We start from the raw sequence: 144,179 nt of genomic DNA, 5'->3' as shown, positions 1-144,179 counted from the left end.
AAATTGGATAAAATCAATTACAAAATATTAGACTGGACAGTTGCTACTACATTGTAGTAATATTATAAAATATATGTATATTAAAATGTCATAGGGATACTGGGAGTTGTAGATGACCTAGCTTACCTTTAATATGAAATATCACTGTATCAAGTCTGCAAAACAAATAATAGTCGTTCTGAAATGGTTGCATTAATGCTGACCTCAGCAGCAACATGCTCTATCACACATGATACAAGTTAGAAAATGAGCCCAAAGGCAATGGCACATATGATGCAATGCTCCCCACTAGACTGTGGATTTACAAGGCTGTATAAAAAGTTTATTAGATTTTCTTTAGATTTATGGAAAAGCCTTAATCTACAGCTTGTTTTGTTGCTTTCATATTAAAATAAACTAGACATGCTTCATGGAAAAGTTGTTTTACTTTGTTAGGTAAGAATCCCAAGTGCAATATTACAAAACATGCTTTTTCCACTAGAAACTGCACACCTGCATTTTAGTCTGATGCTGGCAATTTCATTTTGTTTTTGTTTTTTTATCTGACGTGTATTTTCTTAGTTTAAGTTTGTATGGGCAGCTTCAATGATACTACCCATCTAAACCAATAGAAAATCGATTAATGCATTTTATTACACTGTTTTCATTTAATCACTGCCTTAAAGATAATTTCGTAATTCTTAGTTCCATTACTAGATCAGGATGAATAACATTGCACAATTCTCTTTTCAAATCCAGGGCTGGGAAAAAAATCTAAATAAAAACATTTTATTTTCACAATACATTTAAAGCTCCCTTTTTTAATTTATACACAACTTCTGTACTGGTACATTTTTAAGGCTTCACAAGGCAAGACATTAGGCTTAATATTATTTACTTAAGAGTTAATGGACCAAGTGGTAGCACCTGTGAAGTTCTGCATCGATTGCTCGATTTCGTTTTTTTGACGCCGACACCCGTTTTTTTGACGCCGGCGCCCGTTTTTGACGCTGGCGTCCGCTTTTTCGAAAAAAAAATATTGACGCCGGCGAATTTTTGCGGGCGTTTTGCGAATTTATTTGCTGGCGGCAAATCGCGCAAATTCGCCGCAAATTCGCGCCTGGCGAATAAATTCGCCCATCACTATCCCTGACTATAAAGGTAAGAGATGTTCTGAAAAAGATAAAGTTCCAGATTGTTAATTACATAATTTTTAATGGAACAACATTGAATGCTTATGCAGCCGTATATATATATTTATCTTGGTCCAATAAAGGTTATTTAGATATGTGTATATATTTTTGCAAATACAGACTGTTCCCTTAATAGAAAAAAAAATCTAATTTGTCAAATACAGAACTGAATTTCTGATGTGTCAGATAAAATGTATGTAATTTATTCGAATAGATTATTACCTCATGCTTTAATTGTTTTTGCTTATGAGGAGAAAATGCCAATATACAGACCTGAAAGGTGCCTGGGTATACCCACTATGGGAAGGGTTTGGCAAACCTGGCACATGTCCAAGTAAAACTAGGCATAAATAAGAAGGCACAGAAATGAACAAAATGGATCTGCAAAATCGAGAGGAGAAGGGACTTTTTTTCTGGGAAAAATATCTTTGGGCTATCCATGTATTGTTGATGGAATAAAGATCTTAATATTAAAATATACTCTCTTTAAAGGAGAACTAAAGCTTAACTAAAGAAGGTAGTACATTTAGGGTTTATTTACTAAAATACGAAAATTTATCACTATCTCCCGAGCACGTTTATCAATAAATTAATTTGAAAAAATCTGGTGCGGGAAAAGACATGATAAAATCATGGTTTTTAAACTTAATAAATCTCAAATTAATATAGCTTTTAAGAAATATTGGAAAATCTAATTTTTTTATGGCAAAAATAGAAACTCAATTGTTAGTAAATGGTAAATAGTGTAGCCCCAACCCTATAATAATATGCATTATTGTTTGACTTATAGATAATAAATACTTTTGGGGAGTCCAGGATAATGTGCAATGCAAAATTTGCTGTGTATTAAAGCAGTTCAATATAACGGAGTTACGGATGCACCGAATCCACTATTTTAGGATTCAGCCCATTCTCACTAGGCTACTAGGTACTAGGCTGATACATTGCTATCATTTCTAGTTTCCCATATTTGTTAAAGAAAACATTGGAAATCTTGCAGTATAAGAACTTTACTCATTTGCTCTTAGATTGTGGAATGTAAAACACAATCAGCCTTTTTAAAAATGACTACCCTAAAGCAATACTTGTTTGTACTCTGAGAACTACTAAGTAGAAGATGAGGCAAAAGAAGGCCCTATAAACTTTTATACCAATGCCATCTCAACTCAGAACCTATATCAGATAACTGGAATACTGTGCCATCATGTGTATGAGAGTAGAAGCTGCTTTGCCATTCACCTGCTGAATTTACTGAGACCGGTTTGTTTGGGTCTGACAGAGTACTGGAGACTTTTCTACTAAAGTAAGCAAAGTTACTGAAAGTTTCAATATAAAAAAATATGCATTTTTCATTTATTTTTATTTCCAAGTAAAAACTGAAGGCCATGAAAAAGCTAAGACTATAAAACTGTCTAATAAACTAGTACTAATAAAACACTTTGACCAACTTAAACATCTGTGTGAGTCCGCTGGAAGGGAGGAGCTAGAATTACACAATTATAAAGGGGGGGGGGTTCTCCACCAGCTAATGAAATATTTTTTACAGGCATGAAAAAGCAAGGAAAATGTGAACCTTCTTTAACTCTTAGGCAAGTTGGCTGGCGAGATACAGTATTCATTCTGTGCCACTCCGTTTCAGTGTGCTATATACAGCAGCCAGGGTGCTATAAATGAGTCACCTAATGTAAGTAAAGTATGTGATTTAGGCAATACACACAGCACACTGACACTAGTCAGTGAGATCTCATTCCTTATGTGGCTATTAAAAGCACGGACAAAGACTGCTAGTGCAGGCATTGGAGGGAAGCACAGGGGAAGCAACTGGTGCCCTTTAAAACAAAACTTACCTCTAGCTGATGCACAAATCAGTGCCAGAACAGGCCCTACCACACTAAGGGCCAAATTTACTAAAGGGCTTGGTGACTAAAGCAGGCGGAAATTCGCCAGCGTGATGTCATTTGCCGATTTACTAACGGTCGCTGGTGTAACTGGCGAAGGAGATAGACTCTAGTGGTACTTCGCTCCCTAACGCCTGGCGAATTTGCGCTCTGGCGAATGGACGTAACTATGCAAATTCACTAAGATGTGGATTTTAATGAACGTTACCTCTTGCTCCAGACTTGCCTTCGCCGTCTCCGACCAGGCGAATTGCAATAGAGTAGATAGGACTTCCTCAAAATTTAGTTGAAAAAAAAAACCGCTGGCGTCTTTTCCTTTTTTCAGGGTGATAGGCTGCAAAAGAGTGTAACATTTTTTTTGGGGTAACCTGCTTCCACCCTACATTTCCTAACATATGGCACATAAACTATACACTGGGCTTATGTGTAGGGCAATATAACACCTCTATTTTCTTTTATTAAGGTTTCCCGGGCTTGTGTATTGTAATGTATTTACTGCAACATATAAGTTCATTGAACTTTAACTTCCCGCCGAATTTGCCCCTAACTGGTAAGGGGTAACCTTAACTACAGAGACCCAAATTAAGTCAATAATTCTGCTTTGTGCCCCAAAACACAGGTATAGAAGCAATCATGCACCTTAATATTTTCTACCATAGGAAGTAGTATTATTAAAGGGGATCATGCAGACCCATTCTAAACAGCATGGGTCCTGAGCCATAGGTAAAGAATTCTTGCCCTGTTACAAGACGACGATCTGGATGCCATTTTTACTGCAATCCTATAAAAGAGAACCCCATTGTCACTTATCTAGCTGCACTGTAAATATTTCTGGTGTGGTGAAAATCGCAGTTTGAGATTCAGTTTACAAGTAGGAAAAACTAAATCTCACAGGCTCCTAAAAGAAGCAATGAATTGCAATCAACAATAAGAAACAAGCATTTTATAACAGATGCATAGGTTGCCTGTGGGGCCATAAAAGTCCTGCACATATTTAGGATCTAATAAATATATTCACATGCGCTCACATACATTTTGTAATGCAGAGCATGTGGTGGTTTCAGTGAGAATGCAACCATCGCCATCTACTGGTATACATTTTAATAAACCCCTTTTATTATAACACACATGTTGTTGCACAAGCTTTATTAGAACATTGTAATTTTTTTAAATATGATTAAAGGTTCATATTTCATATTTTTACATATATTATAAATAGTCTAAATGCAAATCATTTGTTTGCTTTGCCTCTACAGATTTCTTATTGGCATGTTCAAGCAAGTGTTAATGTAACTAAGCCTATAAGATAAAGGGTAACAGAACCTGATTCATTAGGCAAATATAATACATTTTAACTGTGGATTCCTTTGGGATTCCCTGCTGTTTTTTTTTTATTATAAAAACTTGGATGTTGAGAAAACTGTTCCTAATGATCAGCAATGTATTTTATAAAACTGGCATTTTTATCAAAATCATTTTGGATTTTTTAAGTGTGCTAATTTATTAGTACTGACTCAACTGCTGTAAGCAAAGCCAGTATCTTGTCCTTGATATTAATTAAGCTGCATGAATTCATATTGGTGGCAAAACAATTACATTGGCTTTATTTAATGTTTAATTGAATTGTGCATACTTAAGGTCTGGTGACCCAAATTACAGAACAATACAATATTCAGAAAACCCCAGGAATAGGATATATTATCCATTCTCGATAAAATATCCTATTCCTGTATTATTTTTAATGTAACACAAGAGACATGTATCACTAAAAATATTTTCCACTACACAGAATAAAAATATTTTGTAAATCTTTACTGATCAGTATTTATTGCCAGTGGTACTACACAATACAAAATACTGATAATGAATCTGACTTTAAGGGGCAAATTTACTTATGGTCGAATATCGAGGGTTAATTAACCCTCGATATTCGACTGTCGACGTCAAATCCTTCCACTTCGAATATCGAAGTCGAAGGATTTACCTCAAAATAACAATTAAATCCTTCGAATCGTTTGATTCGAAGGATTTTAATCCATTGATCGAACCATTTTTCTTCGACCCAAAAAAAGATTGCAAAGCCTAAGAAGACCTTCCATATAGGCTTACATTGACTTTGGTAGGTTTTAGGTGGCGTAGTAGGGGGTCGAAGTTTTTTTTTAAAGAGACAGTACTTTGACTATCGAATGGTCGAATAGTCGAACGATTTTTAGTTAGAATTGTTCGATTCAAAGTCGTAGTCGAAGGTCGAAGTAGCCCATTCGAAATTCTAAGTTTTTTTTTATTCCATTCCTTCACTCGAGCTAAGTAAATGGGACCTTAAATCTAGGCATCTTTCCATAAAGCAGAATGTGGTTGGCAAAATGTTACATTTTCTTATAGTGATCATTGTCGGACTGGCCTGGCGGGATACCGGGAAAAAACCCAATGGGCCCTGACCTTCAATGGGCCCCCGCCGGGCCAGTCCCCTCTCTCGATCGGCAAAAAAAAAGGGGGGTTTTTAGCAGTCGCGCAACACCACCTGCGCAGCACCAGTTCATTCAGGCATTCACACAGGTGCGCTTGGCGTGTCATAGTAGGGGGTGGGGGTTGGAGGGGGCCCTCGACATTAGTCCCGGTGGGCCCGAACCCGAGCAATTTAACCAATGCCACCACACAAGCAGAGAGGGAGGAGGTCTAACAAGGACAGGGCATTTGATATACGCAGCTATTTGTCCCAGATGTCCAGGGTGATGAGGAATTCCCGAGCTCATTCGCTTGGATGATTGAGCAGTCATCTTGAACCATTTTTAGAGCACCAACATATTAAGCAGCGTTGTAAAAACAATGTGTTTATACAAAGATAATGCTCTGATGGCAGCGGGTCCTGTTTGTAATCAGGAAAAACTGTCAATTTCTTTCCTACTCCAGTCCCTGGCAGGAATAAGTTCGAGCTCTGAGAAGGGACAACATAAACATGAGGGCAGGAAAAAGCATTTATATTTATTTTTATTTTACAAAAATGCAGGAACTTTCTGCAGCGGCTGCCACAGCGCCAACCAGAGCAGCTTATATTGTTACAGTCTTCTGATTGCGTGCGTAACACTCGCGTATTCCGTGTCACTTCACCAAAGCGTTCTGCGTCACTGCGCTTATGCACGTGTAAGCGTGACGTCACCGTCTCGCGAGATGAGAATGTGCGATCGCGATTAGCTGTCGGGCAGGAGTTGTACATTGATTGTTGTGATGGATGGACAAGGAGCAGAGTTCAATTATAGCTCATTTCTGTGAAAGGTCAGTGACAAATAGTTATGTTGGTTGCTGTTTTCTGTAGAAGTGCAGCTATTGAGAGCTGTCCCACTGGCCTGTTTCAGCTTAACCACTCACACTTCTTTCCTCAACACTTGTTTGCCCTGATTGCTTCAAGCAAGCTGAGGTTTTAATGTTTTTTTTTATGGTTAAGTGAGGAGAGGCCTACTAAACTGAAACTAACAGCGGATCCGCTTGTGCTTGTTGTTTAGCCACACACCAATGACCTGTTACATCACCCTCATTTACTGCTGTGCTGGAAACTAAATATAGAAAACAGGTTTAGGTACGTCATAGAACCTGGTGCTGCAGAGCTGAATGTTTATTGTGCTGCAGAGTGCACTGATTTCTATGCAGCCATGTCACCTGGATAAAGTGCTAATGAGCTTTGTATCATTGGTTTTATATTGTATACATACTGTATGTGGCAAGTGGGGTAACTGACTGCAGCCCACAGTGATTGCTGTGAAGGAGCATAAAAGAAAGCGGGGAGCATTTTTGGAGGCACAGTTTGTCACTGTTAAGGGCAGTACAAAAACCTGGGACATTTTGTATAAGGTCTATCCTTTTTTTGTAGCCTAATTCTGTAAGTTTTAGTTCTCGAAGTATCGTTTTGTCAATGTTCTCTTTATTACTTGTTTGCCTTCATTATTTTAAGACTGCTTGCATTTAGTCCCTGATGTAAATAATTGTTAGGAACTTACTGAACCTTTCTGTTCTGTTAACAGGAATGATTTTGTCTGCAGTTTGAAAAAAAAAAAATGGGGGATGCTGCCAAACAAGCCAAACACCGTGCAACAATGGATGAAGAAGAGTACAGAAGAACTCCTGTGAAACAGTCAAATGTAAACCGTGAAATACATGGTAATAAGAAGACACCGATGGACTCTCAAAAAAGGCCAGTTCCAGTCACCTGCAGCAGCAGTCCCAGGAATGGAATACATCAGAGCACTTTTAACAATTTCAGCCGCAGTCCCAATAGCCGACCAATCAATACTCCTAAAGAGGGACATAAGAGGTGGCTTGCGGATGTTCCGCGAAGCAACTCTGATAACTGGAGAGATCGTAAGCTCCAGACGTTTCATCGGACAAGGAATGATTCCACTAATGAGCAGGAAGAGGCTCAAGGAAGGAGGCGTGATGGAGGGGAAAGAAGCAAAGAAGGTGGGAGGAGATATTATTACAAGGGGATTACGAATAAAAATTACATGGATGGACACACTGGAGTAGCTGGTAATTTATACATTGTGTATTTTAACTACTACATGCTAAATTTCATCTTTAACCCCAGCTCTCTTCCTTCTTTGGCCTTATGCGTTAGTTTTGTCATGTGTTTGTTTACTGCTTCCTGATAACATTGATCCCCATCCAGTAGCTCATGAGCAACATGTTACTCTCCAACCCCTTGTATGTTGCTCCCAGTGGCCTCAAAGCTGCAGCTTATTTTTGAATTCCAGGCTTGGAGGTGTGTTTTGTTTAGGGATGCACCGAATCCAGGATTCGGTTCGGGATTCGGCCAGGATTCGGCCTTTTTCAGCAGTATTCGGATTCGGCCGAATCCTTCTGCCTGGCCGAACCGAATCCTAATTTGCATATGCAAATTAGGGGCAGGGAGGGAAATCGCGTGACTTTTTGCAACAAAACAAGGAAGTAAATGTTTTCCCCTTCCCACTCCTAATTTGCATATGCAAATTAGGATTCGGTTCGGTATTCGGCCGAATCTTTCGCGAAGGATTCGGGGGTTCGGCCAAATCCAAAATAGTGGATTCGGTGCATCCCTAGTTTTGTTGTATAAAAATAAGGTGCACTGCCAAACAGAACCTCAATATAGGTTGACAATCCACATAGGGGTTACCAAATGGCCAATCACAGCACTTATTTGGCACCCCAAGAACATTTTTCATGCTAGTGTTGCTCTCCAACTCCTTTTACTTCTGAATGTTGCTCACCGGTTCATAAGTTTGCAGATCCCTGCTGATAAAAAGCAGTTGCACCTCTGTTCCTCCAGATTTTTATGAATATAGAAGCACCGTGCAACTTATCTTACTCCAATTCTGTTTTCTAGTCTAGTCAATTTATTTTGTCTTCAGCTTGTATTTATCAAATATTTTCTATTCTATGTAACCGTTTAATGGATTGCAAAGGACAGACGTAGGCTCGAAGTTTTGATATGGTTTAAATGTGGCTGAGCTTTTGATTAGTCTGGGTATTGTGGTATTGCTATTAGTACCAGATTAATTACCTGGGAGCACTCCGATCTACTCCATACTCCATGTGCCACACGTGAAAAGCTACCCCGGTACAGCTCAAAAGTCCAGAACCTTTAAAAGTGGAAACAGTGCACGATGGAGGGAGAAAAATGTGTAGACTTGAAAGTCGCTTTAAAAATCCATGTTTATTATTCCATTTTCATTCCATTAAAAAAGACAAAACATCGCAAATGAAGGAACCATAGCTTAACGCGTTTCGTGGCTATCCAGCCACTTTCTCAAAAGCACACTAGTTCACACAGGAGTCAAACATATCCGTCATATGCAATGTTTTGTCTTTTTTAATGGATTGAAAATGGAATAATAAACATGGATTTTTAAAGCGACTTTCAAGTCTACGCATTTTTCTCCCTCCATGGTGCACCGTTTCTACTTTTATTGTGGTATTGCTGACATGTTCTTTTGAAAGTCAATAGAAATGTTTAATTTTTACTAGGAGGGTTGATAGAACTCTTTTCTTTCCACCCAAACTGGCACCAGTCCAGTGGTACTTGTATTTAGATGTAATGTCTGCTGCAGGAGACCATCATTGCTTCCTTTTGTCAAATAGGCTGGGAGTGGTGCAACCTTTCCACAGGCTCGATTACAGTAGAAACAGTGCTCCAGTCTATTGAAGGATTGTACCTCCTCTAGCATGACTTAAGGTGGCCATACACGGAGAGATCCGCTCGTTTGGCGATTTCGCCAAACGAGCGGATCTCTCCCCGAAATGCCCACCTTGAGGTGGGCAATATCGGGCTGATCCGATCGTGGGCCCTAGGGCCCAACGATTGGATCCTAATGAATAGTAATGGGCGGTCAGATTGCGGGACCGCATCAATGAATAGATGCGGCCGCGATCCGACGGGAATTTTTCGTCCCATCCGATGGAGATCTGGCCGACATTCGGCCAGATCTCAATCGGGGAAGCCCGTCGGGGGGCCCCATACACGGGCCACTAAGCTGCCGACATGGTCTGTCGGTAGCTTTTTTCGGCCCGTGTATGGGCCAACTTTAGGCAACCAGCTCTTCATACACAGGTCCTTTTAGCCATGGCAGACTGTCAACCTATGTAAATACCTCTGGTCTGGAGGGTGTTTTGCAGAGAAATACGTTTTTGCCACAATATTTCTATTAACATTCACATGATCCTATCAATTATATTAAGAATATTTTAGTAGTCCTTTAATTTCACTTGTTTGGTTTAAGTCTTTGCATGTCACATATGGCAATGCTGATTAGTTGTTTAAAGGCTGTTCAAAATGCTTAAATGAATTGTTCAGTATAAAAATAAAAACTGCCTATATAGATAGGCTGTGCAAAATAAAAATGTTTAATATAGTTATTTAGCCCAAAATGTAATGTATAAAGTTTGGAGTGACTGGATGTGTAACTTAATAGCCAGAACACTACTTCCTGCTTTGAAGCTCTCTTGGTTTCCTGGTTACCAGGCAGTAACCAATCAGTGACTTGAGTGGTTGCTTTTGAATCTGAGCTGAATGCTAAGGATCAATTGCAAACTCACTGAACAGTTGCTGACTAACTCATAGCTAGAGAGCTGAAAAGCAGGAAGTTGTATTCTGTTCTGTGAGACATCCAATCACTCCAGTCTTTATATATTGCATATTTGGCTAACTAACTATATTCAAAACCTGTTTTATTTTGCACAGCCTGTCTATTTACCCAATTTTTATTTTTACACTGAACTGTTTGTTTAATCTGCCACGTGTGACAACCACTTCAGTAGTGCATGCATCCACATTTGCAGTCAGTTGTCATATTCATTTAAAAGTTGAAAATTTTAGCTTTGACCCCCACAGCCCAAAATGCATGTTTAAAATACCCTTGTGTGTCATTGCTTTAAATAAAGTCAAGTGAAAATGTAGACATGCAATTACGTTAACTAACTTTTATCCAGAGATAGGCTCAGACAATGTGAAACAAGGGATGACTTTCCTCCCTCACTAAGCTGGATGAATAGCTTATATAAAGAAGCAAAAGACCAGCAGATGAAAACTTGTATATGTAGGCTTATTTAGGTTGATTGCTAGCAAATAATGACAAGTTGATCTGTGATCTGTTTTTACAAATTGACCAGAATTCTTATATCCCTCAACTCTTTAAGCTGAATGTACTGGTAAAATCCTGCAGATCGTTTGCTTTGCCTCTTGAGGCCCATTCATAGTTTGTTATTGCCCGGTTTTTAATTAAGACAAAGTTGTTACATTTTCCTAAATAGAAGAATCTGTTATTTTAGGTAAGGAACGCACATGCTTATAATTTTAAAACCTTGTTTTTCTTTATTATATTATGTGTCCAAAAGCTTTGTTTTTAGCATTTTCATTTCCTGTAGACAATTTTAAGCAGGAGAAGAAAAGAGCTGACAGAAGAAGAAAGTCTGAACGAGATGAAGATGATTATCTAGAAAGCCCTGTTCTAGTTGAATCCGCATTATCTGAGAAGGAGTTGTTGGGCTTGCAGCAAGCTGAGGAGCGTCTAAAGAGAGACTACATTTACAGGCTTAAAAGGGTATGTGGGCACCCAGTGGTTTTCTAGTTTCTACTCTATTTTCAGAGTACCGTATATACTCGAGTATAAGCCGTCCCGAGTATAAGCCGAGGTACCTAATTTTACCTCCAAAAACTGGGAAAGCTTATTGACTCGAGTATAAGCCTAGGGTGAGAAATGCAGCAGCTTCTGGTAAGTTTCAATAAAAAAATTTAGGGTTTCTGCTCCCATTGGAGGTGCCGGCGTCTTGTTTTTGGATGCCGGCGACCATTCTTGGACGCCGGCGAATATTCTTGGAGACTATTCTTGGACGCGGCGACTATTCTTAGACGCCGGCGACCGTTTTTGCGCTTGACCCGAGTATAAGCCGAGGTAGAGTTTTTCAGCATATTTTGGGGGCTGAAAAACTCGGCTTATACTCGAGTATATACGGTATATATATATATATATATATATATATATATATATTTGGATTATGTTGTAAATCAATAAACGCAAAACTTTTCTTCACATCAATACAGTGAGTGCTGATCCTTCTTGTTCTATATATATATATATATATATATATATATATATATAATATATATATATATATATATATATATATATATATATATATATATATATATATATATATAAATATAAATAAATAAATTAAATTAAATATATAAATAAATAAATTAAATATACAAAAAATTAACTGCACTCACAGGACTTTTTTAGTGCAAGAAAAATATTGGTGGTTTATTACGACGTTTCAGCTACACTCACACAATCTTCAGGAAGTGAGCTCAATGCATTTTGCAACCAATTGCATTGTAAAATGCATTGAGCTCACTTCCTGAAGACAGCTCGAGTGTAGCAGACGAAACGTCGTAATTAACCACCATTTTTGTGCACTAAAAAAGTCCTGTGAGTGCTGTTCATTTTTTGTAAGTTTGTATTGATATATAACCTGCACCGAGGCAGTTGATAATTTTGGAAAGTGGGTGCTCCAGCTTTACTATTGGATATATATATATATATATGTCCAAAAATAAAAGGAAGCACTCACGGCATAAAGGTTGTTAGAAGTCCTTTAATGAATCATATAAACGTCTACGTGTTTCGGCACCTCAAGGGACCGTCATCAGGATGTGAATGTTTCAAATACCAAGTGAACCTAAATACCCCCCACCCACATCAGACCCTCCCTTCACAACGTGCATCATTAATGAGTTATACATCAGGTGTAAAAAGTGCACGATTAGTCGACCTCATGCTGATAAACTTCTTCAGTTTTCTATGTTTTACATAGAACAACAAGTGCATTTAAAATGAATGTGTCCATTTGATGAAATCCATGGTTGCTATGGATAAAGTTACATAGATAGCAGGACCTCATGCTGATAAACTTCTTCAGTTGTTCTATGTTTTACATAGAACAACAAGTGCATTTAAAATGAATGTGTCCATTTGATGGAATCCATGGTTGCTATGGATAAATTTACATAGCGATGATACTGATTATGTTGTGTGTCAAGTGTGGATCAAAATCAACTGTGACAAAATATTGTCACTTCAGTATGCTAAAGTGACAGAGTGCAATAAATATAGTGCATCAGACAATAAAAGTGAACATTAATCCTCTGAAACCATAGATAGAACCAATCTCAACTACATCTATATGGAAAACTCCACATGTCTCCGCAAATCAAATGGATGGTTCAAATCTAGACAATTTATAAATAGATTAAACAGACTCCATTCCTTTGTCAACCAAATTCTAATTTTAAACACTGTATTTATTTATTTAATTTCAATTTAAAGGGAAAGTTGCTCTTAATTATAGCTATAATTTACCTGACCATCATGGTAGAGCCAATATGCAAAAAAACATTGCAACCCATGGTTACGACAAGGGATTCAATCCATTATCAATTATTTTTAGTTCTTAATTATTTATATTTACTATTGTCTAAGAATTATTGGCACATAAAGTATCCATCCCTTGCCAGTGTATTCTGGGCCACCTACTTAATCATCCCTTAATTCTTAAGGAACTCATTGTCTTGTCAGTTCAGATATAATCAAGTTACCCCAGACAGACTATTTAAGTACGATTCAGATAGAGTAGAGAATCTGCTTATTCTCAACATAATCAATACACTAAATTAAAAGATAAACCATCCAGTTTAGGAGATTCCAAAATGTGTTGAGAAGAAACCTGAATAAGTTCTAACTATTTCCCATCATTTATATCCTTCATTCTAATGTTGACAAATCTAAAGATCATATACTCAGTTGCTATACAAAGTTCAAATGAAACATGCCAATAAATACATCTCATTGAGTCCACGTGGTGCCATCATATTAGGTTTATGGATCCATTTAGCCTCACACTGCAACAACAATTTATCCCTATCACCACCCCTTCTGGGTGTCGGGATGGAATCAATCAGCATGCATCTCAGTCGGCAAACCATGCTGTTTATTTAAGCAATGTCTGGCTAGTGGTGTATCTGCTTTTCCAGTAGCTAAAGCATTCCTGATACTGGACCGATGATTATTCATCCTCAGTCTGAATGATGTCACACATTTGCCAACATAATAAAGTCCACATGGGCACATAATAAAATACACCACATATATATATATATATATATATATATATATATATATATATATATATATATCTGTATTGCAAAATTACAGTATCTTTTAAGAAAATATATCTTTTACATGACAATAATTGTCTTTTAATCTTAATTTTCTAGCTTCCACGGAAATACCCCACTGCTGTTTATTGTTGTAAGCTCTGTGATACTCTGGTTGAGTCTGTGTCATCTGCTCATAAGCATATTAAAGAAAAAAGGCATAAAAGAAATCTGAAGGTGAGGATTCAGTCATTTGTATAAATTTATGTTGCACTGATATCATTCAGCACATTTTGTATGAACAATGTTTTATTTATTCAGCATCTCATGTTCTGCATTAGGCCTATGACTGTAGCTTATGTATGTTAAGCAAACACAAAATTTTTACTAGAGAATGGCAACAATATTAAAATGCATATACATTTTTTCTGTCTTAAGCTGGCCATAGACGCAAAGATCCGATCGTACGAATCAACGTACGATCGGACTTTCCCATCTCCCGACCCTCCACTAACCATTCAGATCAAAGTCTTTACCTTTCTGATCAAATAAGAACAGATCACCCAATGTTCTGCCCCTGACAGCAATCGTACAATACTTATGTATGACAACACTAGTGACAGTTTCCCTCTGAAAATCGTACGATCCCCAATACACGCAGAGATATTATCGGCAGCCGACAGAAATTTTCTAACCTGTCCGATCGACCAAACGACCGATCTCCGCCGGACGAAAAATGTCGGGACTCTCCACACATGGTCCGAAAATCGTACGAATCCACGATTCGTACGATCGGATCTTTGCGTCTATGGCCAGCTTTAGTCTTTGCATCAGGTATGGCAAATATTATTCTGGGCACATAGGCAGATTTTAATCATCTTATTTAGGATGATGACTTCCCCCCCCCCCCCCCCCAACTCACCGATATAGCCAGACAAACACTTGGCCAAAATTGTTTGTCTTCTTACTTGTAGTCATTTTGACTTATCACTTGCATGCCTTTGATTCTTGAGCAAACAATGGTAACAATCTGTACACCACAACTGCTGTGTGTCAGTGACAGATTTCAACTGATTTCCAGCATGAGCCAGCAATTTTCAAGGCACTCAGCATTGTTCAATTGTTTGCAGTATGGGGAATATGTTAGGTTTAGAAAGAACACCAACAAACTATTTATAAATCAAACACAGTTTCTTATTACTCACAGTCCTTGTAAAAATGCTGTCATTTCTGTATCTTTTTACATTTTGCCTTTTTAACTGTTACTGTTTTAACTATGTTATGTATGTAGAATTGTTGATTGCAGATATATTCTTAATCACAGGTTTTCCACTGTTTAGTTATTTTTTTTTTAAAAGCACTTACATTTTTAAATATACAATAGTCAAGTACAGAGCGTTTAGCTTATGTTACATGGAACTAATTCAAACTTATTTTTCTTCAAGGAAAAAAAAGAAGAGGAACTACTGACCAATCTGCCACCACCAGATCATCTTCAGGCTGAAGCGATTACTTCCGCTATATGTAAAATTGTACAGGAGCATGGTCTAGATGAAAATGACCTGGCAGAAAGATGTGGTATTGTACAAGCTATGGAAAATGTAATTCAACAGAAGCTTCCAGGTACAGTGAATGGCAAATTAATTATGGTTTGCAGAATACTATTTTAAGACCATGTGCAACAGAATCTCTGGTTCACCTGGTGACTTAATTTGCCTTCTGGTTCTTGTGTTCTGCCGGTATACACCCACCTCAAAGTGGTGGGCACCAGCTTAACACAGGGCAGACTCTGGCATTATGTTTTGGGCACTCATAGCACCAATAAACTGGTTATGTGTAGATTAAATTGTTCCACCAATATTACTGTCTACATTGACAAGGGTGACCGTCTTTAATTTTTCCATGTGCTCGCTGAGGTTATCATGGGCAGTCAGGCATCAGTGGAGCAGTGAGTCTTTCATTTACAACTTAAAGTAATGCACACTGAGGCATAAGTTACAGCTGTCTTCGTAGGGAGCATTCCTGAAGGTTGTTTTCAACCATTTATGAGAGGTTTTATCGCACCCTCATGGGTAGCATTGGAATGTGGTCATGTGTCCCCAAATATGGGTAAGATAAAATGGTCTGTGTTTATGTACCATGAAATCTTTTGTTCCTTTTTGACTGGAGTAACAGAATATTCATAACAATTCTATATTTTAGATTCAAGTTTCAGTAACCTTGACCAGGTCCGTACTGAGAATTAAAATAGGCCCTGGCATTTCAGGTACACAGAGGCCCAATCAGCCCACTAAATGCTGAGGTTCTATGGGACCTTATAGCAGACCCTCAGAACCCACAGATTGCCAGTCCAGGCCTGACCTTGACAAATAGACAGGATTTTCAGTTGCAGGCTAGAAAGCGCAAAAACAACAAGCCTAATGAGTAAAAAAAACATTACAAGATAGAATCACTTCAAATGCAAAAACACTTTGGTTAAAAACCCCTATACACAGAATCTAAAATCAGTTGCATATTTATACCATGTCACTTTTAAGAGATTTAACATCGTGAGGTGTTCGTGTTGAAGTGTTGGACATAATCTGGATCCCAGAAGTGGTGATATACAGAAATTGTTTACAAAGTTACCCCCACCCCCTTTAAAAACAAACAAAAAAAACCCACACATTATAAAATGAAGACCATGGTGGTGTTATATGTTATTCAGTTCTGCCACACACGGGGGAAAGCAGAACAGACTTTAGCTGTTATTTCTCAAAGGGGGGCTCACTCTTTTAAAATAACCTGCTCTGATGGAAATCCTGTTTTTCTGCATGGAGGGTGTTTGCCAGAATCGGTTATTTTGTTAACTTTTGTTTGTGCTGAAGTTAGTTATTTGAGGTGGCTCTAAAACGTCTACTATGAAAGGGAGCCCCCTTCTAAACGACCTATTAGACCTAACTGTCAATCAAAACCTGATCCTAATACATGAAGAGTTCATTGAGAGTGGCAGGTTGCTGAGAGTGAGGTACTAAAGTGTAACTTGATTATTTCATAAATAGTACTATTACTTGATTGTATGTAGAAAGTTTCTTATTTCAGTGAGATAAAGCTTATATTGTTTTCATTTTTGCGATAGATCCCCTTTAAGTGGTGCAAAAAAACTATATATGATTTCAAGTAATTTATAAAAGCAGTATTTTCCCATATGCATTGTTTGAAGAACCTAAGCATTTGTTGCAGATGGCCTTTCTCTAGTGCTTTAATGTTTCTTTTTGTTATTCGCAGGTTGCTCACTGAGGCTGTACGGATCATCCTGGACTCGATTTGGTTTTAAGAATTCAGACCTGAATATAGACATTCAGTTTCCTATAAATGTAAGTAGATGACAAAATGTATAAACTTTCCATTTCCTGCTTGTTAGTGGTGTGAAATTTGTACAAAATGTTTGTCTAATACACATCAACACATCCACCTTATTTTACTTAATACATAACCCAAGTAGAGGCACTTGCACATTTATACATTTGGGGTGTAGTTGGAGTGAGGCTACTTTATTAAGGTTTACCAATGGCACTGGCTGTCAGGATGCTGTTAGTGGCCCATGGAAGGCGTATATACCTGTATTCGATTCTGGTAAAGGGCGGGTGCATTGTTTAAATGAGCAGCACCTGTTTAAATTTGAATAGTGACATTTAGAAGAGTGGAATAATGGAGAAAGGCTTCCAACAAATCTTTACAGTTGTTTCCTAATGGAGGCTGTGCCTGTAGACACTGTTCAAATATTTATGCAATACCGTTAGCCTTGAAATGGATTTTCTCCTTAATATTAACTTTCAGTATATTGTAGACGGACAAATTCTATGCATATTTTTAACTGGTCTCCATCATTTGTTTTGTATTTTCTGTATTATTCCTTTTAAGCTTTTGTCTAGCTTGCAATTGAAAATGGTATCTGGATGATTGAGCTGACGAAGGTTTTAGTTTTAATATTATTTTAATTTTAAATAAATGTGGGGTTCACTTAGTTTTGAAAGCATTGTTTGTTTTCGGTTACAGATGAATCAACCAGATGTTCTTTTACAAGTTCAAGATAGTCTGAAGCAAAGCGGTAAGATGATAACTTTGAAAGACAAATAAAAAGGCTAGATTGAAAATATAAGCCACAATAGTTATAATGGCTCTTTTACAATGCAGGGCATTTTATCCTAAGCTTTAAGGAAGAAAACCAGAGTTCAAAGAAAATAGATTCAGTTTTATTAATGAAGTCTTTACCATTGGCTTAACTAGATATTACTTGGCCCCACAGCAAGTTAATTTTCAGGCCCCCAAAATATCTTGAGGTTGTCCTGTTTTACCAATATGTATTGAAACTGTGCATGAATTAGGGCCTTGTGGGGCCCCTATATCTCCTGGGCCCCCGCAGGGTCTGCTTCTTCTGTAGTTACGCCCCTGGTCTTTACGTTTTGTTTTCTAAAGAGGCTTTTTTTTTCAGATTTGTTCACAGACTTCGAGGCCGATTTTCATGCAAGAGTTCCTGTAATAGTTTGTAGAGAAAAGCAAAGGTCTGTCCCGTTTTAATCAAGGATAATTTAAAAAACTAGGCTGTTGTTCTGTTGCAGATTTGTTTATTTTAACTTGTTTGGTTTTTTGTTAAACTACAACTCCCCTAAGCTTAAAGGACAAGGAAAAAACAAATAAGAAGCCAATTTTCAACATTTTCAGTGGTTTGAAACCATGAAAAAATGAATGCCATGTAATTTATTAAATTATCTCAGGGGTGCCAAAAAGGTTGAGATCTAACAGTAGACCTTTAACTGATGATCTGTAGATCTCAAGACACTGTCAACAAACAGCTTGTCTAAATTACCCTCCTGTTTCTTGCTTTTCATTCAGATATTTATTATGTTAAGGTTACATAAGAAATAGTTGTATGTTAAATATAACAATATAGATAAAGCAATATTTAAGTAATATTCCATGGACCTGAATGCTAACAATGCTTTTTATGGATGTAAATCATAATGGGACAACATCACTAAAAGTAGACTTTGCATTAGTAAATTATGGGCACTTCTGAATTATCTATAAAAAGCATCAAAAAAAAATGTAAACGATCCGAATTAGACAACGAAAACCTCTAGCTCTTCAAATTTTTTTGTACAGTTATTAACAGAAAACACTATAAAACCTGTAAGATAAAATAAAAATGTGATACCTGCAGCTCCTATTGACTTCTGTATGATCTTGTATTCGAGGTTTTGTGGTTTTAATGCTAAATAATTGTGGATTGTTCGTGGTTCAGTGTAATCAAAGAAAAAGTAAAATCTTTAGTTCTAAAAAACAAAAGATAAAATGAAAACCATGAACGTTAGTAAACGGGCACTATAGTAATTAAATTCTCTAGGTGGTACATTGGCTTACCTTGTCCATTAAGATTGCCATTGGCAGTCCGAAACTAGGCCTGCAAGAGGAACAAACCAACTATATCTGTGTATTATTATAAGTTTAACTTTTTGTGAAATGGGTACACTTTTTAGTGTGATTCATGTTTTCTAGTCACCAAATCATAACCATGCAGTATTGTACTTTTATATTTGTTTTAGTTCCCTTCTATGTAAAGTAAGTGCTGGCAATGAAAATGCTTGCTTGACGTCTAACCTAATGGCTTCTCTGGGAAGACTGGAACCAAGACTTCTGTCTTTGGTAGTTGCTTTTCGATACTGGGCGAAGGTAAATCCACAGCAGTTTGATTTTGTTGATGAAAGCTAAAGACTTATTTAAGCTGCCATCATGCTGTCTCTAGTATGTTATACTATTCTTTTTATTGCAACTAAATCCACATATTAGTTTAAAAAAAAATATGCTGGAAAATGTGGTAAATATCTGTGTGAGACACAGGGTATGCGGTGGTTGAGGCTATTGAACTATGTTGTAGATGGAGACCATGATCCTTCTGTGTAACAAGTACTCTGTTGTGAAATGTTAATGCTGTATTAACTCATAGGTTGTCAGACCAAAAGCAGAAATAGAATGGCAACACATACAGTCATATGAAAAATTTTGGGAACCCCTCTCAGCCTGCATAGTAATGTACTCCACTCTCAACAAAAAAGATAACCGTGGTATGTCCGTGGTTCCCAGGAACATCTGAATACTGGGGTGTTTTCTGAACAAAGCTTTTAGTAAAGCAGTATTCAGTTGTATGAAATGAAATCAAATGTGAAAAACTGTGTAAAAATTTGGGTTCCCTTGTAATTTTGCTAATTTGTATGCATGTAACTGCTCAATACTGATTACTGGCAGCACCAAATTGGCTTGATTAGCTCGTTTAGCCTTGAACTTCATAGGCAGGTGTGTCCAATCATGAGAAAAGGTTTTTAATGTGGCCAATTGCAAGTTGTGCTTCTGTTCTTTTCTGTTCTGACTCTCTTCTGAAGAGTAAGATCTGAAAACAAAGATTGTTCAGTATCATGGTTTAGGGGAAGGCTACAAAAAGCTATCTCAGAGGTTTAAACTGTCAGTTTCAACTGTAAGGAATGTAATTAGGAAATGGAAGGCCACAGGAACAGTTGCTGGTACAGTTGCCAGGTCTGGCAGGCCAAGAAAAATACAGGAGCAGCATATGCGGAGGATTGTGAGAATAGTTACAGACAACCCAAAGATCACCTCCAAAGACCTCCAAGAACATCTTGCTGCAGATGTTGTATCTGTAAATCGTTCTACAATTCAGCACAATTCGCTGTATGGCAGGGTGATGAGAAAGAAGCCCTTTCTGCACTCACTCCACAAACAGAGTTGCTTGTTTTATCCATAAGCTCATTTAGACAAGCCACATTCATTTTGGAACAAAGTGCTTTGGACTGATGAGACAAAAATTTAGTTATTTGGTCATAACAAAAAGCGCTTTGCATGGTGGGAGAAGAACGCCATATTCCAAGAAAAACACCTGCTACCTACTGTCAAATTTGGTGGAGGTTCCATCATGCTGTGGAGCTATGTGGCTAGTTCAGGGACTGGGACCTTTGTTAAAGTCGAGGGTCAAATGAATTCAACCCAATATCAACAAATTCGTCAGGATAATGTTCAAGCACCAGTCACAAAGTTGAAGTTACGCATGGGTTGATTATTCCAACAAGGCAATGACCCCCAGACTTCAAAATCTACAAAGGCATTTTATGCAGAGGGGAGAAGTACAATATTCTGGAATGGCCGTCACAGTCCCCCAACTTGAATATCATGGAAAATCTATGGGATGATTTGAAGAAGGCTGTCCATGCTCGGCAGCCATCAAATTTAACTGAACTGGAGAGATTTTGTATGGACGAATGGTCAAAAATATCCAGAATCCAGACACTCTTTTAAGGCTATAGGAGGCTTCTAGAGGTTGTAAAATTTGCAAAAGGAGGCTCAACTAAGTATTGATGTAATATCTCTGTTAAGGTGCCAAATGTATGTACCTGTCTAATTTTGTTAATCTAATTTTTCTGTTAATCCAATAAACGTTGTCACTGCAGAAATACTACTGTTTCCATAAGGATTGTTATATTTTAAAAGGAAGTTGCTACTTTGAAAGCTCAGCCAATGATAAACAAAACTCCAAAGAATTAAGAGGGGTTCCCAAACTTTTTCATATTACTGTAATTTAAGAGGTCATATATTTTACATTAGATCTGTGAACTTATTGAAACCACACTTACGTTTGCTTTAGTTTAACTGACACTTCATGATAGCCCTCTCTTATTCCCATTTCTTATTACTTTATGCTTTAAAAAATAAAGTTAGAATGAGCAAATGATCTTGCATACTCTTTTGACCCCAACACTTCAGAATTCTGTTTTGCATATAAAAAAAAATTATCTTTCAGCTTTGTTGCATCGACAGACCAGAAGAAGGGGGGTTGCCTCCTTATGTTCTTGCTCTCATGGTGGTTTTCTTCTTGCAACAACGAAAGCAACCAGTTCTTCCGGTGTATTTGGGAGCATGGGTGTGTATTAAATTTTTTTTTTACTTTTCTTTTAAGTTATTTCTGCTTAATTGTCCCCTCGAATAAACTTTTTGAATGTTCTTGACTACATATTTTCATATCTCACATACAAGGGCACTTATCACAGGAGTATAAGCTTTTAAAATTCGATTTTGATTTAGCTGTGTGGTGTGTGCTGCTTTTGAGCAGAGATGGCCAAAATGCTGATGATAATTGTGTGTCTCCTACTTACCTGCAGTTCTCAAGCATTAATAGGATATTTGTTTTCTAAATAAAGAAATATTTATCAATAATATAATATGTATTATTTTATTTTTGCAAATGTGTCTGCAAAAGTAACATTTCTACACATAATATCCTTAGATTGAAGAATTTTCTCTTTCCCAACTGGCAAAATACAGTCTCCTTGACACTGAAAAGGATTTCATGGTGTGGGAATGCAATATTGCAACTGACACAGCGAGTCATTCCAATGAAGAATCTTTTGTCAGAGGCAAGGTGAGAATGGCTCAGATTATGTAGTTGGCAATAGATAGTTTTTTTTTTATTTAAAGTCTTAAAACAGACAGTGGACATCATTTATACCCCTAAATTATTGCATAAATCACAGTGACTGTAGCAAAATTGATGTCCTCTATGAACCAAAGCACCCTATCTGCCACATGCCCTTACTAAGCCCATCACCTGCTGTATGTAGCCTACACTAGACACAGCTATCCTTAGGTGCAAATATTTGCATTTATAAAACTCCATAAATAAATAGCATTCGTATCTCTGCACATATGCCATTGCACAAATTAACCCTGTACCCTGCAATTTTTTTATACAATCATTACAACAAAGCCACCTTGACCATTTTAGAATAAGCAAATATTGTTACATTGGTTGCTCTTTTTAATATATCGATTTGAGTGTTCTAATTTAAGTACCCTTTTACAGGCTCCCTTAGTTTTTGCTGAACCTCAACAATGTACAGCATCCACTGGCCATCTTTGGGTTGACATGCTTAGATTCTATTCACTGGAATTCAACATGGCAGAACTAGTCATCAGTATTCGTGTCAAAGAGATGATTTCTAGGGAATCTAAAGATTGGCCAAAAAAGCGTATTGCTGTAGAAGGTAACTTATTTTTAATGTTGATATTAAACTATCATCTATGGCACCAAGAGAATCAACATTTCACCTCTTAAATCCTAGATCCTTACTCCGTAAAGAGGAATGTGGCAAGGTCCTTGAATAGTCAGTTAATGTATGACTACACCCTCCATTGTTTGAGGGCAACTTACAAATATTTTGCCATGGCCCAAAAGAGGTCTTCAAAAGCAAGTAAAAAGCATACCACACAGCCTGGTGCAATTTCAGATAACCCCAATGAGTCTTCTCTAAATGCCTTAAATGAAGATAAAGGTGTAGATAGGATGACAGGCCTAAATAAGCAACTAGAAGAATTAGTAATTGGTACAGAGTGCTCTGGAGCCTCAGCGCAGAATAACCAGAAGTTCCTTCAGAGTCCAAGCTGCAAGGAGGTTGATACAGCTAGCAGCCAAACCAAGAGAAAACTTGTCTATGACACAGTGCACAGTAACATTGTCTCAGAGGACCCCGATTGCATTATAGAAGAATTTATTACATGTGAGCCTGAGGGTTCTGTTGGGAGTTGTGAGGAGGTAGAAAGTTTCAATGATGAATCTGAAGAGGAGGATATTCCTATGAATGCTCTCCGAAAAGATAATAAACTGGATAATATCATTGATCAAGGCTTGGATGAAGATAGTGAGAATGGGGAAGTACTTAGGGCAGCTAATGAAGAAACTGATAGTTTGTCAGATGTAGAAGAATTTACTAATGCTGCTGTACCAGAGGCTGAGCACTTTGAGTTTGAAAGTGGAGACATCCAAAATTTAGTGGATGAAGAGAGCACAGAAGGTACAGATGAACTTGAAGAAAATCCAATTACTCAAACACTGAAGCAGACAGCATCAAATAATTTTGATGAGGAGGAAGATGATGAGCATGAGGATGATGATTATCCCAGGGACCATCTGGATAGCCTCACTGCTGATGAGGATTTGGAGCATACCTACACTGGCTCAATGGATGAATTTTTGTCTGATAGCGATGCGGAGGAAGATGATAAAGATGGGCCAGATCATGTTGTTGTTCCTTCTGCAGTTGTCTTTGAGAAACCCAATGAATTGGCTCTTCCTGTAACAGAGAACTTTGAAGAAGAGCAAAAACCTGTGCAAATGGAGAATGAAGACTGCAGAATGGCAGAAGATAATGATTTGCTTTATGAATTCAACAAACTGGTTTTCACTAAAGGCAAGGTAAGCAAGTTTGTAATATTTCTCTCACTCATGAATGTGATTTGCACCCCATTAACCTTTCTCCACAGCTCCCAGTGTCCTCAGAAACTCTTTTTGTATGCTTTGCAGGGATGAATTTTTGCTGGTAGCTTTGTGAACTTTTCCTCTTAAAGTAATATTGTCATGCTTTTACAGGTGTCGTTTTTAATGCTATATTACATGTAAAATCAGTGCTAGTCTAAGCACTTCTACAATTTACATAAAGTGTTTTTTAACATTCTATGATACTAACAAAAATATATACAGTGCTAATATAAGTAGTAGAGTGTTGTACAGGTATAGGACCTGTTATCCAGAATGTTCAGGACCTGGTGTTTTCTGGATAACGGATCTTTGTCTAATTTGGATCCTCATACCTTAAGTCCACTAAAAAATCATGTAAACGTTAAACCCAACAGGCTTGTTTTGCTTCCAATTTGGATTAATTATATCTTAGTTTGGATCATGTACAAGGTACTGTTTTAATAAAACAGAAAAAAGGGAATAATTTTTAAAATTGGATAAAATGGAGTCTACGGGAGACGGCCATTCCATAATTCGGGGCTTTATTAATAATGGGTTTCCGGATAACAGATCCCATACCTGTATCATGTTAGCCATAGTTCATAGTACTGCTAATATAAAGAACAATTTTAACACCAGTGTCACCTGCTGGCCATTTTTCTATTATCCAGGTGACAAACCATGTGTTAAAAGATATTGATATTGCTCTATTCGGGAAAGAATAACAGGATTTTTGATGCTCCTCTTTTTCTCTGTAGTCGATAGGGGGACACAGGGAACAGCTGGGGTTAAGCTCCACCCTCCGGAGTCAAGACACTTGAATAATTAATGGGGCGTGACCCAGGGTCTGGCTTAACCCAGAACTATGCCAACCTATTTAGTTTGTACCAAAGAGACTGCTGAACAAAAACGATAAAAACGTAACTAGCAGAATTGGTAATTCAGGGAGCGTTCCCTCATGGACCAACATGGTCAACATCTCGCCGTGGGGCGGGAACCCCTGTGTCCCCCTATCCACTACAGAGAAATAGATTTAATGGTGAGTATCAAAAATTCTCAGTCGTCTCTGGGGGACACAGGGAACAGCTGGGGACTTAACAAAGCAGCCCCAAGAACAGCAGGGTGGGAGTGAGAGAGACACATTATTGTACCACTGATTGCTGTAGAATTTGGAGAATGTGTAAACAGACAACCAGATGGCCGCTCTGCAGATCTGATCCAGAGATGCCGAATTGCGCCATGCCCAGGAAGCTCCCAATCAATCTGGTGGTGTTCTTTCCTTGGAAACATAGGCCTGATGGATGGTCTCCTTCAACCAATGTGCAATAGAAATCTTGGATGCTGCCATACCTCTTTGAGGTCCTGTTGGAACAACAAACAGTCTGTGGGAACATCGAAAGGTTTTGGATTTTTCCAAGTACCAACGAAGGGCTCTGACTACATCAAGGCTACGAAGAAGTTTTTCCTTAGGGTTCTTGGGTTCCGGACACAAAGGTGGTACCACAATTTCCTGGTTTATGTGAAAAGAAGACACTACCTTGGGTAGGAACGATGGGACTGTGCGTAGAACTTCTTTATCCTTATGGAAAACTAGGTAAGCTGGATCGCAGGATAAGCGCTAAGCTCCGAAACTCTCCTGGCCGAAGTAATCGGCACTAAGAACACTACCTTCCAGGTGAGCCACTTGTCGGTAATGGTCCCTAGCGGCTCACAAGGTGGATCTAGTAAAGCCTCCAGGACTAAGTTGAAATCCCATGCCGGAATCAGAGGACAGAAAGGTGGTGAGCTACTCCCTGTATGTGAGCTATGTGTACTCCATGTGAGCTACTCCCTGTAGAAAGGTATGAACGGAATCTTCTAGGGCAAGTCGTGAGTGAAAGAGAGCCGATACCTGTACCTTCAAGGAACTCCGCTTGAGGCCCAACTGTAGTCCTAGTTTGTCAAAGGATAGGATTCTTGGAAGGTTGTATTTGAGGAAAGGGAACTGTGCATCTTGACACCAGTTCCCGTAGCTGCGCAAACTTTGTCCTGGTTGGTAGACGAATTGGTTGTGCTGCCGACATTTCTTGAAGATCGGAGAACCACGCCCTCCAGGGCCTATAGGGAGCTATTACAATCACATTGGTGTGTGATTGTTTTATCTTCTTGAGGACCCGAGGTAACCTGGGAAGAGGAGGGAAAATGTAGGCTAGATCGAAGTACCAACACTGCGTCATGGCATCCACCCCTACTGCTAAGGGATCCCGCGAGTGTGCAATGAATTTCTTCACCTTGAGGTTGTTTCTGGAGGCCATCAGGTCGATCTGGGGTAGTACCCAATAACTGACAAGTTGTGAGAATACCTCTGGATGAAGTTCCCATTCCCCTGGATCCAGTTGATTCCTGCTGAGGAAGTCTGCTTCCGTGTTGTCCACTCCCGGAATATGGATGGCCGATAGCCTCACCAGATTTAGTTCCGCCCACCTCAATATCAATTGGGCTTCCACTAGAGCTGCCTTGCTGCGGGTTCCTCCCTGCCTGTTTATGTAGGCAACTGTGGTGGAATTGTCGCTCTGTACTCTCACTGCTTTTGTCTGTAATTGGTGTGTCCAGTGATGGAAAGCCAACCTAACCGCCCGAAGTTCCATGTTGCCCCCAGCCCTGTAGGCTGGCATCCGTCATTATCACCGTCCAATCCAAGGTTGCCCAGGATTGGCCCCTTGATAGATTGTCTTGACGTATCCACCACTGGAGGGACTTTGTTGATTGCAGTAGTGTGATCCTTTGAGAGAGAGACTCCCTTCCAAGCAGCCAGTATGTTGACTTGTAGAGGGCGTAGGTGAATCTGTGCGAAGGGTACCGCTTCTATGGAGGAGACCATCAACCCCAAGACTTTCATGGCTAGTTGGGTGGTAGGATGGTGGGTGTGAACTAGTTTGCTGACCTGATCCTTTATCCTCATCTGTTTGTCTAGTGGGAAGGTCACCTGTTGTGTGAGGGTGTTGAATTCTAGACCCAGGAACGTCATCTGATGGTTGGGAAGTAGACTAGACTTGTCCCAATTGATGGTCCAGCCAAGGTCTTGAAGCATTAGGATCGCCCTCTGAAGGTCTGCTCTGCCCCATCTCTTGTCCTGGACTTCAGAAGAAGATCGTCCAGGTAGCGATTTCAATCTACACAATCTGACGGCTACGCCAGCTTCCCCACGGAATCCCAGGGTGCTCAGGAGGGAAGTGGGGGCGCCGGGGACTGAGGCAGGCTGCGAGAGTTAGGCTACTCCTGCTTAGAAGGTGAGGAGGGAAGGAGCAGAGGCAGCGGTGAGTAGTACAGGCAACAGCAGCGTGAGGGAGAGAGCAGGCAATCAATGAGAACTCTGGGTTACTCACATTTATCCCATACTGGCGAAAAACCTTCTGCATCCTTATAAGGGGCTGGAACATGTGTGGGTGGTCGTTATAGCCCGCAGGCTAGGATGAGACCCCGGTATGGTTTTCCCGAAGGAGGAGCCCCTTAGGATACAGGTAACCCTGTTCCTGGGGGACCCCTCATCGCCAGATTGAGCTGGCCTGTCATCTTGCAGAAGGATGTCCAACCTCCTAGCAGGACACTTGAAAACTGAATAGGTTGGCATAGCACTGGGTTAAGCCAGACCCTGGGTCACGCCCCTTTAATTATTCAAGTGTCCTGCCACCCGTACCACTTTCACTATTTGTTGAGTCATTTACATTCTATTCTGGAGCACCTCGTCTCTTCGTAACTATTGAAAAGTAGCACTGGGTTAAGCCAGACCCTGGGTCACACCCCTTTAATTAATATTCCAGCTGTTCCCTGTGCTCTAAAATTTCTCATGCCTTTCCTAAAGAGAGCAACATCACAACAGTTTAATTGTTTGTATAATTTCTCATAATACTGACCAGCAGGTGGCACTGTTACAAAATTAATTACATTAGCAGAATACATTTTGTTTAAAGCTAAATGTATGAACATCGATTTGCTGTTTTCAATACTTGATAAACAGCATTGACAACCCATGACCGTATTTCTCAGATCTACAATATACTTTGTACTTACATGAGTCCTTACAGTGATGGTTAATCTGAGTGGGGGGGGGGAAAAGTCCTAAATTTAACCTTTCTAAATGATCAAGACAAGGTTGGCTATTTGGGAGGGAGGAGGGGATTTACCGTTAAAGGAGGGCTGCTGCACGAGCAACCTACAGAAGCTTTATAAAATACCTGTAAACCCTTCAGTATTAACACAAGCTGTTTCTGAGTGAGAATTATTTTTATATCAACTTTCATTTTTGTTCCTTTCAGCTACCTACAGTTGTGTGCAATTTGTGTAAGAGAGAAGGCCACCTAAAGAAAGACTGTCCAGAAGATTTCAAGAAAATTGAGCTTGATCCTTTGCCTCCTCTTACATCTAAGTTCCGAAAGATACTGGATAACGTTTGTATTCAGTGTTATGGTAAATATTTTTGGTTAAAGGCGTAGTTCACCCTAAAAAAATTGTGTGAACATAGTTTTTTAACAGCAGTATTTTAAGACCATGTTTATTTTATATTAATTTTTAAAGGGGTAGGTTTAGATTTTTTTTTTTTCTGTAGCTTTCAGGCTTGGAATATTTACTTCTGTCTGGTTGTTCAGTTGTAATGCAGTATACATAGGACAACCACATAGCATATTAATTTGCAGGTTGGAAAATGGCAGATTAAAAATAGCAATAATGGATAAGTTGTTTAGTGCATCATCATCAACTAGTTCCACAATGCCTTACATTCATTTATAATGAACTAAGGCCACACGGCTAGGGCTACACAGGGGCGGAAATCAGCTAATTCTGTCTGATATCTGCCCTACCGAGGGAAGTAGCCTCCTCTCGTTTTCATATTGAATCGGCATGAACCGATTTGGCGGGTTTTGGTGAAAAACCGAGAGTCTCTGTATTTTAAGATGAAATCCACCAAAGTCAATCCAATGCGGAAAAGAGGAGTCTACTACCTGCGGTGTGGCTGAAATCAACCATCTTATTTCATCTATCTGATTTTGGGCCCCATTGTGGCCCTAGCCTTGTGTTTTCTTTTTTTTATTTATTTTTTTTGACTGCTTCAGTAAATTTTATGAGTGTATTACCAAAGTTAAATTACAGACACTTGCCATTTAGTTTTCAAGTGTTACTGCTTTGTGCTTGAGCATGCTTTGAATATTGCTTTAAGTTGCTACATATTTCCCATGCTGTTATATTAAAAGTATGCTTGTTTCCTAAATTGAACTGTACAGGGAAAACTACTAATGGTCTTGTAATTAATAACTCTTTATTTTTGTAACTGTCTTTAGTGCCTTTTTTCATGCCAACATGAACTCTGTCTTTTTGATAACAGATGATTTTTCTCCTACTGCCCTTGAGGACAAAGCACGTGAACACATTCGCCAGGATTTAGAGGATTTTATTAGGAGGGATTTTTCAGGTAATTGATGAGCCGTTCATTCAAAGACATGGAAATTTACATTTATCTATTTCCCAAAAGAGATTAATATCTGTATTCAGCCTGTGATATAATGTGTGTTTTGGTAGGGTTTGTACCTGTTTAGGGTAGGGCAGGGTAGTCTTTATTAGATGGTTCAATATATGTTTATGGCACACTGCACTGATTTTAGGAATTTCTTACCAAGTTAAAGAAGGTCATGCAGCATTTCCAGACTCCAAGACTGCAAATGATAACATTTTTAAACAGCATGTTCTGTTATAAATTTTATAAATTAAAGGCACAGGTACTCATTTACCAAACACTGACCTCTACCAATGGCAATTTATGAAATATTTGCTTTTATTGTTTCCACTTTGTGAATATAGTTCATCAGTGATGGGTTGCAGTGGGTGACTGTCTTGGAGCATATTTATCCAGTATTGGTAAAACTTAAGGAATAGAGCATTACAATGAAAAAACTTCACCAAGGCAGTAATGAAATATTAATCAGAATTACTATTTTCATTCCACTCAAATAATGCATAACAATAACAGATATTAGCTCCCACCCACCCTACAAACTTAAACTAACACCATCATATTGATTAAAAAAATGATCCATTGATCTGCAGTAGAGGAAATTATGTGGGTTCTATCATTTTATGTCCGTGTTTAATTGTGTCACTGTTTTGGTGTAATTTCTTACTCAGGAGCCAGGCTTACTTTATTTGGTTCTTCAAAGAATGGCTTTGGCTTCAAACAGAGTGATCTAGATATCTGCATGACTTTTGATGGCTTTGAAACTGCTGAGGTAATTTACTTTTCCTGCTAATTTAGCCCCTGTATTTTGAGCATAAATCCCTTCCTCTGTTAGCAGTCACCTAGTTTTTGGATGCATATTTCATGCTTTAGAGCAATGATTTTTTACATTTTTATTTGGTTCAAGACCCCATTTGTAGTCCATCATATGGTCACGTTCCTTTATGTTATAACAAAGTTATTCATATTTGAAGAATAACACCGTAAAATATTTATAGTTCACTCTAAAGACTGGGCAAGCCAGAATATTTAGGACTGGAAATAGGCATCCATTTCCAAATCTGGGCGTAAATGGACTCAACTGAAAAGCCAGCTAGGGCAAGATTTGGGAATTAATACATATTCATTGTTCTAAATATTTCTTCCTAGAGTCTGTATTCACTTCTTTATAATCACTAGTTGGATAAGCGCCTTTGTTCTAAAGCATTCCAGATATCTGGAGTGGCTTCCCTATTCTAGTAATGTTTATGAAGGTTTAAGTTGAACACACATCTTGCCTCCTCACAAGAGGCAATGGTGGTATTACCTTGCATGCATTTATCATAATAGGGAGGTGTCCTTTAGAACTGGCAGTTTGTAGTAAGTTGTTTGCTTTCATGTTTCTGTTGTAGGAGCTGGATAGCATCAGGACTATTGAAGAACTGGCTAGGCTTCTCAGAAAGCATCAAGGTATAATCATTACCTTAATTACCCTATTCTGCAGGAAGGGCTTTACTTTTAGCATGTGTGGGTCCAAAATATTGAATGTTTCTGCAAGGCCAGGGGTGAATTGTGGAGCAACAACTTCCCATAATAAGAGTATGTAGTACATATCCTTGAAGATCAAACGTTTAGCCAATATCTAGTCATCACATTGCTTCTGGACTTGTGGGCTGATTTCCTTGTATGTCTGCCTCAAGCCTTGTAACTGGCCGATGTACGTTTTTCCACCCCTGACCAAATATAGGATTAATACCTTGCAGCAGCCACTTTAGTTGTGTTCAGAATAATAGCAATGTGTTTAAAAAGTGAAAAAGTTTATAATCTAGCTTTTATTTCCATGCACACATGCATTGGGAACACTACACATTTCTATTCTAAATCAAAACATGAAGCAAAATGTTTCAAATTTGTGCTATTCCTTTACAGAAAATGAAGAAAAGGGAATATTAGGCTGTTCCAAAAAAACAGCATTGTCTGCATTCTTCTTTACAGACGCATTCACTGTATAAACTGAAAAAAAGATTTTTCTTTCCTTTGAATCACTGAACTAATATTTAGTTGTATAACCACTGTTTCTGAGAATTGCTGCACATCTATTTTACATGGCGTCAACCAACTTCTGGAACCTGTTACATTCCACAATGTTTCTGCATTTCTTGGTTTTGCCTCAGAAACAGCATTTTGGATGTCACCCACAGGTTTTCTATTGAATTAATTCCAGGGATTGTGGTGGCCACTCCATAATGTCATTCTTGTTGGTCTGGAACCAAGATGTTGCTCCTTTACTGTTGTTTGGGGTCGTTGTCTTGTTGAAACTGATCCATTTCAAGGGCATTTTTTTCGGCATAAGGCAACATGACCTCTTTAAACTTTTGTATTTTGATGTATTGAAACTGATCCATGATCCCTCGTATGAGATAAATAGGCCCATCACCATAGTATGAGAAACATCCCCATATCCTGATGCTTGTGCCACCATGCTTTACTGAATTCAGTGAACTTTTTTTCTGTCTAGGATTAAGAAATATCCTACCAATAACTACAGCCAAAGTACCAATAGTAAAATTTTATCATGTAAGGAGTGGCCTTGAAGGAGATATCAGTTTGTACAACACACTGGTGAGTTCAGTCTTTAAACTTTTTTTTATAATATATGTTGGTTTCTCTGAAAATGGCAGGTTGTTTAAATGTTCTTTTTTTCTTCAATTAAAACTATAAATTAAATGTATACAAGGAGTCTTTCACTTGACATTTTTGTTTTCTCCAGTTACTCAAATTTTGGTGTTTAAAGCAGTCATAATGTATGGTGGTCTATCCAGATCATGGAGCAGTACAGCTGGTGCAGAGACTGTACATAGCTCATTTTACTCGGGGGGTGGGTGGAGACAAAAGTCCAAGTTCAAAACCCCTCCAAATAAACCCCCAGTGTATTCATAGACAAATCCATTTACAGACCCATCAGTACACAATATCAGCCTCACTGCCCTCACCAGGAATAACCATTTGTGCTTCAAATGAGAGTTCAGTTCCTGTGGGCCTTTAGTATAACATGTATGCACTGCTTATCAGTAATTCAGTTTTTCTGCTTATTAAGCCCTAGATTAACATTTACAAGAAAAAAAGTGCCTATTGAATTTTCACCCCATGCTCCTCAGTTAGTTATGCCAGGGTTTATGTTATCTGTGTATGTTACATGGAGAGATGTAATTTGGCTAACATCTGCAATTGGAAGATGGTAATGAAAATTAATCTTACACAAGGAAAAAAAGCCCCATTATGGGAGGCATAGGTCAGCCATGAACACAGGAACTTATCTGTATATGCTTCCTATATTTATCATGTTTTTTTAATCATTGTTTAATGCAGGCCCTTCATAACACCCATCTTTTAGCATCGTATGCGACCATTGACCGAAGGGTGATGTACCTTTGCTACATCTTGAAAGTTTTTACCAAAGTAAGTACTGAGACAGCTACATAAGCAAAAGAAACTGCAACCCATGGTGTTAGAACTCTACCAGAAATATTTGCTCCTTTATCTCTAAATTTTGTATTCGTAAGAAGCCATGTTGAATATAGCACTCTAAACATCATTCCCCCCCCCCACACACACACACAGTAATTTAGCATGTTTCTTTCACAGACGTGTGACATTGGAGATGCTTCCAGAGGCAGCCTGTCCTCTTATGCATATACTCTTATGGTGCTATACTTCCTTCAGCAGAGGAACCCTCCTGTTATACCTGTCCTACAAGAGGTGAGTCCAGGAAAATATTTTACATTTTTTTAGGTGCTAGAGATTTAAAGAGCCTCTACACCTGAATTTTGTTGTGTGACACTGCTAATGATTTCATAGACACAGCGTTAAAGGGGTTGTTCTCCTCCAGATTCACGTGGGGGGGGGCCGCAAGTTGGACAGCCCTGATATGAACTACAGTAGTCTTCTTGAAACAAACGCACAGTTTTTCACAGTGCAGGGTAACCATATATTAAATTGTTTGTAATGTTTTAGTGTTACTGTTCCTTTAAATAGATCCAGTATGTTGTATATTCTAGCCTATGTTGTGCATCACCACTACTAAAAAAAAGTCCAACAATTACTACTAGATACATTTGGACAGAGATATGCAGCCTTTTCTTCCTTGTCATAAAGCTGCTGATTCCACATCATGTTCCATATAAACACCTTCCTGCCACATTGGTAATAATTTGTATCTGTAATGTTGTCCTGGTGAAAATGAATTGCAAATTTGCAATATACTTTGTTTCAACTCCATTAACATGTTTGTTTATTGTAGATCTACAAAGGGCGGAAGAAGCCTGAAATAATTGTTGATGGCTGGAATGTTTACTTTTTTGATAAACTGCATGACCTTGTAAGTAATTTTGTTTATGGATAGGTGACACTGGGCCTCATTTATAAACTCTGGGCAAATCTACACCTGGGCAGTAACCATAGCAACCAATCAGTGATCAGCTTTTTTCAGCCAGCTGTAGGTTGAACTTGAAAGCAATCATCTGATTGGTTGCCATGGGTTACTGTCCAGGTGCAAATTTGCCCAGTGTTTATAAATAACCCCCAGTCTTTATAATAGACTTGTTTGCATGTACTAATCCATGGAAGATCTAACTTTCTGTTTCATATCTTTTGTACTATGCACATTACAGTTAGGTCCATAAATATTTGGACAGACAACTTTTTTTTTCTAATTTTGGTTCTGTACATTACCACAATGAATTTTAAATGAAATAACTCAGATGCAGTTGAACTGCAGACTTTCAGCTTTAATTCAGTGGGATGAACAAAAAGATTGCATAAAAATGTGAGGAACTAAAGCCTTTTTTAACACAATCACTTCATTTTCAAAAGTAATTGGATAAATGAAAAAACTGAAAATAAAAAGGAGATTTAGTGTACTCACCGTTTAATCTCTTTCTCTTCAGTTGCTTGGGGGACACAGGGACAGTGGGTATAGCTGGCACCACTAGGAGGCAAGACACAATAATAAAAATAACAACTAGTCCCTCCCCGCCTGCTATACCCCTCCTCTGTAGGCCAACAGAGCCCAGTTCGTACCAAAGGAGGAGCAGGAAGTTACCAAAAACGAGAACTAGTAAAAACTAATTACAATAAAAAAAAACAGATGGTTGAAGCCAACCATGTCTGAAGCCCAGAGACGGCCTCTAACCAGGTAGGGAAGCCTTGTGTCCCCCAAGAGAAAGAGATTTAACGGTGAGAACACTAAATCTCCTTTTCTCCAGGTCTGCTTGGGGGACACAGAGACAGTGGGGACGTACCAAAGCTGTCACCGAAAATATTAAAGGGTGGGAAGTAGAGACCTACGTGGAACTAGCCACTGCAGCCTGGAGTACCTTCCTGCCAAAGCGGTTGTCAGATGCCACAAAGGTGTCAAACTGGTAAAATTGGGCAAAAGTATGGATGGATGTCCAAGTTGCAGCCCTGCACAACTGCTCTGCTGAGGCTTTCGAAAAGCCCAGGACGTACTCATGCCTCTGGTGGAATGAGCCCTGAGTCTAATTGGCGGAGAATGTCCTTGGGCTGAGTAGGCCTTTTGTATAGCCAACGGGAGATGGTGGCCTTGGTGGCTGAATTGCCACGTAAGGGTCCTGAGGGTAGAATGAACAAGGAGTCCAATTTACGGATGTCCTCTTCTCGATGCAGGTTAAACTTAAGGGCCCTAACCGGGTCCAAGGAATGAAGTGCCGCCTCCTTCGGATTAGAAGAAGAAGGGCAAAACGTGGGAATAGTAATCTCCTGATTGAGGTGGAAACTGGATACCACCTTGGGAAGGAAGGAGGGAGAAGTGCTTAGGACTTCCCTGTCATTGTGGAAAATCAGGAAGGGAGATCTGCAGGACAGAGCGGACATCTCAGAAACTCTACAAGAAGACGCTATGGCAATCAAGAATACCGTATTCCATGTGAGCCACTGATGCGAAATAGAAGCCATAGTCTGGAAGGGCAGTCGTTGAAGAACACGCAGGACTAAGGATAAGTCCGATGTAGGCACCGGAGCTGGAATTTGTGGCTTTATGTGGGCCACTCCCTTTAAGAAGATCTTAACATGTAGACTGGTAGGCTGTCTGGGAGGAGGGGATCTCACGCCCGATGGAAGGTTGAACGTGCCTTTGGTTGGGGTAGCAGAGTACTCTTACCCCCAGTGGCCTGACTGATGATCTTGTCGAGGTCAGGTCCAAAGAGAAGTTTCCCTTTGAAGGCAATAGAGGTAAGAGACTTCTTGGAAGATAGGTCCGTGGTCCATAACTTCATCCAGAGAGATCTGCGGACCACTATTGACAACGCAGAAGTTCCTCTCGGGGAAAACCTGTAGCAATTCCTCAGCAAATGGAGTCTGACCATGATTGGACGGCTCTACTCACCCAGGCTGAACCCAGGATAGGATGAAGAGAAGTGCCTGAAGCGGAGAATAAGGAACGTAGGATACCCTCTAGCTTTTTGTCCATTGAGTCTTTGAAGGAAGCTGCGTCAGGGTCTGGTAACGCCGTGTTCTTAGAAAGGCGAGAAACCGGTGCGTCCATTGAGGGTGGAGAGGTCCACGTCTCCATTAGATCCTGTGAAAAGGGATATCGTTTTTGGAAAGGTCGATTAGGCTGAAAACGTCTCTCTTGTTGAATGATCTGTTCAAGCTGAGCATGCGAGGGAAAAGAGGGAGAAGACCTACTCATTTAAATAGAGAAGAGGAGGTACTAGAACTGGATACAGGTTCCTGTATGTGTAAGGTCTCTAATACAGATGAAATGAGGGAATCTATGGCCTCAGAGGATAGTTTATGAGAATCCTCCTACTCTTGGTCGGAGAAATGTTCATTTCTAATACTTGGTTGAAAACCCTTTGCTGGCAATGACCGCCTGAAGTCTTGAACTCATGGACATCACCAGGTTCTGGCTTTCCTCCTTTTAAATGCCCATGAAATAGCCTTTGAGTCAGTGTCGAATTACTTTTGAGCCCCTGAAATGAAGTGATTGTGTTAAAAAAAAAAAAAAGGGCTTTAGTTCCTCACATTTTTATGCAATCTTTTTGTTCAACCCGCTGAATTAAAGTTGAAAGTCTGCAGTTCAACTGCATCTGAGTTGTTTCATTTAAAATTCATTGTGGTAATGTACAGAACCAAAATTAGAAAAAAGTTCTCTGTCCAAATATTTATGGACCTAACTGTACACGAGGTGAATTAAGAGTGTATCATCTTTAGATACAGTATGTTCTGATTGGAGTATCGACGCTGAGACTTTTCTGAAGACCTTTCAGTGCAACAACATTTCTGCAATTTTCTCCTGGTTACAATGAAACACTTTCTGCCACAAAATATAGAATCTTGAGTGCTGGCCATCAATTGTAACATAAAGAATTGATCTCTTTCCCCATGAATTGCACAGAAGAGGCATAAAATAGCAATATTGGTACAGTCAGCTCACTAGTCTTTACTTGCTGTTTTAATTTACTTAAGCTGGGAGGGAGAAGTATAGGAGGAAGAAAAGAACAGATGCCAAGTCACAAAGTACCCAGACATCTGCAAGGACAAACTCACTGGAAGCTTAAGCATTCCTTCTCAACTGGTAGTTGTTGTTTCCGGATTTAGTTGCATTACAGGTTGCCCATATTTATTGAAAACTCACAACAAGGGTAGTATAAACACAAACTTAATTGAAAAAAGTGCAGTTTCATAGGGAAAAAAAAGAAACCGAAGCAAAAGAGAAGAATGTAGAGATGTTTAAAAAATATAAATTAGAAATACATGGAGTATGGATACTGCAGAAGGAAAACACATGTTCAAGGGCAAAGAACAATGTGCATACTATATGTTGGGGGGGGGGGAAGAGACAGACTAGAGAGGTGGCTATTTGTATAGGAGAGGAGCAACACTCTGGAGATGGGTCAGACTTAAAAGAGAGGTGTTGGAAAGAGAGTGGGGTTGGATATACAATGAGACTAGAGAGGCACAAGTCTTAGTGCAAAAAAGTCCTATACTTTTTATTACAACCATGCTCCAGTCCAATCCAAGAAGTCCCATGGAGCAGTGGGACAATAGAAGGGCAGAAATAGATTATTTGCAAGTTTGGAGAAAAGCTTCCCATGTGTGATCATATATATCAGCCTGTAGATATGAGTTTTGCAGTGCTTTTGGCCTGGTATCCGTTATAAAAAAACTTTTATATTTATACAGAATAATTGTAGAAGTGTTAATTGTAGCATTTAGTGTAGTATTTCTGGAGCATTTCTTATCCATTCAAGTTAGCTTAGAATTTGGGTAAATTTACTTTTTAACTTCTTTCATTGAAGGCTAATCATTGGCCAGAAATTGGGACAAACAAAGAATCTGTTGGGGAATTGTGGTTGGGCCTACTCCGCTTCTACACAGAAGAGTTTGATTTCAAAGAACACGTCATCTCTATCAGAAGAAAAAGCCTGCTGACAACCTTTAAGAAACAGTGGACCTCAAAGTATATAGTTATTGAAGGTACGTACAAATATTTATATGACTGGAGTGTCTAATAAACATTGCAAGTTGTTGTACAAAAAATACATATCTAATATAGGAATAACATTTGTTGTTCAGCACTTACAAGTAAGGTTCTCTCTGTGCTTGCATTTTCTCCCACAATTCAAAATTGTACTAATAGATTTAAGCATCATCTTATAAAATTGACTGACTGTGCCTGTGATAGGGAAAGTAGATTGTAGACACTGCTGCACTGTAGAAATAAGATACTTTATATCTGCCTTAGGGGGTATAGAAAGCAATGGCTGCAGCTAATAACTGGTTCAGCAAGAGAAATGCAGAAACCCTACTTGACAGTGCCATCTAGGCCCACAACTCTTTATTGGCACACTATTAGGATAGTGTTCAAAATACACCAGTTAATAGTGCTGCTTCTGTAGAATTCTGTACTGAAACCCGTTTCTCAAAAGAGTAAACAGATGTTTTTATATTTTTTTATTTTGAAATCTGACATGGGGCTAGACATATTGTCAGTTTGCCAGCTGCTCAAGTCATGTGACTTGTGCTGTGATAAACATCAATCACTCTTTACTGCTGTACTGCAAGTTGGAGTGATATTACCCCCCCCCCCAGCAGCCCATCAGAGGAACAATGGGAAGGTAACAGATGGCAGCTCCCTGACACAAGATAAAAGCTGCCTGACACCACTCAATAGTAAAATCCAGGTTCCAATGCGACACATTCAGTTACATTGAGTAGGAGAAACAGCCTGTCAGAAAGCAGTTCCATCCTAAAGTGCTGGCTCTTTCTGCAGCACTCCATAGTAAAATCCAGGTCCCACTGCGACACATTCCATTACATTGAGTAGGAGAAACAACAGCCTGTCAGAAAGCAGTGCCATCCTAAAGTACTGGCTCTTTCTGAAAGCACATGACCAGGCAAAATGATGAGATGGCTGCCTACACACCAATATTACAACTTAAATTGAGATTTTCTATTATGTTGCATCACACTGCAATTTGTGACAAAATTGCATCTTTCACTAAATCAATCCCAAAGTGATCCTGACATTCTAGTGACTAATGAAATGTCCTAAAGCTTACCAAGATTCTGCCCCAGCAATCTGTTCCTTATCTACTGTAAATTTGCTTGTGACACCGTTTCTCTTGTGTGGCTACTGAGGCACCAATAGTGTGGGGCTTCATGGTGTGGCAAAGACACAATAAGATGTTAATCCTTTCATTATTCTTACAATAAAGCCTACAAAGGAAGCTTTTCTATTGTGTTGTCTTTAAAAATTGTGTGTGACTTTGTTGTTCTGTGACTGCACTGCATTATTCACATACAGACTAGTATTAGACCCAGCACTTAAATGCTTTAGCCCCTCCCTTCTCTCTGCCATGTCGGGCCATACCCAGTAGGAGCTGCTCATTTGTGAGGAATGATTTACTTTAAATGTATTTGTACTGGGAAACTGTACTATAGCAGAAATGCCTGAATAAGTGTTTGTCGGTAACCACCCCTTTTATTAATTTCAGATCCTTTTGACCTAAATCACAACCTTGGAGCTGGCTTGTCAAGAAAGAGTAAGATGATAACCCAATTGCTCAGTTAGTAACTTGTTGTGCATCCAATATGACATATAATTGGTTTTGCTTTCCTTTTGTTTTTAGTGACAAACTTTATAATGAAGGCATTTATTAATGGAAGGCACGTGTTTGGTACGCCCATAACAAGTTTCCCAAAGGAATATCCAACCACAATGGTAATGGACTTTTTTGAGTGAAATCCACATTACCAAGTGTAATGTTCGACACACGTTCGGTACTGTAGACACACTATATGGTTAGAAGTATCCTGTCGCCTTTCTAAAATTGCATGTTCTGAGGGGGAACACTCACTGCCGAGCCCCAAACTCTCTCTGGAAGCAAGAAAAATAGAAATAGCAAAACCTTTTTTTCGGTTTCATCCTATATATAATGGTTCACAAAACCACAATTGCTCCCATGGGAAAAGAATAACTTAATTGACCTTTACAAATCCCTGACCTTAACCCAAATGATCACGAGTGGAATGAATGCCTGATGCTACTAATGCTTTTGTTGCTGAATGGAATCTGATCCTAACAACATTTAATGGAAAGCATTTTGAGGAGAATACAGGCTGCTATAGCAGCAGAAAGAGGACCAAATGTATAATTATTTTATAACTTTAGAATTTTCAAACTACTGTTAGTCAAAGATGATCATATTGGAAATATCACTGTCTAATACATACAATAGTTGTCTCCATTAATCAAGTGTGTGTGGTTCAGCCTCAACTCCAAATACACATATATGCAAAAGAATAGTTGGCCACCTCTGAGCATTCCCATTACGATTTAGGCATCACGATGTAAGATAAACCTACTATTTTAACATTATTCATATTTTTATGTAGGAATATTTTTTCGATCCCGAAGTGTTGACTGAAGGTGAACTTGCTCCTAATGACCGATGCTGTCGAATTTGTGGTAAAATTGGGCACTTTATGAAAGACTGTCCCATGAGAAGAAAGTAAGCACAGTTTTTGTTGTTTGTGATCATCAAGTTGCTGTGGGGTTTATTTATCACCTGGTTAGAGATGGTGGACACTAGACACCACTGGCACAAGGATAAATACTTTTGTGTTGATCAATCACGTTTTTGGTAGAAATTCTATTTCCAAATAGCAAATAATTTACTAGTAGGTGTAGTAGAGTAATAGAAAACCAACAGTCATGACATGCATGCTGCTGATTTTTTGTAATTGAATCATTAATTGAGGCTTGTTCCAAATAATAATATCTTGTTCAGCATAGCGGCGTTCCAAATAATAGCATGGCTCATCCCAGACATTGTTCAGAAGAACAGCCTACCCTTTTGCAGATTGGTTTGTGCTAAAATGTTGTTTTCTCTCCTCTTAAGCAGAGCGAGGATGCGGAACAATGAGAATGCTGTAAACCAAAGATACCCTGAGGCAAGAAGTCTAAGAAAAACAGAGAATACAGCTAGTAAAAGTGCTGAAAATGAGTCCTCGCGATTTGAGGGAAAGCTTACTTCCAATACCCCAAAAAAACCTAATCAGGGAGCAAGAGGAGCTAATGATGCAAGCAGAGAGAAACCTCAGAGGCTGCCCACAGACAAATGGAGGAGATCAGAAGACCGAGAAATGAGGGAGAAACGCTGCTTCCTATGTGGGAAGGAAGATCACATCAAGAAAGAATGTCCTCAGTATAAAGGCCCAGTAGGTAAGTACCATTGCTTGAGCAACCCAGCAAAAACTTTCCTTGCCAGTGGTCTGTTATTTTCTGCATATGCTTACAGACTTGTTTATTTGCTGTTTGTTTATAGGTAGCCCTAAGTCTAATGTTTTGTATGGCTCTCCATCTACACCAAGCCCACTGAAACATCCAGTCAGAGTAATACAGGTAAAACTAAATGACTGCTTAACTTTCAGTGTGTGGGTTTCTCCTATGCATTTCAGGGATGAAATCAAGCTAACCTTTAAAGGAAAACTATACCCCTCAAACAATGTAGGTCTCTATAAAAAGATATTGCATGAAACAGCTAATAAATAAAACCCTGCTTCCTGTAAATAACCCATTTTCATAATAATATACTTTTTAGTATTATGTGCCATTGGGTAATCATAAATAGAAAATTTAAATTAAAAATAAAGGCAGCCCCCTGAAATCATATGATTCACGGTGCACACAAACATACCAGACAAACTATAGTTGTTAGGTCAGATGAGCCAATTAACAGACAGAGTTTTGTCTTTTGCTTCCACACTTCTTCCTGCTAGCGTTTAAAGGGGTTGTTCACCTTCAATGTACAAATCTTATGAAACCACTAACAATGCTCTCAATGTGTTAGAAAAACCATTTTCCATAACAAAAAGTAAAAATGCCATTGTAAAAGCTAATTTCTATACCTATTAACTCAGTCCTTCTCCTGTCTCTCTGACCAGTTTTCTGAAGTGATGGGAGTGGCCTATTTTGAACCTGACACACCAAGAACTTCCTATATGATGACATCATTATGCCCAGGCTTTGCCCTTACTTTTTTCCTATTGGCTGTTGATACTGCCCTCCTCCTAGTAATTTATTGGGTGCTTGTGAACTGTAACCAGTCACATAATTTGAATGGTCATTGGTTGATTACTCAATTGTAATGGCAGAGGTTAACAGACGCGGCATATAAACAAACCTGCCTTGTAACAAACAATCACACAGCCATGCAGACAAATACTGCAGAAAAGGAAGGAGCAACATTGTTCTCCCAATTCTGGCACTCTCCTTCTGCCTAGACTAAAACTGAATGGAGTGCCAAAGGGGTGCAACCTTTTCTGGGAATAAATACTGGCTTTTCTATATTTTTATCTTTTAATACCTTTGACATTAAGCATAATGTCAGTTATTTACAAAATTGCAACAAAACCAGCACTGACTTGCTGAGAAACGTATGGAACTTACACATCTAGCAGGGACAGTAGGGTTGCCACCTCGCCCTTTTAAAACCAAACACATATGAAATCCACAGGCTGCATGGCTAATTATCAACTCATTTAGATGCTGCAGACTGAACTGATTTCTGTGCAGCCATGTATCATGCGTCTAAATTAATTGCTAATTAGCCATGCAGGCTGTGGATTTCATATGTGTTTGGTTTTAAAAGGGTGAGGTGGAAACCCTAAGTGATTTTGTGCGCTCTCCCGGGGAAGTGTTTAAGTGTTTAAGAGAAGTCATCTCCCATAGTATCCATTTTAAAAATGATTTCTTTTTTGTCTGTAATAAGAAAATAGTCGCTTGTACTTGAGCCCAACTGAGATATAATTAATCCTTATTGGAAGCAAAACCAGCCTATTGGGTTTATTTAATGTTTACATGATTTTCTAGTAGACTTAAGGTATGAAGATCCAAATTATGGAAAGATCCATTATCCGTAAAACTCCAGGTCCCAAGCACCTCGATCCCCCCATCTGCACAGTTGAAGTCTCTGCAGCACACAGCCCACACTCCCCCTCTCACAAACTTGTAACAGTTTCTCTTCAGTACCTGAATGCTGCTCAAATTCCCCAGCACAGGAAGCAGTGGCAGATTGACAGCAGACACAACCAATAGGAGTTAAGTTAGCTGCCAGTACAATGTGTGATGTCATATAAGGAAGAGGAAGTGAACACTGTAGTGTTTTTGGGGGTCAGTGACCCCCTCCCAGCACAGGGTCTGTGTGGAACTGAATGATTAGTACAGGGACACTTCTGAGGTGAATATCTCTTGAACTGTACTTTTTCTGTTAACTATTTCTATGGAAAAGTTTGTTCTATTCGTGTGAACTGTTAGATTTGTCATTTTGTTACAAAGGTGAACAACCCCTTTAAGGCAAGAGATGTAAATATATATATTCCAGTTTGGTAAGATTCTTTAATATGCCACTTCATTTGATATAAACTATCTGTTGCTCAAGTGTTCATTTTGGGGGTATAGTTTTTCCTTTAATTAAACTGTGATGTGGGGGTGGTGCATAAAGTAGTCCTAGTTTAATATTCACTTCTGTACAAGAAATTTGTCCATTTTTAATGTCTGATATACTAAAGGGGTTGTTCACCTTTGAGATAAATTTTAGTATGATGTATATTCATACATATAGAGTGATATTCTGAGCTAATTTGGAAGTGGTTTTAATTTGTCATCATTTACGGTTTTGGAGTTATTTAGCTATTTATTCAGCAGCTCTTCAATTAGCATTTTAAGCAATCTAGTAACTAGGGTCCAAATTACCCTAGCAACCATGCATTGATTTGAATAAGAGACTGGAATATGAATATGAGTAGGCCTGAATAGAAAGACGATTAATAAAAAGTAGCAATAACTACATTTTAATAGCCTTACAGAACATTTGCCTTTTAGAAGGGGTCAGCGACACCCATTTAAAAGCTGTAAACAGTCAGAAGAAAAAGGCAAATAACTATAAAACTATAAAAAATAAATAATGCAGACCAATTGGAAAGCTGCTTAGAATTGACCATAGAATTGATTCTATAACATACTAAAAGTTACCTTAAAGGTGAACCACCCCTTTAGACACATCTGTAGTTAAAACCACATGTATTTCTGTACATGAGTCCATGTTCACTTTTATAGAAACAAAAGTCATGCAACAGGAATACAATGGCATATTCATATCTTTCATTTAAAATATACTTGCTTTTAACATCTATGAATACAAAGTCTAAAGCAACTGGACTTTCCTCATTAGGACATTTGACCAGTCTGGGGATACTAGTATCTTGGCATACACTACACACTTTTTGTTTAAGGGAATGCTGTAATGTATAATATAGTGGCAGTGGTAGGTCAAACCTTTAAAACCAGGTTATTATAATCAACATGCTACATTAGTAACTAATTCTACTGAGTTAGAGGCTTCACTGGTTGCTATGCAACTTTATAGTATGTATCCACTTACTACATTGGCAACTCTTCCCTTGTAATTAAGAATAATCTTTCATATCTGAGCTAATGTATATCTTGCAGTTAGTCTTAGGTAGCCCCTGCATCCATTTACGTAGCATTACCTTGAATAACTAATCTTCTGGCACTGTGACAGTGAGAGGTTCCGATGCTGCCGTGATGTGGCCTGCTGAGTAGAAAGTGCAAGCTTTTGGAAGCAGTCAATTCTGGAGAGACAAAAAACACAAGTTCATTAAAATTTTGATTGATTTTGCAGGCAGCACAAATGCAAGATGAACAAAAGAAGCAGAAAATGTTTTTGAGTCCTCAACAAGGTAAATTCCATTCATATACATATATATTTGTATTTCTGCATACATTAAGGATGGCTGGTTATCGAACAGGTGATCAGTAATTTCTACCTTCTGATTGGTTGCTATGGATTACTGCTCCTGGGCAAGCCTTTTAATAATTAACCCCCTTACTCTTGTATTATAAACATCCATATAACCCGTAAAATGCATCCAATCCATTAATGTTGTCTCTAGTATAATCAGTACTGGTGTTAGGCATCAAAATGTATATAAGGAATAATATACCCCCATTAAATTCATATTTATTTTATCATCTCAGCATTTCATGATTAGTATTCATCTTCCAGCATCTTTCCTTTACACAATGAAATTCCTTTGTGACTTATAATAAAACTAGGTTGTACATTATTCTCAATATATTTACATATGTTTTTTTTTTTTTTATCCTTTGTGCATGTTTTAAATTCTATCTCCTTTGGGAGTGTTACTCAAGCTTAACAAATAAGAGATTCTGTTCAGTCTAAGTCAACCAAAGCCCTTTGGCAGTGATATCTATTCCTCCAAAGATGCCCCTAGTAACCCCCATTTTAATTTCTACTAATTCGCTGTGCTTTTGACAGTTGTCTGAGCTTAGGCACTAACTTTAGTAATTAGTTCAGATTCTCATTACATACCAGCTCAGAAACCCTTGCAGTTTGCATCAGAATTTAATAATTAATCCTGAAGCATAAAGGTTATATGATAGGTAAACTGTTTGCTGATTAGCAATAACCCTTAAAATGGACCTGTCACCCAGACATAAACATCTGTATATGTATTTTTCAAATTAAACATGAAATCCAAATTATTTTTTTTTATAAAAGCATTCATAGCTGTTGAAAATCTCAGCTGTCAATCAAATATTGTCTGCAAGCAATTACTTTCCCTTTCAGCACTTCGTAGATGTCACTGCTCTTCACACATTCCCCAGTTCTCTTCACAATTTCATTGTGTAACCAGTGCATGGGGATGGACATTGGGTCCCCCATTGTGGTGCACAGACAAGATTCTGAGATGATGTAAGGTACGGAATGCATATTAGAACATCGTCCGGGGAAATCCATCCCCTGTATGAAATATCCTATGCTAGAAGAATGCAACTTGCCTGCTTTCACACTCACCCCTCCTCAAAGCAGTTGTCATACCTCGCTCCTCCTCCCTCCTCAGCCATCCAACCTGGGTCTTCACTCCTCCCTCCTCAGCCATCAGTCCTGGGTCCTCGTTCCTCCCTCTTCAGCCAGCCGTCCTGGGTCCTAGCTTCTCCCTCCCCAGCTGTCAGCTGTAGCTTGAATTTGATTGCTGCAATTAAAAAACCTAAAACGCCTATTGGCTAAAAGGAATGGCAAGAACAAGTAACTATAATCAGGGTGCAGGGCTGAACATGCGCACCCTGAGGAGTGAGAATTAAGAGCTGACGACTGAGGAGGGAGAAGCTAGGACCCAGGATGGATGGCTTAGGAGTGAGGAGCGAGGACCCAGGACTGATGGCTGAGGAGGGAGGAGTGAGCGCAAGAGCTGATGGCTGAGGAGGAAGGAATGAGGTGTGACATCAGCTTTGAAGTATGGGTGAGTAAAAAAGCATGCCATGTCGCATTCCTCTTGCTTAGTACAGCGCATGGAGGACAATGATTTCCCCTGACGATATCCTAAAATGCGTTCCGTAAGGCTTGCCTTAATAAAAGTGTCCACAAAATGGCTTCTGTCTGCTTGCTATAATTATGAGTTCCCAGACTGATGGAAACAAGATTCAAATCATTTATAACGTTAATTTTGCTTGACTAACATTATAACATAGGATTTGAATTAATATTTTTGGGTGACGGGTCCCCTTTAAGGTTAGCTTCCCAGGGCACACTGCTCATGTCATTTACTGGCCTCACAAAATCCAAGAGGGCGAGCTTGTGTGCACAACTTTCTGGGCCTGGATGATTACAGAGATGATGAACATCTAGGCTGGTGCAGTAAATTCAATATATAAACTACATTTTTTAGCCATATTGGTTTCTATGGTTTAACTTTCTTTTAAAGGCCAACTAAGGTCACAGCAACAAGTTTACTGCTGCTGCAGACATTCCCAAATAAACCATACCTCTGTGAGCAACTGCCAATCTGTACATGACATCACAACGGTGTGGGGGGTGGGGAGAGATTATGGGGTGTTTCTTAATCTGCAGTGTAGATAGGAATTGGTAGCACAGAATAATGCTATAAAAATGCTATATTATTTTTGGTTATGTGGGGGTGTCATTAAAGTCTCTGAGGCTGCCTTCATGTTTAAGATCTATAGAACCCGTCTTTTTACATTTCTGAAGTGTGACTTGGATAAAGCAGGAAATAAAAGTGGCTATTTGTGGTTTCAGGTAGTCTTTCCAATAAATACACGACTCAGGCAAAAACCAACCAGAAGAGATTCCAGCAAGAGTCTTGAGGGCAAAACATCCAAGATGGAGTATCAGGCTGTCCGTGTGAATGCCAATGTACAGATCTGAAATGAAGTTTACTCATCCAGGCTCACGGGACAGCACCAATGGACAGACCATGGACATGCCTAATAAAATGTTTTATTTTATTATGATGTGATTTGAAATTGAAAAGAAATTGTGTTTTAATGCAGTCCTCTTACCACGGGCACCTGTTCTTAATTTATTTTTATTTCCGCATTTTAACAGAGAGCCATGACGTTTGTATTTGCATAGTAAAGTGGTTAATTCCCACAATTGCTTTCAGGGCTATCACAAACGAGACATTTTGTTGCTCGCATATCCTTTCTGTAGTAAACAATGTAAATGGCAGGAGGCCAAACGCTTGAATCATGTAGTTGTGCCTATTTGTGTGCAGTTACACAATGTAAGTGTTTTACCTCAAACTATTTATAATGTCTGCTATGGAAAGAGGGTGTTAGTCGCTGTGACCAAACACAGGCAACAACATGTTTGCCATTTCCCTTAGAATATACATTCGTTTCCCCCAGGTTATCATTTTCTGCTTGGGATACCTCTTGAAGGGTAAATACTATTTATTATTGTTGTTTGTTTACAGAATCAGTGTGTAGAATTGTTTGTGGACTGCTGCTGTATTTACAAACCTGATTTTAACCGAAAATCTTATGTGGTGGAAGCCTCAGTTATACGTCGCCATTTTATGTAAAAATAGAGTGGATAACACGACCACTTTTTTTTTTTTTTTAATTTTTATCCTTTGTCTGGACATTATTTTAACACTTTAAAATTCATCAAATGCTGCCCTTCATTTAGGGCATATAAGGAAAAGAAGTCTCGAAGCGGGTTTTATTTTTAATGCTGCTAAAAAAAGATTTTCCCTTCGTCTGTGTAAATGTGACAGTTGGAAGTTGTGTTTGTGTGTGCACGTGCACCACGAGACAAAACCCTACAAAAAGGATGACATTTTGATTTCAAAGAATCCTATTTTCGCATCAATATTGTGAATACTGTTGCGTTTCTTCAGATTAACTCATGTTTTCTTTTTAACGGAAATGGCTACATTTCTGAATTGATCAATTGGGTAATGAAAGAAACTGGGTGCTGCTGCAAGGTTCTGTGGTGACAGATAGTGCAGTGTCGGGAAGTACCTTCACCAGAGGCCTTAACACCTGATTTGTGGGGGTTTTTTGTTACATAAAGTCGTCATGGAAACCAGAAGCAGTTTTCATTTGCTTTTATGTCTTTTTCTCCTCTTACATTTTTAATGCCATGGCATTGTTTTAAACATTTGTAAATCCATTATTGTAATACCATATCTGATTTTGTCTACGCTGATACCCTTTTGGGAAATAAGCTCATTAAAATCTTTGTGCTTCCATGGCCATTATGAATTATTTTGTGCTTTTAACCGCATGCAATGTGTATGATTCCTTTATAAATAGAAGGTATTGCTTGAAAGTTTTTATTTTGTTCTTTACGTTTAAATGCAACTTAATAGTGCAGCTATCTAATCGGATTAGTTGTATTGCTCAATGTGACAGGAGCATTGGACCTGATCTCAGATAAGCAACAAGAGATGCTTCCTGCAGGGATGAAACTAACTTCTGCTGTCAACCAAGCCGAACACAAAAAAGCCTTGCAGGATACATTTTATATTATTATTGTCATAATAATAACACATAAGTGCACTCTTAGCTGTTTTATATTGAGTTATACATGCCCTATATGTCCCATCTATGCAAAGATCAGAAATGAAGGGGTAGAAAGGAGAATCTCTACCACTGGTTTTTGAGCAAGTATCCATTGACTGGGGGTTTGCAGCCTGCTGGAATTTTCACCCAGTTCATTTAACTCTGGTATGTTCTTGCTTGTCAGCCACTGATGCCTATGAGGTGGCAAGCAAAGGCTCTAACTGCCAAGAACGTGTGCAAAAAAAAAAAAAGCTGAACTCGGCTTCTGCAAAGAAAGCTCCCTGCCTGAGTATTATGCATTGTAAGTCCCCATAACACTATAAAGACCCCTAAAAACAAAACAAATATTTTGAAAAATACTCATTCTGATGAATGTGGAATGTACAGACCCCAAATGAAAATGGTGCATGTGGATATTCTCAGCTGCCAACTCTTGGGGGGAATTCACAAAAGTGTAGATAGCCCATTTTTGGAGTAAAAGTGGTGGTAAACTGGTGTAAAATACTTTCTCCATATTCACAAACAGAAATCCACCTAAATTCCGAATCAACCGCCACTTTTCACATTTTAGTGAAAGAAAGTTTACAGTCAATTTTATGAATTTGTTTTGCAAACAACATAAAAATGGCGCAAAAATGACATTTTAAACATAATCTCCCGACATTTTCAATGGAGTAAAGCTCAGTATGGGTAGGACTACATGGACTTTTTCGGGGCGATCCGACGCACTGCGACAATACGCCTGCGTGAAGTCGCATGCAACAGAAATAAGGTAAGAGATAGAAATATCGGATGAAGTTGCAGCGTTGATCCGACGTGACACGACAGTCGGATGCAGACGCAGCGTGCAGTGTCGGATCGCTCCGAAAACATTCATGTAGGCCTACCCTAAAACTCTTCCCCATGTATCAGATCAATTCTAAAATAAACTGTTCTGCTTTGGTTCAGCCAGTCTTCATTTCACACTTCTTGTAGGTGCCCCATTGGGGAAGAATTAGCATATTAATATTAATTAGCATTTTATAGTCAGGGCACAAGTTTCTGTCTAAAGCTGGCCATAGACGCAAAGATCCGATCGTACGAATCGAGGATTCGTGCGATTTTCAGACTGTGTGTGAAGAGTCCCGGCGGAGATCGGTCATTGGTTGATCGGACAGGTTAAAAAATTTCTTCTGCCTGCAGGTAATATTTCTGCGTTTATTGGCGATTGTAAGATTTTCAGTGGGAGACTGTCGCTGGCTTTGGTTGGACATAACTTTCATACGATTGCTGTCAGGGGCAAAACATCGGCTGATCTGTTCTTATACTACTTTATTTGATCTGAATGGTTAGTGCAGGTCGGGAGATGGGAAAGTCAGATCATTCGAGGATTCGAACGATCGGATCTTGCATCTATGGCCAGCTTAACCCTATGGGGGTAAAACCCTCATTAACAAAACTGATTAAACAAAAAGTTTAATTCATACAATTTGATATGTAAAAAGTTCATCTCACACTTGCTTTATTTTACTAGTTTTTGCTTATTGAATGAGGCATCATTAGCAATTTGAGTGAATATATTATCTAAAGGAAAAGTAAAGTATCCCTGGCATTTTTTTTAGTTTTGGCGGCAATTAGACACTTGACCTAAGAAAATAAAAAATATTTCTGATACAAATCCGTATATTATTAGCATTTCTTCTATTTAGACCCTTATATCTTGTTACAGAATTGGAATTACACAAACATGTAGGCAGATGTAGAAAGCCCATGTCATGCAAAAGACAAAATCTGAAAACTGTCTGTTTAAAAGACAATAGAGGTTTGTGAATTTGGTGGGAAATCCAAAATTTTCTCCACTTTTATTTTGTCTCGATATCACCACTTTAGTGAATTCCCCTCTTGATGTTGATTTTGCAGTAGCAGAAATGATAGAGTGATATGGATATTGATGATATGGGGGTATTCCAATCCACATACAGTACTTAGGTAAACCTATGCATAATGGGCATCAATCTGTTCAGTAGACCCCTGCATTCATATTTAGTATGTTTTATCTCCCTAACCACTGAGCGAGATATAATTCTGTAAACTAGAAACTTTGTGCTGATTTTTAGAAAAACTGCTAACTTTGCAGTTTGAAATATAAAGACAAATGTACCCATTTTGGATTCATCAGAATCTGTTCTTTACAGAAATGTATGAAGTGTAGTGTACTACTGGCAGTTTTACAAGGCCTATCAAATCCCTATAAAATAATATATATTTGGAATTGGCGCATTCAGTAGACATGGCGCTTTCCAAATCTGTTGTATTTTTGTGTGTAAGAATGGTCTCTCTAATACAGTGATCCCCCAACCAGTAGCTCGTGAGCAACGTGTTGCTCTCCAACCCCTTGGATGTTGCTCCTAGTGGTCTCAAAGCAGGAGCTTATTTTTGAATTTCAGGCTTGGGGGCAAAACCAGGTGCACTGCCAAACAGAGCCTCAATGTAGGTTGACAATTCACATAGAGGCTAAAAATGGCCAATCACAGCCCTTATTTGGCACCCCAAGAAAATTTTTCATGCTTGTGTTGCTCCTCAACTCATTTTACTTCTGAATGTTGCTCACGGGTTCAAAAGGTTGGAGATCCCTGCTCTAATATATCTGTCCCTTTAACCTTACTGTACCAGTCTAAAATACCACAGGCCCGTGGAACTAGTAAAGTTGCTCAGGATACAAAAGTCATGAACCAGCATTCTCCATTTAACAATCAGCAATTAGCTTTGACTTGTTCATCACACACGGAATAATGAAACATAACACTGAATTGAATACGGCGTGATACTGCATCACTGGATCACTTTTTTAAAAAATCTCTTCAGGTGGCCATACACGGGCAGATAATGCTACCGATATCAGTCGTTTAGACCAATTTGACAGCTAATCTGCTTGTGTATGGGGGCTTCTGATGAGTCTTTCTGATCGACATCTGGACATGATATTGATTGGGAAGGTTTGATTTTTCTCCCGACCGACCCGTCGGAGCCCATTGCGCTCGTCGTAATCCGATCGTTCGGCCATAGGGCTGAACGTTCAGATTACCCCCGATATAGCCCTGCCGTTAGTGGCATATCGGGGAAAAGATCCGCTCGTTTGGCGATCTTATAGGGTATGGCCACCTATAGTGTCTCCCTGTGATTAGGGATAATTGTTCAAAAAGAGAGAAAATAATATAAATAAACTCTATCCTTCCCTGAGTTGCAAACAGAGGACTAGCTTCTCCATCTCCCACAATTGCTCTGAAGGAAAATTGAAAACAGAATAATGGGAAGTTAACACATTCCAATGGCCGTTTTAATAAATAGACTTTTTTTTTTTTTTTAAATAAAACACTCAGCGTCTAAACTTGCAAATGAAATGAAAGCCTTTATTCTGTTTTGTGTATGAAGTGCTGCATTATATACACATAAACGTGAAACAGAAGAATGTGCAGGTTTAATCATTCCGTGCTGGGGCAGGTGTGCTTCTTCTGTGAGCAGTATTATAAATATTTTAGAGCAGAACCTTTCAAAGCTCTTTGATAAACTATTCCGGAATAGGTAGGGAAGAAATGTGACTTTTGAAACTTGCACCCAATCACATTGCAGCTGAATGCTTCCTAAGAGATGGGGGTCCTGTTGGCAGTGCAGAGCTTGAAGTGGTTTAGTTAAGACTACTCAACAAAGTAAACCAGCTGTTGGTCACCGCTAAAAGATTAAATATTGATAGAATACACAGGTCAGCTTTTCTACATTCGAGGCAGAATTAGTAGATAAAATAAACATGTCCTCTCCCAGCTAAGAGCCCACATTATCAATGCACAGCCTTGAATGTAGCTATTAGAGTAAGAATGCACAGGACCTTTATTTAGTCAAATAGACAGGCCATGTTTCAGATGTTAGACAATGGCAGGAAACAATGGAACAGATTTCACAATGCTAAAAGCAAGCAAAAAGTCTCGCCGTATTAAATGTTGAAGCGCTCGCCACATCCGCATGTTCCTTTGATGTTGGGATTATTAAAAACAAATTCACTTGAAAGTTTATCTTCTACATAGTCCATTTCCGTTCCTGAAAGCGTCAGCTGAGCCTTCTTCTCTATGAACAACCGGGCCCCTATTGAAAACAGAAAAGTCACTGAATGGAACAAAAATAGGATTTTATACACAAAATAATGCCAAACAGGTTAACATTTTAGATCTTAAAAGGAATATTATAATAATAAATTGTTATGCATGTCTTTCCCTGTGCAGAAAAACAAAAGTACGCACGTCTATGCCTGAAATGTTTTACATAGTAAATGCAAGCAAGCTCCCTGGAGTTTTTCATTAAAGGACATCAGTAAATGCATATTTATGGCTAATATTCAGTTTTCAATGTAATTCTCCTACCGCACACCTGTAGTTCACCAATCCTGCAAGCTGGTGGTGCGTTCCCTCCGTTGACCCGGCCGGGTCCCTTAGCAACCAATGTGTAAAAGAAACGGATCCGCACACACACCGATTAGTGCAGTCGGGGATTATCCCCTTTTATTCAGCCACCAAACATCTGTTTGGTGGCTGAATAAAAGGGGATAATCCCCGACTGCACTAATCGGTGTGTGTGCGGATCCGTTTCTTTTACACATTAATATTCAGTTTTATCATCCCTGAATGAGCAGTTTAGTAACTCCCACACATTAACCCTTAGCATGTTTTACTGAAACAGAAAATACGTATTCTTTTTTTTTTTGAGGGGGGGTTGAATTCTTACAGGAAATCTATAGTCAAAACACAAAAATGTGTGCATTAGCAATTTTGCACAGTTTAAAGTGGGGGTGCACCAAATCCTTTTGGATTCGGCCGAACCCCCGAATCCTTTGTGAAAGATTCGGCCTAATACCGAACCTAATCCTAATTTGAATATGCAAATTAGGGGTGGGAAGGGGAAAACATTTTTTACTTCCTTGTTTTGTGACAAAAAGTCACGAGATTTCCCTGCAGGGTTACACAGACACAACATACTTTGATAAAAAGTTCTGCTCACTGTAATGATTAAGATAAGCTCAGGAGAGGTGGTTAGGAGAAAAAAATAGAATGAGACAGCTACAGTTTCTATGGGAACCAGCAACGCTATCTTAGACTGGAGGGTGTGTTCAGTAATCTGAGCTGAGAAGAACTGAGCATGCTCATGAGCCAACAGCCAAAGTAAATTCCTGAGGGAGGGGAGAGGAGGTTAGCGGAGGAGAAGGATTTCTAAAAGATTAAGTGGATGCTGCAGCCTTACTGTTAACCTTTTAACAACCAGAGTGGCAGTTATCTAAAGATTTCAAAGAAGTAGTTCACTGATTACATTTTTGTGTGAGGGGTTTACATGTCCTTTAAGATCCCCAGAGGATATATTATTACATCCCAGAGGAAAATGAAACAAAGCAATACACTGTAATGAGCAGTAAATGATCTGTGTTTTGTTTTTTTTAATTTTAGAAAATTTGATGCATCATCTGCATGGACTGTAGCACACGGTTATATTTACAGCAAAGTGCTTTTGGAAACCTGAGCCCCATTGTTAAAATACATTAGGAATGGAGAGTAATTGAGTAGGAATTGTTTTTTCCACAGAAAAAAAAAACCTGTTGTATTACTGGACATTGCTCCACAATGAAAAGCAAAACAAATCTAAAGTTTGGCAGTATGTTTTTTTAATCTAGGCCATGCATTTAATGATACAAAGAAACACACCATGTTGAACCACTTTGTCATCTGATGGTCCTTGAGACTTTGCATATTCTAATAATTAGGACAGGCCATTTCATCCTCTTGTCCATACTGCTACTTTAAGATTTGTTAAAAAGATACAAATATGCTTGAAACATGCATAACAAAATAAATAGAACAAACACAAAAGGAGAAAAATGAAAGGGATTATGGCTCACAAAATAGTAAATCATATATTTACCCTTTAACTCGATTTTTAAGTCCCAGGATGCTCACAAGCCTCAGTTTTTAGAAGAATAGTTCAGCAATATTTGGCTTCTAAACACTTTTTGTATCTCTACCAGGTCTGTGGCCCTTAAGGGGTTGTTCACCTTCCAAACACTTTTTCAGTTTAATTGTTTTCAGATTGTTCGGCATAAATAAAGACTTTTTTCAATTACTTTCCATTTTTTTATGTTTAAATTTGAATTTTCCTGTCTCTGGTGTTTGAGTCTGGCAGCTCAGTAATTCAGGCGCAGACTCTAAACTACAATTTTGCAACATTTTAGTTGATACATTTTTCACAGCATCTCTGGAATATTAGCAACTATTGTATCAATTCTAACAGTTGCCTTTAATGAAACTCATCTAAGCAGGGATAAAGATAAGAAATGTATCAACTAAATGTATGAATTTAGAAGTTTACAGGGTCGGTGAACACAAGATCTTTAAATAATTTGTACTGTTACAAAGGTCACAGCAGTCTCTGGTGACTTCAAATAGTCTTTTATGTTCTAATGGAGATACACATGGGTTGAGTTAGTGTGGGAGGGGGGCAGGTTGGTGGCATTCACTTGCATCACCTCAGAGTTTACCCCTCAAGTAGGGCAAAAGCAAGTGCTCCAAGTCCTCATAAAGGTGTTTAAAATGTGGTGAGTAAGTAAGTGAATTGTGCTCGTTCGGTGTGACCCCCTTGTGCTGCAATAACTGCAACTAAACGTTTGCAGTAACTGTTGATCAGTCCTGCACATTCCTGCCCATTCCTCCATACAGAACAGCTTCAGCTCTTGAATGTTGGTGGGATTCCTCACATGAACTTTCCACAACATTTCAATTGGATGAAGGTCAGGGCTTTGACTTGGCCATTCCCAAACATTCACTTTATGTGCCTGCCTGCCTGTTGGCAGAGTGGAGACTGGTGTCAGGCATGATTGTGACTTTTGCTCCAAGTAATGTCACTACAGAAGTAAAGTCTGTGGAAATGCATCATGAGGCCTTGCAAGAAGCACTGCCTGGAGACAAAGTGGGTTTCAATGTGAAGAATATATCCGTGAAGGACATTAGGAGAGGCAATGTAGCCGGGGATAACAAAAATGACTCACCTATGCAAGCTGGCAGCTTTACAGCACAGGTGATTATACTCAATCACCCAGGACAGATTATTGCTGGCTATGCTCCAGTCCTGGACTGTCATACAGCTCATATTGCTTGTAAGTTTGCTGAGCAGAAGCAAAAGATTGACAGAAGAAGTGGCAAGAAGCTGGAAGACGATTCTTGAAGTCAGAAGATGCAGCTATAGTGGAAATGATCCCTGGGAAACCAATGTGTGTAGAAACCTTCTCGGACTATCCTCTACTTGGCTGATTTGCAGTCCGTGATATGAGGCAGACGGTGGCTGTTGGCGTAATCAAAGGTGTGGACAAAAAGTTAGCAAGCTCTGAGAAAGTGAGAAAGTCTTCTGCAAAAGCTGGCGAGAAGTGATCAATGCACAATATAATATTGGTGTCCTGTAAAAACGTAATAAATGTTTGATGCTTAACCCACTGTCTCTTGAGATTCAATTCATGGATAGATGTCACATTTTTCATTAGAATTCTCTGGTATAGTTCAAAATTCATAGTTCAGTCAATGATGGCAAGCCATCCAGGCCCATATGCAGCAAAACAGGTGCAAACCAGAACACTCCCACCACCATGTTAAACAGATCAGATAAGGTTCTTATGCTGGAATGCAGTGTTTCAAAAATGTAACATTCCTCATTAAAGCCAATAACTTCTTATTTGACTTCATCCATCCATAACACATTCTTCCAGTATCCTTCTAGGTTGTCCACATGATCTTTAGCAAACTGTAGATGATCAGAAATGTTTTAGGGGCAGAGCAGTTGCTTTCTCCTTGCTACCCTGCCATACACACCATTGCTGTTCAGTGTTCTCCTGATGGACGCATGGACATCAGATTTTCCAATGTGAGACAGGCCTTCAGTTGCTTAGAAGTTACTCTGGGTTCCTTTGTAACCCTTCAGACTATTAGACACCTTGCAGTTGGACTTATCTTTGATGGTCGACCACTTCTGGGTAGGGGAACAACGATTTTGAATTTACTCCATTTGTTAACAATCTATCTGACCGTTGATTGGTGCAGTCCAAGCTCTTTAGAGATAGTCTTGTAACCTATTTCAGCTTTATGGGCATCAACAACTTTTTTTCTGAGGCCCTCAAACATCTCATTTGTTTGAATCATGATACACATCACAAATGTGTTGTATGGGTGATCATCAGGCTTTGCTGGATGCCTGTTCTTTAAATAAAATTGGGTCTCACTCACATCTGTTATCCCATTGACTGAAAACACCAGACTCTGATTTCACCTTCAAATTATATGATAATTCTAAAGTTTTCACACGCAGATATGTTTATTGGATATTTTTTTTCAATAAATAAATGACCAAATACTATAGTTTTGGTTTCATTTGTTTAACTAGGGTTTCTTCATCTACTTTTAGGACTTGTTTGAAAATCAGATGATGTTTTAGGTCAAATTAATATAAAAAGTTCTAAACTTTCAAGCACCACTGTAAATATATATTGCAGTTTGGAAGATTCTTTAATATGCCACGTAATACTTATCCTGATTTAGTGGGCCACTAGCTATAATAGGTGCTTAGATGAAATTGTAAGGCTGCAAGCAATGTAATGTGATTAACTTTGCTTTCTGGGGATCTGAGAATTGCAGCTACAATATACAGTGTATATAATTATAATTAAATGCTTAATCTTTATGATCATTATGGGGCCACTATTTCAGCCTGAGGATATACTATGTGGTCACTAAAGGTTGGCTGGAGTAACAGATTTTATTTTCTTAAGAATAACTCCATGGGGAGCTCAAACCTGCTTTTGAGACCCCAGATACACTGTTTTATACTATAAATTGGAACCACTTTGTTTTTTTTCATGCAACAATAATGCCGGATGTCTGTGGAATTTGTTTCCCTGCTGCCTGAAACACCAGTGGCAAGTTCTGTGACTTCTCTGTCATCTGTACTGTTATTTGTATGCAGAGCTAAGACTCTGGTGCTGATGCCAGAAGTGCAGGAAAAGTTGATGGGTTCCCAAAGACCTGATATGAGTATTAAACCTGGATCACTGTTAATAAAAGAACTGGGGCTGTTGGAACTTGTTTTCCCCAAATGATATCACTTATTATATATAAATATAATAAAAATCATTATTTGTTTGCTTTTTTTTATAAAACACAAATTGGCATGTCTTCAAAAATTGATTCCCTTTTATTTTTTCATTAGCCTTGTGATTTATATTTTCTACCAACAATCCTCTACTGATATTCTCTATCGTATATCAACAGTTACAAATAATAAACATTAATGTTTATTGTTCTGATTTAAGTTAAATCATTTCAAGTATACTGGTGGGCAACTGTTATGTTTCTTAAATGATGGTAATTACATCATCTGTAATTTACTAACCTATTGGTTAAATTGTAACTATGGTAACTCCCACCTCAATAATTGCCTTCGCTCTCAATACTGCTGTGATAATTGCATCTTGTTTACTACATGTATTTCCTCTTTAAAGATTGTTTTGTAAATGATTCCTCTCTGTGGTTTGTCTTTTGAATGGGTTTACATTTGCATGTTTTCTATGCTTATTTTATAAATATGCCACACCATGGATATGCAGAATCTATTACCACACTGTTTTGGAGAATAGAGACCTGACACTTGCCCCTAGAATATAACTCTGAATGCGTTAGTGACACTCTTTTGGAGGGGGGGGCAGCTGGAGGCACATTAGTGCCCCCCTACCTGCCCCCAATTTTTAGACCATGCAGTTTAGGGAGGCACTGGCTGCGACAGGGTTTCCTGACCTGGAGCTCTGCACCCCGGGGTATATTTTCAATTCATCGTGAAGAGCACAGGGCAGTTTACCCCAGAGCCCAAAGCTTGCTAAGTGAGCACTAAGGGCTGCACATTTGCTTGTGTTTTGTATACTATCATTGCAACAGCAGGAACACAGTTTGAAAGCAGCAGTCAAAGTGTTATTTAGTTCCCTTCCTAGGGAGCACCATGAAACATAAAAAAGATTACTGTGATGCTGCTATGGGTGCTCTGCTGCAACGCCTTAAAATTCTAATATACTTGAAATTCGAACGGGGGGGGTTATTTATAAGAAAAATCAAATATCTAAAACTCTGACAAAGTTTACAAACTCAAAAACTTAAACCGTATTTGATTCCCACCATCCACTGGAACACTAACTCTGCACCACAGGGCGGAATGTGTGGCAACTGATACAGAGTCCAAAGACAAAGAGCAAAAACATCTTAGAGGAACTTTGAAAGCGTGTGGCTACCCAGACTGGGCCTTTGTCAAAACAGCAGCAACCAAGCCCAACAGGAACACCAATAGAATAACCGCCCGGAGATACATAGTAGGCGAAACATAGTCATCCCATATGTAGCTGGAGTGTCAGAGAAACTCAGGAGGATTTTCGACAAACACCATGTCCCTGTGTTTTTCAAACCTAGCAACACACTGAGACAAAAACTGGTACACCCAAAGGATCCAACACCGTGGTGTACGGAGTGTAGTGAGGAGTGCACAGATCTATACATTGGGGAGACAAAACAACTGCTCACCAAGCGAATGGCTCAGCATAGGAGGGCGAACTCTACAGGGCAAGACTTGGCTGTCTTTCTACACCTAAAAGACAAGGGACACTCCTTTGAAGATAGCAAGGTCCAAATCTTGGATAAAGAAGACCGCTGGTTGGAACGAGGCGTGAAAGAGGCGATTCATGTCAAGGTGGAGAAACCATCCCTGAACAGAGATGGGGGCCTTTGACACCACCTGTCTGCTACATACAATGCTGTTCTAACATCTGTACCCCGGCGGATTCAGAACACTTCACACATCCATTCATGCAACTCTCACAAGTAACACCTGTATCTAGGAGTTGCATGACACATTGGACAATCCTATCACAGTAACTACACAGAATCAACACCTCTGTGAATTTCTTCAGATGTCACCTCTTTGAAGAGTTACAATGTGCCATTGTGATTGGATTAGTGGAAGAGTTTATATTCCGAGAAGTTCCCACACCAGTCAGTTGAACTGAAGAAGCTGCTCGGATGAGTAGTGAAATGTCTTCATTGATTACTCAGCAGGTCCAGTTGTTTTTAGATTTACCTATACTAGATATACCATGACCTGGATGAATGAAAATCTTCATAGTCAATGAATTTAGATAATTCACAATTCGAATTTGAGAGTTTTGACCATAAAAAAATTCTAAAATTCAAATTAGAATTTTCAATTCAACCCTTAATAAATCTGCCCTTCATGTCAGCTATATTTATTCACTTACAAATGAAATAAATCATTTACACTTTGGTGCAAAGTGGTATTAAAGGAGAAGTAAACCCCTTATGAAAAAAACTCCCCCCCCCCAGCCTAGCTGCTACCCCGGGCAAATGCTCCTAACTTTTTACTTACCCCTCGGTGCAGATTCACTGCATTGAAGTTCACGGGCACCGTCTTCTTCTTCTTTGGTCTTCATTGGATCTTCTTTTGGCGCTTTGGCAATTTTCGTGACTTTCGATGCATGTGCAGTTGACAAAACCCACAAAGACTGCTCCAACTGCGCATGCGCCGATACGGAACTTGCTTCCCGACCGAAGAGAAGAAGATGGCTACCATGAACTCCGATGCCGGAACTACGGGTACCGTAAGTAAAAAGTTAGGGGCATTTGCAATTCAATCAATTCAATAGGCCATTAGAGGCACATTTATCAAGGTTTGAATTTTGAATTCATGTGAGTTTTTTTTAAACTCCTTTAAATTCGAATATACTCAAAATCTGACTGGGGGGTTATTTATAAATAATTCACATTTTGAATTTAAGAGTTTTGACCATAAAAAAATACGAAAATTAGAATTCGAATTTTCAATTCGACCCATCATTTTTCTGCCCCTTAAAGTGAGGTTATTGCTTGTTTTTTTATATTTTCTTACCAAATTCTTAGAAAATAAAAGTGGAAAGATATTGTTCTTTTGTTTTAAATCTCTCAGACCCCGAGTTGGAGCATAGAACTTTCACATAAACAGCCACATAATAATGTTTGTGTATAATACAGACATGGATGACCTCCACACCAATACCAGTTTTATGGAGATTCCTGACAATTCAGATTTTTTAAACCAGAATGAAGCACACGCTGCAATGCCAAACAAGTTGACCCCTAGAAAATTGTATATTTTGTAAAGAACATATTTTAAAATACATATGGACACAGTGCATACGTATTTTAAAAACAGTACACGTGATGGCTACTGCAAAGCAAGCACACTGGTTTGGTTTTATGTGTTGTAAAACCCCCGAATGGAAAGTTGACTCCAGAAAACCACATGTTTTTGGAATGTGCACATTATTAAGAATTCAAAATGTATAAAAGCGGGATTTGATAACTGAGAATACAATAAAATTATTAAAAATCAAATAAAACCCTTCAAAGCAATAATATCACTAAAAAAATCATCAAAAGTGCATATTTAGTTTGTGTATTATTACGAAAGTGTGTGTTAGTTTAATAACTCTCTGCGTATAACTTGCATGTGCAGGCAAGCAGGCAGAATATACTTGAGGCCTGCAGTTCCTAATTGAAGAAGGGAGGACAAGGGGTTCTATATACACAGACAACAGCATACATGTGGCTTCATGTATACTCCACCCCTTGTATGCATTGACAAGCAGATGACAATCTTGTCAGTGCTAATGAGGGAATTGCTGTGTTCACCGCTGGCTCTCTTCTACCTGTGGAGAAAATTCCATGTGTGCCATTAGCCTAAGAGAAATCTGTGACATTTTATTGTTGCAGACATCAGGGTTTTGGGATAATGCAGTGACATCAGCATGCAGTCCAAATAGCACAACATACAAACCTTTTTTAGCATCACCTACAGACTTGGCAGTTTCATTATGGTGAATCTTTCTGGTAGTAGGTCTTCATGATATCCTTGACTTGTTTCTGAGCCTGTTATCCTGGTATCAGTTATCTTGTTATTGACATTGGCCTGTCCTAACTCTACCCGTTTGCAGCCTGCCCTGACCTGTTACTTGGATATTGCCCTTTGTGCTTTGGTAAGGAGAAATCCGATAGAAGGGGTTGCAGTCGAATTCAGGCAAGGGTTCAGGGGCAGGCAGCAATCAGACATGGCCAGGAACAAAAGTGGAGTGTCAAAGTCCAGTCACAAGAGGAAATAAGGAACACCCAGAAACACTAATAAGTAAGACCTATCTTCTGACATGAAACCCAAGTCTTGAAGCCCTTTTTATTTAGAATTTTTGCTTAGAAAACACAGTGCAATGAAATCTCAAGCATGGCGATGCAATGTCAGTGCGCGGCCCTGGGCGATGCCATCTTGGCTCTGAATCGGAGCGCTCCGCAATGGAGCATTCCTGACATTGACGTGTATGATTCCAACCTACATTTTTGTGCTATAGGTATTGGTAGTTTCTTGCTGCCTATCTGCCTAATGCACCAAGTTGGCCACTGCAGATGAAAACATTGGAGAACTGGTCTGAGCTCTTCTTTACTTATTGCTGTTCTAATCATTCAGGCTGCCAACCCAAACAAAGAGAACATGCCATGTATGTCCCTTTCTACACTATCTGCCTTAGCTTCTGTCGTTATTATGAGGTGTTTTTTCACAACTCATCTAAACATGAGAGATTATAAATTATAATTCTAAATTAAATATTTTTTCATCGGTAGTAAACACTTTGTGTTTTATTGCTCTTCTCAACATTTGACTAACACCTAGAACATTTTGTTCCCCTAGATTGGACATACCCACTAATATCCAAGGAGATAAACATTTTGATTTGTTCCTGGAAAAATTGAAATATAAATAAGTGCAGTTTGTGGAAACATCAGTATATGCCTAATCTGTCTTTAAAAACAGTTAATGGAATTCATATGCAAGATTCACGCTGTTTTCTTTTCTCAAACAGGTAAATAACCATAGCGAATCTACTACCAAGTAATTATTATAAAGCTTCCCTCCCAGTGCCAAATACTTACCAAACATTTCCACTGCAGTCATTTTTTAAATTTTATGAATATAAAGGAATATAGTTTTATTCCATACTACTGTAAGGATCCAACACCCTACGCGTTTCGGGAATGCCTATGATTAAGGGAGTGATTCCCGAAACACGTAGGGCGTTGGATCCTTACAGGAGTATGGAATAAAACTATATTCCTTCGTACCGGAGTGCCGTCCTTTTTCTTGGTGTCTAATTGGATTTCAGCAGTGGGGACGCTGCGGACAGAGCACCCGACTAGAGCAGCAAAAAGGTGAACCTTGAGCGGTCCTTCTTTGTTGAGCTAAGACGTCAATTCTATGTATTGAACTGTATTTTGCATACATGAATACAGTTACAGATTAAGACCCACTAACATAAAATGGTTAATGCTGATAAAGTGGTACTAGAATGCATCAATACATTTTCTGAGGGTTATTTAATGCTAATTGGTTTTCCTTTGTCTTGTTTCCATTGTCAGTTGAATGTCAAGGATCTGAGGTTTAGTACCAGCTAATCGTTTTTACTGTGCAGCATTTGCTCCAGAATTAAAAATAAAATGAGAATCATATTCTCTATAATAATAACTTCTGATGGGAGAGTAGCCAAAAACTCAATTCAAAGAAATATATATTTTTTCCTTTGGATTTTACTGTTTAGCATTTGCTGACTTTTTGGCAGAGTAGCCAAAAAGTCATATATTTTATCCATTGTATAACAGACAAAAATGCTTCCCAGTATATACTGGACCATAAGTGAATGGTTTAAAGAAAAAGTAAAACCCCAGATTTTTTTGCCCACTATTCGGCCGTGTGTCGAACTAAACTCCAACCATTCTTAACCATTCGCCCGCTGTTCCTTTAGAAAATACATAGCAGAGTAGCAGTGTTAGGGGGCTGCATGTTTCTAGGACAAGTTCATTGGCAAGGAGGAACATTTGTATTAGTATAGAAGTCCTTAGCAGGCATACTCCTGGTCAGCAATCAGTACAGTCCAAGGGGCAGATTTACTAAGGACCGAAGTGGCTAACGCTAGCGACAATTCCCTAGTGTGATCACCCGCAGGGTCATCGCCAATTTACTAACAGACGCATGCAGGGCCGCCATTAGAAATCACGGGGCCCCGTACAACAAAATTTTTGGGGCCCCCTGGGCCCCGCCCACACTGACGACCAAGCTCCACCCCATATCCCGCCCACTCCACATCGCAGTTAAAAGACCACACAGACATCAGCGCTAAAAAAGTAAGCCCCCCACACAAGTTGTAAAAATCTATTGATGATCAGGGCCCCCGTAAAAAAAAACATTGGTGGCAGGGGCCCCCTTATAAGTTAAAAAAAACTTGGGGCCCCAACAAAAAAAAAATGTAAAAAAAAACAAAAAAAAAAACAAACATTGGTGGCAGGGGCCCCCTTATAAGTTAAAAACAAATTGGGGCCCCAAAAAAAAATTTGAAAAATAAATAATTTTTTTTTTTGAAAAAAAAAAACCATTGGTGGCAGGGGCCCCCTTATCAGTTAAAAACAAATTGGGACCCCAAAACAAATTTTGTAAGGGGCCCCCTTACAAGTTAAAAAAAATTGGGGCCGCCAAAAAAAATAATTTATTTTTTTTTAAAAAAAAACAAAAAAAACAATGGTGGCAAGGGGCCCCGTATGAGTTAAAAAAAAAAATTGGGGCCCCCAAAAAAAAATGTTTTAAAAAAAAGATCGGTGGCAGGGGCCTATAGAATATTAAAATAATACATTGGTGGCCAGAGGATTAAAAAAAAAAAAACACAAACTGGTGTTCAGTAGGATTGAACTCATGGCTTCAGTACTTCAACTTCGCCTCCTTTCGTGACTTCGGGTCTTTTCACAGCTTCAGGACTTCAATTTCGGCTGTTTTCGTGACTTCGGGTCTTTGCGCTGCTTCAGGACTTCGGCTTCGGCTGTTTTCGTGACTTCGGGTCTTTCCCTCAACATTTGTAATAAAAAGAGGAAACTTTGGTATTTGCAGAAACATTTACAATAAAGACCTCCATACAACTTTAAATTACCCGCCCTATGCAAAATGACTTAAGCGCAAGATCACTAGCGAATTTTCGCTATGAAATGCTCGCACTGCCAAAGTAATGCTAGCAAAAAGTCGCCAGGGTTTGGGGCCCAGGGTGCAACTTTGCATATTAGTGAAATAGCGTAGTGGGAACGAATTTGCGCCTGACGAAGTGGTTCGATGTGTACAAATTGGTCGCTGGCGACAATTAGCCCTTTTGTGAATCTGCCCCCAAGTGATATGGTCAAACATTGCTGCCGCCAACACTGCTGCAATTCTCAGAGTTTTGTGAGGCCCACCCAATAATCAGTTAAATTGGAGGATATGGAGGGGTTCTGGTGGGGTGGGGGCCAGTGGAGGGTTATGCAATGGAACAATAAGCCAGATATTACCACTAGCTGGTCTTGCATACAAAATGCCACAAGGATATATATGTTTAACCACACTGAAATCCATCACTCCATTACAGATCATTGAAATCCACATTCATGCTAAGGAAATAAAAGATATCTTCTTACGGAGCAAAAATACATCAACCATGATTATTGTATATGTCTAAAATAGCAAAACAGTCTGTTAGTGCTCAGTTGTGAAGTGCTTGCATCAGGAGACTTCAATTTAGCCTTCACTAAATCAAAAGGTGCAAAGCTGCAATTGCAACTCAGCGATGTATTACCACTTGCCCATTTCATCTCAAGGTAGCCTTTCTTCTGTTGATAACCTAAGCTCTACAACCTAAATACCTACGTTAGAAATTAGAAGTTAACACTGGAAGTCTACACTCGGATTTGGACTATTAACTTCTTTAAAATGACAGAAACATAACTTCCAGAATTGTATCAGCATTAGATTCTTATCTGGAATTTGTAAAGACTTTCATCTGAGACACAAGGTGTGGAGATGGGCCCAGTTTATGAGTCAGCAAAGTGAGAGATGTTGCTTTCAACATTACTATCATGCTACTGTTCTTATTTCAATAAATATACAATAAATATTTTTATGGTAGTAGAGTTTTTCATCATGATGCTACTTACCCAGGCTTTCTGTTCAGATTCTCTGAATATTTAATTTTTCTTGATTAGAAAAACCCTTTTGAGGGTTATTGTGCAGATAAACTTCTGGCTCTACTATAGCTTATTATCCTGAAGCTCAAGACCCCCCCCCCCACTGGGAATATCAAATCAGTTTATGATTAAGATGTCCTTTATCAACAACAGGTCATTTAGTATTAACTGAACAAATTCAGTGGTTGGCAGGTTGTATAATGAAGCTTATTATTTTATTATTATTAATATGTATTTATATAGCGCCAACATATTGCATAGCACTGTAAAGTAAATGTGATTATACAACTAAATCACATGAATTATATATACATAGAACATATGGAGTTACATACATCACAATCAATACCGGTACAAAAGGTGCAGAAAGAGCTTACACTCTAAAGGGAAGGGAGTAAAACACAAGGTGTGGGCGTTGGCAAGATCGAATTACGTGGGTGAGAAATGTGGTACTGTATGTGGTGTTGTGTTTGGTAGTTAAGCAGAGTGAGGGTAGGCTTCTCGAAAGAAGTGTGTTTTAAGAGATTTCTTGGAAGCAGAAAATTGGGAGAAAGTCGGACAGACCGTGGGAGAGAATTCCAGAGGAGGGGTGCAGCCCTTGCAAAGTCTTGAATGCGAGCATGTGAGGAGGTAATGAGAGAAGAGTTGAGTAGCAGGTCAGTAGAGGAGCGTAGTAAGCGGTTGGGCGAGTATATAGAGTTCAGAGATGTAGGGTGGGGCAGAGTTATGAAGTTATTGGAGGATATTGTCTACTTGTGTCTCAGATCCATCTGATCTAGAGTTTCAACTTGTGCCAACCTCCAGCCCAAAGGGATCATTCTTAGTCACCAGACTAAATGTTAAGCCATGAGATAGACGTTACCCTCACCCTGAGTCAGCACACTTTGTATGGGTGCCCTCCCTCTGCTATTTACCCCCCCCATTCTGATCTATGTAACAATCTTGGCTCATGTATGCATCGAAATAAAATACATAGTCCAAAGTGATGACACTCACAGGAATTACACAACAAAAATGATTATGATAAAGGGAATACTAGGTTTATACTTTTATATAAGTTTTATAACTGTGCATTGCGTAGGAGATTTATTATACTTTTATAATATATTTATGTATAACACTATTTTTCTTGCATTTATATAAACAGTATGCCAATGCAGTTCTTACCTCTGAAATAATTATCTTAGCTGTAATAAGCCCACTGATATAAACTAAGGTCCGTTATAGGTGTATTTTCCATCTCACCATTTTTCCTAAAAGTCATTTGTATAATACCAAAATGATTCCTATGAGATATTAGGTGTATCATACCAAAATCTTGTGTATGCCCATGTCCATGCACAGGCTACACATTTAAAGGCCGTGAACAGGGAGGAGGAATGTGAGGAGGGCAATGACATCTAGAAAGTGCAGAATTGAAAGTGAAAGAAATTGACTGCCACACCTCTATGCTTGAAAATATGATTGACGACTCAGGTTTTTATATGTGGATTTTTTAATTGAAAAATAATTGGGGTTTTATGATTCATTTTTCAAAGGACTTTTTTCTTATACCATACATCCCAAATGTCCAGTTTTTTGCAGCACAGTCCCGATTTTGACAGCTCAACTCGCAGTCCCATGTTTGTTACTTTCTCTTTGATCTTCTGCACTGAACAGACAGAAAAAGATACAAAGTTTCTAACTTAATTGGCATTTGGCAGAGATCCCAGAATACGTGGCAGGTGCACTTAGATACTTTTGTAACAATATAAGATAAGCAAAGAAACAATTGTAGCAATTTAAGATAAGGAGGTCTTTTGGGGAAACTGTGACCTACAGGTTAAAGGGCAATTCCCCTTTATTAGCAAAACTGTAATAACGCATAAAAAATCACAGAAATGTGTTTAAACTTTTATAAAATGAACATGGTAATTAGGGGGTGTGGCCAAACATTTTGAATTCTTTTTGTCCCTCTTTCTATTTCCTAAATGTTGGGAGGTATATTATACAGGTATGGGATCCATTATCCAGAAAGTTCTGAAATATTACTATTATACCTGTACAGCTGTTTATGTCTGGACAACAGATTGTTTAAATATGTCAAATATTTTTCAGCACCAAATGTAACAAAACAGTACATTTTGCCAGCCATTTGTTGCAAAATTTTCTAGTTCAAAAATGTTGTCTATATTAAAGCAATCTTCCCATAAAATATAGTGGATAATGCCAAACAGAGTCAGTCCACACAAGCAGATTTGGGGAGATTTAGTCGACTGGCGATTATTCGCCTCTTCTTCTGGGCGACGATCCCCCAGAACTGCCTTTGTGTGTCTTCCCGTATCTTCCCTTCCTCTATAATGAAAAATTGCCTGCGCTAAAGCACACACGGGCTTCGTTTTACGAAGTCGCCCAAAGGTACCTCACGAGGAAACTTCAGGAAACATCAGAAAATGAAGCGCTGCGTGTGCTTTAGCGCAGGCGACTTTTCATTATAGAGGACGGGAAGACACACAAAAGCAGACGTTTCTGAAATAAAGTTACACTTCAGTCAGTGTCCCCCTCTCAGCAATTAGTGTAGCTTCTTATATGGAGATATTGTAGTAAGACTTTTATTAACAGAGAGGCCAAATACATCAGTGTGTGCTCCCGTTGCCTAAACATTTAGGGGGAGATTTATCAAGGGTCGAAGTGAATTTGAGGGAATTTTCGAAGTAAAAAAATTCTGTAAGATATTTTATTTGAAAATTAATTTGTTATGATGTGATATTTGTTGTACATCCTAAATTCTCCCAAAATGGTGTATGGAAAAACTCTTAAAATAGAGGGGGGATGTACACATATGAAACCGTATTCCGGTCCATACTTTTCCAGAATAAGGTAGTAAATATACCTCCTATTGTACAAAAAGTGCTAACATCAAGGAAATCCACTGTATCCTTACAATATGTTAAAATGTAAACAATGTGGGTAAAGAATTAAGACCAGAGGCATTGCAGGGGTCCATGTCGCCCTTAGGTGACCTTTATGATGTTGCCCCCCCCTTGCACTCAGTGCTTACCTTTCCAAGTGCCGAAATTGGCCAAAAAGGGGGGGGGGGAGGTTGCATCACCTCATGACAGTATCACCCCTGATTAGGACTGACAACTGCTCTCTGATGTGGTTCCCTTGCCTAAAAAATAAAATATCCTTGAAATACCTAGAATAGAGTTGCCATTGTTTGGAATAAATAGAATCATTAAATTCTTGTTCAAAAGAGTTCATGAAGAAATTGGCATACAAGGGGCCCAAATTGGAGTCCATCACTGTACCAGTCTTTTATAAATAGAACGTCTGTTCAAATCTAAAGTAATTACATGTCAAGCTACTCTTCAGTTTCCCCCTCTCAGCAATCTGTCTCTCTTCATGCAGGAGCTGGAGACAGATTTCTATTAACAGTTAGGTCAAATACATCAATATGTACTCCATTGTCTAGTCTTTGAAAATAACCGGTGTGTAAAAGAGACTGAGCAGTAACTGAATGACTTCGGAAGCTCCCCTTTAGAGGCGCATGTGAGAATAATAGCAAATAGCTGAATAATGGAAAAACACTAAAAAAGACACGGAAAACCAACACCATTAAATGTATTTTTACAAAATAGAATGCAATACTGTATATATTTTAAGGGAGAAAATATAATTTAATGTTTAATTCTGTTCATGCTATATTGATGATTAAACATTTCTACAGGAATAGAGAGAAGTAGATAAATCGCCAGATTATTATATTGTGCATATGATGTTACAGACCAAGATTCTTTTCAAGTAGAGTTGTCTAATTTAAATTATATACATAATATATGTATATAAATAAATCAATCAATGCTGCGAAATATGTTGGCGCTATATAAATACATGTTAATAAAAAGTTAATAATAATAATATTTGCTCTTAATTTCTGCATATGAGAACAGATGAATGTGACAAACCCATTACATAATTCGGTACCTGATTCTGTTGCAAAAGCTTGCTATGTGCATTATTTGCCCATACTTGGTAAGTTTAATGGTACCCATGTTTACTGCATTATCCAAGCTTTGTATAACTATATTTTGGGCTATACTAGACTAAAAGGAGTAATGTCCAGCAATAGCAATAGTGCATGGTTTACATTGAACACTAACATGACAGGCAGGGCTTTCACTAAGTGGAAGTTATGAAGGGATGGTGTAGTTCAGGAATGCCCATACTTTACTAATTTACTAACTTTTAGTGATGTTGTCCCATCATGATCTACATGCATAAAAGCATTCTGTTCCAAGGAAAATATTACTTAACTATTCATTTATGCGAAAATGTATAGTTATATTTAACAGACAACTATTTCTTATGTAGATTGTATTTAATATAATGCTAGGATACAGGCTGGTCAGAGCCAGAGTAATTGCTGCAATTAGCAAAAATGCCTTAGAATTTGGCATGAAGCATGAGTTTAAATTAATGCCAGTCTATCTTCTTAACTAATTAATGGTTTCCTAGGAGTAGTCTGAATGTCTGTGAGATTACTAAATAACAAACAAACATTAGATAACTGCATATTATTGCATTGAAAGGAAGAGAGGCAAGTTCCATAGGGGCAAGGAGAACTAAGGCATTTTCAAGAGCAGTATAGCAAAGTGGACACAGAATGCCAAAGGGAAAGGAGTAATGGGGGAACAAGATGAAGGGGAAGGAGATGAAAAAGGAATGGTAATGGTTAAAGAGAAGAGATAGAAAGAGATAATGCAATGCTAATTATCCATTTCCTGAAATGCTCTTACTGGCATATCTGGGGTTAATAAAAATTTTCAAATGCTTTTTCACAGGATACATTCTCTGCACTGATATTGCTGACATGTCTTGGGCAAAACAATTCTCTGCATCAATTTATTGGCATATATGGGGTTAATGCAATGCTCATAATCCATTTTCTGCAATGATCCTACAGGCATGTCTGGGATTAACGCAATGCTGTGTCTCCATTTTCTGCAGTGATCTGCAATAATCTTACTGGCAAGTTCACTGCAGTTCCCCAAATCCTTTTCTGACGTTGATCAATCAGATGAAGTAAAATCAGTTACTGGGATGGGGTGGAAATGAGAGGTGGAAATGAGAGCTCCAGGCATTGAGCACTTCCCTTTTAGGCCCAGCACTGCCTAAAAGGTGATCAATCAGTGGAACAGGAGTGAGAAGGTGGCTTTAGTGGAGGAAGGGTGATACAGAACTATAGCCCTCAGGCTAATTGCATTTACTCACAAACAGAACCTCTGAAATGTGTATCCCACCAGGGGTCAATAATCAATGCATGGATTAAGTTTACTGAAAAGTGTCCAACAGGCTCTCCAAGGGGAACCTAGTCGGCAACATATCTACCACTAGGTCTATATACTTGAGTATATATTTGGATTATAGAGTCTATTTAATACACATGAGAATTTATTTATGGCTATGATCATAGCTTGAAAGCTTGGCTCCCAGTCATTATAGATATTATATTGAGCAATGCTATGTGCTATGGCTATAAGCCAAGGGCATTTTCACATTAAAAGTGATCTGACTGAACCCATGCTTCACTCTGAACAATTATAACCATGGTCTCTGGAGCGAAGGCTGCAGAATAACAGACCAACTTCAAAACTTGCATCTATTTAAAAAAATAAGGAACATTTTTTGCCATTAAAAGATGTATGTAAAGACATATCCTACTGCTACTAAAGTTTTTAAAACCATTAAATACCCAAAAATATTAAATTTTACAAAAAAAAAATGATTGTAGTTTTACAGCTATTATATTTATGCTGTAAGATCAATAAACTGATGACAGGTAACATAAAGTTATTAAGACACTGGGACTCATTTATAAACAATGGGCAAATTTGCACCTGGGCAGTAACCCGTAATGACCTGCAGGTTGAGCAATGAAAGCAAAGCTTTGATTGGTTGCTATGAGGAAACTGCCCAGGAGCAAATTTGCCCAGAGTTTATAAATGAGCCCCTATTGTGTCTTAGAAATAAGACACTGTGCTGTACAGACTGGTCTGTTGTTAATTGTTAAGTCTGTACTTACTACTCTGTTTAGAGCTCTTAAACAGTAAAATACTATGATATTTTCAGTACTCTTCTGACCCTTTCCATGAAATATACTTAATCTTTGTTCTTCTTTCTCTGCTATAATCTAAATGTAACTATGTAAGGCATAGTACAAAATAAAAGTAAGTAAAGAACTTTACGTTAACATGTAAAAACAGAAAAAGTATAAATATTTCTATTATAGATTGACTCCCAATTCTCTAGGCTTGAGAATAGTCCACAATTCCAATCAAGACTCACACACCAGACAGGTCAGGGAGTTAGGCTATTGCCTATGGAATCTCCCAGGTGCTGGTGGATTTGCAAAGTTGTTAGACACTCCATATCTACAGAAATAAGTCAAATCAACTGGACTTGCTGTGTTATATTCCTTGAAGACGTTTCACCAGTCATCCAATTGGCTTTCTCAATTCAGAATAACTTGTAAATCTTCCTTCGAGAATATACAATCAACAACTAATTTAATGACATCATTGTGGATTATGATAAACAGATTATGCTGATTGTAGCAACATTCCAGAGGATATAAAGCGAAGCAAGATCCCATGTACAAGTTATTCTGAATTGAGAAAGCCAGTTGGATGACTGGTGAAACATCTTCAAGGAAAAAACACAGCAAGCCCAGTTGATTTGACTTATTTCTATAGATATACCATGACCTGGATGAATGAGAATCTTCACAAACATATAGGTCATTCCAAGTAATTCTAGTCACTCTTTACCTTGTTATGGTGCTCCTCTTCTGTATAAAACCCACCAGCTCAGGGTACTGTTTGAGGACCACCACACTGCTGTTTTCTTTCTCTTCTTCAAACTCCTGAGTTAGGGCAGGTCCACTGGTTCAGTTCTGATATCGGTATACATAGTAAGTGGGTCTATCAAAATGAAACTTTGTATTAGAAAGTGTCTCTCTTATAGTACATAAGTAGAACACAAATAAAATCTATCAATCAAAGCAGCAATTAAAATATTTCATGGGACCAATAGTACATGACATTAGGGTATCTATAGGAGTTAAAGAAATAAAGACTCAGATAATCTATGTGCAGGTACTAATAAAGTACAGTAGAACCCCCATTTTACATCTCCTGATTTTAAGTTTTCCCTCATTTTATGTGGTCCCACCTATATATTGTGCATAATACATTTTACATTTTTTTGGATTTTAATACCATTTTTTTCTGGTCCCCTGAAAAACGTAAAATGGGGGTTCTACTGTATTCAAATTGAACAACACCAGCTGCAATGTTAATAGCGAGACGACAAAAAAAGTAAAAGTTATTGTACCAGAATTAATTGTTAATTGACAACTACTATTTATTGTACACTGTATTGCTTATACTTCTGTGTAGCAATGTATTGTATAATATTAATTACTGTGTGTAGATATGTACTAGTGCTTTCCATCTACTGTCAATTATGAATGATGAATTAACATGACAATAGCATTCATTGTGACAAGATGACTATGGGGCCGATTCACCAAGGGTCGAATATCGAGGGTTAATTAACCCTCGATATTCGACTGGGAATTAAAATCCTTCGACTTCGAATATCGAAGTCGAAAGATTTTAGCGCAAATAGTTCGATCGTTCGATCGAAGGAATAATCCTTCGATCGAACGATTAAATCCTTCGAATCGAACAATTCAAAGGATTTTAATCCAACGATCGAAGGATTATCCTTCGACCATAAAAACTTAGGCAAGCCTATGGGGACCTTCCCCAAAGGCTAACATTGGGTTCGGTAGGTTTTAGGTGGCGAACTAGGGGGTCGAAGTTTTTTCTTAAAGAGACAGTACTTCGACTATCGAATAGTCAAACGACTATGGTCGAAGTAGCCCAAAAAACACTTCGAAATTCGAAGTTTTTTTACTTCGAATCCTTCACTCGAAGTTAGTGAATCGGCCCCTTAGTGAATATTTGCATAAATAAAATAAACCCTATTTATAAAAGAAGTGCAGGAGGGGAAGAAGCAGGGCATTGTGTTCTAGGGTTGGAGTAGAATAATCAATAGTATCCAGCATACTGAGCTTTATTATTTAAAGCAATAGCCCAGGATTATTTATTGTTATTTATTATATATTAAGATATGATTAATATTTTACCTATATATTGGTACTTATTTAAAAATTGTAGGGGGGTGGGGTGTAACAGGGAAACTTAATGTCTGTGAGAGTGGCTGAAGTGCTTTGACACTCATTGACACTAAAGTGGGAGTCATGGTTACAACATATGGTAGGAAATAGCAAGTCAGAGAACTTTTCACTTTTTTGTAGCAATGTGCTAAAAAGTGTTATTCATGCTTCCTGCTTTTATCGAACAGCATTCCGAAAAAATTGAATGTCATCTCAATATGCACAGAGAGACAGTGAAGTGTTAGCTAACCATGAACTTGTTTAATATGCTGTTTTAAGAAAAAAATGTGGGTTTGAATCTGTGTAAACAAGTATATCTGGTATATTTCTCTAGGTGCATAATGCAAATCTAAGTTCTATGCCTTTGTATTGCACATTTAGTAAACCGGTGCCAAACATGTTCTCTTTGTTTGCATTAGGAGGACAGATTAAGCAGTATAGAAAAAAAGCCCAAATCCACCATTCAATACGTCTGAGAATAAAGCCCAGACATGATCATTAAAGTAACACTTCTACACCAGCTCTCATTACCGCTCAAGAGCCACTCAGGCAGTACTTCTAAAGAGCATCATGCAGCACTAGGGTAGGTGTAAAGGAATAATTTGTATAAAGGGTTCTGTTCATAAGAAAAATTATTTATTCTTACTATTCTGTTTGTCGTTGCAAATAGCTGGTCTAAGCTCCCAACTGTTAATCAGCTTTATTCACAGTAAGTGTGCAGAAGGCTTGATTCTCCAACTTTTGTCTCCTAACACCCCCTCCCCCGATGAAGTGGGATGAAATGCATGCACATGAGTCTTTACCTGGCAAATGTAAACCTTAGTGCTCCTACAGACGAGCGATTTTGCCAGCGCTCTCTTTCATTCAGTTTTAAAGAGTTCAGCCACAGGGGAGTAAAGGAATGCAACTTATTCATTTAAAAGGGCCCGTACCCAGGAGAATGTAAGCGCCGACCGCAGGTGGGACACAACATGATGCAACACTTACATGTGTCCATGTGAGTACAGCCCAGTTTATATATTGTCTATTGATTAGTTTACGGGAATGTCAGAGAGAGCAAATGCCATGGGGTCCCTAGCACCAGGGGCGCCCCAATATGAAAAGAAATATGAAGTACATTGTACATTTTTCCATACATATTCTTGGAATATGGAACATTCTTGATTATGTATTTTTTCCCCTCAGCTTTCGGTATCACCACAGGACCCCTTGTCTGTAACTCTGGAGTAAATGCACTTTTCCCTTACCAGCAGCTTCCAGAGCTTCCATGATGAGGGTAATCTGGTTTAAAGGAAGCACTGGCTGTGGATGCTCCTTGTTATGTTCAGTATTACTTATTGGTCATGTGAAACATTTGCAATTACTTCCCTGGGTTTTTCTAGTCCAAATGGACTAATCTCTTAATTAAGCACAGTAACGCATCAAAGCAGCTACTAAGTGGAACTTATCTAGGTTTTTCTATGCCTCAAAATTAAATAACCCTCTGAGCTACAGTGCAGACAAAGAAACATGCCAGCAGCATAAAACATGTTTCTTTCTTAGTGTATCTCAGTAGCAGCTTTCCTCTGCCTCTCAGAAGTCAGGGAATGCATACATTTTAAGAAATTGAATGTACCTATACTTTATATAATGTATGATATTTAGGGTTGCTCACCAACCCATTGGATGTTGTTCCCAGTTGCCTCAAAGCAGGTGATTATTTTTGAATCCTTGATTTGGAGGCAATTTTGGTGGCAAGTTTTCGTGGCATAAAAACCCAAGTGTATTGCCTTTCAGAGAGAGTCTCACGTAGGCTGCCAATTCACATAGAGGCTACCAAATAGCCAACGACAGCCCTTGTTTGGCATCCTCTTGGTTAAAATAGGTTGGGGACCCCTGTTTTAGAATATCAGAAAACTCCAATAATCACTTCTGTAGAACACTGTTTACTGTTAGTTATGTAAAGTCCCCTATTACATCAACTGGTACTTTTTGGTAAAAGCATGGATTTGTCAATCTAGCCTAAAACACTGTCAACCTCATTTTGAAAAGCGACTCTCAATATTGTGCCTATGAGTATATTGGCGGGAGGGGGAGCACTGTGATGAACCTTTACCTGATGCATATTACTTACATTCCCTGCTAAAGGGTAACAGGATTTTGAGACCTTGCCACTATACCATTGGTGATACACTATGGGAGTTTTCCTTTGTGCGCTCTCTCTATCTTTTAAAGCTTTTATGCGCCCTCGGAGCAATTTTCTGTTTCACAACAACTGCGCAATGCGCTAAAAGAGATGGAAATTGCAGAAGTGCCGCTCTCATTCTGAGGATTACCGAAGAGCCGGAAGATGGCTGCTGTGAACTCCGCTGGACAGAATCTGCACTGAGGGGTAAGTAAAGAGTTTTTTGTTCTAGGTAGCACTGCACTCCACTAGTCAAAAAGCTTACCAGCAAATAACAAATGGCTGAATTGGAAAACCCTGATTAGAATACAGTACTAAAGGGCTCTGCTTTCTTGTTGTTTGCAGTGTGCATGCTACTACCTCATATATGGTGGGTATGGAAAATGAATTGATTAAAAAGCAGCATGAATGCTGCTCACCCACATGCCTAGTTCCACCCAGTCAGCCAAAACAGTGCAGTTAGTCACACATTTAGACGTGCCCCCACACAGGCCTAGTTCCCCACCAGTTGATGAAACAAAATGTAGTTAACTCCATTTTTACTGATTAGTTTTGGTGGTTGACCAAATGGAAAGTCTTTGAGAGCAGCACATACATGACAGGTTGGAAAAAGACAACTGTGCCGAAAATCTGTTTTCTTGTACTGAGTTTAAAGATTCAGTAGAAGATTAAATGCCTGCTTAACCAGGTATCAAGACAACAGGGCTCATTTACAACCCACTAACGCAGTTGTGCAAAAAAAGACACAGTTACTCTCTACCTGTGTCTTAAACTCCCACATAAATGCACTTAATTCCACTGCATTTTTATATCAAATGCATCAGCACATGCCTTTAATTGTGCATTGACATGAATCATTTATAACAGAAAAAGCTTGAATTTTTTGGGTAACCCCTATGAAATAAAGGAATAAAAACACAAATTAAAAACATAGATCAGGTGATATTTTCATATACATTAGACTCATCTATATTACTTGAAAGGTTTTGGACATTCTGCAGAGTCTCAAAATGTGCCTGTAGTTTTATTAGGCTTAAAAAGGAGTCCGTTTCAAAAATAACAGGCGAATAATTGGGTCATAATCAAAGTTCATCATTCCTGTAGTCTTCCTATACAATGAATTTTCAAACAGTTTGAAAAAGTGATTTGTAAATATTGGGATATTGGGTGTTGACTTCCCTTGAATAGCAGCCTTTTAAAATGTACCAATAATTTTGCGTAAAAAAAAAAAGGTCAATCACTACAGAATAGACGTGAACAGTATATTGCTCCAGGCAGAACATTGCATCAGGGTACACTATGCAGATAGAGGGTCGGTGCATTATCTTGTCTATCATTTAGGCATTGTAATAGTTGAAAGAAAATAAACTGTATATTATCTGCACATGAGTAATGCAACTCATGTCACATATGCCAGCAAATGTTCTTAACACTGCAGACCAGACCACCATGCAATTAAACTAAACCCAGAAAATTACTGTAAACTTAACTTACTCTGAGCACTTTTGCAATTTAAATTTATTTTCTTCTTTTTAAAACTGTATCTAAATAACTGCAAAGACCTGTATCCAGATCTGAACTAGACTTTTCTAACATAAGGCACAACAGGGAACATTGTTTTCTATTAGAGAAAATACAGAAAATATCAGATTCTTGGCTTAATTCAATTTCATAGATAGAGAGGAAAGATGAGACCTTATATATTTAGCTCATACAGACAGGGGTGCTTCGCTAATGAGGCCTTAAATATTTTATTTAGCTCATACAGTCAGGGGTGCTTCGCTAATGAGGCGAGTTGAGGCTGTCGCCTCAGGCGGCAGCGCCCCACGTACCAGGGGCAGCAAAAATGCTGCTCCTGGTACTTTAAGAGCGAATTTCTGGGGGAGGAGGGGCAGCAGCAACTGATGCTGCCTCAGGCGGCGGAGGGGCCAGAATCACCCCTGCATACAGATATAATTTATATACTCTTTTTTTTCAATGAACAGAAATAATGGTACGCATCAGAAAAGGTCATAAATCATTTGTTAGAGCACATACTGTATTCTGCAAAATCGATGAATGATGAGCAAACACATCAATTGACATACAGTATGATTATTATTTAGACAAGGTAAATAAAAAATTGGTCATGGTGGATTAGAAAAACATCTTTTAATAAACTAGCAGGCGTAGCCAGTCCGGGAAGGTTTATCGGGATTTCCATCAAAATATCTGTGAGTGGCCAGGGAAAACAGAGTCTTCTTGGGATTTAGGTCAGAGGGCACAGATTTTTTTGGGCCTGGGCATTCTTTCAGGAATAGATAGGGGGTGCTGAGGAGGCAGGGGTAGAAAAGTGAGTCCTTCAGACAAGAGCTAATACAGTGCGAGCAGGAACAGGGTGACTAGAGCATAGAATCAGTCTCAAGCTGATGGAGTGGACAATGAATAGAACAGAGCAGATGGAGCACTGGAGTGGGATGGTGTGGGAACAGAAACAGGACTGAACTGGATAGAGCTGCCGAAGACCAGGACTAGGCAGAGCAGGACAGGACTGGACAAAAGCAGACAGGAGCTGAACAAGAGCAGCCAGTATCCATGATGTCCCAGGATAAAACCCCAGCAGAGTCTAACAATATAACACTGGATGAAATGCTTGTTCCTGTGCTTATTAGTGATCTGCAGTTTTCCATAAATTACCCCTCTTGTTTTTAGGTGCCTTCTTAAAGGAGAACTAAACCCTAGAAATGAATTTGGCTAAAAATGCCATATTTTATATACTGAATTTATTGCACCAGCCTAAAGTTTCAGCTTCTCAATAGCGGCAATGATCCAGGACTTAACTTGTCACTATCTTAGAAAGTCTCTGCAACACTCACATGCACTAAGCTCTAAGTAGCTCTTGAGAAGCTAAGTTTGGGGGTTATTGCAAACTATCAAGCAAAAAATGAGGTTGGCCTGTTATATAATCTGATGCTACAGGTCTAATTATTAAATTCTTATACAGGTATGGGATCTGCAATTGTGGGCCCCTATATAAATATATAAAGTAGTAACTGTTGCACATGTATTACAATTCTATTTAATGTGCTTTTGTGGCAAATGCACTGGGAGAATGGTTGTAGACAAAACCCACAGGTAACCTGTACCTATAAGTTTCAATAATGAATGTAGCTACACACAGGTTCATTATAGTCTCTATAACTCATACACACAATCTGTCAGACTCCAGACCTGGTCAGACCTTCTTACACACAGTTGCATACCAACATTTTGGAAATAAAAAGAGGGTCAAAAAAATTGCTGCGTGCAGTGCGGCAATTTTTTTTTACCATGCCCATTTTTGTGGCCACACCCCATAATTACCATGTTCATTTTACAAAATTTGGCAGGTTATGAAAGTTTGGACATATTTCTGTGGTTTTTTGCAGTTATTACAGTTTTGCTAATGAAGGTGAATTGCACTTTAAGCTGTGAGTCTAACTTCTCCCAAGAGACCTGTTATCTTATATTGTTACAATTCTTTATTTGCTTATTTCAAAATTGTTACAAAAGTATCTTATCTGCAACTGTGGCTGTTCTGGGCTCTCTGCCAAAAGCCAATTAAGTTAGAAACATTGATTCTTTTTCTGCCCGTTCAGCGCAGAGAAAATCGGGACTTTCCAGTACAAACAAGGAATTGTAGGTTGAGCTGTCAAAAAAGGGACTGTCGCTCTGAAAACGGGAAAGTTGGGAGGTATGCAGTTGCCTTACACACATTAACACTAACAGTTCTACTGTTTTTCCTTCTCAATGTAACTGAACGTGTCTCAGTGGGACATGGGTTTTTTGTTTGGCTGCTGGGGGGGGGAAAGGGAGGGGGTGATATCACTCCAACTTGCAGTGCAGCAGTAAAGAGTGACTGAAGTTTATCAGAGCACAAGTCACATGACTTGGGGCAGCTGGGAAATTGACAATATGTCTAGCCCCCATGTCAGATTTCAAAATTAAATATAAAAAAAATCTGTTTGCTCTTTTGAGAAATATATTTCAGTGCAGAATTCTGCTGGAGCAGCACTATTAACTGATTCATTTTGAAAAAAACATTGTTTCCTATGAATGTATCCCTTTAGGCAATAGATTATGTATATCCTAACAAGTTTAAGAATCTTATCAAATGGCACAACAGTAAGTACTGCCCTTTTAAATATTTTACCTTGAGCTTTCATTTTGTTGTGTTCTATGTGTCATAGGTTATAACTATAACAGGAAGTGTGGGGGTAAAAACGCAACTGTGTCCATTTATTGGTTGATGTAACCGAGTATGTATGTGTGCCCCTGGTTTGTGTGTGAGCACAGTGCCTCATACAAGGTAGCCATGGGATTATCCATTAGTAAAGTACATACTACTAAAAAAAGTATATTTTTAAATAGAGATGCACCGAATCCATGATTTGGTTCGGGATTCGGCCAGGATTCAGCCTTTTTCAGCACGATTCGGATCTGCTGAATCCTTTTGCCTGGCCGTACTGAATCCTAATTTGCATATGCAAATTAGGGACGGGGAAGGAAATTGCGTGACTTTTTGTCACATAACAAGGTAGTAAAAAGTTTCCCCCTTCCCACCTCTAATTTGCATATGCAAATTAGGTTTTAGATTCGGTATTCGGCCGAAATAGTGGATTTGGTGCATCCCTAATTTTAAAGGATACTTACTGTAGCTAAATTCATTTTTATAGAAACCTGCCAAGTTTCCCTTTACGAATCTATGTCTCTAGTTGCTGAGCTACAATTTGCACTTTAACCCATGGACACATGCTGATAAATTATCAGTGTGGCAGTTCAGAAACATGGGTGGGAAAACACTGCTTTCTATCATCTTAGTCAATTCTGCATAGATCATCACAGCTACTGAGCATAAAATCGATTGAAATGCACGATTAACCCTCATTCACAAATCCAAAGACAAATATGCTAATAACTAATTTACTGTACCGCATCATAAGCTGTAGCTCTGCACTATCAACTTAAGGACAAATAAAATCCATTTTTAAAGGGGTGATTGCTGTCATTTATTTATAAAAAATGCAATTTTAAAATACATGTGCTTATTTAACATATATCTCAGCACTTTCTATACGGCAACTTTAAAGAAAATGGCCTTAATTTTGTGAACACAAAGCATAGGATTAGGGAAACAATATTGTCGGGCCACTGTAAAAATGATCTGTGACATCACACACTAGACATAACATTGATAATCAAAGATATCTAGGAGTTATATACTGAGAGCTCATTCTCTTGATTTGTACTTTACACGGTTGAAGAGCAGAATGGCTGCTAAGCACCAGAAAGCATGTCATCAAGGTCCACTCTTTGTATTTGCAAATTGCAAAAGGTCTTTTCATATAATCAGTATAGATATTCTGATATTTCCGTTACAGAAAGACCATTCTAGAACTGTGTGCTTTATGTTGTTTTGTATCTCTAGGGAAATCGATCTTCTTACAATGATCTAAAACTCTTGATTAGCTATTTTCTATGAAAATGTCATTTTTACCTTTATACCTTGCATATATAATGAACTTTTAGTACATTATATATGCAACTTTTCTCTTGGTCTTCATAATTTAAACTGTATGACATATGAATTATTAGTGTTCTATTCTGCCTTTTTTTCTCCCTGCAACTGGTTGTCAGGGTGACTAACCCCACAATCAAAAATAGAGTGACTTACTGTATGGATTAATGTACACCGTTTAATTGCTGTTCTATCTTTTCAGGCTCATTCCTACTCCATTCTGACTTTGAAACTGCTGCCTAGTATGGTAGCTACAGTTATAATTAGTGAAAATGAAATTCCAAGCAGTAGATCAAATCTGTAATGGGGAAAAATGAAGACTAATTGCAAACTTTTTAAATACTAATGCTATAGATTTGACTCATCTTTGATTCATCTTTTAGCCATTAGTTCAAATGATTGCTAGTATTTTGAGCTTCTATACATATGTTTAATTTCTTCTCTCCAAGATTTCTTTGATATACTATAATTTCTCTTATCTTAAGAGTTTCATATTTAATGTAAGGCTAATTACTGACATATTTCTTCTGTAAAATCTATGTTTGTTATCTGGTGCAGCAAAGAAAGAAATTCTTTTAAGATTTTGGTTAGTGGCTGAACTACAGGAATTCAGTGCTCAATCAAATAGAGCACTGTAAAGGCAAATATAAGAAACGGTAGTAACAAGCTGCAGCTCACAGATAAGGATATACGGGCTCTAAACCGGTTAAAGGATAAAACCCACAAATGATCAAATTATCACAAGTAACCAAGCCTCAAATAAAACATTCCTTAGTAGTTAGCTGCTAGTGATACCGTACATCTTTAACAACTATTGCCTTTTGGTATCAGCTTGTTATCAAAATCAAGGCTTACAAAACCTGGACGTATTGAAGATGGATGAAAAATGTACTGTATGTCATGATAATGCTAGCTGGGTTTGTGTTTCACCAACACTGAAAGAGAACCTTCAATTCACAATATCTATGTTCATATTCCCATAGCACACTGTTATGGCAACAATACACATAGAGCTTACAATTGCTTTCAGGTGATTTACATAAAAAGAAATGGAATGTGGTTTGCCCGGACTGGCAATCTGTGTGTTCTGGCAAATGGCAGAGGGGCTGCTATAAGGTCCCATAGAAAGTCAGTATTTAGTGGTCTGGTGGGAGCTGTTTGGGCCTCTATGTGGGCTGATTTGGCCTCTGTGTACCTGAAATGCCAGGGCCTATTTTAATTCTCAGTCCGGACCTGTGGTTTGGGCCCCCACTCAGGCTACTGGGATTTGTGGACACAAGAGTACCCTAAGGGCTCATTCTCACTTGCATTTTGGGCTGCGCTCCCCTGTGGTCCTGATAATGACGCATGTAAGCACCAAAAACAGGTGGAATGCAGCATATTGCATTCCACCTGTGTTTGGTGCTTACAGTGTCATTGTGAGTACGGCCCGTTAAAGTAGAATCAGCTGCATTTGGACTTGTGATTCCCTGCGGTTGAACGCTTTTAGCCAAAACAGAGCTTTTACTTGAATACCAGGATTATCCTAGCTGGTCTCTTCAATAACTAAATTCAAACATCAATGGGAAGTTTGGGAAATGTAAGTCATTAACAGGGGTTTCTTTCCTTCATGGTCCAATCTGCCATGAAAAAATAGTATGCATTTGACATTTTAAAGCTTTTATGATATCCTGCATAAAAAATGTTTGTGAGAATAATGACTTCTATCGTTCAATGAAGTATGGCGCCTGTATTTTTAGGAAGCTCCTTCTGTGCACTGTGAAAGGCATTACTGCATCACATTTTACAGAAACATAAGAAATTGAATTGTGTTTTCCAGTGCTTTCTAAATACATAAACATTCCCATAATTGTATTCTAGGCACACACAAACTACAGTACCTAACTAAATACAAAATTATTGGTATTTGCAAAGATTAACTATACCTACAGATGGAGGCACTTCAGACATTTTTATAAATTGACAAGATTACCAATAAATTGGCTTGGCATTGCTGGATGTATCTTGAAGCAACCCATCACCAAGCAGTAATTGCTAATAACGCATGCTGTAGCTGAAAAGGCATTTACATTTAGTAATATACTAATGAGATTATATCACAGTAATATTTCAACATTGAGGAACATATTGCTAATGATGCTGTGTGTAAGAAGCGGCCGGCACAAGTTCTTACCTGTCAGGACTCCAACAGAGGCACTGACGTCACAATTTGGCGCCAAATTCAAAAAATAAAAGGCGTCTCTGTTTTCTATCCTATACCCAAGCTGGGTTTTAGTATCCTGATCCTGCCTAAGCCTATTTACATTGTTCCTGCCTGGTTTTTTACCCTTTGCCTGTTTGACTTCTGAAACTTTGCGACCTGCCACTGACCCCTGCCTGAATTGACAAGGAATCCTGCCGCCAGCCACCGACCTTTGCCTGAACACAACTACGCCTTTCCCTGCTCCTTCTGATACTTCACTTGTACTACTTTGGCCATGAGTGAATGTTAATACCGGGGGTTGGTAGGGCCATCCTACTACACCCTAAGGGTATGCTCTGGTCGTGTTGCGAGCTCCTAACCACTACAGTTCGTAATACTGAGCTAAGCAAGGAAAATACTAGGGATGCACCGAATCCAGGATTCGGTTCGGGATTCAGCCAGGATTCAGCCTTTTTCCGCAGGATTCGGATTCGGCCTTTCAAGATCGATTCGGGGTTTCTGCCGAATCCAAAATAGTGGATTCGGTGCATCCCTTCAAAATACTGAATGCTCTTTTGAAATACTTCCTAAAAAATTAACAATATGTCTAGGACATATCTTTTCTGAGCCTTTTGGCATCAGCTGACATCAAATAAATGTCACTTTTCATACAGAAGCACAGTGACAGACTTCTTTTCTGCAAGTCTCCTGGTAACATGGACATGGCTTTTAGGGAAATGCTTTTGGAGATGGCTGGAAAGTAAAATTTAGCAGTACAAAGATCAGGCCACATAGATTTGCCTCCTTCCCCAACTCCATTTACCTTTACTACTCGGTTACTATATGACAAATATTAAGGGGGTGTTTGTGTGTGTGCCCACCTGCTCTGTGTGTGATACTGGACCTGAGTCATCTGCTGAACCTTGTTCACTTGGCACAGCCAATCCATACTTTGGGAAGGGTCAGAATTCATATGCAGCTCTATTTAGGCTGAATAATCAGGGCCCTGCTGTATGTAGCCCATCATCATGCAGCCAATAAAATGAAGAGCCAGAAAAAAAAATAATTCCAAGGCAGATGTCAAGTAGGTATTCTATTTTTATGTGAGTAAGGACTGAATGTATTAATTTAATTTATCTCTAAACTAAAAGTAAGATACCCAAGTCCCTTATCACCGTATAATATCCTCTGCAAAGCCACAGCCCATAACAAGACTCTCTTTAATATATATGTATATACAGGTATGGGATTCATTATCCAAAAGCTCCAAATTAAGGATAGGTCGTCTCCATTAGACTCCATTTTAAACAAATAAATCAAATTTATAAAATGTATTTCCCCTTTCTCTGTAATAATACAACAGGATCTTAACTGATCCTAACTAAGATATAATTAATCCTTACTGGAGGCAAAAAAGTCCAATTGAGTTTAATTAATGTTTAAATAATTCTTTAGCAGACTTTAGGTATGGAGATTCAAATTACAGAAAGATCCATTATCCAGAAATCCTCAGGTTCCCCAAGCCTGCAGTCCAACGCTAAAATCAATCCCACCACTTACAGAGCATTATATTCATATCTTCAAGCTAACAATTATCTATCTGTTCATACACTAGGGGGCCGATTCACTATGGGTCGAATATCGAGAGTTAATTAACCCTCGATATTCGACTAGGAATTAAAATCCTTCGACTTCGAATATCGAAGTTGAAGGATTTAGCGCAGATAGTTTGATCGAACGATCGAAGGATAATTCCTTCGATCGTTGGATAAAATCCTTCGAATCGAACAATTCGAAGGATTTTTAGCCAACGATCGAAGGAATATCCTTCGATCAAAAAAAGTTAGCCAAGCCTATGGGGACCTTCCCCATAGGCTAAAGGTGGCCATACACGGGCCGATAAAAGCTGCCGACAGACCAAGTCGGCAGCTTATTGGCCCGTGTATGGGGGCCCCCGACGGGCTTCCCCGATCGAGATCTGGCCGAAAGTCGGCCAGATCTCGATCGGATGGGGTTAAAAATCCCGTCGGATCGCGGCCGCATCTGCTCGTTGATGCGGTCCCGCGATCCGACCGCCCGTTTGGCGAACGCTAGGATCCGATCGTTGGGCCCTAGGGCCCACGATCGGATCAGCCCGATATTGCCCACCTCAAGGTGGGCATATCGGAGGGAGATCCGCTCGTTTGGCGACATCGCCAAACGAGCGGATCTATCCGTGTATGGCCACCTTAACATTGACTTCGGTAGCTTTTAGATGGCGAACTAGGGGGTCGAAGTTTTTTTAAAGAGACAGTACTTCGACTATCGAATGGTCGAATAGTCGAAAGATTTTTACTTCGAATAGTTCGATTCGAAGTCGTAGTCGTAGTCGAAGTAGCCCAAAAAAAACTTCGAAATTCAAAGTTTTTTACCTTCGAATCCTTCACTCGAAGTTAGTGAATCGGCCCCACAATATAGATCTGATTTAGACCCTTTTTTTAAATACTAGTAGTGCTTTTTATAATAATTACTTAATCTCTTATTAGCATCTACTGTATGTTGTGAATTTGCTCAATTGTATATTCTGTCATGTCAGTGGGAACCAAAACAATAGCAGATGCAGATAGTAAACAAGATGCAGGTTAATATCTGTAGGGAGATCATGAAAATGTGGCAGTGCTTAACCCCATGGGATGGCATCTGTTCATGACTAAATTGCTTTAAACAGAAGATACCTTTACACATGGCAGGACGTAATTTAACAGACTGAATAATTCATAATATGTTATTTGCATTCAGCTCACACATATCACATACTGTAATAACCCATGGGAATAACCAGCATACTATAAAGATTCACTTAGAGATCACTCCATTTGAGACCTGTACACTGCAATTAACATCAGTTTACACTGTTACCTCCTCCCTAAAATAATGTCTCTTCTATCTCTTCTTCCTATTGATAACATTGACATCGATACTATCAATACAGGTAAGGGATCCATTATTTGGGAATCTACTATCCATTAAGCTCCAACGTATCGGATGGCTGTCTCCCAAGCAAATAATTCTTAATTTTAAAAATGATTTCCATTTTCTGTTATAATAAAACTATACCTTGTGGTTGATTTTTACTAAGCTGCATATTGATGGCAAAACAATCCTATTGGGTTTATTTCATGTTAAAGAAAGCTGCAGATATCGGTCCTTTCGACCGATTTGGCAGCTTATCTGCCCATGTATGGGGGCTTTTGACGGGTCTCCCCGATTCATCTCTTTCCAAAAATCGTCCTGATATTGATCGGGGAGGTTTGATTTTTCTATGTGGAGGACCACATTGGTTAGTTGATGCGGTCCTCATCCCGTCAGCGCCGATTTCCTTCATTATAATCCAATCGTTTGGCCCTTGGGGGAAATCACCAATATTGCCCTGCCGTTGGTGGGCATTTGGGGACAGATCTGCTCGTTTGGCGACCTCGCCAAACAACAGATCTTACAGTATCATGTATGGCCACCTTAAGTCACAGAATGAGTGATGAGAAACGTAATCCATACAGAGGTTCGCACATAATTAAGATCTTTCTGAATAACGGGTTTCCAGATAATGGATCCAATAACTGTATTTCAAAGTGAACACTGAGTGAACAAAATGTGCTGCCTCAATTAAGGTGATCTTCCTCCTCATCGACGGTACCTTCTTCAGGTGATTCAGCTTTGGTTCCCTTCAGTGGCTTTGGGTTTGTTTCCCTTCAATGGTTTCACAAGATACCGTTGGTGGCTTCCCTTTGGTCGCTGTCCCCTCTGTGCCCCCCTGATGGTGGCTCTGGTTGAGACTGAGCAATGAGTTCTGTGGGTCTTCCTGCCTAGGGTTTGTTTTTGCTTATTATCTCACATGGTGCCTAGATATATCATTGTGTGTTTTAATCCAATTAGGAATCAGGAAAATAGGACTATGACAAGTGCAGTGTGCAATTTCGGACATCCAAGCATTTTTATTACCCACAATGTAGTGTTTCCCCCACATTTCCAGAAGCATTGTGTTCACTGCAATGCAGTACATCAAAACAAAAGCAATTGTGTAAGCATTCACTCTCTATTCGGAGGCACATAGTGGCTAATATCTGAGCAGTAGGTATGGTGTCACTTGTAGTTTTCCATGTTATAACAACATTAGTGATTGATTCTTGGGGCACAAGTCTGTGGTGCCTAGTGTTTAGTGTCACTATGTTTAGGGTAGAAGAAGGGCATTTAGAGCAACAATGCGGAAGTGTAAGGAGTGTTTGAACACAAGTACCTTTAATAAATAATGTCAGTTATGTAAGAGACTTGAATTTGTTATACAACTACATAGTTAAGTTAAGGCCTTTTAGCTCTGCAGTTTCATATACTGGACCTACCTTGTAGCCTGTAGTTTCATTATGCTGCAACTGCTCTAACAACATCATCAGATAACCATCTTGATATCCTTTCTCCCATTTGCAGGTCAAAACCCCTTTTTCTTATAATTATGCATAGTGATGGGCGAATTTATTCGGCAGGCGCGAATTTGCGCGATTCGCCGCCAGTGAATAAATTCGCAAAACAACCGCGAAAATTCGCGGAAAAAATTCGCCGGCGTTATCATTTTTTTTCCGAAAAACGGGCGTCGGCGTCAAAAACGGGACGCCTGCGCCGTTTCGCGAATTTTTCGCCGTTTCGCGAATTTCGCGCGAAATTCGTGAATTTTTCGCCGAAACGGTGCAAATTCGCCCATCGCTAATTATGCACTGTGTTGAATGCAGCGGTTTCTCCCGAGTGCAAGGAAGCAATATTTTCTTCTTTGCAGAAAAGCAGACCACATGATGACATTCTAGCACATATCTGAAAATAAGACACTGCAAATTTTGTTTGATATTACATAGTTACATAGTTAGATTGGGTTGAAAAAAAACCAAAGCACATCAATTTCAACCCTTCCAAATGAAACCCAGCATCCATACACACACAATGGCCCTTCCATACACTCACATAAATGATATATACTCTTACACTAACTATAGATTTTAGTATCACAATAGCCTTGGATATTATTGTTGTCCATGAAATTATCCAAGCCACTCTTAAAGGCAGTAAGAGAATCAGCCATCACAACATCACCCTGCAGTGCATTCCACAACCTCACTGCCATCACTGTGAAGAACCCCCTACGTTGCTTCAAATGAAAGGTCATTCCTTCTATGTTACAAAAAGGATTAGAATCTCTTGATTAACAATTACTAATTTATACCCTTGATTAGAATTGAGGTCTGATGGTTTCAGTATATTCGTAATTAAAATCAAAAAAGAAAAGAACCCCCCTTCTATCAATTACTACAGGTCTCATAATATCAATTGATCCTAAAACTTCCTAAAGTCTCAACTACACATACATCAAATAGTTATCAGCTCCACAATTCCCCTTTTTACCAGTGGCTGATAAATTTGTATAAAGTGCTAGTGCAATAAATTACGAACTAGATAATCAATATGGATCCCAGTTAATATTACTTAAAAAATATATACAGAAGGTGCTAGTGGCGTAACTACCGGGGGGGGGGCAGGGGGTGCGATTGGGCCAGGGCCCGCACCCCCTCAGGGCCCCCGGGCAGTTCCGGGCGTACGGAGGGGCGCAGGGGGACCGACTGCGCGTCCTGCGCCAGGGCCCGCCCCACCTCTTGTTAGGTTGCATGGAGGTGCTGATACAATAGATTGCAATTATACAAATGAATTAATTGTTCATTGGTATTTAAAGTGCACTGCCAATAAATAAGTCACTGAAATTTATCAGGAACGTGATGAATTAATTATTGCTAGTATAATTAAATGTGGTTTACTGAATTAATTCCTTGGTGATAAATTATAAAATTAATGAAGTGCAGTGCCAATAAATAGAATCTCCCAATTGATAGTGATTATTAATTAATACAATTAGTTAAGACCATGAATATGTTTTTTAGGATAAATTAATTCAAATCAACTCAGTTCAAAGTAGTATTTAGAAAGAAAATTGAAATAAAGAAAGGTGGAGTTGTCCCAATATCTTCTTCGTATAATTTTCTCTCCCTGGGACACCACAAAGATGGAGAATAACAGGGCAACCAAGACTGTGGTCTCAAATCTATGGTCCCCTTGGAATCCCAGTGCAGGACTGCACTAACAGAAGGAGAAGAAGATTGAACTGAGTGATGATTAAAAATTTGAAACCCCCACTTGACCAATTCCGAGTATTCATACTGAAGGCTTTTAAGCTTTTAAGATAGCTCTTTAACAACTTAGGGCAAGTTAACTTTTGAGAGGGGTTTTTTTCTTTTTTGATTTTGGTTCTTTTTTTCTAGTCTGAAGGGGTGACCTCTGGTGCGGTGATCCTCTTTGTGTATAGTGTCCAGTTTTCCAATTTAGTCAAATCACTGCAAAGTGGCAGCATCCTGCATGGAACCTATAGTTCTGCACAATTTAGTATCATCAGCCAAAATAGAAACTACTTTCAATGCCCACCTCCAGGTCATTAATAAACAAGTTGAAACCAAAGAACCAGTACAGAGCCCTGCGGTACTCCACTAACAACACTGGTCCAATTAGAAAATCTTTTAGCCAGTCCTCTATCCAGGTACAAATACTATGTTCCAAGATCTATTAAACATAAAACCATGCTGGCACAAACTTATAGAACAGTATTATGATTTGCAATGAAGTCCAGTATCTTATACCTTAATACCTCATTGAAAAGCATTCGTACCACTGATGTCAGATTAACCAGCCTATAGTTTTGAACCTGAGAACAGGATCCCTTTTTGAATAGTGGCACCACATTAACAATATGCCAGTCTCTCAGTACCTTGCTAGACCTCAATGAATCTTGAAAAGTAAGTAAAGAGGTTTGGCAATCACAGAGCTAAGCTCTCTAAGTACCCTGGGATGAATACCACCCGGTCCCGCCCTTTCTTTATCTTAACACATACCTCCCAACTGTCCGGATTTTTGCAGGACAGTCCAGATTTTGACAGCTCAACCTGCAGTCCCAGATTGTTACTGAAATTTCCTGACTTTCTCTTTGATCTCCTGAACTGAACAGCCAAAAAAGATACAAAGTTTCTAACTTAATTGGCTTTTGGCAGAGAGTCCAGAATATGTGCCAGGTGCACTTTTGTAACAATTTCAGATAAGCAAAGAAGCAATTGTAACAATTTAATATAAGCAGGTCTCTTGGGGAAAGTGAGACTTGTAGCTTAAAGAGCAATTCATCTTTATTAGCAAAACTGTAATAACACATAAAAACAGCAGATATGTGTTCATACTTTCATAACCTGCGACATTTTGTAAAATGAGCATGGTAATTAGGGGCTGTGGCCACACAAATGACCGTGCTCAAATAAATCTCCCTGCGCGGGGCTCAGCAAATCTTTTTGTCCCTCTTCCTATCTCCAAAATGTTATGCATAACATGTTCTAGTCTCTTTTGAATTTCCTCATGCATGTACCATGCAACATTAGTTGTATTACTAGATTGGGACTATTAAGAAGGAAACCTTCATTACCTGGTTCCTTGTTTGTGTAGACAGATGAAAAATAAGAGTTCAGAATCTTTGCTTTTTTTCTGTTCTCATCAACCAGCTGACTCCCCTCTGATATTAATGGGCCCATCCCTTCCTGTTTCATTTTTTTACTATTTACATATTTAAAAAATTATTTTGGGCTCTTTTTACTGCTTGCTACAATACCCTTTTCCAAATTGATTTTAGCTTGTCAAACTGGGAAAACTGCCTGCACCGAAAAAGATTGTTCATTCCTTCTTACAAATACTGCAGTTCTCCCAGATTTTTTATTTAAAATGGAGACACAATGTAATGGGGGAAATATATGTGGTGGGTGGAGTAGGTGGCAAAGTTGAGCAAACCACATATACTCTATACTTTAGAAAGGCTAGGACATGCAGGAGCCCTATCTTCAACAGAATACTGTTAATTACTGTAACAAATATCTCATCTGATGCTTTTTTAGTGACTTTCCTACAGCAAATCCTCTCTTCAGTGGGAGTGGGATTCCCAGCTGCAGCCTTCTCTGTTCTCACAGTCATAAGGCACCTAGAATTCTCAAAGATTTGTACTAACTTTTTGGTATGGACAAAGGCAGACTTCCAGTATACTGAACTCACTGGACACCAGATTTATAAGGCTAGTACCACTTGTGGGCCAATATTGGCCTGCTGAAATATGCATGGCATATACATGGGCAGTAGCCACTTCTTCTTTTTGTGCAGACACTTGCTGATTTTGAGGCTAAAATGCAAAGTCTTGTATTTCCTCACCAAAATCAACTAAATGAAAAAAGAAGAGGGGGCTGCTGCACAAGTAGGGCTGAAGTCATTCAGTATTTCAGTAGGCTGATTTCAGCCCCTGTGTGGCACTAGCCAAAATGTCATCTAGGTTATCAGTATTTTATAACATCAATGGGATTTTGCTATTACACTAGGAAGCTATTATATATCAGATATGAGAAAGAAAAAACAATTGAATTGCTAATCTCTGCATCCATGGGATCTTAGCAGGATTATGAACTATTTTTGGTTAACTGTATTACTGTGTTCTTAGGAGAAACTGTATATGTGAATATTGTGTTAAAAATAGCTGTTTCTTCCATTTAGGAAACCTTCAATCTTTTTCTGGGGATTAACCTTTATGGCCTTGGCCATGGTTAGTTTGATCATTATTCTTCTATGTTATATTAGTATTCTAGATACACTGTATGATTACACTGCTATGGTTTTACAGATGCAGTATGTGTTTGTGTGGGTTTAGATTATCAATGCATTACTACATATTACTGGCTGTGATGCTGGTTTTGATTTATTATGCATCATTTTAAAAAGCATGCCAATTTTTATTTTTAAAAATAAACCCAATACTGTATCTTAGTTGGGATGAAACACAAAGTACTGTTTTATTTTTACAGAAAAAAGAAAATAATTTATAATAATATTGGATTAAAATGGAGTCTATGCGAGGTGGCCCTCCCGTAATTCAGAACTTTCTGGATAACAGGTTTCAGAATAATCTCCTATTGTTCTTTGAGTGTTGTTTTGTAACTTTCTTTCATTATTAAGCATTTGCTTTGCTTTCAACCCCACGTGTATGGTGGCTGATGGTTCCGGACAGATATATAAGGAGTCATTTACTTATATACTGGATAGAAAAGTGAGAGTACTAAAAGAGGCAAAAGTCTGCATCTTATCCAAAGAGCACTTCCTTTCTGGGTCTGGCTGCACCAGTGGATACAAGGCAGACAAATACAACCAATGAAGGGCACCCAATAGCAGTTTTTGCCACCAAAAATAGTTAGAAAAAGTTAGAAAAGGTACTGGAGTGTATACCACCACCCCATATACCATATACAAAATGAACATTTTGCTCTGCACATTTAATAAAAAAAATACTCAAGAGTGGTATGTTTTTACAGTCAAAAATCTTTTTTACCCCTGCAGAGTATCCAAGGAGCAGCAACCCAAGGCAAGCAGCGGTCGTTGTGACTGCTGCTAAAAGATGTGGTGAATAAAATTAAGTATACAGGTATAGAATCTGTTCTCTGGAAACCCATTATCCAGAAATTTTAAAACCTGATTTGTTTTTCCTCTGTAATAATAAAATGTTATCTTGTATATGATCCCAACTCAGATATAATTAATCCTTATTGGAGCCAAAACAATTCTATTTGGGTTTAATTAATGTTTAAATTATTTATTAGCAGACTTAATGTATGGAGAGCCAAATTACCCCATATCTGGAAAATCCAAGTTCCCAGGCATTCTGCATAACAAGTCCTATACCTGTATATTGTAGTATTTGCCTAACATTGCATGGTTGTAAACTGTGATCAGTTCCATGCACCAAACTTCCTGAGAAACACTTATGATAGTTACTGTAAGTGTTCAGTCCGATACAGTCTTCCCTTACTTACAATTATTGTCATATACCAAGCATTACTTCTCTTCCAGAGGCAAAGTTATGGCAATTTCGGCAACCCAGTGAATTGTTATTATAGAACATAAATGTTGCATTTGGTGTAAGTCTCTAGAAATACTAATAATGTATTATTTATATTAATATATATTAATATATTATTTAAAGGATTTTTAAAGCTGCAACTAGCTGATAGAAAATACCCTGCTTATATTTGGGCAGGAACACTTATACCTTGTATATGTTATCATTTTTAATGCTATCTGTATGTGAAATGGATACATCCATGTATTATTAAGTGTTGTGTTGGTGCTTTATACATATGTGTTATTAATAATTCACAAAACTTATTATATCATCATAATGACTCCCAGTTGTGCAGAGATTGCTACATGGTAGCCTTTAGGACCCTGAGAAAAATCTGTTCTTGAGCCACTCTCCCCCCAACACTGCTATTACTGAATGCAGGAAAATGCCACAATTGACTTGAAACGTGTCTGACGGATAAGCATCGAGCATCTTCTGCGGCACATCAGAAAAGGGAGACTGCTAAATACAGGTTGTCAGGAGCTTCCTGCAAAGAAAAAAAATCTATACAATTAATTTGAACTTTTTCTTTCTATTCTTCAGAACTGAAGCAGCAGCACATGAAATCTGTCCATTTATTCCATCTCTCTGTTCCAAAGGCTGTGCTGAATTTGGGGTAAAACCTTGAAGAGTGTTGGTCAGGCAGAATTATATTTTTTTACATGCTAAAGCTTCAATTTCAGCAGTGATGAAGGTTGCAAGTGCTACCCCGTACCCCTCTGAGCTGGTGCCAACTGAAGTGGGTAACTTGTCCTTACTTTCCTGTAGCAATGGCTCTGCTGGAAGTATCAGACTTCACCAGTCTTCTCCTGCAGCTAGCTGCAATAATTCAGCATACAGTTCTGATGAAACCCCACCATTATTGGTGGATGCATGGCTAGTACCCCTGTTCTTTAGCCTCATCATGCTTGTGGGACTAATAGGCAACTCTCTGGTCATATATGTCATAAGTAAACACAGACAGATGAGAACAGTAACTAACTTCTATATAGGTAAGCATAAAAACCTTACATTCTTTCTTTTTCTTTCAATTTATTAAGTAGGATCTGCATACAAGACTGACATAGTAGATAAGTATAAGCTCAGACTGGCAGTTCTCTGTCTATAGGTTGTTTTCTTTTGTATGATAATGATTTTGTAACAAATTTAGGGTCTGTTTAGTAACAAGTATAATTTCTGAAGCCTGCTTCTGTTTTCTGTTAATGTGTTGTGGTGTACTAGTGCCTGCCATAGGAGCAACAGACAATATAGCTGCTGTCCAAGTAAGATATCCATAGACTTGAGTCTCTTTAAAGAAGTATGTACATGTGGGCATTTCTGTACACATTGGGGAGGAGCTGGAGGGATTTTACTTACCAGCTGTAACATCAAACAGCCAAGTAACAGATAGCTTTGACTTAACTGCATGAAAATCTTCATTAACCCAGTGCTTACCAAATGCAATTCTAATCACAAGTATGCCAACTTTTCTGAATCAATGCAATATTTCTATAAAAAGTTTGTACAAAGACCCTTTTGAGTGCAAGTATTCAGTCTGGGATTTTTACATGCTCAATTGCATCCTGGATGAAAGGAAAGAAAGACATAAGGGTACTTCTGTCAAAATGCACTCTTGTAATTCAGTGGAGCTCAGTCTTTCCTGCCTCCAATTCCAAACTGTGATAGGGGGACTGCCCAATTCAAATTCTGAAGTTTAGCGGTGGGGTGTTCCCAATTTTATTAAGGTGCTCAGGACACAACTTATGAATTGGGATACTTATAATGGCATGCACGAATGCCTTCATCCCCCTATTGACAATTATCAAAAATAGGTGGAGTTGCACATATTGTTGCAGAGGAACCATGGTGCTATCACCAATATTGTTACTTGACAGCACGAGGTCCCCCCTGCAAAAAAAAACTTTGGGAGAGGAACCAGCATGAACTGCCCTGCGCCCCCCCTGCCTATTCCCTAAGCCTCCCGACTGCTGCTAGTTTGTGGTAGGCAGTAAACTTTGAGGCAGAAGATGGGCTGGGGAGGAAGGACTGGCTCTACCGTATATAGTTACAACACTGGCTACCACCTTTTCCAGGCCAGATGGTAGCTAAATGGTTCCCTCAGTGCTATGCATCAATTGGCACAGCTCACTAAAGAATTGGGTGCACGTGTCTCTCATGCAGCAAACACCAAAACTTGCATTATCTGGTCTTTGGAAACTTTTAGTACAATTATGTCTGATTTATGGTGAAGTAAAAGCACAATGCAACTGTGTTAATATTGATGCATCAGCTGAAATTGTATCAGGTGCAGCACCCCCTTGACACCACAACATCTCAGTAAGAAAAAGGCAATTGCGTTCTAAATTGCACTTTGCACTTGTGGATGTAAATGAGTGGCAGGTTAATGAGACATGAGACCCCTAGGCTACACTGGCACTCAGATCAAATCAAAGCATGGACAAGCCCTTGCTAAGTTTATTTTGCAAAGGTGCAACATTTTGGGGTAAACCCTTTTGTCATGCTTGACAAAGGGGTTTACCCTGAAACTTTGCACCTTTGCAAAATAAACTTAACAAGAGCTTGTCCATGCTTTGATTTGACTTGAGTGCCAGTGAAATCTTGTCCACTTACAAGTTTGGAGGTTGCGGAGGCTTCCTTCACTGAGCACCAGGCATTCGCTTTGTGGAGAGCCAGGGTGTGCAAGCGTGGTGACTTTCCATTATACCCCTAGCTAAACCCACAGGGCCCCTTCTAGGCTACTGCTGGGTCCAGATGCGTGCAGATCCAGGCACATATCCACCCAAACTCACTATGTTGGGTCAGGCCAGCCTTTCCTGCCTTCTTCTTCCAGCAGGTGTGCTCAACCAGACCTAGCAGCACAACAAAAAATTATATATTAAAAGAAATATAGTCTTCTCACACTGCCCCCCCAGACTATAGCCTAGGGGAGCTTGTGCATTTATCTGCCCCTTCCCTTCCCTACTGTCTACTGTGTTGTCATGTTGCAATATTCACAAATTTAAAGATTGTGGTGTGTATCAGTTGGAATAACAATGAGTTTCAACATCGATTTCTGCAAGTAAATGTGTGCCTTCATTCAGCACATGGAGGTGAAATGTGACTGGCAGAGATTTCCACTGGGCCCACCTACAGCTTCAGGATTACTTGACACTTGTAGGCTCTGGGGCAGATGATGAATGCAACAGAATCCAGGTTGCCCTCAAAATCACTGAGGGCTCCATTGCTCCAGGTCCCTGTACATCTAACCAGCCATGTCAAACAGAAGTATTTCATACTTAAGAGCATGCAACTCTATGGGGCAGATTTATCAAGGGTCAAATAGTAAATTTGAATTCACATATTAGAATTTTAATCCCCCTATTCGAATGTAAATTCGAATGTGAGATTTATCAAACCTCGACCATGGAAACAGTCCTAATTCAAATATTCGCCACCTAAAACCTGCCCAGTTCATTTACAAATCAAGGGCAGAGGTCCGTTGAGCCATTTGGAAATGTTATCCTTCCTGATATTTGAGGGATTTTTTTTGGGAGAAAAACTTGATCCGTGTTAATCGAGTACGATTCAAATTTTTGGGTCGGAACCATTCGATCGAATATTAGACATTTAAATTGTTTCTTAAATAACCTCCCAGTCAAATTGTGTATATATTCAAATTAAAAAAAATTCACATGAATTCGAAATTCAACCTTTGATAAATGGGCCTCTTTGTGTGTTACAATTATCTTTTTCTTGTAGTCCTCAAGTGGCATATTTAATGTGAGATCTTAATTGCTGAGAGTGCTTTCTGCAGGGTGGCTTTAAATCAAACCAAATTCATTTATATCACTAGTCAGTAACATAAGTTTAAACATAAGATTCTATCCATTTCAGCAAAAGCCAATAACTAAATCACGAGAATAAATCATGCAACACTGCGTTATTCTGCATTCATTTGAAATTAATTACCACTTCCCAAAAGCACAGATATCTATTGTACACAGTATTTAAATGTCTTCTTATTATGCATTCTGCATGTCTCAGTGGAGCTTGTTCAATGTAATTATTTCCTCTAAATAGACAGATGAGTGTGTATTCGGTCAGGTAATGCAGAGGTATGGATGAAAGGAAGGGGGGTAGTGAATATGGCACCACTTTAAGTGAGTTCCCCATGCTTTGAGCTAGGTGCTTGTGCTTTACAATGTGCATACAGTTTTTCTGCACCCTATCATCATCCAATAGCAGGATAAACAAGATGTGAAGAACTGTTCAAACGCAGTGGGTTGCTGCAAACTTCAGTGCTTTATTTCACACGACATGTTTCGAGCAAAGCTCTTTTTCAAGTGTAACATGAGAGAACCCAACTACCACAATTTAAACATGGAGCTCCACCCCTCATTAACAGAAATTGCAACTGGTGATACTACCCAGTGATTCTAACCATTCACATAACCAGTGTGCAACTACACCTCACTCACAGCGGTACAAAATGTAAAAACAAGTCTTTTTAAAAACTTTTTTGAAACCAATGTGCAAGTCCCCATCCATTGGTGAATGTAGAATCTGAAATATAAAACCACAAAATTTTTTTAAAAACAAAATGCTGGTACTACTCATAAAGAGTCTACCCTGAGCTAGCAATAGTACTTCTTAGTACATCAAACGATGTCTCAATATCTTAATTATTAAAGAAAACATTCTTACCCTTAAGTAGAATTTCACATTCATATATATGTAAAAGTATCCATTTTATATATAAAAGGAGAAAGGTCAGAAAGGTAAGGAAGGCTGTGTGCATTATTTAAAACACATTATTGCCAGTAAAGGAAACTACTGATGTTCCAGTGTTCATTTAACCCTTCTGGATGTAGACTATTCAGTTTTTTGATCCATTTTGCATGTAGACTATTCAGTTTTTTGATCCATTTTGCATGCTTCTTCTTGCAGAAGTAATTTAGAAACGTTACCTCCTCTCTGTGGTCTACTAATCACCCCTAACACTTGCCATTTTAATTGAGATACATTGTGTTTGGCAAAGCTAAAGTGTCTAGAGATCGAGGTGTCAGATTGAGACCCTGCTTTGAAATTGCGTATGTTAGATTTATGTTCTTTTATTCGCTCTTTAACGGCACGTGATGTTTGACCTATATAAACAAGCCCACACGGGCACTTTAGCAAATAAATCGCATTTACGCTCTCACATGTGGCATAGGACTTCAGTTGTATCGCCTTGCCACTAATGGGATGGTACACAATGTCCCCTTTTATAATCGATGCACAGCATATGCAGTTTAGGCACGGAAAAGTGCCTTTTTTTTGGTGGTCCCTTAAAGAGCGACGATTGTTTTTTTATAGTACGTAATTCAGCTGGGCATAGCTTATCCTTTAATGTCTGTCCCCTTGTGTAGCAGAATAAAGGAAGCTCCATGCAATGTTGTTTTAAAACCTGAAATTCTACTTAAGGGTAAGAATGTTTTCTTTAATAATTAAGATATTGAGACATCGTTTGATGTACTAAGAAGTACTATTGCTAGCTCAGGGTAGACTCTTTATGAGTAGTACCAGCATTTTGTTTTTAAAAAAATTTTGTGGTTTTATATTTCAGATTCTACATTCACCAATGGATGGGGACTTGCACATTGGTTTCAAAAAAGTTTTTAAAAAGACTTGTTTTTACATTTTGTACCGCTGTGAGTGAGGTGTAGTTGCACACTGGTTATGTGAATGGTTAGAATCACTGGGTAGTATCACCAGTTGCAATTTCTGTTAATGAGGGGTGGAGCTCCATGTTTAAATTGTGGTAGTTGGGTTCTCTCATGTTACACTTGAAAAAGAGCTTTGCTCGAAACATGTCGTGTGAAATAAAGCACTGAAGTTTGCAGCAACCCACTGCGTTTGAACAGTTCTTCACATCTTGTTTATCCTGATTAACTTGGTTTCGTTGGACGGAAACTTTGTGACTGAACTGCTTGTTTGAATCCATTATCTCCTGCTTGAAATTACATCATCCAATAGCAGTAGCATGATGTCTGGTGTATCTAGTAAAAGTAATTCTAAAACAACTGGACTTGCTGTGTAATCATTGAAGACGTTTCACTACTCATCCGAGCAGCTTCTTCAGTTCAAATACACCACCTTACTGTCATGAAGCAGCAGTTGGAAAAGGACAGAAGTACTAACCTGGAGGCAGAAAGATGAGACACCAAAGAACACCAAAGCCACGTGGGTTAAGAACCTATTAGACAGGGTACTTACTCATCCAGAAAAGGACGTGCTAGCCAAGGGGTTAAACTATGCGGTGACACCACAACACATCCCAGTAGTTGAACTCATCACAGTCACAAAATCAGCCATCAATAATAATAACATAAAGGAGGAAGAGGAATAACTCTGGCTAAAAGTGTCAGCTGCCTTGTCAAGTGCCAGAACACCTCCTTCCAACCTTACTACACAAGAGAGGAGAGCTCTCAAGTCTCTTAGTAAGGACCCACCTCCTTCCAACCTTACTACACAAGAGTGGAGAACTCTCAAGTCTCTTAGTAAGAACTAACACTGCAAGATAACCACACTACTCATGATCGCAATACATATTAACCCTTAAGGAAAGACCCAAAGAGCCGTTACAAGAAAAAGATGATAGATTGCCTACAACTAAGAAAATTCCTAGATGTGAGATTAACTCTACAATTTATCGTAAACCACTCAGTGGTAATTAATACTCTACTGCACGCTTAGTCATGCCATCCGAGGAGCCTAATAGGAGGTATACGAGTCGGACAGTTCATATGCTTGAGGAGGAACTGCTCAACATTTGGAGAGTTTAGGACTCTAGCGGATGACACGAGTGATCGATTTAGAGAGAGAGGCTATGGGAGAGATAATATTAAGAAAGCTTATGTTAAAGCAGCAAATACAGATAGACATTTTTACCAATTCTATATACAGATAATGACTTTTTGAGACATTGAATCAAGGAGTAGCCAGACGAGCACACACCTTAGGAGATTTACTATCACGAGCTTATTTAGAAATAAAAAAAACTAGACCGACTCATTTTTTAAATATTAAAGGGTGTTATAAATTTTTATATTTCGAATTTTAACTGCACAAATTGTATTTAACTGTTCAACCCCGGAACATGTAATATTTGAAAGACAGAGGGCAGATTTATCAAGGGTCGAATATCTAGGGTTAATTAACCCTCGTTATTCGACTGCCGAATTGAAATCCTTCGTCTTCGAATATCGAAGTCGAAGGATTGTGCGCAATTCGTACGATTGAAGGAATAATCGTTCGATGGAACGATTAAATTTTTTGAATCGATCGATCGAAGGATTATCCTTCGATCAGAAAATTGTTGGCAAGCCTATGGGGACCTTCTCCATAGGCTAACATTGGCCTCGGTAGGTTTTAGGTGGCGAACTAGGGGGTCGAAGAAATTTTTAAAGAGACAGTACTTCGATTATCGAATGGTCGAATATTCGAACGATTTTTAGTTCGAATCGTTCGATTCGAAGTCGAAGGTCGTAGTCGAAGGTCGAAGTAGCCAATTCGATGATCGAAGTAGCCAAAAAAAACATTCGAAATTCGAACTATTTTTCCTCTATTCCTTCACTCAAACTTTGTGAATGGACCCCTAAGTGTTTGTAACTGAATTAACCAATGGACTAGGTCATAATTGGTTATCTATGTGATACAGTATATGTACTGAATTGTGATTGGTTTTAACACTGGGTGGGTCTATTTGTAACTGAGTATACATTTTCTGGAGAGGAGAGTCTCATTTGGTATTGCCTATGACTAAGTGCTGGGTAAGCAGGAAACGCGTTAGGCTCCATGAGAGGTTATTTTGATATTTTAATATGACAGAATAAAAACTATATTTTTAACTATACAGCATGCTTATGTTAAATTTTTGCAAGATTGCCTAACAACTTGAAAAGGAGAAAGCCATCGATTGAGTTTTATACCGCTGCCTGTATCCTAGAGATGCCACACCATGCTTATACGGACTCCCCAAGATACACAATAACATCAAGTTCACAAGGGAAGATGTCCACGGAAACAAACTTGGCTTTATGGACTGTTTAATATCCATCCAAGAGGGGGGTAAACGGAAGTATACAGGAAACTCACTCATACGGATCAATATTTGTTGTTCGATTCCCACCATCCGCTGGAACACAAACTGGGTGTCATTAGAACTCTGCACAACAGGGCAGAAAGTGTGACAACTGATACAGAGTCCAAGGACAAGGAGCTTAAACATCTCAGAGGAGTTTTGAAAGCGTGTGGCTACCCAGACTGGGCATTTGTCAAAACAGCAGCAACCAAGCCCAATAGGAACACCAGAAGAAATAACCGCCTGTAGACACATAGTAGGTGGGAAATCAGCATCCCTTATGTAGCTGGAGTGTCAGAGAAACTTAGGAGGATTTTCAACAAACACCACACCACTGTGTTTTTCAAACCTAGCAACACACTGAGACAAAAACTGGTACATCCAAAGGATCCAACACCAAAAGAAAAACAAAGCAATGTGGTATACACAGTCCAGTGTAGTGAAAAGTGCACAGATCTATACATTGTGGAGACAAAACAATTGCTCACCAAGCGAATGGCTCAGTATAGGAGGGTAAGACTTTCTACACCTAAAAGACAGGGGACACTCCTTTGAAGATACCAATGTCTAAATCTTGGATAAAGAAGACTGCTGTTTTGAAAGAGTCGTGAAAGAGGCAATTCATGTCAAGGTGGAGAAACCATCCCTGAACAGAGTCGGGGGCCTTCGACACCACCTGTCTGCTACATACAATGCTGTTCTAACATCTGTACCCCAACGGTTTCAGAACACTTCACACATCCATTTGTGCAACTCTCACAAGTAACACCTCTTTCTAGTAGTTGCATTACCTTGGTAATCCTATCACAGTAACCCCACAGAGTTACATCTCTGTGAGTTTCAGATGTCATCTCTCTGAAAAGTTACAATTGCATTTGTGATTGGATTAGTGGAAGAGTTTATATGATGAGGACTTTACACACTAGCCAGTTGAACTGAAGAAACTGCTCGGATGAGTAGTGAAACATCTTCAATGATTATACAGCAGGTCCAATTGTTTTAGAATTACTTTTTATAGATATACCATGACCTGGATCAATGAAAATCTTCATAGTCATGATGTCTGGTGATTCTTCAGAAAAAAAGATTTTGAATAAGTAGGTGCAAGCACTGCCGGGCCTGTGACTTAGAAGCAGGTTACCCCAGTAACCCAGGTAGCCCTGTGCAATAGTAATAAATACTGTAGCTCTGGTTGAACTTTGAGAAGGAAACTGTTATTGTCAGACATAACCAGACTTGAGTTGTTTTCTATAATTACTGTGACTGCATAGACTAATAAATGCTAATTTCTAAATGGTATTGAATGGCAAACTAACTCAAGCACTTGCCTAATAACAAGATATGTTGACCCTGTACCCAACATATTCACTGGAATCATTAACCTTGGGGAGCCATTGTTTTTTAAGGCAATGGCGCAATTGACATTTTGTTACTTGACGGAAATTGTGTTTTGCCTGGGAGACAAAAGGGCTTTTGAAAAATCTTTGCAGAACACGGGAATAGTTAAAGTCAGCCGAATTGCTTTATTGTGCAGTATTTCCATGATCTTCACTGCACACAAATTTGCACTCTGCATGGGCCAGACCCATAAGTGAGTATTGGGGTTTCATTCTCTTTTCTCCCACTTCCACACATCATTGTGAATGGAATTCAGGTGTGCCACATATACAGAGCTGGTGCATAACAGTAATAGAAGATACTAACTAAAAACAGAACTGTGATTTAAGGCATTGTTGAAGCAAATAATAATAATGATAATGATGCCACAAAAGCAGTGCTGAATTTGGGGATGCCATCCCTTCATTTCTTTATTTGTATGAAATACAGTAGCATCCCCTCAGTGGGGATGCAAGAGTTTTGAATCCCAGACCTTTATTTTGCTTCTCTCTACTTCTGCATGCAAATAAAATGCAGAGGTAAAATAAAATACAGTTAAATATATAGAAGATAAAAGGAGAGAAAAGACTGCTGGGAGAGAAATAAAGAAGTGTTAAACAGAGAAAGAAGGTGGGGACTTTTCTTGCCTAAGGCATAGAGGAGGGGCAGACAATATTTGATTGACAGCTGAGATTTTTAAATGAGCTTACAACAGCTACGAATGCTTTAATAAAAAATGTAAATTGTATTTCAAGTTTAAGGCCTTTTATTATACAGCTTTTTGTGTCGGGTGACAGGTCCACTTTAAATATTTGTTTTATATACAATACTAAATTTATGCCCTGTAACCTTAACATAGTCTCTTGATCTGTGAACTTCTTTATGGATAGCAAAGCTGTTTCCACAATGCATTCTAAATACTCACCCCCTAATAGGATATTTATAGGGAACTGCTTCAGAGCCTGTTTTGCCTTGCATGTCAAACCACGTATTAGGAGTATGACTTTTATCCTCAGTTGCCTCTAGATTAATGTTGTTCCCCTCAGACTTGAATACCCACCGCACATGAGCATGTTGAGCAGTCATCACTGATGGGGCTTCTGCTAGTTGGGCACTTGCAGTGTTGAAACTATTTGGGCAAATGGTGTTCTCTCTCTCTCTTTTGTTAATTTTGTTTGTTGTGGTTGTGCACAGAATGCAAGCTAGCCAAATAGATATAATTAATAACATTGTACAGGCTCCAATGTCGGGATTGCAGAAAAATACCACTTGAGAGATAATAAGGCTATGTATTTATCTGCTAATTGGGAACTGAAAATAACAGCATGGGGAGAGAGTCATTCAATCATGTTTAAGTGAAAAGACACTCATTTCAAACAGGACCAGCATAGTCAGCATAGTTATTAATATTAACACTAATAATGGTAATATTTTGTTTTCTAGCTGATTCAGTCATGATAAATTTTGCCTGTTCTTTGGTTCTTGCATAAATCCCCATAGCTCACTAGATAATTTAGCCTGCTAATATAAAATTTGCATTTAGGCATGTTTGTATAACAGGTTTTTTTTTTTCTGTTACTGTACATATTACTGCTATTGCAAGACAAAAAAACAAAATGACTGAATGAAAGATGCATTGAAAAAATATGTAAAAAAGTCATATCCCCTAATTAATGAATGAAATGAGTCATACAGTGTTATAGAGCAGAGGTTACTTGCATTAATAACTGTGTGTATGTATGATACATGCAGCAGCATTGAGCAACATATAACTATAGTCAAAAGGGCAGAAATGAGGGTGAACATATTTGTGTGCTTCTGCTCACTATAAATAAGGAATAAACTATTAGCAGGGACAAAGTTTGCCCTGGTTTAGTAACCCATAGCAACTAATGGGACATTGACTTTTGCGATTCTGCCTGCCTTATACCACAAACTGTAAATTGGTTGCATGGGATTAAGGTTTGCCTTGATAATAAACAACATAGAATTGTTTATACATTTCTGTTATTCTTTTTGTTAGTTTAAAGTAAAATTCATTTCAGTTTCTACTTTACTCTGTTTATACGAAGATAATTTACAAGATATTTATAATATGTCTCTTGAGTTTTACAATCCATTAATGATGCCACAAAAGCAGTGCTGAATTTAGGGATGCCATCCTTTCATTTCTTTATTTTTGTGAAATACAGTAGCATCCCCTCAGTGGGGATGCAAGAGTTTTGAATCCCAGAACTTTATTTTGCTCCTCTCTACTTCTGCATGCAAATAAAATGCAGAGGTAACATAAAATATAGTTAAATATGTAATATAATTAAGTATAATTGTCAGCCAAGAAAAGTCATATGCACAATTTTTGCTTTGGCCTGAAAGGATAAGTAAACATTAAAGGAATTGTTCAGTGTAAAATTAAAAACTGGGTAAATAGAAAGGCTGTGCAAAATAAAAAATGTTTCTAATATAGTTAGTTAGCCAAAAATGTAATGTATAAAGGCTGGAGTGATTTGATGTATAGCATGTCAATCAAAACACTACATCCTGCTTTTCAACTCTCTTTACACTGACTGGTTACCCTGGTTACCAGGCAGTAACCAATCAGAGACTTGAGGGGGGGCCACATGGGTCATTTCTGTTGGTTTTGAATCTGAGCTGAATGCTGAGGATCACTTGCAAACTCACTGAACAGAAATGTACCATGTGGCCCCCCTTCAAGTCGCTGACTAACTCAGAGTTATAGAGCTGAAAAGCAGGAAGTTGGATTCTGGCTGTTTTATTAGACAACTGTTCACTCCAGCCTTTATATATTACATATTTGGCTAACTAACTATATTAGAAACATTTTTTATTTTGCACAACCTATCTATTTACACAGTTTTTATTTTCATACTGAACTGTTCCTTTAAGGTGCAGATTTACCTAGGGTCGAATATCGAGGGTTAATTAACCCTCGATATTCGACCATCAAAGTAAAATCCTTCGACTTCGAATATCGAAGTCGAAGGATTTAGCGCTATTCGTTCGATCGAACAATCGAAGGAATAATCGTTCGATCGAACAATTAAATCCTTCGAATTGAGCAGAAAGCTAGAAAAAAAGGAATATAAAGTACAGGTATGGGGCCTGTTAGAATCAAAATAATTGATCTTTCTGTAATTTATATCTTCATACCTAAAGGGGCACATTTACTAATGGTCGAATATCGAGGGTTAATTAACCCTCGATATTCGACCCTCGAAGTTATATCCTTCGACTTCGAATATCGAAGTCAAAGGATTTAGCGCTATTTGTTGATCGAACGATTAAATCCTTCGAATCGAACGATTCAAATGATTTTAATCCATTGATCGAAGGATATTCCTTCGATCAGAAAACCTTGGAAAGCCTATGGGGACCTTCCCCATAGGCTAACATTGGCCTCGGTAGGTTTTAGGTGGCGAACTAGGGGGTTGAAGAATTTTTTAAAGAGACAGTACTTCGACTATCGACTGGTCGAATAGTCGAATGATTTTTAGTTCGAATCGTTCAATTCTAAGTCGAAGGTCGAAGTAGCCCATTCGATGGTCGAAGTAGCCAAAAAAAACATTCGAAATTCGAACTATTTTTCCTCTATCCCTTCACTCGAACTAAGTAAATGGGCCCCTAAAAATAAGTGAATTAATAAAGGTGCTATTCTAGGCACTTTTGCAATGTACATTCAAGATATTAAGGGATACATGTACTGTTAACATGAATGAATTTTGTTACAACAATGTTACCTGCTGGTAATTTTCAGACCTGTCTGACCACCAAGTAGTCAAGGAAGTTGTCAAGGGAAAGGAAGAGGCTGCTCTTCTGCTTAGGAAAAAGGTTAGGAAAGTCTATTTTTTTTGACCAGCAAGTGGCATTGTTGTAACAAACTTCATACATGTTAACAGCGCATATATCCTTTAATATCTTGGAATTAAAAATAAATAAATAATGAATGTACATTGCAAAAGTTCTTAGAATAGCACCCTCATTAATTTAACATTCACTTATTTGTAAGGTTTACTTATCCCTGAATTATGATTTTAGGCATCCACAGAATTTTCGGCAAGGTTGCAGCTTTTTTACCCGCTACAGGATATGAGAAAATGTTAATGTGAGGGCAGTTCCAATGAATGGTGACTGGCCAAGCTTTTTGCTTCTACCAAACTCTGTTGCAGAATAAATACATTTTGGAATGATAAACCATGAAATATATGGTTACTTGAAAACCCAAGTCAGAGGATGCATGGATTAGATGTTCCTCTTTTCTGTTTCTGACTCATTCCATGAACATTTCTATTGCATGTTTTAAAGAAGTTCTTCCCAAGCCTTTCATCTTCAGCTTCAAGGTGTTCACACACAACAAAAAGCTTTATAGATCGTCTTTGTTTTCCTGCATCGCACTGGCATTGTTTTCTAATCTTCAGAACGCCTATGAATAATGTCAATCGGCAAAAAAGAAATATGAAACGGAATAATGCTCGCATAAAGAATTTACTTTTGTGTAATATGTGTGATCTTGAATTAGCTTATTCCATGCTCAAACCAACAGCTCTGATGGAAAAGGGTCGTATAACCTAGCTACTGAATAAATAAAAAGACAAACAATATGTGTGCAATGTAACAGGTGTAAAGCACAATAAATGCAGAATAATATCTGTTCAATATCTATTCAATATTATCCAAATAATCCAATTTGTTTTGCTTTCTGTTTGCTGTCCAAATTATGAAAAGGCTATAAAGTTCATTATAAGCAGATTGTTCTAACTTGTAAAAATGATTTCCCTTTTCTCTGTAATAATAAAACAGTACCTTGTACTTAATCAAACTGAGATATAGCGGGTTATGTACTAAAACTCAAAATGTTCTCATTATTTTAATAAAGCAAATTTCACTCAATAAAATCGTAAAAAAATTTGAATCATACGAATTTTTCGTATTTCATTCCCGAAAACCACACATTTTTCGGACTATTGTCAGGCCCGGATTTGCGGCAAGGCCGCATAGACCCGGGCCTAGGGCGGCAAAAAAATAGGGGCGGCACGCCGCCCAGCCGCACTGTGGGGACACGTGCTTCCCCATTCAATTACAGCAGCTGCGCCGGCGTTTTTTCACCGGCGCGCTGGGAAGGGGAGGTGAGGTGGGCGCTAGGACCGTGCGGCCGCCTGGTCGGACCGCGCGGACTAGGGGCGCCCCACATTGAAATCCGGCGCTGACTATTGTACAGCGAAGATTATGATATCTTCCAATTGTAAAAGGGACATCTGTCATTGATTTCTACAGGACCTTGGCAGGTTTGAGATGGCGTATTTTCAGATTCAGAGTTTAAGCAGCCTTGGGCTATAATAGATCTCTAAAAAATTTGGATTTTAGTAAATAACCCCCATAATGTATACTATGTGAAAGCAGAACCAGCCTGTTGGGTTTATTTAATGTTTACATGATTTTCTAGTAGACTTGGGGGCACATTTACTTAGCTCGAGTGAAGTATCAGAATAAAAAATACTTAGAATTTCAAAAAAAATTTTGGCTACTTCGACCATCGAATTGGCTACTTTGACCTTCGACTCCGAATCGAATGATTCGAAGTAAAAATCGTTCGACTATTCGAACATTCAATAGTCGAAGTACTGTCTCTTCAAAAAAAACTTTGACCACCTACTTCGCCACCTAAAACCTACCGAGCATCAATGTTAGCCTATGGGGAAGGTCCCCATAGGCTTTCTAGCCAATTTCTGATCGAAGGAAAATCATTAGATCGATGGATTAAAATCCTTTGAATCGGCCGATTCGAAGGATTTAATCATTCGATCTAACGCTTATTCCTTCGATTGTTCGATTGAACGAATAGCGCTAAATCCTTTGATATTCGAAGTCGAAGAATATAACTTCTAGGGTCGAATATCGAGGGTTAATTAACCCTCGATATTCGACCAATAGTAAATGTGCCCCTTAAGGTATGAAGATATAAATTACAGAAAGATCAATTATTTGATTCTTACAGGCCCCATACCTGTACTTTATATTCCTTTTTTTTCTTGCTTTCAGCTCCTAAACTTGTTTTGGGGCCTCATGTCAAGATAGAGAATATAGAGCACAAGCTGAGAATGCCAATTAATTGAATTAATAAGTTGTGACAGAAATTTACCTCCTCCCCACAATATAATATTAACAAGGGTTTACCATTTTTTAAATAGTGCTGTCTTTTGCTTCCACACTTTTTCCTTTTACAGTTAGAGCTGAAGTATTACTGATCAGGTGATCTCTGAGGCAGCACAGAGAATATCATAAAATGAGGGCTTGAGGTAAGAAATGTAAACAGGCAATATTTACTCAAATATACAGTATATATAACAGTTTGGTAAGTCTTTAATATGCCACTTAATATGATATAATCTATCTGTTGCTTAAGTATTCATTTGGGGGGTATAGTTTTCCTTTAATACATTCTGAGCCATACAAAATGCAAAATAGAACATATTGTATTGACTAAATGAAATATAGTTTATTTTTATTTTAAGTGTTTTCATCCATTTTACACAACAAACATGATGTTGCTTATCTGGGAAGGATAGAGAACCAATTAATAAAATAATTAAAAAGATAGCATTTATGACACTAGTAATTCTGGAAATGAGTCTATTCTATAATTAGTCGGTGATTCATTATCACACCTGGGTTTTTTAGTACACTGCCCTAATATGTACAAATTTGAGCGTATATTAAGAAGGATGAGTGGCTGTGGGTTCTGAAGTGCTCCAAAGTGGCTCTGATACAAAGTACTATGCGTCATTACTCTCTGTCTTCACAGAGCATCTGAACACACAATTTATTTGGATTTTTAAAAGCAAGTGTATATCATAATGCTATATATAGGGAATAAAGTACCCCCTCTTGTAAAATATAAGGATATTATAAGTTACTGAGGAGTTTCATAACCATATAAAAACACGAGGTCGAAGGCCGAGTGTTTTTATACAGGTCATGGAACTCCGAGGTAACTTCTAATATCTTCATATTTTGCAACAGGGGGTACTTTATTTATTATAATACACAAGTTTCAGTGAGTCATGTGACAGAAATGACATCAGAACTCACCGTTTATAACTGATGACATCAGAACTCACCGTTTATAAGGATATCATTTACAAGATATTCATGGCTTTTGTGTATTATAAAGATATAATCATAAAGTGTAAATCAAGTGTATATAATAAAGTAGCATAAATTACACTCATGCACCATATAATGTCTTCTACCTATTTTATCCCATAGCTACCTGGGAGTCTTGGCAAATACTTTGTTGGAAAGTTTGACATATGCATATAAGTATAATTGTATTTAGAGAACATTTATCCAATATCTTTTATATCCCACCTGATACTTCATTAGGAATGAAGACATTGGCTTAAATGTTTGATGTTAATATGTTGATGTTAATATCAAGTATGTAAACTATTTTTGTGTAACCACATAGTGCTATAATTCCTAAAACTTGTCTCTATCACTAATGGAACTAATGTAATGGAAACATTTACAAAATATTCCTTCCTAAGCTACTGTCAAACTGCTCTTTCAGTTTCTCCTACAATGGAGTACCAGCTTTCACGTGGCAAGTTTTTTTTTCTTGCAACTTTTCACATTTTTTCTTTATTAAAGGTTGACTATTCAAGGTTTAAGAAAATACTTTCTGTGTATGCATTTCTCACCTTGTTTTTATTTTAATCAAGAAAAAACGCCAACTTGATTTTTACTATATCTGCCCCACAGAGTGAAGTTATCTCTGATGAAAAATTAATGCAGGATGACTGATACTATAGATAAAGACTACCTTATGTTTCTTACAGACAGTATTCCCTAAATCTTATTAAGTATAAGACTCTGTGGATATTAGTGTTTAAACCTGGCAAATTCTGGTTTCTCTTATTCAACCTTGCCAAATCAAGGTAGATGTACTAACATAAGTGCTAAATTGCATCGGTGCAGTTACCCATAACAACCCATCAGCAATTGATTGTTATTGATTCTGTTGCTAAATCTATTGTACACTCACCCCCTTCACACCACAACCCACTTGCACACCCTGACCTGCTCACAACCCCCATCACAAAGTCCCACCACTCACCTCCTTAACATTTCCCCCGATTGCCAGCTCTGGGGACAAGGTGCGCAGGTCCAGATGTGGCAGCGGGCAGGTTCAGATGTGTAAACAGGTTTAGTTGCAGCCTTCAGCTCATTCCCACTCTGGGCCAGTGTCCTTTGTGGCTTGCCCACAAATCCAGGCCTGGCAAACTCATTAAAACACAGTTAATACCAGGGCGCATTTACATTCATAAGGTTAGTATTCAAAGTACAAAAAAACAGACGCATGCCAACACTTTCTTGTGCTCGCGCTCTTGTATTCGTATGCATGTGCATAACAGTGTGCGCGCATTTGCAGAGGAGTACACCTCCAAAGATGCGTTGCAGGTGGGGAAACATAAGGGTCCAAACTAGGCAAAGCTGCAGAAGAAGTACTTGCCTGGTTCCCTTTTACCTTTGCACCCTAGACACATGCCTCTTCTGCCTACTCCTAGTTCCGACCCTGGGTACTTGTTACTTTAGTAGGTCTGCCTGCATTTTGCCAATGAGCTTCTTTAACCATGTTGAGGCTATGTTTGAATGTGTATATATTTATTACAAAAGGCAGGGCCGGAACTAGGAGTAGGTAGAAAAGGCACCCCTAGGTTGCAAAACATGGGGGTGCCAGGCACGTACCTGGGTAAACACAGGTTTCTAGGTGACATGCAGCAGTTTTGCTTCCTGCAGGGCAAGATTCAAAATTCAAAAACATGGCAGATTGCATCCTGCCCTGCACTTAATAAATGAGTTCTTATATCTGACATCCAAGTTGTAATAAGGATTGTTTATGTACATCTATAGCATATGTTTTGCATTCCATTCTTGTTTTTCTGGATACTGAATTCTGAAAGATAATTATCCCAATCATTCTATGTCTTATCCTTCCAGCCAACCTTGCCACTACAGATATCACCTTCCTTGTATGCTGTGTGCCTTTTACTGCCACTCTGTACCCGTTGCCCAGTTGGGTATTTGGAGATTTCATGTGCAGATGCGTTAACTATCTCCAGCAGGTAAGCTTTGAATTATTGTCTAACCGATTACACTCTGTACTGTCATTTCAGTTAAGCATGACATTCATATCAGGTATGTTATTTTCCCTGTAAAAGTAATTGCACCCTAAGGGATAAGCCTTATGAGATACAATTACCTAAAGGTTATATAAAGAAGGTAGAGCTGCAAAAAAAACAAAAAAAAACCAAATATATATATATATATATATATATATATATATATATATATATATATATATATATATATATATATATATATATATATAATATATAAGTGGAGTTTTAACATTGCCAGTCAACTCTTTGTTGGTAATGATAAGATATTGGGTGATTGAAAAATTGTAAGTTTTCCTGGAACCTTATTTTTGGATATTGGAACCAAATATAGATGTAGAGACATGAACAATTTCTCACAGCCTCACATTATACTGATATTGATGTGATTATTGTCATTGATAGTAATGTGTTATCACTTGACAAAGATATCTATAATACATATGTAACACCTAGGGGCACATTTACTTAGCTTGAGTGAAGGATTAGAAAAAACTTTGAATTTCAAAGTTTTTTTTTTTGGCTACTTCGACCATCAAATTGGCTACTTCGACCTTCGACTACTACTTCGAATCGAACGTTTCGAACTAAAAATAGTTCGACTATTCGACCATTCAATAGTCGAAGTACTGTCTCTTTAAAAAAAAGTTCGACCACCTACTTTACCACCTAAAACCTACCGAGCACCAATGTTAGCCTATGGGGAAGGTCCCCATAAGCTTTCTAAGCATTTTTTTATCGAAGGAAAATCGTTCAATCGATGGATTAAAATCCTTCGAATCGTTCGATTCGATCGATTTTTCCTTCGATCGATCGAACGACGAAATGCGGTAAATCCTTCGACTTCAATATTCGAAGTCGAAGGATTTCACTTCGATGGTCGAATATCGAGGGTTATTAACCCTTGATATTCGACCAATAGTAAATGTGCCCCCTAATATTATTATATAGTGTTTTTTATACTTTTATTCAGCAAGTGTAGGACATGTTGGTAAAAAAACATCCAATTCATTCCGAACAGCTGAGTATTTTGTACAAAGCACCTGTGTTTGTACAGCATTGTAGTATAGGTATGGGACCTGTTATCCAGAATGTACAGGACCTGGGGTTTTTGCTATTTTTAAACAAAGTGGTGTATACACTGTAATATAAATTTCTTTTTATCTCCTCCTACATTTTTCCAATTATATTTAAAACCCATTACAAGAAGCTTAAGAGGACATGCTCTACCAGCCTAGCGGGCATAGTATTGCATACATCAGTGGAGTTTTGGGGCTATAAAAGGACTATAATATACTTTTCTGTGCTAATTCCTAGGGGTTATGTTTAACCTGAGTTTCAGGTGCAACATCCTTTTATGTTACTGGTTATACCAAACGAAATCGTTGCAGTTAACCTGGATTATAGAGCTTTTCACTCTTTGCCATTTCCTCATAAAGTGCTATTTCACATCAAATGCTCCTACACTTTAACTGTGATTTACATGAATCAGAAATCAGTGCACCGGATTTGTCAAATGTATTTTATTATTGCAGCTGCAGGGGGCCCAGGAGGTATAGGCCCTAATTCATATATCATTTTAATAAATATTGGTCAACCTCTAGACATTTTAGGGGCCTGAAAAATAATTTGCTGTTGGGCCCGGTAATATCTAGTTACGCTACTGGACTAGTGGCTTGGGTTTAGATTAGCAGTAGATCCAGATGCAGTTAATACTGCTCCTAAAGCTTTTGACTATTCATCATGATGCCCTCAATGATTGCCTTCTTCTTATTCTAACTCTTTCCAGCTTTCAGATGGGGGTCACTGAACCCTTCTAAAAACAAATGCTCTGTAAGACTACAAATATATTGTTATTGCTATTTTTTATTACTCATCTTTCTATTCAGTTCCTAGCCTATTCATTCATTTCACATTAATTCAAATTCATCTCAGCATGGCCCCCATGATGTTGATTGGAGGAGAAGAGTAGTTTTGTGAAACTGCACATCTCTGCTGCACAACTGAGGTATTAAGGACATCAGAGGGTTCTTGACCTTAAAGGTTAATGGGAAATAGTTATAGACTATGGGCCAGGAATTACTAGTCCATGTGGCTTTTGGGTCCCACCCTTGGGGAATTAAGTGCCAAAATGTGTATCACAAACCTGATTTGACAAGAAGACAGAAGACCAATGGGTCTACATGTAATATTAAAGTAGTAAGTCTTCGTTTGTTGTGTGGGGAAAATGTCAATGTGAATATTATATAATTTTGCACTTAAATAATTTACATATAAATATACTATAAGTTACTACTCTAAATATAAAAAATATATATTTATATATATACTGTATATAATGTAAGTATGGGTAAGATTACAGGTTGTTCTATACTGTACATAAGACAAAACAATCTTATTGGGTTTATTTCATGTTTAAATGTTTTTCAGCCGAAGTATGGTGATCCAAATGATGGAACGATCTTTTATCCTGAAAAACATGGGTCCAAAGCTTTCTGGATAACAGGTCCCATACCTTGATAAGGTCTTAGTTGTACAATTCACAACAAAGTATGATTGTGTGATGAATATTAAGGAAGCTTTTAGATGTAGTATGTTATTTCCAAATAATTAAAGTATCTGGCTTGACCTTATAACTTTGAAATTGCAGTATATATGAAACTGAAGGAAATTTGACTGCTGTATGGAAAGCACACAATACTTAAGGGGTTATTTATTAAAGTCCGAATGCAAAAAACTGGGAAAAATTGCTATAAAATCTGCATTTTTGTGAAATAAAAACTTAAATGTTTTGCAATATATTATACCCGAGGATGGAAAAAGTAAGAATCTAAAAAATCCTCCATCTCAGAACTGCCGAGGTTGTATTTAAGTCAATGGGAGAGGTCCTTATACTATTTGGAAGTTTATGTGGTCTGCGCTGGATTTAGCCCAAAAATCCAACTATTTTGAGAAAAAGCACGAAAAAATTCAGCGATTAAAATTTTCATTCGATTTTCTCAAGTTTGTCCCCGAGCCAATTAAATTGTGCTTTTTTAATAAAGAATAATCCAGTCATTGATTCAAGTTTGGTCAGACTTTTTTTATTTAAATACTTTGTATAAATTTGCATTTGGATAAATAGGGGTCATAATGTATTTGTGGGTGAAAAGTGTGCCCATTTCTTCCTTGTAGAACAGTAGCAATATTTTGAGAGTCAGTACACTCTATATCCAATATGAAACCAACTGTCAAATACTTTTTTCCAGCCAATTACTAAAATAATAAAACGAAACAGGAATGAGAATGCCATCCATGCAATCATCATCATCATCATCATCATCATCATTTATTTATATAGCGCTGTCAAGATACGCAGTGCTTTACTGCAGTTATAGCAAACAGGGAATAAATGGTGGATAACAGACAAGGATTACAGAGTACAATAGGGTTTAATCATCATAGCTAGATGTTATCCCTGAATATAGGGTAGCATCCATACAACAGCGCTTATAAGTACAAGTACTGCAAAGGTTTTCATTCATCTGTATCTGTGTCATTTTGGGGAAATTAGCTTATCTACATCTATACAGTTCAGTTTCTAGGGTTTATAGAATGCACAGACCTTCCTGTTCAAGCTTAGAAGCATTACTCTTACTATAATTACTTCCTATTTAATGTCTTGTGGAAAAAGAGGTATAATTTAAAACAATATTATTCAAAGATGTTTGCATAAACAATGTAATCATTGGAATCCGTATAATTGCACTGCTCAATAAGTCGCCTGGGGTGCAAAAGCCTCTGCCTCTTAAGATGCCACATAATTAGCATTCATGTAAGATGAAGGTACAGTATGTATATTTACATGCATGTGCATGAGCCTAGTCTGTAGGTTTAAAGAGATTTAAATATTTTACAAATATTTTCTATAATGATTCTGTTATTTTAAAAAATATGATCACCAGACTGACATTAGTGATGTCACACGTTTAGTGACAGATAAAATTATGTATGTTACTATGGGACAGATTTAATAATTTTCATGTTTACATTTTGCCACAATTTGCAGCATAGAAACCCTAGGGCAGGTTTGGAGGTGCCAAGATTATTAATCTTTTTCAAATTAGCTTCTTATTCTTCAGACAAGCTGCAGGGTTTGCTCATGAATATTATAAGTACTTTAGAGTAATCATGCTGTTAGATTCACTGAGAAGTGATGCAGATCAGTAAATTAAATAAAGTGATCTAAATATCTTGTCAAATAATACGGGAATTTATTCTCAAAGTGCTTTTGCTTGTGGCAATGGCATTACTGTGTTACTAAAAAAAAATAAGGAAGATTGGATGCAAAAGCCATGAGGGCAGAATCACTAAAGAGCGAAGTGGCTAATGCTAGCGACTTATCACCTGCGTTGCCACCCGCAGGGACATCGGCAATTCACTAACAAGCGCAGGCGCCAATTGGTTAGCGGACGTGGCCGTCGCTAGCGTTCATTCACACTCTATCGTCAGATGACTTTTCGCTCTGGCGAACGATTGCTACTCTGCAAATTCACTAAAGTGCGAAAAAGAAGCTAGTTCTTCCTCAATCATCTGTTCAATTATATCCTGTGTGCCGAAAATGAATTAAAGTTCCAGAAACGTTGGCGACTTTTCCTTTTTTGAAGCGAAATTACCAGAAAAAGTCCTGACTTTAATTTTTTTGGGTAACTGGTTTTCTCCAGACAGTTCATAACATATGGAACATTCATTTTGCAGTGGGCTCATGTGTAAGGCATTATATTAACTCTCCTTTCTTTATTAAGGTTCCCTGGACATGTGTAATAAAAAGTGGTATCTTCAAGCATTTGCACCAACATTTATAATAAAGACCTCCATACCACTTTAAATTACCCAAAGTATGCAAATTGACCTAAGTGCAAGATCCCTAGTGCATCTTCGCTATTAAATGCTTGCACAGCCATGCAAGTCGCCAGCATTCGACGCCTGGGTCGAAACTTCATATTTTAGTGAATTAGCGTATTCGTATCGCATTTGTGTCTGGCAAAGCTGGGCGAGGTATGGCAAAGTCTTCCCTGTGACAATTTGCCCTTTAGTGAATCGACCCCATGGTGTGGCCATAGGTGTTTTTTCAATTAATTTTACAATTGGAGAAGAGGGGTATGCTCAGTGTTATCCTGAAGGGGAAAATCAGAAACATTTAATCAAATTACAGCATTAAAAGAATGCAATAATAAAGAGGACTCCAGTTCCATTTAACTGGAGCATATCCACATAACACTTTTCTCTAACACATTAGCTATTTCTACTATTCTGTGCTATTGGGGGCTTTAAACAGAAACGTACAATGTCATTGCATCTAACAGTATTAGAGCCTTAAATTTTTAATGTTCATCTTCTGTTTTCTTTATGGATCACATTTTTTATTCATGATATATACAGATGTGTATTTCAGATGATAAACATCCATTTTTTTAGGTCACTGCACAAGCAACCTGTATAACCCTAACAGCTATGAGTGTTGACCGATGCTACGTAACAGTCTATCCACTGCAATCCCTGCGCCACCGGACCCCTCGAATGGCCATGGCAGTGAGCCTTGGTATCTGGATAGGTAAACGTATTTTAATAATCTATATTCACAAGGCATAGTAACCCATAGCAACTAATCATCAAGGAAAACTTACTGGTCATCTTCTAAAAAGCAAACAACTAATTGATTGATTGATTGCTGTGGCTCCAAGTCTGGTGCAAACTTAGTGCTTTTTTAAGGTACCCCATATGTAATGATAAATTTCTTCCTTGTTTATTAATGAAGGTATAAGACATTCCACCAGTTGGTATTTCCAGAAGGGTACAGATGTACAGACAAAGGTTGCACAGCATAGCTTTCACGACTTGACTACTGACCTAAATTGAGTATGCAGTTGATTTTGTGTGTGCAATATTTCTTAACTAAATTTAATGTTACTGGAGATGTAAATACAAACAGATGCTTAACCATTCGTTGCAGTGCTTCTGAGGTATAATAATTAGGTCCCCTGGCAGTGCTGTTGTATATGAGCCACTCTAGTTTCTATGGCATATGTGATGTTCAAGCTTCTGGATCCCTCTGCATACAGAAGAATACATAATCAACCAAATAAAATATACCTCATAGGATTAGTAAACCCCCTGGCAATCCACAACTTTTTCCCCAAAATGAATTGGCTTATGTAAATAAAGAAATCTGCATCAGCCCCTAAGACTTGTGGAAGAGAAAATAAATGGAGAAAAAATATATATACTGTAGTCCTAGATATGATATAAGTGCTGTGTGCCTTCATTAAAGGAGAAGGAAAGGTTAAAACTAAGTAAGCCTTATCAGAAAGGTCCATCCAAATATACCAGTAAACCCCCAAAGTAGTGCTGCTCTGAGTCCCCTGTCAAAAGAAACGCTGCATTTCTTTCCTTCTATTTTGTACACATGGGCTTCTGTATCAGACTTCCTGCCTTCAGCTTAAACCTCATTGCCCTGGGCGTGAGCATGCTCAGTTTGCTCCTCTTCCTCCCCCCCTACTTCTCTGCTGTAATCTGAGCCCAGAGCAGGGAGAGACTCAGGCAGGAAGTGATGTCACACCATGTTAATACTGCAGCTTCTATCCTAAACAAACAGAGAGTTTCTAGAGCTTTTTACTCAGGTATGGTAAAACATTCTACAGAATAAATATAGCATTCTAGCTTGCACTATTGTAGCTAATCTATTGGCAATAAAATGTCTCCGTAGCTTTCCTTCTCCTTTAAAGTGCTTAGGATCTGTGCTGGGATTACTGCTGATAAAATTTCCAGTATTTGTCTCTACAGGCACCATGGCTGGGTTTTAACTAACTATAGTCTTGTCAGAAATTAAAGAATGGGCCCCTCTCTCATCTCTACACATCATAAACAATATAAATTAGCTTTCCAGCTGCTTTAAAATGTAAAGTAATGTAAGCAAAGCAAACCACTTACTGCAACCCAACTGCAGACTTCAGTTCAGGACTTTGTCAACTGGTTTAACTGTCCATAAGAAACCAAAAATGTCTTTACAACTATCATTGTTTGTGTATTTGCTTTATATATCTCCTTAGATAGTATTAGTATTAGTATTAGTATTAGTATTAGAAATGCTAACGGCCAGACTGGGAAGGGGCAGCCGGGTTGGCAAAACAGTCAGGTTTAGGAACGTTAAGTAACAAAAACAGAACTATTAGTGAAAAACAATTAAGTAGTAGTTTTTTAGTGTCAATATTACTTTAAAGTGTATACTTTTTTTAAAAAAAATGTTCATGGTGAGCTTGTAACATCCCCTTGTGGAACATCAATTCCTATTGAAAGCTGTCACAGGATGCTGAGAATCGTACCTCAAGATTTCAAGACCTAGAAGGCTTACAAATGAGTAATAATGGGAATTGTGAGGAATGTGTTCTGGCATTCATCTATATACACCTTGGCTGGGGGGGGGGGGGGTAGTGCTGTAAGAGCAATTGATGAGGTGCAGAAAGCAGCATTGTTTAGGACAAGAGGGGCCTGTAATTGTTGTCTTATGCAGGAGGTAAGTACAGGGCTCTCTCTCTCTGCGGGCTAATCCAAACAAATTGTATTAGAGAGATCAATGAGAGGCTAAAGTGTATGCACTTGCACATGACCCCATGACAGGTGCAATTAGAACCCTATGCCCTGGACGGGATTACAAAGCTATTATAGGGTGCAGAGTGCAGCTCATACAGACTCAGAGATTCTTTGTACTTTCTGACAGATACTCCCTTATGTCTTGTATCCTGATGCTTTTTGCCTGTTTTTCCACTTTGCACCTTGACCCCCATTGTAAATGAGCCCTACTGGCAGCTTTCAAAGAGTTATAATATCAGCTTGCCGCAATATATACTGTATTAATCCATCACTTGGGGGTAAGGTATGTAAAACTTTATTTTTGTCTACTGAAATAATATACCATCTACCATATCATCATCACGTTATTAGCATTTTTTTTTCACTTTGCTTCTTGCCCCTTTTTTTGGTTTAATTAGAGTTTGTCTTTAATGACTTGGCCTTTTTGATTTTCCTTCCAGGCTCTCTTGTATTATCTGTCCCATTTGCGATGTACCAAAAGCTTAGCAGTGGTTACTGGTATGGACCCCAGACGTACTGCATAGAAGCATTCCCTACAGTTTTGCACCAGAAAGCGTTCATATTGTATACGTTTCTTGCTGTCTACCTTTTGCCCCTGCTCACTATCTGTGTCTGCTATGCATTCATGCTAAAAAGAATGGGAAGGCCTGTGGTGGAACCCATTGACAACAACTATCAGGTGGGTGGTTACACATTATAAGTAAATGTATTATATTTCGAATAAAGTTTTGATTTTACAGATATATATTATCGACATAATTAATATTTGCTAAACGTTGTGCTTTTTTTTACTGTAATAATAAATACCTCTTACTGTTTATTTAAATGGCTTTTCATTTTTTGGTGTTTCTTTTTAAGTAGTGTTTAAACAGAGCAAGAACCCACCTTTGTAGCCCAATATTTGACTGAATCCCTTTAGTTTCTTTGTCATTTGGCCCCTTGAATGTTTTGTTTTCTCTCAACAAGAGACGAAGTCAATAGATGCATTTATGTTTCATGCTTACTTACTGACTTGCTACCTTATTATGGGCATTTGTAAAATTCTAAATATTATTACATTTTGCTTTTAAAATACATCCATACTCTTAAACCAGCCTATATATCATCCCAACGACCAGGTTACACTAAAGCAGTGCTACCCAATCATTATTTGGAATAAATGGAACACCGCCAATTACTTAATGCACTCTATTCCACGCCATACAATGTTCTCTTAATGCAATTATGTATTAATTCTTGCCTTATCCTAGCTGGGATCTCACAGATCCTGCTCCTGGGATGTAATATAGTGCCTGGGCATTAGCTTTCTTGCTGTCTATCAATGACAGTAATATTTCATACTACAGTGCTTCCTGTTTGTCCCTTGCTTTGCCCATTCACCTATTTCTTGAAATTGTTTTGTTTCTTTAGGTACAGCTTTTGGCTGAGAGATCTGAGGTGGTGAGAACTAAAATCTCTAGGATGGTTGTGGTAATAGTTTTGCTCTTCACCATCTGCTGGGGACCTGTTCAGCTTTTCATCTTGTTCCAAGCTTTTGACTCCAGTTTTGAGAAAAGTTATGAAACCTACAAGCTTAAAATCTTTGCACACTGCATGTCGTATTCCAACTCCTCCATCAATCCGATTGTTTATGCTTTTATGGGGGCCAACTTCAGAAAATCTTTCAAGAAAGCTTTTCCTTTCATATTTAAGCAGAGAGTCGAGGGCACGACTGGTGTTGTTGCTAACACTGAGATGCATTTTGTTTCTTCTGGAACATAATTAACAGAGACAAAATCCAAGCGCAATAAATAAGGAATTGGAACACTTGTTAAACTCTACTTGCAAAAGCAATTATAAGTTTGTGGCTTTAAGAAGCAAATAGGTGACACTAAAGATATCATTGTGTTTGCAATTACACATGTAACAAAATGTACAGTTCAATGAATACAGATACACACATGAGGGAGTCCTACAACTTTGTGCCTTTGAAGTTCGAAGGTGACTTCAATTATTCACATCCAGCTCTTTCTGTTTTGTTTGCGGGTTTGTACCACTGGAATTTAAAGGTAAATATTCTTATTCGCATATGTTCCTAAAGTTATACAGCTCACCCATTTTATATATTAATGTGTTGTTCTTCAACACAAAAACTGTACAAGCCTTCAATTTGAAGGCAAATACCTGCAGAGTCCTCATTGTAATACATGCAGTATAACATGCAAACAACAGAAATATGATTTTTTTTTAATAGACTGGGCAAAAACTGTTTTGTTCGTTGCTTTATAAACAGTGTTTAAAAGACTATAACACAAAGAGGAATGGTTTTGTGGCGCTGTATTGAGCAGGTGTTGCTTAGCAGGTAACTAATAAGCTGTTTAGACTAGAGTAGCTTATAAATCTCAGTAATGATGAAGAAGAGTCTAAGGTCATTCATGGCACCTACATTAGGAAAACATGTCCATGTAAAGGGTTGCTGACAATAATTTAATGGCTGATAATGGAGATCCAGTCATAATCATTAGGGGTCCGATTCACTAAATTCGAGTGAAGGATTCGAAGTAAAAAAACTTCGAATTTCGAAGTATTTTTTGGGCTACTTCGACTATCGAATGGGCTACTTCGACCTTCGACTACGACTTCGAATCGAAGGATTCGAAGTAAAAATCGTTCGACTATTCGACCATTCGATAGTCGAAGTACTGTCTCTTTAAAAAAAACTTCGACCCCCTAGTTCGGCAGCTAAAAGCTACCGAAGTCAATGTTAGCCTATGGGGAAGGTCCCCATAGGCTTTCCTAAGTTTTTTTGATCAAAGGATATTCCTTCGATCGTTGGATTAAAATCCTTCGAATCGTTCGATTCGAAGGATTTAATCGTTCGATCGAAGGAATAATCGTACGATCGCAGAATTTGCGCTAAATCCTTCGACTTCGATATTCAAAGTCGAAGGATTTCAATTCCTAGTCGAATATCGAGGGTTAATTAACCCTCGATATTCGACCCTTAGTGAATCAGCCCCTAAGTATGGCAAGAGAGAGGAGTGTGGTTATTGCTCACTGCAGCATTATCAGGATTGCACCAGCAGGGTCAGGATGCAAGCATCAAAATGCACACCATCTTCCTTCTGAAACAAGGTATAGGATAAATAAATGGTTTATGCACCTGCATTGCATTTCGGTGTGCGCAGCTTAACTTTTTTACTTTAAAGGGAGACCATTGTTGGGCATATAAGAAATAGCAGAACTGTTTTATGCACTGAGAGTATGTCAAATTGTGTCTTTTGTAATGTATATAATTTGCTATGTAATGTGTGCTTGTCTTTTATAAAATAAAGATATACTTTTTCTCATATACATGTAAGTATAATGTTGCTCCCATATTTGCCAATATGCAATTCTATTAAAGTCATTTCATGATGCAGGTGATCTACATATGAAATAAAGTTGCACGGTTTGGCTGCGGCATGTTGAATATTGCCAACTGAGTCATGGGTCTATCATAATTTCTCTCTCTGGATCTGTATTACTTTAAGGTTGAGCACACACTTTATAGTTTTATCACTGGATAGTAATATGTATGGCTACAGGAGTCATTTACAGTGCCCCAGGGTAAAGTGCTACACTGCTTAAGGGCACAAAAGCACACCACCTGGTGCTCATCTAACAAGCACTTGCGTCCCTTTTGGGGGACTGAAAAACCAACATGAGGAGCAGAGCTCAACATTAGGGGGCACAGGCAGTATGTACGGGGCCCCACAGCAGGCTGCATTCCCTGCTGCTCCCTCTTATGCGTGTTTGAATGATATGCAAGTTATTATTTTACACCAGTTCCAACATTTTTAAGTAAGTTCCGGGAGAAGTCGCTCTAAAAAAAGTGTGTAAAAAAATTATGCCTATTTTACACAATGAAGCCTGCCAATGTGTGACAAGTTATTGCTCTGTTTTTTTACAACAAATAATAAATCTGTCTGGTAAAGTGTAACTTTACTAAATCTTTATTTAATCTGCACCCAAATAGACACAAGTTTTAAGGTCCCTATAGACACAAAGCCAATTTTAGGGAAGTCCGACCAATCCTTCAAAATTATTGTGCAGCTAGTGGGATCGGAACGATCGAACATCTTACGATTTTTCGGCGGACATCTGTCAGGAAATTTATCGGCCAGGTTAAAAAATCTTTGTCGTCCCCAGTGCAATCTATCTATGTTTGCAGGGCCAAGCAGGCAGCTACTCTTTGTTTTCCTGGCAAATTGGTCTTTTTAGTTGATGGACAATTCATGCGATCCTTCCGAGATAATCGTGGTCTCAGGATGACGATCGTGAATCTCAACATCTATGGCCAGCTTAACATTCTGGCCTTGAGAATAAATAGGCTGTAGTAAAAGGAAAGTTTGCATGTTGTTCCCCTTAATAATTCCCCTTAGACACTATGATAATTTGGTAAAGTCTCACCTAAATTTTCAAATTTCTGGCTTATGGCATATGAAGCATTTTTTAATCTTTTTTTGTTTTTTTTCTTGGAGATACTTCCTAAGAAAGGAAAAGCACACACAACACAAGCAAATATCGCTAAGAAAAGTTCATAACCTTGGTTTTGCTCAAGGGATTACTGCCTCGAATTAAGAATATTGTTTCAATGTGGACGTGTTGATATATATTTTATTAAGGAGTGCTCATTGCAGTCAGTGGAATTTCTACCATGAGTCTATTTGTTTGGAGAATCTATTAATGGGCTGCCATAAATAAAACTAATCTTTAAAAGATGATTGCAATCTTCTTTGAAATGATGTATATGAGCCCAGGAGTCAGGGCACTGGGCATACTGAATTGGTTGTGACTTAAGTCCAAAAACAACCTGCATGTAGGCTCTGCAATATAACATTTAAAAAATCTGTCTTGGCAACTGTTTTTATTTATGTGCAATAAGCTACATTTGGTTAGGGCATAAAAGCATGAAATAAATGGATTTTTTTAACATGATTCAGCTAGTGCTCCCCGATGAGGAAGAAATCCCTTAGCTGTGAAATTTTCCACACTCCCTGGAGAATGAGCTATAGGAAAAGAGACACTTAGGGGCAGATTTATCAAGGGACGAATTTCGAAGTAAAAAATACTTCGAAAATTGACCATCTAATTAAAATACTTCGAATATCGAAGGTTTTTTCGCCGAATTTGGCAATCGAACGATCAAAGTAAAATCGTTCGATCAAATGATTAAATCATTCGAATCGAACAATTGTTCGAATTGAACGATTCAAACGATTTTAGCGTACGATCAAACGATTTTACTTCGATGTGTAAAGACTTAGAAAACTGCATTAGAAGGTCCCCATAGGCTAACATAGCACTTCGGCAGGTTTAATTTGGCGAACTATTGAATTCGAAGTTTTTTTTAAAGAGACAGTACTTTGATTATCGAATATTCAAACTATTTTACTTCAAATCGAATTCCAAGTTAATTCAAAGTCGTAGTATCCTATTCGATGGTCGAAGTATCCATCGAATTTAGAATTTTTTTACTTCGAAAATTCCCTCTAATTCACTTTGACCCTTAGTAAATCTGCATCTTATTATTCAAGGCAGCAGCTTCATACTCCTGCTTCTGCCCCTAGAAAGTCAGAACATAAAGGGAAATATTTTACATTGCCATATTTCTGGAGCTGCTTCTTCATTCTTTTCTTTGTTCTTCTCAGGCGTGGCTTCTTCGTTCTTATTCAGCACAGCTTTATCGTTATTTTCCTGCACGGCTTCTTCTTTCTTCTCTAAAGCAGCTTCTTCTGCACCACAGCCAGGCCCCCCTTAAACTCAGAAATTTCCTGGAATGCCTGAAACCCTTGTGTCCCCCTGATGGAGGCCCTGCTTGTATGTAATAAAAGGTCCAAAGTGTAATCAGATGCAGTATTATTAGTAACAAATAGTTCCAAATGGTTCCTAGGTGATTAGACCCATAGCAAAGTCTTCACCTTTTATTGCATAACCTATTTAAGCTCTACTAGTGCAGGGACTGACATAAGTATAGAACAGTCTCTGTGCAGAATTGTATATACATGTCAGTGCTATATAATTAATGGGCATATTTAGATGTTTATGTTTTTTTTCATTAAGTCTAAAGTTTGTAGAGGAAATTAAATTTTTGCAGATAAAGACAAGATCCTTTGTACTCACCTATTATTGATTTGCTAAGGACATTAAGACATTATTTTAGGGGTTATAATAAGACACTAGGGGGTAGATTTATCAAAGGTCGAAGTGAATTTCCGAATTTAAAAACTTTGAATTTCGAAATAAATTGTGGGTACTGGTATGATGGTACGATTCGATGTACGATCGTGCGATCTTAAAAATCCTTCAACTTCGAATGTCGGACTACCCGATTTGATGGTCGAATTTCGAAGTTTTTTTCACTTCGAAATTCGACCCTTGATAAATCTGCCCCTAAGATTGACCAGGAGCAGTAACCATACCAACCAATCAGCAGGTAGCTGTGAGATGTTTAAAAGCAAACATCTCATTGGTTGCTATGGGTTACTGCTCCTGGGCAAACTTAGTGCCTTTTATTAAATATGGGGATTTGTGCATTTATGGGTGAATATATTATGTTTTGTTAGCGCAAACAATGTTTATACACAACTTTGCGTACATTAGCGACCATGTTTCAGCCATTTTTGACTGATTAAAAACCTCAACAGCTTCAATCTCAAATTTTGAGACCAAATTGCTTATGCAAATGTTCACAGTGTATGTAATAATATTTAACGAAACTCCAGAGCAGGTGTTAAAGGTTCTCAATGCGCAATTGAGATTCTCAATGCAATAAAAGGCTAGCAAAGTTTTTCTCTTTGTGAATTTCATTACATTTCCCCCTAAGTTACTAAAAATGCCCTCCCCACTAAAAGGGACCATTTTCTATCATGTTAGTTGATCAAAAGATAAACTTGAATTACACTTTATAAACTATTTAAATATTGTTTCCTTCAGTTCTGAAATTCACAGTCACTGTAAGCAGGTAGTCACCATTGTGTGGACACTGTTATTAAAGCCAGCTATGTCCTATTGTCACTTTTGTCTGATTCAAAAATAACTCTAATACTTCATTATACATGTTTAACAGAGACCAAGTTTTACATGCAACTTGCCTTACATCACACCTTATTGCATATCAACCTAAGGGAAAAAAGTCTATGAACTGAGTGTGACTGCAACAGGCAAAAATGCAGAATACCAAATAAACCCATTGTGTACATGAGCATGTCCAACTGATTTTCCATTAAAACGTCATGACATTGTTCAGAGTGCAACCTTGCAATTTAGTCCTCTTTGAAAGCTTACACAGTTCTTTCAAATTCAGCATTCATCAATCTCCCAGTATCCTAGCCCCTAGTCCTAGTGCAAATGTTACCATGTCATGGATTTGAAGTTTTGATTCTCTCCCCACCTGTTTATTTAAATGAATCATTCTGCTCTCTGACAAGATGGGTAATTTCAGAAAGAAAAAAAAAATCTATATCTTTCTTTGCATGGATGTCAATGTTATTGATCAGTTAGGGAGACAACGCACAACGTGTTGTATAGTTGATAGGGTAGAGAATGTTCAATCATGCTTTTTATTTTCCATTAAATTATTCAGAGATGATTTCTGGTTTGCATTTACTATTTTCATGTAAATGTACTCATGTACAATGTGGAATTTCTATTTCATAGATGTCTATAATGTATTCATTATTATTCACTATTACAAGCATATACACTTTCACCTTGCTTTCATTCTAAGGCAATAATATATAAAAAAAATAAAGAACCGCCTAATCAGTTCAGTATTAGCATGTATCCATAGCCCATGCATGTATAAATGATTAGTCCAGATTGATACCAGCACTGCCATGAATGGCCTACTGCAAGAATGGTTACTTAAAAAGATATTATAGCATACATTAACAATAAGATGCTGTCATCTTAATACTTACCACTTATTATACAGATTAATAACACCTAACCATAAGGTTGTCATGTTAGGCAAACACTATATCTGTAGAGAAATAAAAAATGGCAATTAGTACAGTTGACAAGTAAAATTATAAAAAGCTTATTATGCTGCATTGGTCACTGCATTGGCTTCAATGCTACAAAGTCTTTTCATCCATAAACTTTCTCTTTGGAGAAGTAACACTGTAACACATACCTCTTGCCTGCATTCTCCTAGTCCAGGCCCTTGTGTCCCTCCAGTACTGGCCGCTCACTGCCCCCAATGCTCCTGCTCCTTCATCTCTCCACTCCCAACCTCCGCTGTCATAGAGCATGTTCAATCACGCATTCATGCATGCATGCTAAGGGGGTGGGTGTGGAGCAAAGTTGCCAGCCAGTTGCCTAGGGAGCCCAGCCAGCATGGCCCTGCCCTGCCTTAAGGGAAAGGACCTGTAGAAAATAATCCAGAAGCCCAGTGTATTGCTCAATGAAGCAGGTGCTTTATTTATTTATGTGTATCTGCAAAAAGGTTCCAGGAACTATGTACTTTCCAATTAAGCCACTGGAGGCTCTCATAGCTGCTTCCGATCATTCCTATTTGCATATTCATTGTGTTCTGGCTGCTCTCTTGTTTCTGCCCACCTCATTAGTCTCATGTGTTTCTTCATCCCCCTAATTAGAAACCCTTATAAACCTGTCCCTGACCATAGCTCCTTGCTTGGTCATTTTGCATCCTAGCCCTGATCTCGTTATTCCGTGCCTTGATTCCTGTTCCTTATTACCTGTTCTTGGATTCCTGTTCTCGAGACCCTCCCGTGTCTCTGATTCCCAGACTTGCTCCAGTTCTCCTGTTCCCTCCTTACCTGTATTGTTGGATTTCCTGGTTGTGACCTTGGCCTGATTACTGGACTCTGTTTGCCTGCCGCCTGACCCGACCACAGCCTGTTTATTGGACACTATTTTCGTCTGCTGATTCCTGACTGTATAGTATTTAATATTTTCGTCAACCACCTGTTCCTTTTTTTGCCTCATTAAACCTTATTTTCCTTCACCATGTCTCTAAGACTCTGTATCGTTATACCCCTGGTTCACCACCATACCGGCTCCCACCTGATTATTTAAGTTCAGTGTCCAGTCCTTACACTAATAGTAGCTGGTAACCTGTAACGCTAATCTGGGCTATCCAGACCCCAAGGAGTTAATGTGTCCAGCTATTGGTATGAGCATGGGTTACATTGGACTCACACATCAGGATCAGGGCCTTCGCTAAGTGGAAGCTATCCCTTTAAGGTGTAGTGCAGCTACAACACACAGGCTACTGTACATAAAAATGGATTTATTGTACAAGAGCAACAAATATTGACCACAGGTTTACTCACGTATGAGGTAGGTGTAACAAGTCACAGAGGAGCGTAGATAGAGGAGGATGATACAGCAATCACAGATGTCACTCCCATAAGTCAAATAGTCAAGCGTACTTCAATTCCCTCAGGCAATACACCTTTAAGTGGCCCGGATCCCATCCAGTGGAGTGGTTAGGGAGCAGAAGTGTAGCCTAACACAATATCCGCTGTGGTCCCTTCACTAAACGCATACAAGGAAGCCTTTTGGGAAGCTACTCCCTGCTGTTAACCTTGATGGATCACACAACTGCTCTTTCTATATAAGGGCCTAGCTCACTCTCCTAGAGAGTCTATTAAAGAGTATAACCTGTGCTTGCTAACCTCGTTCATGGGATTTCATGGTTCTCGACTTAATCTCTAAACGTACAGGTCCCTTTAGGGTGGTGGCTTTACTGGACCTTGGTGTACCCAGGCTCAATGAGCACAACCAATAGGATAGGACACCAGCAGCCAAAGAGGAAGAGGCCACTCCTTTCCAACACTATAGGGAAGTGTGGCAGGAAGTGGTCATCACACCGTTGGCCTATAACTAGTGGTGTACTAAAGGAAATGTTACAGGGCTTATACCCAATAACAAAAGAGTACAGAAAGAAGGTAGGGATTAAACTCTATAGGGGCATAGCAATCCTATAGGTCCCTACAAACCCTTGACCACTTGGGAATATATGGAGTCAAATGTACTTTACTTCAAGTCTTTACCAGGCAGTCTATTTACATCTACTGGACATGTTTACAAAAGTACAATGACCATACATAGCTAATTGCATGTATTTGTCAGGGTCACTAAATGACTGGACCTTTGTCCAGTTTGATGCCCAAAGGGTAAGACAAACTTAGCTGATCTGGGCATTGGGGAACTAAGCAGACCTGTCAAGGAAGGACCATATCCATGGGCTAGATGTAACTTTCCAGCTAAGGAACCAAGTCCCCAACCCCCAGTTAGGTAGCAAAGTGACATCTGCAAAGCAAGAAATACTGTGATTTTTATTTTAAGTTACAGGAAAACCATTACAGGTTTAACTGGTTTTTTAACACAGCCAAGGCTCCATCCCTGTGTATTCAAAGCAGGAGGTGGGCTCCAATGCATAGTGGTAACGTGAGGGTGGGCAGAAGATTAACTATTTCATTGTTAATGACCTTCAGCTCATGCTGTTTCTGACATTTTTCATTTGTTCCTTGGACATCTAATTCTCACTTGTGTTTCAATAACACAAAATATTCTTAACAAGGAGCACAGGATTTTAGAATTAAAAAGAGAATAGAAAGGTCAGAGAGTCCTCTGGTTCCATTTTTATATTTCAGGCTATTTAACATCTCAAATACCAATTTTATGCCACAAATAAAGCAACCGGAAAAAAAGTTTTAGCAATTAAAATATTAAGAACAATATGAACATTACATTAAGAAGCACAGCGTTTGGCTTCTGCAACATTAGCCATTGTGAACTGTAAATTTATATGGGTCCTATTAATTTACTTTTTGGCTAGAGACACATTATTAATATATTCAGGCAAAGTGGACATAGAACAGCTTGTCGGGAGTCCTCAGTATCATAAAAGCTTTTTTTAAGTAAATTATTTTCTGCTCACTGTCAAAGGTTATAGTGTGGGCAGAGGAGGGAGGCTGAGAAAGTGGTACTAGGAGCTGCTCTATTCTGTGTCCTCGTCTGATTGTGGGTTTTGTGTTGAATGTTTATTTGCTTTCCAAAAATGTTTAAAAGCCCAGCTTGAGATATAATTAGGGTGGAAAATATGGGTGAATGTTATTGGAAGCATATAGTTAAATGAGCAGCCCGGCTGCTCTACACTAGTAGCTGTACTCCAAATGGTGCTCCGGGTGAGACCTTTATTCCTCAGGGGTGAGCCCTTGCAACAGTGTGGAGGTAAGGTGCAGTGTGGAGGTAAGGTGCAGTATAACTGTAAAGAATGGGCACCAGAGGTACTTGAACAATAACTAAACTGGTGTAACAGGTGGATAGGTCAGGGTTTTTCTAAACCTTCCCTTGGGTTACTATCCATTGGTTTCGGTACCCGGGCAAGGGGTCCAACTCCCAGCAACTCCCGATAGGCACGATATAATTAGACTCTTTATCCTCAGGTGGGGCCCTCGCTTATGGTATGGAGGAAGGGATTACCACACTGGTATAAGCACACACAGTGTTCACTCTTCATCAATTAAACTTTGGGCGCCAGTGGTTCTTTAAAACAGCAGAACATATATTGAACTGATGGTACACTTCATGAAGCAAGTAGTGGCATCAGGTTATTTACACAAATGTATTACTCACAGATAGTGTCTGATCCTTTGTTAGTCAGCTTTGTGAATTGAGCTGCCTTTCCTGCCTTTGGTGGACATTCCCCATTGAAGGCGACCTCACAGCTAGTCTCACACTCCAAGGATCTCTCTATCCCTGAGCTTAACCACTTGAGTCCCTAACCTGGCGGCAATGTCACCGCAGGGTGCTAACCCTTCACTAACTCCTAGTTGGAGCCTTAGCTGCTCACTAACTTTCCTGAACTGATCTGTCAATCCTATAGTGACCTATTACAGTTTCTGACCTGATACTCACTAACGTCTATACTGAGGCCTACCTTCACTTTAGGCCCAAGTAGCACACCCCACTTCCAATGGGTGCACTGGACAGAGAGAGAACACATGGCAACATCCCTTTTTATAACCTCTGGGGAACTACTCCCCCTCCCCTATGGGAAAAATGACCCAGCCTAGCTTGCTAAGGACCAAGCCTAACTGGCTAACACTTTCACTGGGGCATGAAAAACCTTTACCCTTTTCTATAGTGACATCTACTGGCCAGTCACTGAACTGTCAACAGAATACATTCACGTAGGAAAAATTAAATCAAAGAACATAAAGGTTAGCAAAACTTTTACCATCCTACACTGGTTTATTCTACAAGGGAGAATAGAACAGAGATACAGAAAACAACCATGGTCAAGGCATACTCGCAAATGCAGACAACGTAGAACCTTTCCTCTAATAGTGCTTGAGAGGGAAATATCAGTCTACCCAGAGTTTCTCCTGTTTACTCTGGGGACACTCCTCATATGGAAGCCAGGTGGGAATCTAGCTAAATCCCTATTACCTGTCGCTTGTTCCCTGTCTAGGCCACAATGCCTTTGGGATTATAATCCTTGCTAATCTCCTTGGTGGAGCCCAGAGCTGCTCAATATAGGTAGCCCTACTCCTGACTAACTCTCCTAAAGTGACTATTAAAGGGTCTAGCTGAACTCACTTAACCCTATGCTCTCCTGGGGTTCCACTCCTTCCCTCGTTTCCCTTGGGGAAGCTGCTGGAAAAAAAGCCACTAGAGCCCTTGAAGTACCACCAACCTTTTTGTGTGGAGAAACCCTTGAGTGAAGCACACCAGGCAGAGAGTTGTAGTTCAATCACGTTCTCTTTATTGTCACAGTCTTCAATTAATTATTTTAAAAATAATTTCCATACTCTCTCTAATAGTAAAACAGTACCTTGTACTTCATCCCAACTAAGATGTAATTAACCATTGTTAACCATTGCAATCCTACTGGGTTTATTTAATGTTTAAATTATTTTTTAGTAGACTTAAGGTAATGAGATCCAAATTACAGAGAGGTCCCTTCTGGAAAGTCACAAAAGTTCTAGGCAGCAGGTCCCATACCTAAACCACCACCATTAGTGCCACTCCTGCCATGAGGCTAGGTGAGAACAGGCAGCAGCAACCTAAGGATTGCCCTTGACCACCATGGAGGTACTGTAGCAGTAGCTCCAAGGTTTCCATGTGTTAACAGGTGTATGTTCATGCAATTCATCCAAAAATGTTGCTTGGTGCAAATATAATTGAGCAAGTGTATTTAAGCCCAACAACCTTTAATAGATGGTGTACACGCATTCAACTACATTTAATAAATGGTGTAAACACATAAATGAACCCTCCTGTGCTATATTATTGGTTCCCTGTTGATTTAGACAGGGAAAATATAGACAATATAAAATTAAGACTAGGGAACCAGTCCTGCAGTTTAGGAACCACTGGATTAAGCTGTTATGTATAGGAGATGTAAAGAGATGACAAGATATTTGGGAAGCATAGTGAGGTGCAACTTTGCATCAATATGTACTTCTTGCAGTTCTGTATGGTTGCACTCAGAGTTGCTGCCTTCCTCCAGCGCCCTGTTCCAAATTTCACTGTTGAGCCTACTGACGGAGGGAGACACAGTGGTCCGAGTCAATTTATGCAGAACAGTTGAACCAAAAAATAGGCTGCACAAGTCACTCTCATGCTGAAGGAATGACACCAACAGGTGCAAGCACAAATGCATCAATTTTGATATCATCATTGTATGCAGGGTCAGACTTGGGTGTCTGGGGCCTACCAGTAGTAAGACTTTTAGTGCCTTCCATGAGAACTGAAGGGCCCTCCTCTCGGCACCCAACCTTGCACCACAACCCCTCCTCCCTGGGGCCTGATGACACTGGCACATACTTCCCTTCTCCATCATCTAGTGCTGTTATCAGGTCTAGCCTGGGGAGAAGAGAGGGGGAGGTCTGGGTGGGGGGAATGGGCCTGGGACAGATTGGCCCATTAAGACTGGGGCCCACCAGATTTTTTACCGGTGTCCTGCTAGCCCAGTTTGACACTGATTGTAGATACAAAAAATATGTCAAATTTTCCTGTATATGTTTAGAACTCATTTTTATCTTCAAAAGTCTTTGTCTTAAAGGAACAGTAGCACCAAAAAATAGTATTTTAAAGGGGCAGATTTATCAAGGGTTCGAATTTCGAAGTGAAAAAACTTCGTAATTCGACCATCGAATAGGTGTAGTACGATAGTCGAAGGTTTTTTTCCGCTAAATTAAAATTCTTCAAATTGTTCGATTCATGCGATTTAATCGTACAATCGTACGATTTTACAAAAAAACCTTTGACTCAAAACATAGCCAACAGCTCATATAGGTTATAGGAGGTTCCCCCATAGGCTAAACAGCAATTCAGCAGGTTTAAGGTGGCAAAGTGTCGAAGTTTTTTAAAGAGACAGTACTTCGATTTTCGAATGGTCGAATTTGGGAAGTATTTTTAGTTTCAAATCAAATTTTGGCCTATTCGATGGTTGAAGTGCCCAAAAATTACTTTGAAATTCATAGTTTTTGAATTCGAAAATTCACTTCGACCCTTAGTAAATGGGCCCCCATATGTACTGTTTTGTTGCACTGTTAAAACTGGTGTGTTTGCTACAATAGTTTATGTAAACAAGCTGCTGTGTAGGCTTAAGATAAGCCCTATTGTATACAATGGGATTCCTCAGAACTTATCTGTTATCCATTGTATATCATGTGCTTGAATGGCTGCCTCCATGACTACATAGCAGCTTGTTGATATAAACTATAGTTGTGTTTCTGAAACAAACACACCAGTGCAGGGCAACACTGCGTTATATTGTGATTCCTTTAAAGGGGACCCGTCATCCAAAGAAATTATTCAAAATCCTATTTTATCACATTAGTCAAGCAAAATGAACTTTAATTACACTATATAAATTATTTGAATCTTGTTTCCTTCAGTCTGGGATTTCAAAATAATAGCAAGCAGGCAGCAGCCATTTTGTGCACACTGTTATTAAGGCAAGCCTTGTGTCATCTCAGAATCTTGTTTGTGCACTAGAATGGGGGAGCCAATGTCCATTTCCATGCCCTGGATACACAATTAAATGGTTAAGAGAACTGGAGGAATGATGGGAGAGCTGTGACATCTAGTAAGTGCTGAATGGAAAGTGAAAGTAATTGTCTGCCCCGCCTCTATGCCATTGGCATAGAGGAGGGGCAGACAATATTTGATTGACAGCGTAGATTTTTAAATGAGCTTACAGCAGCTATGAATGCTTTAATAAAAAATAGAAATTGGATTTCATGTTTAATTTGAAAAGGACTTTTATTATACAGATTTTTGTGTCTGGGTGACAGGTCCGCTTTAATACACTTTCAGTTTTTGATGTTACTGTTCCTTTAAAGCACTTATGAGTGGCTTAGTGGTTAAGCCAGTGGTCTATACATAAGGCTGGGAATTGATTTCTGGTGATATCTCTTGTAACTTTTTGTGGCCATTTGGGGCACCAAAAATATTTTAGGCTGTTCTGAACAGGGGAAAATAACCAATAAATTTAGTGTGTCACACAGAAAAGAGTAGTACTGTGTAAAAAGACATTAATGTCAAAGTACAGTCTCACATGCACAAAATGCATGAAAGTATCACTACTTGTTTTCTGCAATGTTTTATTTTTTTATTTTTTATTATTATTTTTTCCTTCAAAATTATTATTATTTTTTTTTATCAACTTGTTTTTATTAAGGATCAGGCATGTACATCAATAGGATATATTTAGACCTTCCAGAGGTCCTAAATGAGAAGTAGGGTGACATAGAATGGTACATACATGCAATGCAAAGGTAAAGAGAAAGAAAAGGAGTTAGAAAATAAAAGCAAACAAATAAACAAGGGGTAATTGCTCTAAAATAGTAAGTCACAAAATGCGAAACATTTCCATAGGTCAAGATCGATTAAATTATTATTATTTAATGCTTACAGAGTAAAATATGAATGTTAATCTCTTTGATTCTGCCATGCTCCCAGAATACATTGCTATTTCTGAGAAAAATATTACCACAGGAACATTGCATTAAAATTGTAATCTTTCTGCATATCCAGTTCAGTCTGCAAGTTCCCTGGAATAAGAATGCAGAATAAAAGAAACATTCAGTAGATTTTGTTTTGCCTCCTACAACCCCAGTGGTGTTCATACAGTATATTGCTTTAACATCCCTTAGTATTTCCAACAACGTCATTGTAAATTACTGTAGCAAGTACTCTTAATGAAGTTCTGCATTAAATCTAAGAAACAGGGTTATACAGAATACTGAAAATCTCATGGGAACTGACTGTGTGTATATGTATTTAAATCAAATCACCTGTATGGGAATAAAAAGATACTAGATATATAAGAGAAAGTCATTTATGATCTTTGAGAAACTACCGGTGCTTTAAAAGGGACAGTCTACGAAATTAGGTAAGGAATACAAAAGGCTAGAAAATCATCTGTCGCTTTCAAGCTATACCCCCAGGGTACCAACAAAATAGATAACAGCTCTGCAAAATATTATACAAGATATACCTTAAATAAAAGATAAAAGAGCTAGAGCTGCATGAAAAATAACAACTAAACACTTGGATCAAAGAGGAATAAGTGTCTGCCTCAGATCAAACAAAAAATATTGTGGCAAAATCACCTACAAAAACCATGTCTAGAACTTCAAATCTATGCTATGGTATCTCTCCATCCTCAGCTTGGTGAGCTTGGTGGCATTGCTATGGCCTAAAAGGCAACAATCATATAGAAAAGATGCTCCTGACATTGTATACAGCTCCCCTTTACTAAAATGTATACTAACTATTCTTCTGATTGATGGCAAGGACGTAGGTGAACTGAAGACCTACAGTATATCATGTGTGATAGCATTTTATGCCACCATTTTCTCCATCCTCAGCAGTGTCTCTGCTGAATCAAAAATGTAAAAGGTGATCCAAACCTCTAAAATTATTTTTAAGCTTAGGGTTGTCGCTAATTATCAAGCAGAAAATGAGGTTGGCCTGTAATATAAGCTGATGCTACAAGGCTGACTATTAAATTCTGATGCTAGTTGCACTGGTTTCTGTGCTGCCATCTAGTAATTATCTGTATTAAGTACTAATCAGCCTTATATTGTGAGAATTCTATTCTATGTGTACTCACTGTACTGTATATTAGGAGTCTGTCCCTAAGCTCAGTAAGTGACAGTAGCACAGCGCATGTGCAGCGAATCAGCAGAAAAGAAGATGTGAAGCTACTGGGGCATCTTTGGGGGTACAGATCTTTACTGGTAAAGGGCTGTGGTTCCCTTGAGCTGGTACAGAAGCCCAAAACTTAATGTACAACATTTCTAGTCTACGTCTTTAGTTAAGCTTTAGTTCTCCTTTAAAATATTGCCATATCTGGCAGATATTATTTTAGTTGCATAACTACTATATAGCACAGCCAGCAAATGGGAGGGGTAGGGCTGCCACCTGGCCAGTATTTTACCGGCCCAGCCGGTAAAAATGATGGTTCATCCCAATGTTATAAATAGGGAAAAAAGATAAATATATGGGAAGGCCGGTATTTTTTTTCCAGAAAAGGTGGCAACCCTAGGGGGGGGGGCTGGGGAAGACATGGGGCACTGCTGCCATGTGGTGAGTTGAGAAAATCGGCAAAAAGACACTCCTAGTAACTTTAAGAGTCAAATTTCCAGTCATCAAACTAGAAATTCGGCTCTTCTAGTGCAGAGAGCGTAATTGCGCTTTGTGCACTAGCAATGCTGCCCCTCCCCCCTTATTGCTCCTGCACAAAAAGATAAGAGTGGGGAGTGGGCAGCATTGCAGAAACCACCTCAGGCTGCAAGAGGCATACAATTGCCCCTGCGGATGATGTTAATATAGAAAATACATATTCTATTCTGCCATTGCTTCTGCTATTGTAAATACCTTGTGCATATCTTGTAATTTCATCATGGTTAAATGATAATCCTTAAACAGCTTCGGTAGACAAAGATAATTCAAGACAATGGCATAGTAAATGCAGAGTATTTTGAATAAAACATAAATGATCCTGCTTTGCCTTGTAGGACAGGGGCTCCGATCCTGAATATATGTTTATACTTTCTGTTCTTAAAGAGATACTGACACCAGAAATTGAACCTTTTTTACATCTACCATAAAATTGACTTTGCGTGCTTCTTATGACGTTGCCATAAAGTATTTGCCCAATGCTTTTACATTACCTATCTGACTCCCTGTGATCACCTTTGAGGGGGCTGCCATATTTGTGCAGCAGGAGTATGTTAGCATTAGAAACTCTAACTGACAGGCTGAGGTGGGACAGTCAGGTTTGCAAAACAGTCCAGTTTAGGAACTTTAATTAACAAATGCTTACAAAAACAAACCTCTCAGCAAAAAACAGTATGACCTATAGGTAACATATACCAATGTACATTCATATTTTAAAAAGTTGTTTTTTAGTGTCAGTATCACTTTAAGCAAGATGGGACATTTTATGTTGAACTTAAATAGAAACTGCCATATAATCAGCAGGAAATACCCATATTCTAGCGGGCACATTTAGTATTATTATTATTTTTTTTTTTAATTCTTTATTTATAATTTTCTAGAGTACAGAAAAAGAAAAACAGGGATAGAGTCCAGATAAAAATAAGTTACATGGCATATTTTAACATACAATCTTCAGGAGCTTATTCTTGGTTAGCTAGCATATTATCACCTTAATATTTATATAATTCTTTGCACTTTTACCATAAGGTAAGTCTAACCCATTACACAATATATTTGAGAAAAAAGGAACAAACAAAAATAAATAAATAAATAAATTTAAAAAAAAAACCAAAGAAAGTGGATAGGGATATATATCCGTACATAGGTATGTATACCCCTACATATATACGAGTGTACAAGTATACAAGAGGACCATGGACTGACACATTTAGGATTACTATTACATCTGGGTACACTGCCATATGGATACCATATTTCAATTCTGGGTAATAAATTCTTGATATTCTCTAGATTCTACAAAAAGAAGCCAGTGAGTCCATTTGCGTGTAAACTGTGCTTGTTGAATTTTTTCCATTTTATATTTTTACATTTTTCAAACTGATAAATTTCCTGAACTTTTCCTAGCCATTCTTTTATCGTTGGTACTATATGCGATTTCCAGTACTTCGGAATAAGAGACTTGGCCACATTTATTGAAGTAGATATCAAAGATTTTTTTGTATTGAGCTGTGGACAATTTATTTTTATGCAGGAGGAAAAAGGCAGCTGAATCTTCTATATCTATATCCGTAAATTTATTCAGTAGTCGTTGTATTTCAAGCCAATAAGGATGTATCTTAATGCAGTCCCAAAGGATATGACTTAGGTTAGCTTTCGGCTGATTGCATCTCCAGCAATTATCTGTTATATTCCCCTTCATTCTTGCCAGAACCGTAGGGACCTTGTACCAATATGAGAGTATCTTGTAGTTATTTTCCTGTAATTTACAGCAATGAGTGATTTTAAAAGTGCGCTCATTTATTCGGTTCCACTCTATTTCAGTAAATGTTTCTCCTAGTTCATGTTCCCATTTTTGACGAAATTTGCTTATGGGGTAGTCTCCGGATTCCAAAATTATTTTGTATAATATTGATATTTCTCGTGTTGGTCTGTTTTGACCCATAAACAGTAATTCGAATGCTGTGTCAGGTGGGCCCTTTGTATCCATAACACCGGACTTACACAGAAAATTTTGCACCTGCATCAAACGTATCCTATCCAATCCAGTCCTTGGCTCTGTCATTAATATACTTTGCGGTGTATTTAAGTTTATTAAGTTTATCCCAGACATCACCGGGACTATTTGTGTTTTGAGAGTGAGTCTAAGGGGATTGGAGAGTTCTGTTGCTCCACTGCCACCCATAGTTTATATTCTTCAGAAAACGACACATCAAACATTCTCTAAAGAACAGCTTTAAGAACAGCTGCCGCATGGTAGAAATACAGGTCAGGTAAATCCAATCCCCCCCTTTCTCTTGATTGTATCAGATGTGTAATTTTCTACCGTGCTGGTTTTTTGCCCTAAACAAAGACGGATATAGCAGTTCGTAATGTATGAAAGAAGGATTTGGGGATAGTTAAGGGTAGAGTCTAAAACAAATACAAGAACTGAGGGAGAATATCCATTTTTATTATGTTGATCCTTCCGAACCAGGAGAATCCCGGTTTATCCCAATTTTTCAGTTCCTTCTGCACTCCCTGCACTTCTGTTTAAATTATTTGTTAAGCAGTCAACGATTTTAGCCAAAACTTTGATCCCCAGATATGTATCAGATTTGTTCTCTATAGCAAAAGCAAATGAGTTTCTAATTTGTGTCATCTGTGTCCCTACTATTGAAATATTAAGTATACTGGATTTGTGATAGTTAATTTTCAGATTACTAATTTGATTAAAGATTCTAATTCTTTCACTAGATTAATAAGTGTAGAGATGGGGTTTGTTATGAAGAAAAGCATATCATCAGCATATGCTGCCACTTTATGTTGGTGATACTTGACCGTAAGACCGGTGATATTACTGTTTTTTTGAAGAAACGGTTCAAAGGTTATTATAAACAAGAGTGGCGAGAGTGGGCAACCCTGTCTTGTACCATTTCTGATGTTAAAAGGATCTGAGAGTGTCCCATTAATCCGAAGCCGTGCTTGTGGACCAATAGACAGATTTTTAACGTATTGAATGTAATTAGGGCCCAATCCACGATAAGCTATAGAAAATGAGATTCCAGTCTACTCTATCAAATGCCTTCTCGGCATCAGTAGTTAATAGTGCCAAAGGTACTCTATTTTGTTCACTAAAATGTAGAAGGCTGTATAGACGCAGTGTGTTATCTCGTGTCTCTCTTTTCTGCAAAAATCCCACCTGATCAGCATGTATCACTTGTGATATAATTGGTTTAAGACGGTTTGCCAATACTTTTGCAAAGAGTTTTGTATCCACATTTAGTAGTGAAATTGGTCTGTATCCCTTCACATCCAAGGGGTCTTTTCCTTTTTTGTGTATAAGGGCAATGTGTGCCATAGTTGCTTCTTTTGGTAGGTTCTCTCCACTTAACAAGCTGTTCAGCGCTTTTACATAATATGGAAGCATATTTGGAGCAAACTTTTTATAATAAAAGCCCGTAAATCCATCCGGTCCTGGGGCTTTATTAATTGAGATATTTTTCAATGCTAACCCAATTTCTTGGATGGTAATAGGAGTTTCTAAAATATCCGTGTATTCTTGCGAGACTTCTGGTTTTACTAAATTAGAGAAATACTACTTCAAGGCCTTTAAATGTTCCTCTTCTGATGAGGTATTTCTCTTCAAGTTGTATAATGCCTGATAGTACTCTCTAAATGCCGCAGCTATTGTTTCAGTGCTTGATAGTGTGTTCCCTTTATCATCTCTTATTTTAGCAATGACATTTCTCCTTTGCTTACGCCTAAGAGAGGCTGACAACAAGCGTCCGCACTTATTGCCGTGTTCATAATACATTTGTCGCTAATACCAAATCGCTTTTTCTGTATATACATTTAGTAGGTCTTTGATTTTATTCCGGATTAACGAAATTTGTTGTAGGTTGTGTTTGTTAAAGAGGATTTTTGCGCCTTTTCAAGATCTATTAGCTCTGCGTATAACTTGTCGTACCTTTGCTTTCTTTCCTTTTTCTTCTGCGTTGCAATTTTTATAATGTCTCCCCTCACCACGCACTTGTGCGCTTCCCACACAATTAGGTTGTTGGAACTCCTATCTATATTTTCACTAAAGTAGAGGTCTACGGCATGCTGGATTTTTTACTCGATTTCTGGATCTTCTAATAAAGACTCGTTCAGCTTCCACTGCCATGATCTACTTTGTGTGCTTGATATATCCACTGAGCATAAGTTGGGAGTGTGGTCTGACCATGTTATGGGACCAATGTGCGCTTTCTTAACCATTGGTAGATAGTCTTGTTAAATCAAAAAATAATCAATACGTGAGTATAGATGGTGTACCATTGAGTAATAAGAGTAATCTCTTGAATTAGGATTGAGAGAACGCCACACATCTGTCATTCTATGAGTATGCAACAATTTTTAAGCTGCCACCAAATATGAATATGGAATGCTAGTTTTCTGTAGAGAGCAATCGATTATTGGTTCCAACGCCAGGTTTAAGTCTCCTCCTATAATTAAAATTCCCTCTGCAAAGCCTTCCAAGATATGTAGTATAGATTAATTTCCAATGTTATTGCGTTTTACATATGAGTTCATCCCTCTCACATTTAAAGATAATAAGTTTACTAATTTATCCGTCATAGTATCGTAATAGACATGAATTGCATATTTAGTGTATGGCTCATTTCCCTCTCAATCCGTCCATGGTCCTCTCGTATTTCCCCTAATACCCCATATACAAACATTCTCTTAATTGCTGTTTGATCCCGAAAACACATAAAATAAAAAAATAAAAAAAGGGAAGAAGAAAAAGGAGAAAATAAAATAAAAAATAAAAAGTAAGGAACGATCTCTTGTTAAGATGCTAAATCACAACTTCCCTTAATATTTCTGAGATAATTCCTTTGTACCTCAGCCACTATTCAGCCTACCACGTTTCAGGCCAAAATCCCTTCAAAACCCAAGAGGGAAGGAGGGAGAGAGTGTTAAACAACTAAATAAATAGTTATGCGGTTGATGGTCTTGGGGGGATACACCACCACTATGTTAATGGATTGCTAATAGGTGATTGAGTTCCATCTCTATACTTTCCTATACCCTTGCCAGACCCCACAAAGAGGGAGGAAGAGAAAAAATAAAAAATAAATAAATAAATGAATTAAAAAATAATAATAATAATCAGCAGGAAATACCCATAATCTAGCGGGCACAGAGTATTATTTTAACTGCTAAATTGATGCATTAATTGATACATTTCTTATCTTTGGTCCAGCAGAATCCCTAAGTTTTATTAGTGCTCCAGTCATCCTAATGTCTTCTGCTTACCCCTAGTCCTTGTTCCTCTGTCCCTCCCCCCCGATGTTCTCCTCTGTCCTCCCCTCAGCTACTGCGCATACATGCGAATGTTGCGGTTGTTCATGTGCATGTTGGGGGCTGTTGAGCTGCCTAGGGTGCCCGGTCAGCTTCGCCCCCTTGGTTGCCACATATTGCTCCTGAAAATTGCCAGTTTAAACAAAAAAAAAAAAAGGTACATTTTTTAGCCCTCCATCACACATTGGCACATCTTGTTCCTAGGTAAAATGAATGTGCAATGAGGCTAGATGAGAAAATTAGTGTGTTCTCTCTGTAGCTTGGAATAATCTCCATTTAATGCATTTAAGGGATTCTTATATTAGTGTGATTTCTTTTAAAGAGCAACATATACCCTAGCCGTGGTTTCAATTATTGTCAATTCAAGGTTTAGCTACTGTACCAAGTAAACTCCATTAAATTGCAAAGTTCTGAAATTGCAGAAAAAAAGCCAATTTATTACTGTGCAAAATGTACCCAATTATTAAGGGTAAGCTAAGCTAGTCAGCCGTGCTGCACTTCTGCTCCGTGCTCCTGACATAATCCTGGGCTAAAATAACCTATCCAGCCTGAGGCAATTGAGT

General features: G+C 38.4%; 2 protein-coding genes and 1 pseudogene across 6 annotated transcripts; all 3 read left to right on the top strand.

Annotated features, from left to right (window-relative positions):
* Positions 1 to 6,176: 6,176 nt before the first annotated feature.
* Positions 6,177 to 48,682, top strand: tut7.S (terminal uridylyl transferase 7 S homeolog). Of its 5 annotated transcripts, none has more exons than XM_041580162.1 (29): positions 6,178 to 6,343; positions 7,087 to 7,522; positions 10,961 to 11,136; positions 13,872 to 13,988; positions 15,197 to 15,374; positions 17,019 to 17,107; positions 17,790 to 17,841; positions 18,226 to 18,295; positions 19,337 to 19,463; positions 21,598 to 21,717; positions 22,081 to 22,215; positions 22,657 to 22,837; positions 22,916 to 24,045; positions 28,383 to 28,533; positions 29,447 to 29,533; positions 30,244 to 30,344; positions 30,964 to 31,021; positions 32,070 to 32,173; positions 32,921 to 33,010; positions 33,197 to 33,310; positions 33,852 to 33,929; positions 37,873 to 38,050; positions 39,571 to 39,618; positions 39,706 to 39,797; positions 40,472 to 40,587; positions 40,978 to 41,300; positions 41,404 to 41,480; positions 44,782 to 44,839; positions 47,218 to 48,682. In XM_041580162.1, the coding sequence occupies exons 2-29, from the start codon at positions 7,120 to 7,122 to the stop codon at positions 47,283 to 47,285; spliced, it is 4,521 nt and encodes a 1,506-aa protein (XP_041436096.1). In that variant the 5' UTR covers positions 6,178 to 6,343; positions 7,087 to 7,119; the 3' UTR covers positions 47,286 to 48,682. The 5 variants fall into 5 exon arrangements, with proteins under 5 accessions (XP_041436097.1, XP_041436096.1, XP_041436095.1 ...); XM_041580161.1 differs by having other exon boundaries at positions 7,087 to 7,591; positions 40,981 to 41,300; XM_041580159.1 differs by having other exon boundaries at positions 7,087 to 7,591.
* A 7,158-nt stretch (positions 48,683 to 55,840) lies between these two features.
* Positions 55,841 to 56,425, top strand: LOC108704882 (annotated as a pseudogene).
* A 38,276-nt stretch (positions 56,426 to 94,701) lies between these two features.
* Positions 94,702 to 123,178, top strand: LOC108704875 (G-protein coupled receptor 54). The gene is made up of 5 exons (XM_018241582.2): positions 94,702 to 95,285; positions 112,787 to 112,911; positions 118,423 to 118,558; positions 121,035 to 121,273; positions 122,005 to 123,178. The coding sequence occupies exons 1-5, from the start codon at positions 94,982 to 94,984 to the stop codon at positions 122,353 to 122,355; spliced, it is 1,155 nt and encodes a 384-aa protein (XP_018097071.1). The 5' UTR covers positions 94,702 to 94,981; the 3' UTR covers positions 122,356 to 123,178.
* The last annotated feature ends 21,001 nt before the right edge of the window (positions 123,179 to 144,179 follow it).

Source organism: Xenopus laevis, chromosome 1S (genome assembly GCF_017654675.1).
Source record: "Xenopus laevis strain J_2021 chromosome 1S, Xenopus_laevis_v10.1, whole genome shotgun sequence".
NCBI classification, from domain to species: Eukaryota; Metazoa; Chordata; class Amphibia; order Anura; family Pipidae; genus Xenopus; species Xenopus laevis.
Note: the sequence above shows the minus strand (reverse complement) of the source record. Positions and strands in the feature narration are given on the sequence as shown.

Excerpts from the sequence above, each read along its gene's own strand:
- LOC108704875 (XM_018241582.2), top strand. The coding sequence starts at position 94,982 with ATGAAGGTTGCAAGTGCTACCCCGTACCCCTCTGAGCTGGTGCCAACT. Across the intron at positions 95,286-112,786 it reads AGTAACTAACTTCTATATAG|CCAACCTTGCCACTACAGAT; the intron begins GTAAGCATAAAA and ends TTATCCTTCCAG. Across the intron at positions 112,912-118,422 it reads GCGTTAACTATCTCCAGCAG|GTCACTGCACAAGCAACCTG; the intron begins GTAAGCTTTGAA and ends CCATTTTTTTAG.
- tut7.S (XM_041580159.1), top strand. The coding sequence starts at position 7,120 with ATGGGGGATGCTGCCAAACAAGCCAAACACCGTGCAACAATGGATGAA. Across the intron at positions 11,137-13,871 it reads ACATTTACAGGCTTAAAAGG|CTTCCACGGAAATACCCCAC; the intron begins GTATGTGGGCAC and ends TTAATTTTCTAG. Across the intron at positions 17,108-17,789 it reads ACATTCAGTTTCCTATAAAT|ATGAATCAACCAGATGTTCT; the intron begins GTAAGTAGATGA and ends TTTCGGTTACAG.